Source organism: Hippopotamus amphibius, chromosome 2, assembly GCF_030028045.1.
Source record: "Hippopotamus amphibius kiboko isolate mHipAmp2 chromosome 2, mHipAmp2.hap2, whole genome shotgun sequence".
NCBI classification, from domain to species: domain Eukaryota; kingdom Metazoa; phylum Chordata; class Mammalia; order Artiodactyla; family Hippopotamidae; genus Hippopotamus; species Hippopotamus amphibius.
In genome coordinates this window covers 58521908-58664857 of record NC_080187.1, presented here as the reverse complement: position 1 = coordinate 58664857, position 142950 = coordinate 58521908, and the positions used below count along the sequence as shown (strand labels likewise).

At 37.1% G+C, this 142950-nt stretch overlaps 1 protein-coding gene across 1 annotated transcript; it reads left to right on the top strand.

Moving 5' to 3' along the window:
- Window positions 1-39230: 39230 nt before the first annotated feature.
- Window positions 39231-84795, top strand: ADAM7 (ADAM metallopeptidase domain 7). Its single transcript, XM_057720642.1, has 22 exons — window positions 39231-39282; window positions 41457-41560; window positions 45729-45805; window positions 48878-48956; window positions 50317-50393; window positions 51424-51616; window positions 53194-53247; window positions 56563-56631; window positions 59555-59724; window positions 62213-62297; window positions 64004-64134; window positions 64991-65165; window positions 66631-66720; window positions 68101-68296; window positions 68691-68793; window positions 69797-69983; window positions 74191-74271; window positions 75426-75504; window positions 76034-76139; window positions 76513-76612; window positions 81146-81202; window positions 84622-84795. Exons 1-22 carry the CDS (start codon window positions 39231-39233, stop codon window positions 84793-84795), a joined length of 2439 nt encoding a protein of 812 aa, XP_057576625.1.
- Window positions 84796-142950: the final 58155 nt, after the last annotated feature.

Genomic DNA, 142950 nt, shown 5'->3' with positions numbered 1-142950 from the left:
CCTTTTTAACAATTAAAATAATTGCCCAATTTCCATTGATGCCTGGGCTGGGAGAACAGGAACTTAGATACACTTCTAAAGGCTAGATTTTGAAACAAGCAACCTTCCAGAAAGCCCTGTTTGCAGTGTTGGCTGTCTCTCCTTTCTTGCTTCCATGTTATTGGTGGGTTTGGCCCTACAAGTGTCACAGTGAAGCTTCATGTCTGATGTTGCTAGTAGCTGTGCTGCAGCCAGGACTTGTCAATATCCCCAACTGTCCACTAGTCTGATACAAACTCCCACTCAAATCTTCCAAGGAAAAAGGATTTCTTTAGGCTTATTTCTCCCCTACTTCATGCTCAGATAGAGACTTCTTATAGTAAAACTGCTTGACCTGCAAGGATTATAGCCAGTAGCATACTGGAGACAGTACTGGTTGTGAAACATGGCCATTACTGAAAAACCAATCTGTATAAATTTACAATTCAATAAATTATGTTAAAACCTATATTAGAGCTCCCCAGAGAAACAACATACATACTATATTTACATTTATTCACTCTTTAGGATAGATACATATCATATACATATATCTATTTATATTATACATGTGATAAAGAGATAAATACATATCTACATCTGTATTTATATCTATCTATCTATTTATGTGAGAGAGATTGAATTTTGTTATGAGGAATTCACTCACACAATTATGAAGGCTGAGAAGTGCCCAAATCTGCCATCTGGAGAACCAGAAGAGCTGGTGGTGTAATTCAGTCCTAGTTGGAGAAGATGAGATGACATGTCTCAGCTTGAGCAGGCAGGCAGGAAGAAAAAACAGGAAAATTCTTTTTTCTCCACCTTTTGTTCTAGTCAGATCCTCCACAGATTGAATGGTGCCCACCCACCTTGAGGTGCACAATCTGCTTTACTGAGCCCTATGGCACCCCGTGTGCAGTCAAGTTGACCCATACAATGAGCCATCACAAAAGCAAAGGACATACTGAAAACTTATCACTTCCATTACACTGCATTTTACTAACCTGTGCTCTTCTGGTTGTTTAGGTCTACCATAATCATGTGATAGAAATATCGTACACATCTTCCTTGACTTATAATGGGGTTGTATCCCAACAAACCCATGGTTAAGTTGAAAATGCTTTTAATACAACTAACATCGAAGCTTAGCCTCACCTACCTTAAATGCACTCAGAACACTTACATTAGCCTACAGCTGGGTAAAATTATCTAATACAAAGTCTGTTTTACAAAAAAGTGTTGAATCTTGCAAGTAATTTATTGACTACTGTACTGAAAGTGAAAAACAGACTGATTGTCAGGGTACAGAGTGATTATAAGTGTATCAGTTGTCCCCCATCGTGATTGCGTGGCTGGCTAGGCGCTTTGGCTCCCTGCTGCTGCCCAGCATCTTGAGAGAGGACCATACCGCATACCCCAGCCCAGGAAGAGATCAAATTTCAAAATTCGAAGGACAGTTTCTACTGAATGGTTATTTCTTTTGCACATCACAGAGTCCAAATATGGTAAGTCGATCCACTGTAATTCTGGGACTGTCTGTATAACCATGCGCTACTCTGTGTAGTGTGTACAACTCTACTCTGGGTTCAATGACATCATGCTGGTAGCTTTGAAATGGATATAAGCCCATGTTGGATAGACTGGAGTAGCTCTAATCAAGGCAAATTTCAGAAAAACCTAGGGATCTTTTAGGAAAAAAAACCAAAAACAACAACAACAACAAAACACTAAAAGGAAGAGGAAAGGACCAGACTATGTATCTGGACTTAGCAGGTGAGAAGAGAGTGGAAAAGGGATGGTGATCTTATTTCTGGACTATTAGAATCCATTCCCATGATCTGGGCATTCTGATAAGACTGATGTATCCTGGACAAAGTGATTTTAAGTCATATGATGAGTATAATTGGCATATTACCAAATAATGAATTTAAATAAAACTCTTCCCATTGAATTTATCAGGAGTCAACAAACTATTTTGGGAAGAAAATTTCTGCGATGGAGACTTAAATACTGTTTTTTTGGAAACCTCCAGATGATTGGCATATTGGTAGACCAAGCATCTGGATAGTTTGCTTTTGATGTTTGGTAACATGCAGACAGTCCAACAATTAAATGTGATGTATTTTTAACATCTAGAAATTACTTTTTAAAGGCATAATTTTGTTTCCAACCAAAGCAAAGTTAAAACACCACCATACATATGTTCAATGCTGTAAGTTTTTCAAAGAATTTTCATTTGATTCTTAATGAAATCACTAAGAGATATGCATGATAGATATTATTATTTTTATTTCATAAGGAAAGAATCTGTGGCCAAAGAGGTTGGTTAGTGACTTACCTAGACTTCTATAGAAAAGTATGACAGAATTCAAACTCAAGTGCCCTAAGTCCCAAAGTCAGATCACTTACAAATAATTTAGATTTTGTACCATTTTATCCTCTCTTTTGATGGGATTATCTCTGGAAATGGATGAACCTAGATGTCATTTATATATTAAACCTTACAGTGTGTCATAAATCCTAAGAGAACCCAGGATTTTGGAAAATTCATTTGATCTCAAAGGACTAATGTCTATAGATAGTGCTCAGTAATCTGCTTTCTAAAAGCACTGCAAATGTTACTTCTTTTTCCTCCAAAGAGCTTCCTTTTCAAATACATGTTTCAGGAGGCCCTGAAATGTTAGAATCAGTTTTACATTGCCTTTCTTTGTCTTCCTTGTGATCACACATGTACTCCACAAATTCTAATAGAAAAATGGAGGTATAGAAACAGAAAAAGCTCACCAGGGACTTCCCTGGTGGTCCAGTGGTTAAGACTCCATGCTCCCAAAGCAGGGGGCCCATGTTCGATTCCTGGTCGGGGAACTAGAGCCCATGTGCCACAACGAAGATCCCATGTGCCACAACTAAGACTGAGTGCAGCCAAATAAATATTTTTAAAAATAGAAAAAGCTCACCAGAAGAGAAAAGGTAAGAGAGACTGGACGAGAGGGAGTAGAATGGAAAGAGATCTACTCTCCTCAACGGATGTATTAGAAAATACCCTTTCTAGGCGGCTACCACTCTGTTCCAGGTGACTATAAAAATCATTCTTCATTTTGACCATCAAATATCAAAATGTCAGAATATTAGTTACTCATAGCTATTCAGCTTTACCCATCCCCAAGTCCACCACCACCACCGAGGAACAGCTCAAAATTGACCAAACTCTTAATTTCTGAAGTCAGATTAATCGGGATTTGAGGCATCTTCATAGATAAGTGACAATAACCAAGAAAAGATAAACCTGTGAGAGGGAGAGCGTGCCCTCGCACATCTTAGGGGTAAAAAAAGAAGTGCTGTTTTCTCAGGTATAATAAGGTCCATGGGATACACAAAAGCAGTGAGAAATCAAGGTCAAGGATAGGTAATAGCGTTTCTGTGGACAGACAGGAAGAAGCTGAGAGGCAGAATCTAGGTTTGAAAGGTCACTGTTGTGGAATCAAATTAGAACTACGCCCTTAGATCGGCTTTATAGAAATTGCTTATAAGGAAGTGAATCTGCCATATAGGAAACACGCATCACTCTTCAGATATCCTGGAGCCCCTGACTGTCCTCCTGGACTGGGCTCACTCACTTTCCTTCTGCTGATGTGCCATGAAAATTCCTGATATAGTTATTCCTCCCCTGTTATCCACGCAAACCAATCTTAAATAATTAAAAGCAATAACTTCTTTCTTGAGTTTCCCTTAGCGGTGCTAACTAAAATGATTTTTGAAAGAACCAACTATACTACAGACTTAATAAAAGGAAGAAAGAAATAACAGTAAAAAAGCAAACATAAATATAGCTGTCTTCCCACAGTGTGGCTCTCTGTTCTTTTGACAAACACCACCCCAAGGGACTGTACGTCTTTATGTACTTTGCCCAGTTCCCTTCCTCCTCTTCTTTATTTCCACGGGAGGGGTTCCATTTTATTACCTATTGACTCTTCTTCCTCAATTTCTCATCCTTATTCATCCCTAAAAATCCCACTTAAGAACCATCTGCAAGGCACCTCCCTGTAAGTTTCCAGGAAAACTGCTTATTTCCCTGCAGGAGACTCTCTTCCAGGAATGCCTTGGACAAGGAGTCGAGTTCCGTTGACAGGGAACAGACAGCAGATTTGCTCAGCCCTGCGGCCTCTGTGACACAGAGCAGGGTGGGAGGGGCTCTCCAAGGCCAGCTGATCCGCAGGATTAGCCGGCAGCAAGCACTTCTTGCCTTTCCCCATCTTTGCATCTCAGTCTATTCTACTTTTCTCCCACATCAGAGGGGCTGTGGCCAGAGAGTGTTGTTGAACAGAGTAGAGGACTCCAAGATCAGGGCGGGTGGACTTTAGTCTGAAGCCTGGAAGCTTAGAGAGGGGTTCAGGCAGGACCACGGTTTGTGGATTCAAAACCGGCTTTCGCAGTTGTGGACACTCTTTAGGGCTTTATGCGCCCTCGTGTGGCCACAATATGTATAGCAGCAGAGCTAGTGTCGAAATCCTCTGTTGACCCAGTAAATCCTCAGCGCTAATATGACCTTCAGAGAATGCCTTTACTGCAGGCCTCAGGTTGGGCTTGTGAAGCATATGTGACCATAGGACCGTGGCAGAGAGAAGAAACCCAGTTCCAAAGAGAATTACTTACCACCTGTCCTTGAATTAAGTCCTACCTGCAGCCTCTACCACTGGTGCAATCTGCATTTCCTTCAAGTCATTTTCACAAAGTTGGTCCACTGGGGCTGAAAGCTGCATCCCTGGCCAAGCTTTTTCCATTCAATTCAATAGAACAAACTGTTCTCTAGTTAACTGTTGAGTAAGGAAGTTGGTATCTTGGTTCTACTTTTGGTTTGAAACTGTATTGGGTTAAGAGTTTGTAAGGACCCCCTTCCTTATTCATTTCCGATTTGATCAGTTTTCCACCTAAGAAGAGTCTCTGAAGGAGGTCAGAGGACGAAAGAGCATGCAGCCTCTGGAGACGGTCTCCTCCGGGCACTGCTAATGTACCACACATACACACACATTCACACACCAAGCTGACTGCACTGATTACCTGGGGTACTTACCCACAGCGTTTATAGATTCCACACAACTGTCACCCCGAGCCTGGGCAGGGGTATTAACCACAGGGTTATTGGTCCTAGTCAGCAACACAAGAGGAAAGGTCAAATACTGAGGACATTCTGCTTTGTTTTCCAAGGATACAAGAAAAAAATAAAAGGAAAACAAACAAACAAACAAAAACCTGGATTAGAGGAAATCATAGGTCTGGGTTGAAGATTGCTCTAGCAGATGGCTTGCCCCAGTGTGATGTATGTCAGAGAATTCAAACCTTCAGGTCTTAACCCCAGACTCACAGGGCCTAGAGGTAATCTGGCTCATTCAGCCAAAAGGAATCCTGCTAAGCCCTGTTGGGTGGATGTTCCATTTCACCGGCTTTCGGAAAGTTGAGGGCCAAGAGTAAACACTGAATCGCTAAGATACATCCTCTATTCTGCTTAAGAATTAAAATTAGTCTAACCACGCTATCTTCTATCCAAGGATTCATCAAACTTTTCCTTTCCCCTTCTATTCAAAAGGAAAGCTATCTTCTCATTAAATCTTATACAAGCTCCCTCCTTTCTCCTTAACCTCAGCCTGGAGACACAAGATGCAGGATGACCTGCTCTTTTGTTTCTCCTTATAAATTCTACCTAGGACTTGAGCCTTGCCTCATTCCTTGCCTGTGGACCACAAATCTCTTGGGTTATGACTGCCCATCTACTACCATTTTTGAGTGCTAATATTCCGGACAAAAATCCTTTGTCAGATATATGTATTACAAACATTCAGATAAGCCAGAATATATATACAGTAGATAGATATATATATATCTCCATTGGATATAATGGAACTTGCCTTTTCATTATCTTGATGTTATCTTTCCAAGGTTTAACATTTTTAATTTTAATGAAGTCTAATTTATGATTTTTTAAAAAAATGTTTGTAGTTTGCTCTATATTAGCACATCTTTCTTCCCTTAGGGTTGTTAAGATTTTCTCTTATGTTTTCTATCAGAATTTTTATTATTGTAGTTTTTACATTTAGGTCTATGATGAATTTCAAGTTAATTTTCATGTGGTGTTAGGTAAGGTTGAAAGTTCACTTTTTCCATATATATATATATATATATATATATATATATATATATAGTCTGTGGTTCCAGCACCATTTGTTGAAAAAAGGTATCAGTTCCTCATTGAGTTTCCTTGATTTTTTTTAAAAACAAACAAAAAAATCTATAAGTATCTATGTGAGAGTCAATTTTAGGACTCTCTATTCTGTTTCATCCATCTATGTATCTAATCTGCGACCTTGCTAAACTAACATTAGTTTTAACAGCTTCCCCCTCCCCTATCTCCCCGCCGCCCTGATTTTGCTACTGCTTTTTCTTGGTGTATGTTGTCTAGAGAACTATAAATCCCAATGCTCTTCACTGACTTGTCACTATTTAGAATCTAGTGGCTATCCATAAATCTATTTGTGCAGCCAGTTCAGTGACCACCGTTCAGTCTGGATGTGGTATGTGTGTCTTGTACCCAATGCCCTCCCACTCAGAACCAGGCCGATATATCCATTACTCTTTTTTCCCATCCTCCAAGTCAGTGACATCATCTATATTTTGCTTTAGGCAACAGCGTTGGCCCAGAAATTCAATTTAGAGACTGGAGATTCCAGATTTTCCCCTGGAGAGGCCTGTCTCCATGAGGGGAAAAATATCATATTCATTGGTAATTGATAATTTAGGATTTGTATTTTTTTTGCTTTATTTTGTTATTATTTGATTGCTTAGGACAATATGTTTTTCCCTTCATAGAATAAGTAGAAGTACAGAAGAATTAGTAAATTTGAGGAAGATGGATTCATGTCTAGAACATGCCAGGATATTTTTCACAACTTAGCTATCAGAGGACATCTTTTTTGACATAGTCCATGGAGACCTCTTGACTTACAAAGGATATGATAGTCTTTGCTAAAATGAGGGGCCCTGGATTGAGTGCAGAGATATATTATATGAAAAACTAGGGGCTGATTTACTTTTTTTTAAAAACAAAAAGAGAAACACAAACAAACAATATTCAATAGTAAAGTCTTCTCTAAGAATGTGAGCTAGGAAAGATAAAAGCTTCCACTGAACACAGGGAGATAAAGTTTTTCACAGTCTGTTGCTGGGGTTGGGACGGTCATTGTGCAAAGGTGGTTAGCTGTATTTATTTTCCCTGTATTTATTGAGCTCCTACTGTGGGCTAAGAGAGAAAACAAACAAACAGCAAAAAACAAACAGATGAACAAAAACCCAGCAGGCACTTGCTACAGGCTGCTATTTCAGACAGCAGACAGAATTCTTTATTTTCCTCTTAACCACCCCAAAAATACAAACAGAACCTCTTGTGTCCATCAGCAAATACCAGGGCCACCACCATCCTTCACCACCCAGGGCCCTGTGGCCTCAAAATTCTCTGTTGTTTCCTTAAAGCATCAGGCAGCAGGTGTATTGACACTCAGTTGGCACCCTCCAGAATTAGGGAAACTGAACCGGGCAGATGTCTGGGAAACTGGGAAGCAGTGGCGGGGGTGTGACTCACCAGCCACTTGCAACTAACATGTGGTTAGTGACCATATTTCCTTGGTGCTAAGGGTAACATACTTTTACATTTTAACATTTATAAAGTTAGGACACTGCTTGCAGTATACATGGATGTATATTTTCACACACACACACACACACACTTTTGATGAGGTAGTGTTCTCTTTCTCCCCTCAGTAACTGTTATTAAATCAATGCTGTACTTTACCAGAATGTTACTTGCCAGTGGGAGGAACGCACTCATTACCCTGTCAATTCTCACAATGTGTTAATGCTACTAGCCGTGTGTATTTTAAAGCCACATGTCAAGGTGATTAGTGCCTTTCTCTTCTGCATTAAGAAAACTTACAGCACGTTTCTCTTGTATTAGGCAATTGTGACACCTGCTGTCAGAAACAAAGAATTTACTCTCCAAGCCCTTGTTGGTCTTTCCTATGGAAAAGAGACAAATACTGCTAGAACGTGAAAGCTTCCAGAAGAAAATGAGCAAATAACAGTTAATTTTTCCTGACCCTTGAATTCCAGCTAAGTAGGTAGCATTGTGTGTTGAAACATTGTAAGCATCCCAAGGTGTGTCTCTGTGTCTCCCCATTTTTTCTTTCCCCTGAGGATTTGGTGATGAGTGATTTAGTGACCACCAGATGGACAAATACTTGCAGTCATCTGCGCATTCTTTGAGCAGGTAGGTAGCACCCTTGTCTGGTTTCTAGCTCCCTTCGTATATTTGTTCCTATGTCTTGCTTTGTGTTGTTTTGAGCATTTTCTTTTCTTTTTTTAAAATTTGTATTGGAGTTTAGTTGATTTAAATGTTTTGTTAGTTTCTGCTGTACAACAAAGTGAATCTGTTATGCGTATATATATATATATATCCGCTCTTTTTAAGATCCTTTTCCCATATAGGCCATTACAGAGTACTGAGTAGAGTTCTCTGTGCTATACAGTAGTGTCCCTATGTTTTTAAATACAACTTTATAGAAGTATAATTTACATACAATAAGATGTACTTACTTTAAGGCTCTATTTCACTGTCTTTTGACAAACATCACCACAATCAAGATACAGAGCATTTCCATTATCCATTCTTTACGCCCATCTCCAGTCAGCCCACCCCAGGTCCCAGGCGATCACTGATCTGCTTTCTTCCCTTATAAACTATTTGTGTTTTCTAGTTTCAAGTAAAAGGAGTCACACGGTATGTATCTTTTTGTGCCCAGAGTCTTTCACTCGGCATAATATTTGAGAGATTCATCTATTGTTCCAGAACTACTCACTTCAAAACATAGTGGCAAGAAACATTTTAGCATGCCTGCGGACTCTGTGAGTCAGGATTTCAACAGGGCACGGTGGGGACAGCCCTTTGCTGTCTGGGGCCTCAGCTGTGAATCCTGGCAGTGACTAGATGCCTGGGGGCCAGAGAACTGAGGCGATGTCACCCACACATCTGGCAGTTGATGCTATGGGCAGAGACCTCTGTGCTCTATAGCAGGGGTCCCCAACCCCTGGGGTTCCTGTTAGGAAGCACGCCGCACAGCAGGCGATGAGTGGCGGGAAGCTAGCGAAGCTTCCTCTGCTGCTCCCCATCGCTCGCATTCCCGCCTGAACTGTCCCCCATTCCCATCCCCCATCCCCAAGCACGGAAAAACTGTCTTCCACGAAACTGGTCTCTGGTGCCAAAAAAGTTGGGGACCGCTGCTCTATAGGCTGGGACACTTATCTGCGGCTTCCCCACAGCAAGGTGAGGGAGCAGCAGATGAAGGTCTGCAGGTCCTGGAACCAAAGGCAGTGTTACAGAACCAGGCAGAAGTTGCATGGCCTTCTCTGACACAGTCCCAGAGGTTATATAGCATCACGTGGGGTGTACTGTATTGCTTGCAAAAGCACCCCTGTGGTCAGTCTGGATTCGAGAGGAGGTCCACGTTCAGAGAATCTGTGAACATGTTTTAAAACTACCATATCTATTTAGTCGTGTGCCCCAGCAGTTCCTTTCTTAAAATCACTTAGTAGAGAACGATGGTATAGCTATACCGTACTTAGCGTAATCAATTTCACCATTCATAGAAATGTAGGTGGTTTCTCATTTGTGGCTGTTATGACCAAAACTGCAGTGAATATTTGTGAACAAGTCTTTCTATGGACATATATTTTTATTTCTCAGGAAAATTTCAAGAATAAAATTACTAGGCCATATGACGGTAAATAGTTAACTTAAGAAACTTACATAATGTTTTCTAGAATATTATGACTTTGTATCCCCATCAGTTGTATGTGAGAATTCAACTTACTCCACAACTTCACCAATAGTTAGTATCATTCATCTTCTTTAATTTTCACCATTCTGCTGCATATCTGCCAACCACAGCATTATCTCCTTGTGATTTTAATTTGCATGTCCTTATTGACGAATGCTATTGAGCAAATTTTTGTAAGCTTATTGGCTATGTCTATTTTGTGCAACATGTGTGTTCAAATCACTTGCACATTTTTATTGTGTTGCGTATCCTATTATTGAGTGATAGTAATTCTTTATGTATTCTGGACACAAGTTTTTTGTCAGCTATACTTATTACAAATATTTCCTCCTAGGCTATCTTTTGCCTTTTCATTTTCTTAATGATTCCTTTCCAAGATTAAAAGGGTGTTGTTTTAGACTTGTGGTTTCCAAGGGGAAGGGAGAGGTGAGGAAGGGTTGGATTGGGAGTTTGGGGTTAGCAGATCCCAACTATTATATATCAGATGGATAAATAACAAGGTCCTACTGTAGAGCACAGGGAACTATACTCAATATCCTGTGATAAACCATAAGAGAAAAGAATATGAAAAAGAACATAAATATGTATAACTGAATGACTCCTCCACATACCAGAAACCAACAAAAGATTGTAAATCAACTATACTTCAATTTTTAAAACAGGGGTTTATTTTTTTTTATTTCTTTTAAGAATTTATTTTTTAGAGCAGTTTTAAGTTCTCAGCAAAATTGATAGAAAGTTTCAGAGATTTCCCATATAGCCCCTGCCCCGACACATAAACGCGCATAGACTCCTCCTATATCAATGTCCTAAACCAGAGTGGCATATCTGTTATAGCCGAGGAACCTACATTACGTGTCATTATCATCGGAAGTCTACAGTTTACATTGGGGTTCAATCTTGGTGCTGTACATTCTAAGGGTTTGGACAAATGTATAATGACATGTATCCATCATTATAGTGTCATATGGAGCATTTTCATTGCCTTAAAAATCCTCTGTGCTCTACACGTTTTTCTTCTTCCTTGCCCCAACCCTTGACGACAACTGATCCTTTTTATTGTGTCCGTAACTTTGCCTTGTTCAGAATGTTGTATATAGTTAGAATGATACAGTATGTACCCCTTTCAGATTGGCTTCTTTAACTTAGTAATATGCATTTAAGGTATTTTCATGTCTTGTCATGCTTGAGATCTCATTTCTTTTTAGCTCTGAATAATATTCCATTGTCTGGATGGACCACAGTGTATTCATCCATTAACCTACTGAAGAACAATTTGATTGTTTCCAGGTTTCGGCAATTATAAATAAAAGAGCTATAAATACCCATGCATAGGTCTTTGTGTGGACCTAACTTTTCAACAAATTTGGGAAAATACTACAGAGGACAAATGTTGTATTTCATGGAAAAGATGTATTTAGTTTAGCAAGAAACCACCAAATCATCTTTCAAAGTGACCATACCATTTTGCATTCCCACCAACAATGAGTAAGAGTTCCTGTCACTTCATATCCTCATCAGCACTTTATATTGTCAGTGTTCTAGATTTTGGCCATTCTAGTAGTTGTGCAGTGTTATCTCATTGTTGTTTTAACCTGTGTTTCCCTGATATATGGTATGCAGCATCTTTTCATATGCTTTTCTCCAGTCTGTAGATAGTCCTTGCTGAGATGTCTGTTAAGGACTTTGGCCATTTTTAAAATCTGGTCCTTTGCTTACTGTTGACTTTTGAGTTCTTTGTATATTTTGGCTAGCAGTCCTTTATCGGATGTATCTTTTGCGTTAGTTTTTCCCAGTCTGTGGCTTGTCTTCTCATTATCTTGACGGTATCTTTTGCAAAATAGAAGTAAATTTTAATGAAGTCCAGCATTACCTTAATACCTAAATGTTGTTTAATTGCCATGTGTTTGGGGATTTTCTAGTTTTCTTTTTCTTAGTGATTTCTAGTTTGTGGTCCATGAGCAGACATTGTATGATTTCTATTCTGTTAAATTTGTTAAGGTGTGTTTTATGGCCCAGAATGTGGTCTATCTTGATGAACATTAGGCATGAGCTTGAGAAGAATGTATATTCTGCTGATGTTCGATGAAGTAGTCTATAGATATCAACTCTATTTTGTTGACAGTTTTTATTTCAATTATGTCTTAATTGATTCTCTGCCTGCTGGATCTGTCCATTTCTGAGAGAGGAGTGTTGAGTCTCCAACTATTAACTATCAAATGGATTAATCTGTTTCTTCTTACACTTCTATCAGCCTTTGCAACACTCTGTTGTTAGGCGCATACAAGTAGAGATTGTTACATCTTCTTGGAGAATTGACCCCTTTATGAAAATGTAATACTCCTCTATCAGTGATAATGTTCATTGCTTTGAAGTCTGTTCTGTCTGAAATTAATATAGCTACTTCTGCTTTCTTTTGATTAGTGTTAGCATGGTATATTTTTATCCATCCATTTACTTTTAACCTATCTTGTAGACAACAGGTGGAATTCTCGTAGACAGCATATGCTTGGGTGTTCTTTTTTGATCCACTCTGACAATCTCAGTCTTTAAATTTTAATTGATACATTTTGACCATTGACTTTTTTCCAGCTTTAATTTAATATAAATGATCAATTGTAATATATTTAAAATTTACAATGTGATAATTTGATATATGTATACATCATGAAATAATTCCTGCAATCAAATTAATTAGTACATCCAACACCTCACATAGGTAACTTTTTGTGTGGTAAGAATGCTTAAGACCTACTCTTTTAGCAAATTTCAAGTAAATAATGCAGTATTATTAACAATAGTCACCATGCTGTACTTTAGGTCCTCAGAAATTATTCCTTTTTTAATTGAGACGTTTAGAATGATTATTGATATAGTTGGAATCATAGCTACCATACTTGTTTTTTGTTTCTGTTTTTGCTATTTTTCTTTGTTCCTATTTTTGTCTTCCACTCTTTTTCTGTTTGTGATTTTAATCGAGATTTTCATGTGATTCCATTTTCTCTCCTTAGTACATTAGTTATATTACATTTCTTACTTTTTTTAGTCATTGCCTTAGAATTTTCAATATACATGTATAACTAATATAAGTTCACTTTCAAAAATCATTTTACTTCTTCATAGGTAGTGTATCTTATAACAACAAAATAATCTAATTTCTCCCCCCAGCCCATCCCGATTGCTACCATTCACTTCACACACACATACACACACACACACTATATATATATCATACAACTATATATGATATATACATAAGCATAACACAATTGAATACATTGTTGATAAAATTATTTTGAACAAATTGTTATCCACTAGGTCAATTAAGAATAAGAACAATAAAACTTTTTATTTACCTTCACTTATTACTCCTTCAATGCTCTTTCCTTATGTAGATCCGAGTTTCTGACTTGATCATTTTCCTTCTTTCCGCAGAATTTCTTTTAACATATTTTGTAAGGCAGGTATACAGGCAACAAAGTCCTTCAGATTTTTTTGTCTGAGAAAGTCTTTATTTCTTCTTCAGTTTTAAAAATTAATTATTCTGGGTACAGAATTCTAAGATGGGGGTTTTTTCTCTTCACACTTTGAACATTTCACTCTACTCTCTTCTTTCCTGTATAGTTTATGAGGAGAAGTCAGATGTAATCTTATCTTTGCTTCTCTGTAGGTAAAGATTTTTTCCCTCTGGCTTCTTGAAGATTTTTTTCTTTTACTATTTCCACTTGCTTCAAGGTATTTTTTAATTTTGTTTGTGATTTCTTAAACAACCACTGGTTGTTTAAGATTGTGTTGTTTAATCTCACTTTCCCCCCTCTTTATGGGACTGAAATTATGTACATATTAGAAATCTTGACCTTTGCCCATAAGTTGTTGAAATTTTGTTTATTGTTTCCAGTATTTTTACACTCTGTGCCCCATTATAGACATTTTCTATTATGTCTTCAGGTTCACCAATCTTTCCTTTTGCATGCCTAACCTACTGTAAATCATAAGCAGAAATTTAAATTTTGAGACCATTTTTTAAAATTTCTTATAATTCCTTTTTTGTACTCTTTACATCACCTATTTATGACTTCATTAACTTCATGTTTTGTTTTAAACCTTTGAACATATTTCAAATCAATGTTTTACTGTTCTAGTGGGATAATTCTGTGATTTCTAGTTCTTTTTTATTGTTTGATCTTCTCCTGGTCCTGGGTAATATTTTCCTCTATCATGTTTAGTAATTTTTATTGGATGCTAGACACTGTAGATTTATATTGTTGAATCCTGGGCTCTGTTGTGTTCCTTTAAAGTGTGCTGGACTTCCCTCTGATAGACTTTTCAGCATGGACTCTGGAACCTTTTAGCATGGATCTAGAGTAGCCTTTTAGAGCATGAATCTAGCACTAGTTTAGGCTTTCCACTAAGATAAGATCCCTGGAGTAGAACATTCTCTACTGAATATTCTGAGTGATGAACAAAGTCTCTCCATTCTGGTTCTGAATTTAGCTTTTAGAATTACTGGCTGAGCTTTTGTAATTGTTTGGTTTATTACTCCTCAGTAATTATTCTTTCTCCAGAAGTTGATATTTTCCTAATTCATGAAGTTTTGTGTTACACACACACACACACACACAAATTTTTGTTCATCCATAAACTCAGTGGACCCAATGTGCCGATTTCTGGAGCACTTTCTCTGCTACTGTAATTAACGAATCCTATCTTCCTAAAGATTCTCCCACTCAGTTGAACTCTCTCCTAATTTAGCAGAACTACTAGACTATATTTGTATTTCCTTTTCTTGTGCTGCATTTCAGGTTGAAATCCAGGTTACTGAGGAGCTTACCTTGTTTGTTTCCCCTATTTCAAGAAGTCCTGTTGTTTAATTTCTAAAAGATTGTTACATATAATTTGTCTTGTTTTCTTGTTGTCTATAAGCCCAAATTTTGACGCCCTCTAATGAGGAAATTGGAAATATTTGGACCTATTTTTTTTTAATTCCATTCATCAGTTATCTGTGGATTTTGGAGAAAGGAACACCTAAGTTTAATTTATACCATCGTAACACCTATACTGTCAAAATGGTGAAGACTCTCATTTAAACCATAACATATGGTATTTGGATGCAATCTCCTCAACAAAACGCCATTCTTACTGTAAAATATAAAGAAAAATCCAATTCCTTTAAACAAATTCTAAATTCACAGATAAAACCTATCATGAACTTATAAGTGTATACCCCACTCACAGAAACTATTCCACATACTCCATTTCTCACCACTACATTAAAGGGCGGGAAGAAACTTATTTTAGAGCACTGTGCATCGACCTTATGATTGATATACAGTTGTTTCCAATTCCTTAAAGTTCTCACTCAGACCAGAACTATATGTCTCTTTATTCACATTGTTTTCCCATTCAGTGCAGGCATCCTGTGGAGGAGATTCTGCAGGTTCAGTTCCAGAGCACTGCATGAAAGTGAATAACAAAGTGAATCACACAAATTTTTTGGTTCCCCAGTGCATATAAAAATTGTGTTTACATTATGCTGTAGTTTATTAAATGCGCCATAGCATTATATCCCCAAAATACATATCTTTATTAAAAATATTTAATTGCTACAAAATGCTAACCATCATCTGAGACTTCAGTGAGTCGTAACAGTAACATCAGAGATCACTGACCACAGACCACAAATATAATGATAATGAAAGAGCTTGAAATATTGTGAGAATTACCAAAATGTGACACAGAGACAAGAAATAAGCAAATGCTGTCCAAGAAGTGGCACTGGTAGATTTGCTCTATGCAGGGCAAACCTTCAATTTCTAAACAGCACGATATCTACAAAGCACAATGAAATGAAGCACAATAAAATGAGGTATGCCTGTAAATATTTTTTGTTTGTTTTATGGGAATTCTCCATGCCTTGGCCTGCATGCCTTGACCTGGCCATTCATTCTTTGTAAACTTCATTATTCATAGCATATGTCGTAGAAAAATTTCTGTTTTGCTAATTCATGAGCTATCACCAGGATCACATGAGATAATCTATGAGGTGCACATTTTTAGATGTATTGAACTATATACGTCATACATACTTTTGTGACGTTCCAATGTCCTTGACATGAGCCATTATAATGTATATCAGAATATTTATTTTACTGAGAAATTGTTTGATAATGTATGCCCCGAGTCTCTCTTCCTGAAAAGCATTTGATTTTAACTATATGGTGAATTGGAACATTTGCATGCGTTTCATTAAGAAAATTAATGAGATCTCCAATTAGCATAGTCAAATATTTATTCATTGCCCTCAGATTTAAATTAGCTTTAAAAAAAATATATCTCCCTTAATTGATAATCCACAGTAAGAAGAAAAAACTAGTAAATATGAATATCAAAGCTTATCGCCTGGCCTCTCTTTCTCTTCTAATCTCTCATCCTATGTAGACCAACTTGCTTAGTCCCACACTGGATAGTTAAAAAAATTGTTAAGGTAACTCAAAATGACACATAATACACAAAGATAAAAACATCAATTTGGAGTAAAGAACAAAAAAGTAAACCTCTCAGCTTTTAAATATTCATCTTTATTAATTTTATCCTCCGTGTGAGTAAGAGGTGTTCTGAATCAGAGAGAGATTAGTTATTAGTATTTCCAGAATAATAGCTGTATTGTTCCCTTTGCTCCACTCTTACCCCAAGAAAATACAATAAGAGTCAGACGGGAAAACTTATTTGAGTGGCCAGATACTCCCTAGGCAAGAGATGGAGAAAAATGGACTTTCTTAGCTGTGGCTGTCTTTCATGGCTGTCTTTCTCTCCCCTGCGAAAAGAAGAGAGAAAAACCTTTGTTCCTTCGAGACAAGACAGAAAAGATTCTAAGCTCTTACTCTAATCTTTTGGAATATAAATATATCACTCCAAAGTTCAGATATGCCCCAGACTTTCAGGCTTTGAGGACCTATAGATATATCTCCAAGGTCCTGCGTCTCATTTTCCTTTGAAATGTAAACTCATACTTGTACCGATGGAATCAGATAAATTTCTCTGGAGTTCTCTCACTTTCTGTACTGGTGTCTTAACTTCTCAGGGTTTATTCGTAGGCCAGGGTACAAAATTTCTGCAGAGTTTATTCGGAAGACCCCTGATCTGCAGAAACGCAAAAATATTTTCTTTATATTCCTCAGAAATATAATGGCAAGATCATAAAATTTATATGAACAAAAGTAGGAGAAAGTAGCTCTAGGTAGTCCTTGAACTTTCTCCTTTAATAAATCTCAGAAATCATCTAGTTTCCTAGTTAATTGACTCTCTCTTTAGAGTAAAATATATACACATATAGTTTTGTGTGTGTACACACAAGAAAACAAACAAGCAGAATAAATCTATTATTTTCACTCAAAAAATGTGACTATGTTTTATTTCACTTCCATCTGGGAAACTGAAATAAGCTTCACGGAAATTAGAGAACTAAAATATTTTGTTGTAAAATAGGGGAAAAACTAATGAAGTTGACATAAATGTTCTTTTGATGTTACTCTTTCAGATAAAGTGTTTTTTGCCCAGGGCATGTTATTGAAGTCAGATTTCTTTATTAAGAACAGAGCATTTTAGAGCTAGAAGAAACCTTCAATATTTATCAACCCTAATGGAATCAGAGCTAATTTTAGAAAAAGGTGTGTCTAGGACACATATTGATTTGTAGTACTGATGAAGTTTGTGTTTCTTCAGAATTATATATTTCCAGTTACCTTTCTATTTTCTTATCATCCAAATGAGCTTTCTAACTGCTTTAAATCATAAATCTTTTAAAAATTATTATATCTTTTTAAAAATTTAATTTATTTTATATTGGAGTATAGTTGATTTACAATGTTGTGTTAGTTTCAGGTGTATAGCAAAGTGATTCAGTTACACATACACATATACCCGTTCTTTTCCAAATTCTTTTCCCATATGGGTTATTATGGAATATTGAGTAGAGTTCCCTATGCTATGCAGTAGGTCCTTGATTATCTATTTTATATATGTGTATATGTTAATCCCAAACTCCTAATTATCCCTCCCCCAACCTTTCCCCTTTGGTAACCATAATTTTGGTTTTGAGTCCTGTGAATCTGTTTCTGTTTTATAAATCATAAATCTTGACAGGGAGTAGATGCTTGGGATTTTTTTTAAAAGGTAATGACCTTTATTAGAGTCAATGTGATATCCTGAAAAGCACTGGCTTTGTAGAGTACAGGCTTGGTTGGATTCTACTCTGCCACTTACCACTTGTATGAAATTGGAAAGTGAGATTGGTTTACTCACCTATGAAATTACCCCCCATTCATAGATGAGGACACAGGATGTCGAGGCACTGGATGAAGTATTGTTACATGATGCCATCTTCTGGAGGTTAGTAAAAATGTATAAATTGCTAGCAATGTGTATGAGACACAGTAAGCTCTTAACACATGGAAGATAATTTGAGCAAATTTCAATAATAGAAACTATTTTTCTCTTTGTTCAGTCTCAGATAGACTATCTAAACATCACTGACTTTCCATAGCTCTATCTTCCTCACCAACAGGAAGGTAACTCAGGACACACTTGGAAAGTTTCTTTAAGGTCACCTTTTGAGAACTGCATTCTTCTGCATCACTTATACTGACACAATCATTTACACACTTTCAACAAAGAGTGGTGCCTCAGTGTCCAGGGAAAGAATGCCTAGAAACTTCATTGTGAGATTAGATATTCTAAGAGACAAGTTTGGCTTTCTGTCAACAAGAAAGATAAAGCATTAGGTAACACAGTGGGCAAAACAAATTGTTCCATTTTTATTTCTTCTTGCTTTTCTATTTTTTACTATATGTGTGTGTACATGTCTGTGTGTGTGTGTGCAGTATTCTGTAACTTTGACTATTTGAGAGGAATTCTATTCAACTCTTTTCTCCAGATTTCTATTTCAGCTCTTCATAAGAGCTCTGGTCAGTAAAATATAATGCAGCAACCTCAATACTATTGAATATTTATCTCCCCAATGGTTCAAAACTCTTCCAAACTTTAAAAACAAAGGGAAAATAACACTGACAAAAACAACATTGCCTAAGACAGGGGTTGGTATGTTTTCTGTAAGGGACTCAATAGTAGGTAAGTATTTTAGGCTTTGTGGGTCACATGGTCTCTGATGTAACAACTACTTCTCTGCAGTTGTCACAGACCATACATATACAAACGGGTGTGGCTATGTTCCAATAAAATTTTATTTATAAAACTGGTGGTGGCCTGCAGACCATCATATCCCAACCCCTGGCTCACAAAATGCAATCTATGTGATCTTGTTTCTTAATTTTGTAGCATATTACAGAGCAACCTTCTAAATGGTGGTTACAAATCATTCCATGTACTATTCCACACTAAGTATAGTTGGAACATTCTATCTCTAGCAAAGAAAACTCCCAGGTATGAAATCCCCCAACCTGAGGGATAAGAGTAAAACTTACAAATGTGAGTGAAAACTAAATTAAGATAAAATAGATAAAATTCTTCTTCCTGTTCAGAAGATCTGGTACAATCAACACCATTTTTTCCTTTCCACTCCAATTCATCCAGATATCCTTATCATATGAAAAACAGATCTAACAACATTATTTCTGTGTTTAAAATTTTAACAGCTATTGTCTTCAGGATAAATTATCTTGTTACAGTGGCAAACTGACCTCCTCACATTCCATCTCCAACCTACCTGGGAAGCATGTTTCATGACACAATCCACCTGCCCAATCCTATTTATCCTGTTCCATCGTTAACATCTCCTTTGATCACCCAGGTGCAAGGACCTGTCAGAGTTTTAGATGTGAGTTGACTTCATCTAAATTGTCTTTAAACAATTTCATTTCATTTCATAGCAATACTCTACTAGAGAGTTCATACCTGTGAGCAAATCTCATCATTCTATTAATATCCAAATATTTATTTTGTCCTGCTTAAGAGACTATTACAATTTCTACAAGTATTTATTACTCAGTTGAAGCAACTGAGTAAGTTCAACAAAGGAAATGGCTGAAGCAAGGATTGGAGGGACTCAAATCATAACAACAAACAAAGAGAATAACACAAAACAAAGCAAAAGCACACTCCCTGACTTCATAGGAAGAGAGTGAGAGTATATAGTTTTCTTGGGTGAATTCTCCTTAATAATGAGGGAGAAATGAGCATGATCCTTAAAAGAAGAAACTGATGAAAAAAAATTAAAACTCTCAAATTTTGATTTCTGTTTCTAACCATGGGCCCAAGGCAGCAGGACCGCCACCAACAAAGCATCGTGAAAAGCAAAGGCTCAAAATATTCCCTTCATCTTTGCATAGCGTGTGGCTGGAGTTTGAAATTGGAAGGGAATTTCAAACCTTATGCAGGTGCTGGTTACTTTGAAAGATTAAAACAATTTTTTTTGAGATTATCACTACTGTAGGACTTCTCTGTGATGCTCAGAAGTGAGAGAGTAGAATAGTGGGAACCTCACAGATTAATTGTCTAAGGGATCTGGGCGTACAGAAAGCTCCACCATTTGCTGATTATCCTTGAACAGGTGAATTTCCTTTGTGAGACAGTTTTTTTCATTTGTCAAATGGATAAATTATTATTTAATATAACTACCACATATTGTTACAATGAACGAGCTAGTGCCTGACAGAGTGAGTGCTCAGAGTACAAGTTTTATTTCATCATAAAGTAGTCGTTAATCTCAAGGCTGTATCAAGACTGTGCATTCTGTATCAAGACTGTGCATTCTGAGTTAATATCCAGGTGCCAATATCCCCTCCCTTCCTTAAAGTTTTCTTTGTGAGGAGACAACCTTGGCCCCATGGGGAGTTTCTGGCACAGGTTTTAGGACCATTCCCAGACTCTGCCCACGACTAATGAAGTGCTGCTGGTACAGGCACATCAAGATCAAGCTGTGCCGGAAGGTACTATTGTGGGCGAAAGCAATCTACAGTGTTTGGATGGGCAGACTGTAGAGATGGTATCACTTTCTTTCTCATTTTCAAAAGAAAGGCACAGTGGATATCCAAGTTATTTGAAATAGTAATATGACCCTGGCTCCTAGCACTTGACGGTCCATGAATATCTCTTAGTCACAGGTGACCGGGTGCTTTTAAGCAGCCTTGGGTTAGCAATACAGAGACCCAAAGAAGCTCAAATTTTCAGGAAAATGAGAAGTATCATGGAATTTTTGTTCAGTCCCAGTGAATCCATAATATTTATCATCTATTCTGTAAACTGAGTGTAGCAATAATGTTATGATAAATTATAATCAACTTCTTACATTACTATTTATTGGGTACCAACATCACGCAAGGTCTGGTACTGTTAGACTCTGCAGGGGACGTGTGAATGCTCGCCGTGGACTTTGTCTTCAAAGGGCTCGCACACATTTCAGAAGATAAAGTGAAAATTATACTAGTGATTTCTATCATTGCAGATATTTGAAAGCAATGATAGGTAGAGGGTAACTTCAGGTATATCCCTTTATTAAGATATAAACAAACAAATAAACTTAATACTTCAGACTCCACTATATCTAGTCTACCATAACAAGCAGAGAAGAAAGACGTACTCAGTGGGACTCACGTACCAACATGCAGACTGTACACCATAGCTAAGCAGGGTTTTAGGAGTCAGGGGAAGGAAAGAGCAGTGTATGCTGTGGTGGGTAACAGAAGTATCATGAAAATGTGTTGGATTCAGGAAAGGTAGACAGGACATGATCCCTCACCCCAGAGAGTGATTTATTATATTTGTCAAATTGGAGGTGAAGGGTGGCATGGAATGAAGGATGTGATGAAGCCACAGAAGACTGACAAGTATACTCTGAGTTCTGTTTAATCAACCCTGAAAAAGATGTTTCAGCTGAAACTGTAGGAAGATGAAAGGATGGCCAACTGCGTAGGAGAACCCACAGAAGCATGCCGATAAAAGCAGCAGGGACACCAAAACCTAAACAGGCCAACCAATCACTTGCATAAAAGTAAAGTCCCTACACTTTTTTTAGTTGATAATCTTAAAATATTGTGCAAACAGTGGCTAGATACGATAACTTACGTCCTTACATTTGACCATCCATGCTACTAAGAAATCCCCTTCAAAAAGGCAGAAGAGGCCAGAATCTCAATCGTTCACTGGTAATACTCAGTTTCTTGAAAAGAAAATATAAGCTATAAGAACAATACCCTGAAATAAATGGCTAATTTACACAAAAAAGTTTATTGAGAGTCTGTTAAATGCAAGAAACAATTCTAAGCATTGGGGGTATAGCATTAAACAACAGAGAAAAATCTCTACATAACATTTTAGAACAGGCAGAGGATGAAAAATAAATACATGAATAGAAGTCTTCATTGACCAGGTGCTAAGAAGCTTTCATTCACCAAGTGGAAGGCAGATACGGAGTGCTTAGATATTTGTACAAGGAGAGGTGCAGTCTAAAATAGAGTTGGCATAGAAGGTCTTGGTGAAAAGACACCATTTGAGAAAGAGCCATAAGAGGTGAGGGAGGGAACTGTAGGGATGTTACCCTGAAGCGACAATGGGCTGGCATAGCCATTCTGGGTACAGGGAGAACAACAGAGTAGCTAAAGAGAGCTAAAGAGAAGACCCAGTGATGAGGTCCAAGAGTAACAGGGAACCAGATCATACAGGGACTTGTAAATCACCACAAGGAATTTAGCTTCCACTCAGCATTGGATGGCAAGCCATTGGAGGATTCCAAACAAAGGAATTGACATGGTATTGCTTCCATTTTAAAAGGATCACTAGCTACTTTTGGAAATTAGACCATAAGGGAAAGGCAAGGATAGAAATGGTGAAACCACTGGTCAGGAGGTTGTTATAGTAACAGACGATTGTGGATTTACTCAGAGTGGTAGCAGTGGAGGAGATGAGACAAGATTAGATGCAGACTGATTGTGTATGGAGTGTGAGAGAGAGAGGTGCCCAGGCCAACATCACGATCTTTGGCTTGAGTAGCTATTTTGATTGACAGCATTGTCATTTCCTGAGATGAGCAGGGCATTCGGAGGAGCAGCTTTGGGGGAATGAAAATCAGGAGTTTTCTTTCTGTGTACATTAAATTTGCAATGCTCACTAGACATCAAAATGGAGATGTCAAACAGACAACTGGAGTCAAGGAAGTAATTCTGGAACTTATGAATTTGGCAGTCAACAGCAGTGCAATAGTTTTTAAGACATGCGATTTATGACATCTCCAAGGGAATAAGTATAGACAGAAAAGAGAATAAGTTCAAAGAGTGAGCCTTGAGATCCTCCAATGTTTAAAGCTCTGGGATATGTGGAGAAATAAGTGAATCAAAGTAAAAAAGGAGCCTCTAATGAGGGAGAAAAAGCAGGGCTGTTTCCTTTCCAGTAAGGATAGTATATCAAAAGAGAGGGTCAAATGACAAATCGATTAGGATCAAAAGATGAAATCAGGACTGGAAATTCACCATCATATTTAAAATGTGGAGATCAATGGTGACCTTGATAAGTAATTTCAGTAAAGTAGTGGGTATGAAAGAGGTTAAAGAGATTGTCTCTTGTCCCTGACCAGAGTGGCTTAAAGAGACAAGGAGGAACTGAGAACAATGATTATAGGTAACTCTTTGAGAGGATTTTGTTATAAAGGCATCAGAAAAATATCTAGGTTGCTGGAAGGGCAGGAGAGATCAAGAGAGTTACTATAATTTGTTTAGAAGTGAAAATTACAGCTTGTTGAGGAGTGAGGTGAAGGTGGGAAGGTGTGACATAGTTCTGTAGGAACTAGACTTATGGATAGGACCATGAACACTATCACTTAAACAACTGGAGAAAATCCAATTGCATTGCATTTCATACTTTGTCACCACATGGCTTTAAGTCTGTGTTGTTTCAACATTTTGACCTTACTGAAGTTAGTGTATTTCCTAAAGCTCTTATGAAACAGTTAAATTGAAGGTGAGAAATAATCCCAACTCTTCAACAAAATTGAGTGTTGTGTATGTATCAGGCATTATTCATTCATTATCTTATTAATCTCCACAGTGTTCTTGTGTAGGAAGCACTATTATCTTTAATTTGCCATAAGGAAACCAAACCTCTAGGAATATTAAGTAATTTGTTCAATGTCACTAGTTAAGTAATGCGATTATCAGAATTAAGAGGTGAAACTTCTATGCACTCTTTTTACCCTGGGTCTGAAATCTCCAGGAATAGCCTTGTCTTTTTGGGTAGCAGAGTGAGTCAATGTTTTTATGACTCTTGTTGCATTTATAACATGACATTTACTGTGCATGTTAATTTGTGGAAAGTAGGATAATGATAAAAAAACAAACAAACATTGTTCTAGCAAGTCAAAAGTTCTACTTACAATGAAGCGGTCTTGGAAAAGGAGAAAAAAACATAGCATCCTGACGTTAAAATAACAACAACAACAAAAAAAAAAAGCAAAAAAAAACCTTAAAGATCAAACAATCGAATATTCCCAGCTTGTAAATAAGGCTCTGGAGCCCAGAAAATAAATGATTTGCCAAAGCTAGCAGAATTAGTCACAGGTGAACATACAGTTGCTGATTTTGAATCTAGTGTTCTTTTCAATGCATTTAAAACACAATTAATGGGCTGAAATTTGCTTCTACAGAAAGAATTGCAAGTTCCCCTTGATAAATGTGGTTTTGGAGTACTTTATGACATTTCTTTTAAAGTCAGACAGAAAATGCTCATCTTTATTGTGGTATTTCTGTGTGAAGTTTTAGCCATTTCTATGGTAATGTGAATAAGATTTTTTTTAATTCACTTCATTCTCTTTATTTACTTGAAGTTACTGCCCCTTTCCCTCATGTTCCTCTTGGCAAAGGACATACAAGAATAAGCATTGTGAATCTTCAGAGTGGGCTTCCTCTCATTTCTGACTTAGAATATGTTCTTTCTCATCTGTCATCCTTCCCGGGCTTCCACTACTGTGAATTCACTCTAAGTTCTTAAGAAGGGGTGAGGGATTGTTCTCCAAGTTGCTAGCTAGGAAAGAGGGAGCAGCATTGAATAAAAGAAACGGAAAAGGAGGCTCAGGAGGGCAAGGCTGAAGGGGTAGCTGGATTGTTAGGGAGGTCAAAGGGAGAGAGCGGACACGGTCTTCACAAAGCTGGGAGACCCCCAAGACATGTACTCCTGCTTGACTATTTGTTAAAGGGTTCATCCCAGTGATGATATGGATTGAACACAAGAATCTACAACTTCCAAACCCCTCACTGAAACCAAGATGGGAGTAGATTCAAGAACGTCCTATGAGATGTGGCTTCACTAATTTGCAGCAGAGAAATAAGGAGGGAACAGAACATTCTCATATTTGTCTAATCTTTAAAATCTGCTTTTGTCCAACTATCAGATTTCCCAGAGGTGCTTTAATTGAAATCTGCCTCAGGTTCATCATTTTTTTTTGTTTGTTTTCAAAGCTTTATTTATTGATACTCTAGTGATGATATTAATTTAAACACAGCTGTGACCTGAGAGTTAGAATAAATTATAAACTACTTATAATATTGTGCTGTTCCACACTAGTCACTTGGTAGAGTTTGGAATTGAGGTATAATATTCTCCAAGTTTGAATGCTTCATTATAGAGTGATTATGAGAAAAAATAAAGCTTGTTTTCTTCTCAATAAAAAAAGTACTAACGTATAATAAGGACAGAGAATCAAACAGAAATTTTATTTTAATGTCTGCTTTTCACTTATTGACTATGGGGCTTGAGTAAGTCACAAAATTTTTTCTTCTTTGAAAGTTCTTGGCTGTTTCACCTGGAGTAACTGTGGATAATGCCATATTGCTAATATTTTAGATGTGCTAGAAAGTTAGCTCAGCCATAACTAAAGGCATCAGACAGATGCCTTTAAGCCTTATCATTCAACATGACACCATACATAATTGGGATTCCACGACTGGTATTTTAAAAATTGTTTATTCTATTTTCCACAAATATTGACTGTAATAAAAGGCAAGCTCAGTATCATTCCTACCTATCACCCAATTTATTTTTTAAGCTGTTTATTGGAATATAATTACTTTACAATCTTGTACCAGCTTTTGAGGCACACTAAAGCAAATCAGCTGTATTTATACACATATCCCTATATCCCCTCTCTCCCACGACTCCCTCCCACCCTCCCTGTCCTGGCCCTCTAAGGCATCACCCATCATCGAGTTGATCTCCCTTTGTTATACTATCACTCAATTTAAAATGCTCTCGCAGCAATAGAAAAGCAACAAATAACATATAAGGGAAAACCCGTAAGGATAACAGCTGACCTTTCTACAGAAACTCTGCAGGCCAGAAGGGAATAGCAGGATATACTGAAAGTCCTGAAAGAGAGAAACCTACAGCCAAGAATACTCTACCCAACAAGAATCTCATTCAGATTTCATGGAGAAATCAAAAGCTTTCCAGACAAGCAAAAGTTAAGAGAATTCAACACCACCAAACCAGCTTTACAACAAGTGCGAAAGGAACTTCTCTAAGTAGGACACACAAGAAAAGGAAAACACCTACAAATACAAACCCAAAACAATTAAGAAAATGGTAATTGGAACACACATGTCAATAATCACCTTAAATGTAAATGGATTAAATGCTCCAACCAAAAGACACAGACTGGCTGAATGGATACAAAAACAAGACCCTCCTATATGCTGCCTACAAGAAACACACTTCAGACCAAGGGATACATATAGACTGAAAGTAAAGGGATAGAAAAAGATATTCCATGCAAATGGAAGTCAAAAGAAAGCTGGAGTAGCAATACTCATATCAGACAAATTAGACCTTAAAGTAAAGACTATTAAAAGAGACAAGGAAGGACACTACATAATGATCAAGGGATCCATTCAAGAAGAACATATCACAATGGTAAATATCTATGCTCCCAACATAGGAGCACCTCAATACATAAGGCAAATGCTAACAGCTATAAAAGGGGACATCGACAGTAAGACAATAATAGTGGGAGACTTGAACACCCCACTTACATCAATGGACAGATCATCCAAACAGAAAATCAATAAAGACACACAAGCTTTAAATGACACAGTAGACCATCTTGACTTAAATGATATTTATAGGACATTCCATCCAAAAACGACAGACTACACTTTCTTCTCAAGTGCACACAGAACATTTTCCAGGATAGAACACATCTTGGGTCACAAATCAAACCTCAGCAAATTCAAGAAAATTGAAATCATATCAAGCATCTTCTCAGACCGCAACACCATGAGACTAGATATCAATTACAGGAAAAAAACTGCAAAAAATACAAACACATGGAGGCTAAACAATTCACTCTTAAACAACCAAGAAATCACTGAGGAAATAAAAAAATATCTAGAAACAAATGACAATGAAAACACAACAACCCAAAACCTATGGGATGCAGCAAAAGCAGTTCTAAGAGGGAAGTTTAGAGCAATACAGTCCTACCTTAAGAAACAAGAAAATTATTGAATAAACAACCTAACCTTACACCTAAAACAACTAGAGAAAGAAGAACGAAGAAACCCCAAAGGGAGCAGAAGGAAAGAAATCATAAAGATCAGAGCAGAAATAAATGAAAAAGAAAGGAAGGATGCAATAGCAAAAATTAATAAAACTAAAAGCTGGTTCTTTGAGAAGATTAACAAAATTGATAAACCATTAGCCAGACTCATCAAGAAAAAAAGGGAGAAGATGCAAATCAATACAATTAGAAATGAAAAAGGAGAAGTCACAACGGACACCTCAGAAATACAAAACATCATGAGAGACTACTACAAGCAACTATATGCCAATAAATTGGATAACCTGGAAGAAATGGATATATTCTTAGAAAAGTACAATCTTCCAAGACTGAACCAGGAAGAAATAGAAACTATGAACAGACCAATCACAAGTACGGAAATTGAGGCAGTGATTAAAAATCTCCCAACACACAAAAGCCCAGGACCAGATGGATTCATGGGCGATTTCTATCAAACATTTCGAGAAGAGCTAACACCTATCCTTCTCAAACTCTTCCAAAATATTGCAGAAGGAGGAACACTCCCAAACTCATGCTACGAGGCCACCATCACCCTGATACCAAAACCAGGCAAAGATGTCACAAAAAAAGAAAACTACAGACCAATATCACTGAAAAATATAGATGCAAAAATCCTCAACAAAATACTAGCTAACAGAATCCAACAGCACATTAAAAAAATCATACATCATGATCAAGTGGGGTTTATCTCTGGGATGCAAGGATTCTTCAATACGCAAATCAATCAATGTGATACATCATATCAACAAATTGAAGGATAAAAACCACATGATCTCTCAATAGATGCAGAAAAAGCTTTTGACAAAGTTCAACATCCATTTATGATAAAATCTCTCCAGAAAATGGGCATAGAAGGAAATTACCTCAACATAATAAAAGCCATATATGAGAAACCAAAAGCCAACATCATTCTAAATGGTGAAAAAATGAAAACTTTCCCTTTAAGAACAGGAACAAGACAATGGTGCCCACTCTCACCATTATTGTTCAACATAGTTTTGGAAGTTTTAGCCACAGCAATCAGAGAAGAAAAAGAAATAAAAGGAATCCAAAGTGGAAAAGAAGAAGTAAAATTGTCACTCTTTGCAGATGACATGATATTATACATAGAAAACCCTAAAGACGCTACCAGAAAACTGCTAGCACTAATTGATGAGTTTAGTCAAGTAGCAGGATACAAAATTAATGCACAGAAATCTCTTGCTTTCCTATAGACTAACAACAGAAGGGCAGAAAGAGAAATTAAGGAAACTCTCCCATTCACCATTGCAACCAAAAGAATCAAATACCTAGGAATAAACCTGCCTAAGGAGGCAAAAGATCTGTATGCAGAAAACTTTAAGACACTCATGAAAGAAATCAAAGACGACACAAACAGATGGAGGGACATACCATGTTCCTGGATTGGAAGAATCAACATCGTGAACATGACTGTACTACCCAAAGCAATTTACAGATTCAATGCAATCCTGATCAAATTACCAATGGCATTTTTCACAGAACTAGAGCAAGAAATCTTAACGATTTGTATGGAAACACAAAAGACCCCGAATAGCCAAAGCAATCTTGAGAAGGAAAAATGGAATTGGTGGAACCAGGCTTCCTGACTTCAAACTATACTACAAGGCCATAGTGATCAAGACAGTGTGGTACTGGCACAAAAATAGAAAGGAAGATCAATGGAATAGAATAGAGAACTCAGAAGTAAGCCCAAACACATATGGGCATCTTATCTTTGACAAAGGAGGCACGAATATACAATGGAAAAAGGACAGCCTCTTCAATAAGTGGTGCTGGGAAAATTGGACAGCAACATGTAAAGGAATGAAATTAGAACACTTCCTAACACCACACACAAAAATAAACTCCAAATGGATTAAAGACCTACATGTAAGGCCAGACACTATAAAACTCCTAGAGGAAAACATAGGCAGAACACTCTATGACATCCATCAAAGCAGGATCCTTTTTGACCCACCTCCTAGAATCATGGAAATAAAATCAAGAATAAACAAATGGAACCTAATGAAACTGAAGAGCTTTTGCACAGTGAAAGAAACCATAAACAAGACTAGAAGGCAACCCTCAGAATGGGAAAAAATAGTTGCCTATGAAACAACGGACAAAGGATTAACCTCCAAAATATACAAGCAGCTCATGAAGCTTAATACCAAAAAAGCAAATAACCCAATCCACAAATGGGCAGAAGATCTAAATGGACATTTCTCCAAAGAAGACATACAGATGGCCAACAGACACATGAAAAGATGCTCAACATCACTAATCATCAGAGAAATGCAAGTCAAAGCCACAATGCGGTATCACCTCACACTGATCAGAATGGCCATCATCACAAAATCTGGAAACAACAAATGTTGGAGAGGGTGTGGAGAAAAGGGAACTCTCCTGCACTGTTGGTGGGAATGTAAGTTGGTAGAGCCACTACGGAAAACAATTTGGAGGTTCCTTAAAAAACTACAAATAGAACTACCATATGATCCAGTAATCCCACTCCTGGGCATATACCCAGAGAAAACCATAATCCCAAAAGAAACATGTACCATAATGTTTATTGCAGCACTATTTACAATAGCCAGGACATGGAAGCAACCTAAATGCCCATCAACAAATGAATGGATACAGAAGATGTGGCATATATATACAATGGAATATTACTCAGCTATAAAAAGGGATGAGATGGAGCTATATGTCATGAAGTGGAGAGACCTAGAGTCTGTCATACTGAGTGAAGTAAATCAGAAAGAGAAAGACAAATATTGTATGCTAACTCACATATACGGAATCTAAAAATGGTACTGATGAGCTCAGTGACAAGAATAAGGATGCAGATGCAGAGAATGGACTGGAGAACTCGAGGTTTGCTAGGGGGCAGGGGGTGAAGGGGAAGATGAGATGAAGCGAGAGAGTAGCACAGACATATATATACTACCAACTGTAAAATAGATAGCCAGTGGGAAGTTGCTGTATAACAAAGGGAATTCAACTCGAGGATGGAAGATGCCTTAGAGGACTGGGAGGGGGACGATGGGGTGGACTCGAGGGAGGGTGGGGGGGGAGTCGAGGGAGGGAGGGAATACGGGGATATGTGTATAAAAAGAGATGATTGAACTTGGTGTACCTCCAAAACAATAATAAATAAATAAAGTTAAAAAAATAAATAAATAAAATGCTCTAACTGTCACTGTGAATGAAGCTGGTAAATTCCACTTGACATGTAGATGAGCATTTGTTTGGTGACGGGTCAGATACACTGAGTATGCCCATCAGTCTTCAACTATCTCTTGTAATGACCTGAAAGATTATCAGAAACTATACTGGTAGAGATGATCATTTAGATTAAAGTTGTTTCAATTATGTTCAAATTTTTTAGAAACACATGAGGATGTAGCCAGATAATAATGATGTTGCCAGTTATTTTTATTGCATTTGACAAATTTATATGGAATATAGTGTCTATATGAGAGGCACTGCTAGATTTGTGGTACCAGAGCAAGAAAAGGCAAGCAGGATCTTTGCTTTCTAGAGATTATAGTTTGCTGCAAGAGACAGATAATCAAATAATTGTATGAGTAATTTTGTGATAAACTATCAACTTTTTGGAGAAGAAAAGAGCACCTTGTTTCAAAAAAAAACTTAGTCTAGACTCCGGAGTTAGAGAAGGCTTTCTTGAGAGAGTGACCCTTGAACTAAGAACTGAAGAATGAGGAATTAATCTGGCCACAGAGAGGAGAGGAAAGAGAGAAAACAAGTGTATCCAGAGATTCTCTGCCTGGAGAAAGCATAGCATAGTTGGGGCAAAGAGAGGAAGCCAGAGATCCCGAGGCTCAGGGAAGAAAAGGAAGATGGAAAGTGGATAAAATTGGTATAAAAAATAACAAAAACAAAAATCAACATTTATATAGTTCTTAAAAAATCAACACATCTAGCTTTTAATAAGTAGCAGATACCGCTTTTACATAACTCAGTTAAATTATCTCATTTAATTCTGACTACAGCTGCTGAATGAGATACTATAGTTATCCTCATTTGGGGAGATAAGAAAACTGAGGTACAGAGAGGTCAGATACTGTGCAAGGTCTACATGTAGAAATGGTAAGTGCTGGGAACTGAACCCAGGTGCTTTGGACCTGAATGTCCACTCTTATTTACTACATTATACAACCTCCTCCTAATTAAAAATTAAAATAATTATAGTTTACTTTTATTAGGTGCTTACTATTACTGGGTATCTTTCCAAGTTCTTAAATGTGTTAATATACTTACTTTATAAAAATTATTTATCAATCTAGTCCTAGGCACTAAAGACACAGCAGTGAACAAAACTCACAATTGCTAAATTTAAAGGAAGAGAGTCAGGCAATTAAAATAAAAATACATAAACAAGTAAATATATAACATTCCAGAGGGCATCAAATGCAAGATAACAGAGGGATTAGAGGTACTAGGATAGAAGGTGAGCCTATTTTGCATAGAGCTTTTGGAGGAGACCTCATCAACATGATGACATTTGAGTAGAGACCTGCAAGCAAAGAGAAAGCAAGACATGTGGCTGATAGGAGAATATCCCAGGCAGAAAGAACAACAAACAAAGACCCTTGAGGCAGAAAGTGCTTGGTTTGTTCAATAAATAGCCAGGGCACATGGTGACAGAATCAGTGTGAGTGAGGAGAATAATAAGATATGAAGCCAGAGAGCATCAGGCTAGATCCTATAGCTCCTAGAGGTACTCATAGGTCTTTGGCTGCTACTCTGAGATGGGAAGCCACCAAAAAGTTTTGAGCAGAAGAATCCTCTAATGTGATGTACATTAATGAGATTATTCTGGATGCTGTGTAGATAATACACTTTGAGGGACTGAGAGAAAAACAGTAAGAACAACTAAGAGGCTATTTTAATAAACTAGGCTAGTGATGATGATGTCTTGGTTCAGCACAGCAGCAGCAAATATAGTAAGAGGTGTTCAGATTTACAATGCCTTTTTTTAAAGTAAATTTATTTATTTATTTATTTATTTATTTATTTATTTATTTATTTATTTGCTGTGTTGGATCTTCACTGCTGCACACGGGCTTCCTCTAGTTGTGGTGAGCGGGAGCTACTCTTCATTTTGGTGCGTGGGCTTCTTATTGCAGTGGCTTCTCTTGTTGCGGAGCATGGGCTCTAGAGCGCTTGGGCTTCAGTAGTCGTGGCACGTGGGCTCAGTAATTGTGGCTCACGGGATCTAGAGCACAGGCTCAGTACTTGTGATGCATAGGCTTAGTTGCTCCGTGGCATGTGGGACCTTCCCAGACCAGGGATCAAACCCATGTCCCCTGCATTGGCAGGTGGATTCTTAACCACTGTGCCACCAGAGAAGTCCCCACAACGTCTTTTGAGGACAGAAACAACTAGATTTGCTGATGGATGGGATGCAAGGTGGAGAAAAGAGAGGAATCAAAGATGACTTGAAAGGATGGAGCTGTAATATCCTAAGGCAGGAAGGACTGAAAATACCAGGTTTGAAGAGAAAGATCAGAAGTCCAGCTTTGTACTTGTGTTTGAGATATCTACCAGGTAAAGGTGTTGAAAGAGAATTGTTTCTATGAGTTTGAAACTTAGAGAAGTTTGAGTTAAGTGAATACATTTGGCAGCCACCATGTTATAGGTGATATTTAAAGCCATTAGATTGGTTGAGAACCACCTTGTTAGTGATTGTATATAAAGTTCCAAGAATCGAGTCCTGGGAATCTGAGATATTTAGATACTGGGGAGAGAAGGATGATGCAATAAATAAGACTAATAATAAGCAGCAAATAACCATGGAGGAGATCCACAAATGGGCTAAACTCTTCAAAAGTAATCAACTGTGTCAAAGGTTGTAAGAGGTCAAGTTAGTGAAGACTGAGAATTGACCACTGGATTTGGCAAAGGTGCAGATCATTGGTAACATTGACAAGAAATGTCTTGCTGAGTAAAGGAGTAAAAAGTCTGTTTGGAGTAATTTCAAGAGCAAATGGGGAGAAAGGAACTGGAATTCAGTCTAGAGAAAGAACAATTGCCAGAATGATGATATTGGGGCTAGGGAACAAGAAGAAATGGAATCCAGTATATTAATTCCTTAGAGGAATGGGTAATACATTTATAGAAACAAGAGAGAAGTAGTATATATAGGCAAACATCTTTTTTTTTTTAAGCTCTTCATTGAAATATAATTGCTGTACACTTTTATACCAGCTTTTGTGGTACACCAAAGTGAATCAGCTGTATTTATACATATATCCCCATATCCCCTCCCTCCTGTGACTTCCTCCCACCCTCCTTGTCCTGGCCCTCTAAGGCATCACCCATCATCAAGTTGATCTCCCTTTGTTATACAGCAACTTCCCACTGGCTATCTATTTTACAGTTGGTAGTGTATATATGTCTATGCTACTCCCTCACTTCGTCCCAGCTTCCCCTTCGCCCCCCATGTCCTCCAGTCCATTCTCTGCACCTGCATCCTTATTCTTGTCTTGTTACTGGCTTCATCAATACCACTTTTTTTTTTTTTTGATTCTGTATATATGACTTAGCATACGGTATTTGGTTTTCTCTTTTTGGCTTACTTCACTCGGTATGACAGACTCTAGCTCTATCCACCTCATTACATATAACTCCATTTCATTCCTTTTTATGGCTGAGTAATATTCCATTGCATATATGTGCCACATCTTCTTTATCCATTCATCTGTTGATGAGCATTTAGGTTGCTTCCATGTCCTGGCTATTGTAAATAGTGCTGCAATGAACATTATGGTACATGTTTCTTTTGGGATTATGGTTTTCTCTGGGTATATGCCCAGGAGTGGGATTACTGGATCATATGGTAGTTCTATTTGTAGTTTTTTAAGGAACCTCCAAATTGTTTTCCATAGTGGCTGTGCCAATTTACATTCCCATCAACAGTGCAGGAGAGTTCCCTTTTCTCCACACCCTCTCCAACATTTGTTGTTTCCAGATTTTGTGATGATGGCCATTCTGATCAGTGTGAGGTGATACCGCATTGTGGCTTTGACTTACATTTCTCTAATGATGAGTGACGTTGAGCATCTTTTCATGTGTTTGTTGGCCATCTGTATGTCTTCTTTGGAGAAATGTCCATTTAGATCTTCTGCCCATTTGTGGATTGGGTTATTTGCTTTTTTGGTATTAAGCTTCATGAGCTGCTTGTATATTTTGGAGATTAATCCTTTGTCTGTTGTTCGTTGGCAAGTATTTTCTCCCATTCTGAGGGTTGTCGTCTTGTCTTATTTATGGTTTCTTTCACTGTTCAAAAGCTCTTAAGTTCCATTAGGTCCCATTTGTTTATTCTTGATTTTATTTCCATGATTCTAGGAGGTGGGTCAAAAAGTATCCTGCTTTGATGTATGTCATAGAGTGTTCTCCCTGTGTTTTCCTCTAGGAGTTTGATAGTCTGGCCTTACATGTAGGTGTTTAATCCGTTTGGAGTTTATTTTTGTGTGTGGTGTTAGGAAGTGTTCTAATTTCATTCTTTTACATGTTGCTGTCCAATTTTCCCAGCACCACTTATTGAAGAGGCTGTCCTTTTTCCATTGTATATTCTTGCCTCCTATGGTCAAAGATAAGATGCCCATATGTGTTTGGGTTTACCTCTGAGTTCTCTATTCTATTCCATTGATCTTCCTTTCTATTTTTGTGCAAGTACCAAACTGTCTTGATCACTATGGCCTTGCACAGTGTGAAGTCAGGAAGCCTAATTCCACCAACTGCATTTTTCCTTCTCAAGATTGCTTTGGCTATTTGGGGTCTTTTGCATTTCCATACAAGTCGTAAGATTTCTTGCTCTAGTTCTGTGAAAAATGCCATTAGTAATTTGATAGGGATTGCATTGAATCTGTAAATTGCTTTGGGTAGATAGTCATTTTCACAATATTGATTCTTCCAACCCAAGAACATGATATGTCTCTCCATCTGTTTGTATCATCTTTGATTTCTTTCATCAGTGTCTTATAGTTTTCTGCATACAGGTCTTTTGCCTCCTTAGGCAGGTTTCTTCCTAGGTATTTTATTCTTTTGGTTGCAATGGTAAATGCGAGAGTTTCCTAAATTTCTCTTTCTGCTCTTTCGTTGTTAGTGTATAGGAATGCAAGAGATTTCTGTGCATTAATTTTGTACCCTGCTACTTTACTAAATTCATCAATTAGTGCTAGCAGTTTTCTGGTAGAGTCTTTAGGGTTTTCTATGTATAATATCATGTCATCTGCAAAGAGTCACAATTTTACTTCTTTTCCAATCTGTATTCCTTTTATTTCTTTTTCTTCTCTGATTGCTGTGGCTAAAACTTCCAAAACTATGTTGAACAATAATGGTGAGAGTGGGCACCATTGTCTTGTTCCTGTTCTTAAAGGGAAAGCTTTCATTTTTTCACCATTTACAATGATGTTGGCTTTTGGTTTCTCATATATGGCTTTTATTGTGTTGAAGTAATTTCCTTCTATGCCCATTTTCTGGAGAGTTTTATCATAAATGGGTGTTGAATTTTATCAAAAGCTTTTTCTGCATCTATTGAAATTATAATATGGTTTTTATCCTTCAATTTGTTGATATGATGTATCATGTTGATTGATTTGCATATATTGAAGAATCCTTGCATTCCAGGGATAAACCCCACTTGATCATGGTGTATGATCTTTTTAATGTGCTGTTGGATTCTGTTAGCTAGTATTTTGTTGAGGATTTTTGCATCTATATTCCTCAGTGACATTGTTCTGTAGTTTTCTTTTTTTGTGACATCTTTGCCTGGTTTTGGTATCAGGGTGACAGTGGTCTTGTAGAATGAGTTTGGGAGTGTTCCTCCTCTGCTATATTGTGGAAGAGTTTGAGAAGGTTAGGTGTTAGCTCTTCTTGAAATGTTTGTTAGAATTCACCTGTGAAGTAGGCATACATCTTGATATAAACGTAGGTGTGATAATGGGAGAAGATGAGATTTTCTTTCTTCTGATGGCTTCTTTTTTCTCAGTGAAATAGAAAGTATGGAGATCAGTGGAAAATAAGTAAGGGGAGATATAGAGATTTGAGGAGAGAAGAAAGAGTATAAATAGTCCACTAAGAGAATTACAGAATGAATGAACCAGGGACTGTAAGGTTGCCTGTCAGCACAGATTCATTTAATAATCACGCCATCCCTAGAAGGCACGTGTTATTGTTATATTGATTTTCTAGATGAGAAAACAGAAGTAGAGAAATGTTTCATGTTTTTCCCAAAGGCATAAAGTTAAAAAGTGGCAGGCAATTTATCTTCTGAGGCTTTAAAGCCAATTAAACACCAATTAAAAAAAAACACTGAAGCATTTTCAACAGGCACATGCCATAATCAGATCTGCATTTTGAAAAGATCACACTTGTTGGAATGTAGCCAAAGAGAGTCTATGATATCCTGGATGAGGATGGAGACAGAAAAGCTGGAGAAAAGTGGATGAGATTATTTAGAAGGTAAAATAAACATAATTAGTGTTGGACAGATTATGAGGGATATCAGTGATAACTACTGGGTTTCAGACTTGCAATGAGGAATGGATGATGATATTGTTAACTAAGAGAACAAGTTGCACTTTAGTTTTGTATCTATTGAGTTTGTAGGGACTTTGAGCCCTTCAATGAAGATGCTGAGTAGAGTTGGCTGTAAAGGTCTATTGCCCAGATGACTGGAAATATAAAATGTGAGGGGTAACATGAAGAATTAAACCACAGCTGAAGATGAGATGGATTTGGAACAAGTGTATAGGTAAAGGAAAGGAAGATATAGGATAATACTTTGAGGAACTCCAAAATTTAAAGGTTAGTAAAAGAAGATACAGCACCCAAGTTGCCAGAGAGCTAGAAAGAAATTAAGAAGATTGTGTGTCTGGGGACCCAAATAGAATATTTCAAGAGGGAGGGTATGGTCAACAGTACCGAGAGGACAAGTAGATGAAGAATAATGTATCCACTGGATACAGAAGCTGTGAAATCATCAGAGATATTAGTTAGCTATATCAGTAAAATAATAAAGGCAGATGCGGGCTTGCTAGGTGGCGCAGTGGTTAAGAACCTGCCTGCCAATGCAGGGGACACAGGTTCAATCCCTGCTCTAGGAAGATTCCACATGCCGCGGAGAAACTAAGCCCGTGTGCCACAACTAGTGAGCCTGCGCTTTAGAGCCCGTGAGCCACAACTATTGAGCCCATGTGCCTAGAGGCCGTGCTCCGCAAGAAGAGAAGCCACGGCAGTGAGGAGCCCGTGTACCACAATGAAGAGTAGCCCCCACTCACCGCAACTAAAGAAAGCCCACGCACAGCAAAGAAGACCCAACACAGCCAATAAAATTAATTAATTAATTAATTAAAAAATAAAAATAAAGGCAGATGAAAGTGGAATCTATCAGGATGAGTTGGAGGTGAGAAAATTGGCACAAGAAATATAGATCAACTTGTGAGAAGTTTAACTGAAAAGGGAATGAAAAAGAGGGTGATGGTGGAGGGCTGTGGAATACAGGATTGAGGGTAGGATTTTGTGATGGGGAGAGACTTTAGATTATTTAAATATCAAAACAAAACTTCCAGTTATGGTAGATTGGTTCAGTTCATGGGTGTACTTTAGAGATAATCTATAATGGGAGATAAGGGAGGGGATAAAATCCCAGATCAGGGCTCTCCCTTCCAATATAACAAGAGAACACATGCACATAGATAGATTTGTACAGGTCATTTGCATATTTGCCCATTAATGTTTTCTTTTTGTATTGATTTGAAAAAGTTCTATATTATAAGGATATGCCTTCACCTTTTATTACATATATTGCATACATTTCTGAAGTTTTTATTTGCCTTTTAATTGTAATTAATTTGTGATTTATGGCATAAATAGGTTTTCATAAAGAAGTTTGGATGAAAGTAGTCAAAAGCTCCCAGTTATAAGAAAAATAAGTACTAGGGATGGAATGTACAACACAATGACTGTAGTGAACAGAGCCGTGTGGTATATTTGAAAGTTGGTAAGACAGTAGATCTTGAGTTCTCACCACAAGGAAAAATATTTTTTTGGTATCTGCATGAAATGAATCATTTCATAACATATGATGTCAAATCATTATGATGTACACCTTAATTTTATACAGTGCTGTAGTCAATTACATATCAATAAAACTGGGAAGCAAAAAAAAGGAAAAGTTATTTCCCTCATTTCCTCCACTTGCCCCAGTGACTCTCTGGTTTCTTTTATCAGGATGGGGGATGAAATATGGATTAATATCTCGTGTTTCATTCTCAATATTTCTATCTAGCTTGTTTTATTAAATTTTCCTTGACAGTTCTTATGGTGGCTTTCAGCATAGAAAGAACTTCTTCAACCAAAGTTTATATAAACATTCTTCAATTATTTTTCCCAAGGCATATGTGATTTTTTTCACTTTTGAATTTTTAATACATCTGGAATCATATTTACATTAGGCATAAAGTAGGGATTTCTGCCCAGCCCACCTCCTCCACCACCACCATCTCGTTGGTTGCCTTTAATTAGGACATGACGTCCACCCTCCAGGTTTTTGCCTCAAGCACCTCACAGATTGTGTAACATGATCAAGGAACACTTCCTTGTGCTGGATCAAAACTGCCTGTCTATCTGCTAGGGTCTTCATCCTCGCTGTAGAAGTAAGGACCAAGAACTGTGCACGTCTTTTCTCAAGCACATGTGCCCCACTTTTGCCAGAATCATTCAGAATGCTTCCTGGGAGTTTATTTTTCATGATTTTACTTATTTCTCAGATTGAAGGTACGTCTTAATCTTTTTATGAGAGTTTTCTTTTTTTAAAAATTTATTTATTTATTTATTATTTTTGGGGGGCACACCAAGTTCAATCATCTGTTTTTAAACACATATCCCAGTATTCCCTCCCTCCCTTGACTCCCCTCCCACCCTCCCTCGAGTCCCCCCCACCCTCCCCGTCCCAGTCCTCTAAGGCATCTTCCATCCTCGAGTTGAACTCCCTTTGTTATACAACAACTTCCCACTGGCTATCTGTTTTACAGTTGGTAGTATGTATATGTCTGTGCTACTCTCTCGCTTCGTCTCAGCTTCCCCTTCATCCCCTGCCCCCTCCCATACCTCGAGTTCTCCAGTCCATTCTCTGATTCTGTGTCCTTATTCTTGTCACTGAGCTCATCAGTACCATTTTTAGATTCCGAATATGTGAGTTAGCATACAATATTTGTCTTTCTCTTTCTGACTTACTTCACTCTGTATGACAGACTCTAGGTCTATCCACCTCATGACATATAGCTCCATCTCATCCCTTTTTATAGCTGAGTAATATTCCATTGTGTATATATGCCACATCTTCTGTATCCATTCATTTGTTGATGGGCATTTAGGTTGCTTCCATGTCCTGGCTATTGTAAATAGTGCTGCAATAAACATTATGGTACAAGTTTCTTTTGGGATTATGGTTTTCTTTGGGTGTATGCCCAGGAGTAGGATTACTGGATCATATGGTAGTTCTATTTGTAGTTTTTTAAGGAACCTCCAAATTGTTTTCCATGGTGGCTGTACCAACTTACAGTCCCACCAACAGTGCAGGAGAGTTCCCTTTTCTCCACACCCTCTCCAACATTTGTGGTTTCCAGACTTTGTGATGATGGCCATTCTGACTAGTGGGAGGTGATACCACATTGTGGCTTTGACTTGCATTTCTCTGATGATTAGTGATGTTGAGTATCTTTTCATGTGTTTGTTGGCCATCTGTATGTCTTCTTTGGAGAAGTGTCTATTTAGGTCTTCCGCCCATTTGTGGATTGGGTTATTTGCTTTTTTGGTATTAAGCTTCATGAGCTGCTTGTATATTTTGGAGGTTAATCCTTTGTCCGTTGTTTCATAGGCAACTATTTTTTCCCATTCTGAGGGTTGCCTTCTAGTCTTGTTTATGGTTTCTTTCACTGTGCAAAAGCTTTTCTCAGATTGAAGGTATGTCTTAATCTTTTTATGAGAGTTTTCTTATTATGCTATGAGGTAATGTGTCTCTCATCACCAAGTTTAAGTTATAAATGATAAAAACATTAATATCCATTGATGATTTTGCTGAGAGCATAGCATAGGATTTGGACTAGATTATGGCTAATCAAGATTCTAAAAGCCTATGAAAAGCTGTAGCACTCTTAAATACTCTGACAGACCATGAGAAGGAGGAAGGAGTGGATTTTACTGAATACCTGCAAGGTACCAGACACTGTGTTAGCGATCAGCCACTTCGTATATTAGAATGCTTAAAATTCGATATTATTATCTCCACTTTACCGATAAGAAATTTGAGATCAATATCTATAGATCAGGAAGATTAGGTATGCTACTTTTGGTCATACTGCTAATAAACTAGTAAAACTTTGGTTCAAGTATGAGCAGATTCCAAAATCCCAGACTGTTTTCTCTATAGCTCTCTGTAGTAGGGTTGGCAGGGCTCACCTGATGGATGACTACCAATTTGATAGGTAATGAATAGAAGATTATCTCAGCACTGATTCAAAAGTATCTAAAATCCCTTTCACAGGGAAAAGCCTTATATTTAGCTATGAGAGTTAAGACTTCATATGCAAATGTCACATGGAGTTAAAATCAGTAATTTACACTGAAACAGTCCATTCTAGGGGCTGACTTGGACAGGTGGCAGAATCCAGAGACAGGCTGAGAAGACTAAGATGACAAAGGAGACAACTGCAGAACAAGGTGAAAAGATAGAAGAAGCTGAAGGACCCTGTTTTCTTTGCCTACTTTCCAATTTTGCTTATATTTTCCAGTTTGGAAGTACCAGTCTCCATTTCCTTACCTGTAAAGTAGGGATGCTCTTCTTCATGGTTGCTAATTGGGAGAAAGTGAGCTCTATGAGAATAATTCTGTTATCCAATTACTGTGAATGCTAGTGCCAAGTGTATTTTCCCTCTTGTGTTTCCTTTTAGAAAAGGTCATCCTTGGAGTAGAGGGTCAAGAACTGGTTTATCCTAAAAGGCTTCCACTGATACAGAAGCGAGATATTTGGCACACCCATGAGGATGACACAAAGGTACAGGCTTTTATTTAATAAATAAGATGCATTGCTCTCACAGGCATGAAGAAAGCAAATAAGGGAGGTGTCTTGATTTTTCTGAGGACTCCTATCCAGCTTACAGCATGTGTTTGGGTGGGTGGGCTTGTAAAGTTTAGGGGAGAGAGCAGTCCTTCGATGCATTAGGAAACAAAAAACAATAAAGCTCAGGTTTGGGGCTGGGGGGCATTTGAAATCTTCCAGTTTATGTGAGGAGTTCCACTAAAGCTTTCCAGGCTGATCTGAGACAACCTCATTTGTTCTGAGCTGGTGCCCACGGAACATAATCTCTGAGCATTTTGCTTTCCCAGTGATCCGATATGCGGGTTTATTTACCTCACAAATTCTACAGCAACGTTGGACAACTTTCACAAGAACACAAAGGCCTAGTTGGCCTGTTGCTCAGAAGAGTGTTTATTCAGGCATTAATATTTAAGAACATTTAAAATTTTAATTCCAAAAATAATAAATATTTATGTTGAAACCTACAATACACCTAAAAGGGAGAAAAGTTCAAAACTTAGTTCTTTTCAAGGCCCACTATTGTAAAAGACATTCAATGGCTGTTCTTAGGTACTTATTATCAGGTATTTCCATTTGGAGCCTCAGGTTTTTTATTTGGCCCATGAAGCATCCTGAATGTCACTTTGCCCCAACACTCCTTGAGAAAGCAGACCTTTCCCAATGCAATGACTTGTCTTCCCGCCACCATGAAAGGAGCCTGCTTTCCAGTTTTTAGGTTTCTCAGACACAAGTAAGATGCATTTCAACTCTCCAAATGGTCCCACTGAGGCTTGAGATGATTAAAAAAAAGCAACTCTTTATCTGCTGGCATTTGGAAATAATGTCTAACCATTTTTCTCCAATAACTTCCTTGCAAACAGTTTTGTTTTGTTTTTTTCTTGATCTCCAATTCTTTCCTCACGTCCTCAATCCTTTTACTGGTTGGACATTGATACTCAGCTAAGAGGTCAAAACCAGCTTTCTACCACCCATTGTGCAAAAGCTGGTGGGCTCTTCTGGCCTCTATTGTCTTACAATTAATATATAAAGTCCCAGGATAAATCTACAAGATGAAGCCTGGGCAGGAAATATACAAAATGATTTTGGTGCATCTGGTAATTCGAGAAAGTGAGGAAGTCCTCAAACTAACAAACAAACCCAAACCCACACTTATGGGAATATGTCAAAAGAACACAGAGGCCAACTGAAAGGTCTCCCAGTGGCCAAAGGGACAATTTGAGTAGCAAAGTCAGTAACATAGTTTTTGACTATAACACAAAGCATCAATGAATATCCATAAGCCCATATTGATATAAATAAATGATTGAACAGGTAAGTAAATGAAGGAGAACAGACAAATCTCCCATAAAGAAGAATCAAAAATTGATGTAGATACCTGCACTCCACCCCCCGTTGCCCCTGCAGTAGGTGGAGCATAGCACCCCACCCTTTAAGCACGTGCTGTGCATAGTGACTTCCTTCACTAATAGAATAATATGGAAGGAGGAAAAAGTGCAACTTCACGGTGGAGAAAGCTGACAGATGCTACCTCAGTGAGGCAGTCCAGGTTAATATCAGCAATAACTCATGTTGATAGTATGTGCTCTTGATATGATATGATGGAAAGTGGCACTTGATTTTGTTGTTTTCTATCAAGTCTTCATATCCCCAGTCTAAGTGTGAGAAAAATGTCAGAAAAACCTAAACTGAGGGAGAAGCTACAGAAAACCTGACCACTATTTGACCAGTACTCTTCAAAACTGTCAAGGTCATCAAAAATAAGGGAAGTCTGAGAAACTATCACCATCTAGAGGCACCTAAGGAGAAATGACAACTAAATGTAATGTAATGTTCTGGATGGAATCCTAAAACAGTAAAAGGACATTAGACAAAAAATATGGAAGTCTGGATAAATTTAGACTTTGATTGATAATATCAATCTTGGTTCATTAGCTGTGACAAATATACCACAGTAATATAAGGTGTTAATAACAGGGAGACCTGAGTTGTGGGGTCCATGGGAATTTTCTGTATTATCTTTCCAACATTTCTCTAAATCTAAAATGCTTCCAAAATTAAAATTATTTTAAAAGTTAAATTAAAATAAGTAAAATTATAAAATAAAAATAAAATTGAAAATTCTGTTTATTGAAAACAGTATTGACAAGATGAAAAGTAGTATTATGACATTTGACAATATTATCAATAGTTTCATAATTTTTAGCTAATATGAAATCATATTCAAACACTGAAATTTCAGAAAAGTCCCATTATAACATCTTGTTAGACACATGCACGCACACACGCGTGCACACACACACACACACCTGTACATATAGTTTGCCATGTTGTGAGATGGGATTCAACCTTTCTTATTTGATTGAGCACCTAGTTTCTTGCCTGCCCATCTATGAATTCTCTGTCTTTACAATAAGGTTCTAATTTTATATTAAACTTGCAATCAAAAAAATCCTAACTAATGCATACCTCACATTCAACAAACACAAACCTTCCCTCTTCCTCCCTCAAAGCTGCCCCTCTTCAAAAGACCCACCTTTCAGTAGTGGCTCAGTTAAAACAAACCAGAAACCTGAGGTAATTCTTGACTCCTTTCTTTTGCTTCTTCTATCAACCACTAAGCCTTGTAGATTCTAGCATGTAAATATCCTTGCAAATTATCTGCTCATCACTATTCCGGCTAATATCACCTGTATGCCATCAATAGACTGTATATGCTTTCTCTGCCTACAGTGGTGATTTCTGCTAATTCATTATCCATAATAAGCAAGCCATCTAAAATACCAAACCAACTTCTGCATTTTCTGCCTAAACCTTTTGCTTCTCTTTCCTCTTAGCATAAAGTCCAAATCCTCTCAAGTGACTTGGTAGGCTATACATAATTTGACTCCTTCCCAACTTTTCATTTCTCATTTCTATTCAATTTATACTTGATTTTCTGGCAACACTAAACTTCTTCTCTTCTTCAAACATGTCAAGCTTCTTCCTACCTCAGGACCTTTGCATGTGCTGTTCCTTGCCCCCAACTCCTCCTTTCAATATCCCTGACAGTCACTGCATTTCTCATATTATGATGCCTATAGTACCCAACTACATTTGCTTGATTTTTTTTCTTTGCCAAGCTGTGGCTTCCTTGAGGGCAGTGACCTCTATCTTGTGCAACACTTATTTTTTATATGATCACTGTGTTTGAAATAATAGATGCTGAACAAATGAATAAACAATAAACTAGAAATGTACAAGATAGACTAGTAATTGTGGATACTTAAATTATAAAGAATCCTTATGAATCATAAAGAAATAAAATAACACAAAAGAAAATGATGAAGACATAAATTAGAAACTCATATGCAAATATGTAAATAAACTAAATAAACAAAAAGAAAATATCAATTCCAAAAAAAAAAAGGAAAATATCAATTCCAATGATCATCAGAGAAAACAATTTATCACAATAAGGTGTCGTTTCCATTATCCAAAAGACTTTTATTAATGACAATACCTAAGGCAAGGAAACAAGAATCACTATAAATTTCTGGTGAATTTCTAATTTTGAACTACCTTTCTTCAAGGTTATCGGGCAGTATTTACCAAAAGCTTTACATTTTTTTCCATGTTGTTGACAATGAAATTCTAACTGTAGTGAATACCCCAAATGAGATTTCTAATATAGATGAAGATTAAATAAATTCACTTTTAGCTTTTCAGTCAAAAAATACATACTGTAAAAGAACATGTATTGGAATAGAAAATGCTCATGGCCATGGTTTATTTTTATGAAAGAATACATAAACAGAAGATCGGTTGTGGGGGTAGAACTACAAACATATACAGTAACTTGTATATCTCTGAATAAGGAGAGAATATGCATTTTATAAATTTAATTTCATTTTATAACTGAAAAAAAATGGCCACCAAAATTTTTAATTAAAAAGTAACTTGAAAGCAAAATCTCTCATATAAATTCAGGTTCATCAGTATTTATTGTTTTCCCTAAAAGGACTGCTGGGCTGCTGGGTAGACTGTGAAAAATATGTAATTTTCCCCTCTACACACCCCTCTACCTGCCACCAACACACACTAAATGAGCACACATTTAAGTCATGTGATGGATACTGTTTTTCAGGAAGCTTATGAAGAAGAATTGTTGTATGAACTAAGCCTAAATAGGAAAATCTTAATAATTCACCTTTTAAAATCAAGGTAAGTTCTATTATGATTTAATACCTTATAGATGTATTAGCCTATAGTATCCCAGTTTTCATAAAATCTTCTGGTGAAGTGAATTCCTCAAGCCCTGGTTATCTATAGGTAATCTGAATTCTTGCTCTTCTAAAATAAGCCCATATCATTTCAATACCTTAATAACAATTATACACACTGTTTTGCAGTTCCTAAACTACTCCCTATTAGGGGCACTTGGAGTTCATACATTAATGCTATGTGAATCAGTGGAACAAAAGAAACTTGAAAACCATGTTTTTTAACGTGACTTCTAAGTTACTGAAAATAGATATCAAACCAAGCTCTGTGTGGAAAGGAAGCTAAGGCCTGGGAAGAATTTAATTTATCAAGTTATTTTGTGTACACTCAATAATTCTAATGCCTTAAACTTTCTTCATTAGCTCGCTTCACAACCATTGTTGCTGTTTTTGTTGAATTCCCATTTTTTTTCCTTTGGGCCGTTCCTACACACAATAGCTCTGCCTCCCAGCCCCAAACATTGACATGAAGAACTGTCAAGTGTAAAGTAAAATATAAGGATAACTCTATTGAAGAATTGAGACTCTGGCCTATTATCTAAAAACAAACAAAAAAAATACAAAACAAATAAACCAAAGAAACTCTCCTTCCACTCTGAGTCCCCCACTGGACAAATGTACAGAAATATAAACCTAATAACATAATTATATTGATAATTTGTTCAAAATCTGCATATTCTAACATCCTCAGGATGGAAGGAAGCTAAGATTTATTGAGCAATTTCTATGTGCCTTTCCTCAAAGTTCTCTTAATTCCTGAAAGTGCTGAAAATGTATCGTCTGCATCCATTGAAATGTCCACAAGGTAATTTACATGATTGATATTTGAATGTTAAATCATACTTGCATCCCTGTGATTAAACCCTCTTTGCTATATTCAGTTCACTAAGATTTTGTTAAGGGTTTTTGAAATCATGTTAATTATGGATATTATTCTGCAATTTTAGTTTTTTGTGATGTCTTTGTCACATTTTTATATTAAGATTATGTTGGTCTCAGAAATGAGCTAGGAAGTGTTCTCTCTTCCTATATTTTCTGAAGGATGTTATTTTTAGAATGTTAGAATTCGCGAATGAAACTATCTGTGCCTTGAAGATTTGTGTGTGTGTGTGTATGTGTGGGGAGGAGATTTTATGATTAAAAATTCAATTTTAGTAAGAGAGGGTTATGCAGATTTTCTGTTTCATTTTGTGTCAGTTTTAAATTATAATTTACAAGGAAAATGTATATTTCATGTAAGTTGTCAAATTTTTGGTATAAAGCATTTCATAATATTCTCTTATTCTTTTATTGTCTGTGATAACTTTAATGAGAACTCTTTTATAATTTCTAATATTGGTAATCAGAGTTTTCCCTCTTTTTTCCTTGACAAATCTAAAGACGTTTATCAGTCTGTTGATCTTTGCAAATAACCAAAATTTGGATTTTTTCATTCTTACTATTGTCTATTTCATTGAATCCATCTATTATCTTTATTATTTCACTTATTCTACTTATTTAGTGTTTACTTTTCTCTTTTTATGGGAAATTTCACTTTTTCTGACATAATATTTAAAACCATAACATTTTCTCCAAGCATTAATTTAGATGCATCTCAAAAACCTTGTTGTGTTTTATTTTTATTATCATTCCTTTCAAAATAGTTTCTAATTTCTTTTGAGATTTCTTCTTTGACTCATGGATTATTTAAGAGCATGTTATATAATTTCCAATATTTGATAGTTTTTTGCATAACCTTTGTCAAGCTTTGTATGATGTCATTTTTTAAAAAATGTATTGCAATTTGTTTTATGGACAAACCTATGTTCTAACTTGTTAAACATACCTCGTGTCCTTGAAAAGAATATATATTTTGCAGTTACTGGATGAAGTGTTCTATAAACAACAGTTAGGACAAGGTGGTTGATAGGATTATTTAGATCTTCTATTTTTACTCATATTACTTGTTTATTTGTTCTGCCAATTGCTGAGGGAGGAGTGTCAAAATATTCAATTATGATTTGGAATTGTTTATTTATCCTTTCAAATTTTAAAATGTTTGCTTCATGTATTCTGAAGCTTAGTATTTAGGATCATACACATTTATTATCATTTTTTCTTTATGGTGAATTGACCCTCTTATCATTATGTCGTTATGGAATGCCCCTCTTGTTGGGAAGTGCATTTTACCTGATGCTTTTTTCAACCTACCGGTGTCTTAACATTTAACATGTGTCTCTTATAAGATGGCAAGTAGTTGGGTCCTGCCTTTTTAGTGAATTCTGACAATCTGATTTCTAATTGGAAAGTTTACTCCATTAACATTTAATGTTACAAACAATATGGTTGCATTTAATATTTAATTTCTGTTTGCCTCTGTTTTTGTTACTCTAGTTTTCTTTTCCTGCCCTTCTTTGGATCTTTGAATTATTTGCTTTCTTTTTTACTTTATCTACTGGGTTTTCATTTATCTATTGTCTTTTTAGCAATATCTCTCTGCTTTAGTTTAATGCTTTTGTTTTAGAGGTTATAATATATATTTACAGTTGATATTATACAGCATAATTTTATGTAAAATGTAAAAAGCTTGCAATCATATTAAGTCCCTATATCATATGTACATATGATACATATATCTTAATACATGTTAACCCAACAGCTGTATATTTAGATAAAATAGATATAGTATATATTTCTATATGATACATATATATCACATTTTTTGCATTAATTTTGGCACTTAAGGCAAGAGATTTTTACTTAGATGATATTTTATCTAGGTTCGTCTCAAAATGATGCATTGCTAAAACTGCCAGAATCTTTTTCTGTCTCTTTTACCATATTTACCAAACCATGAAATCTAGGTAGAAAGGCTTTTCATGTGACTGGGTTGATTCTGCTTATTTACTTTTAGCATAAGAGGCTCTTGCTGAGAATTGAAAGCAGACTAGAGCTTTCTCTCTCACATAATAGGTTTTATCTGTTAACTTTTTAGAATAAGTGAAACTCACTACCTCTCTGCCTTCTTTTCCAGGGAGTTCCTAGCCTCAAATTACAGTGAAACATACTACTCCACAAAAGGACAGGAGATCACCAAGCATCCTCAGATCATGGTATCTTACGGGACCTTCCTCTGTCTCTTCTTTGAAACTATTATTTTCTTGCATGATTTTGAAACCCCATCCTAGCTTTACAGGCAGCTACAGAAAGTGTTACATCAGAAATTAATCCTGCATTGACTGCCATCACTGAATGATTCTGGAATAGAAACTATGACCCTCTGAACTCTAAAGGAGGCTGATCACTGCCTAACAAGCAAATCAATGACTGCTAACATATTTTGCTTTACCACACTGACTTCTGTGTACCCAAAATGTTGTTAAGTCCGGAGGAATGGTAAAGTAGGACACCAAAGAAGTATAAGGTACCCTGATAGAACAGTAGTCAAGCTAAAGGATAAAACTTAGAGAAATGAAACAATTTTAAAACCTCCATCTAATTGACCCTCATGTGAGTCAAATCCCCTTGCTCTGTCCTTGTGATGCACCAACATTGAGTCCTCGCCTTCATTCTCCAAGTGAATCTTTGTTCATTTATCATGAATATTATTCCAGTGGATACAAGTTCTATTTTTATATTTATTCCCCTTTCCAGTACATCCCCACTGCAGCCTCTAGCGAAGGATGACTTTATTCTCTTCTACCAAATGTATACTTTTTAAACCATATTGCCTTTATTTAAGGCAGCTATCAACTATGAAATCTAAGTCATCATGCAATCTTTGTAAAACAGAACAGTAAGAAAACTGGGTAACATTCTTTTATGCAGGGAGTTGTTGTTAGTCTGTGAAAGTCTGAGGTCCAGGGCCATGCAAAGTATCACACATAGGCAGGAGCTGAACAGATGGAATTGATGGAAAGAAAAATTATGCGGTGAAATCACCATGGATGGAGCACCAAGTAGGGAGTAATAAGATATCAACTTGATCAAAGCAGAGAGGTAGGAGAGAAAGGCACGAGGGGACCTGGTTGGAGACTGAGACCTAATTCTTGTGATCATCAAAAACTTTGACTTGATTTCATAGGCAGTGGGGTAAAATTTATACTAATAGCACAGGAGGGGTAGTTTGATAGAGATTTTAAGGTGGATTAAAGGAGTGATATTTCTAAAGAAAAAGGTCACATTTCTGAGATTAGCATCACCTAGTAGACTGTTAAATTTGTGAGGGAAGAATTTATACTCTGCTTTACACAAAGTAATCAGGCAATTAAAATAAAGGGACTCTAAAGTAGCTTTAAAATTTTCCAATGAAATAATGGAATGAATGAATGTAAGAATGAATGCAAAAATGAGTATAACTACAGTTTGTAAAAATGAAATAATGATGTATTGTGACCATAAAATATGTATATATTAATATTTATATAAAATAAATACATGTACTTATATAAATAGCCTCTTCATCTATTTTAGGATCACTGTTTTTACCAAGGGTCCATTATACATGAGTTTGATTCTGCTGCAAGCATCAGCACATGTAACGGTCTGAGGTATGCACCGTATCTTTCTACCTTTATGACTTTTCCAATGAATTTTCAGACATTCACTTTTCTTTTTAAGACCCTGTAGGTAGAAATATTAATGGAGAAAAGCTACTGTATATTTTCAGCATGAGCATCCACTCTAGCCCATTGTTTAGGTTCATTTTCGACAAAAAGATGAAATACACAGCCCTCAGCAAGACAAGTTTTTCACTAGATGGTCAAGGGATCCAGAGTTGAAAGGCAACTGGAACTCATCCAGCCTGTCCTCTCATGTTACAGATCAGGATATTGACATCAGAGACTTGCTCTTGAACATTCATTTTGCAGGTGGTTGAACTCCATCCAAAAACTAGGCCTCCTAAACTTCTAGTCCTATGAATTCCCACCACATCCCACCACAACACTTCACAGCTTTTCACTAAATTAGGCAGTGTTTCCACTCTCTGGAAAGTAAAAAAGTCAGACGTAAGGCCTATATAAGTTGTCTCTAGATCTTGGGCTCAAGGACAGAGGAGGAAGACGTGGGGAGGCAAAGAGCAGAAGAATGAGAAACTTGTGTCTTCATTTACAGGATTTTACTTGTGTAGTTCTCAGTGTTTTCAAGAATGAGAAACCCTTTAATGACACAATTACCACATAATACTCTTTGTAGCTTCATGTATTTACTCTGCAATTGATGCATGATAGACATAAAAATTCACAAAAATTTTACAAGAACTCAGACTTGCCAGGGGTCCTCAACCCGGGATGGGAATTGCTACTTTACCTATGCTTCAGAGGAGAGATTGGGCCATCAGACCTCTGAAAATCCAGATGAGCTGACTCCTAGAAAAGTTACTGAGTCAAAGGTCACATGTCACCTCAGCTGTCTGTCACTCAGAATACCTGGCTACTTGCTTACATGAGGCCTTGACTCTACAGTTTCCCTTTCTTAAAAAGGCAAACCCATAAAGTGGAAGAGAGAAATATTGTGTAAGTAATGTAGTAGTAAAATGAAAGAAATCTTAAATAAACATTGTATTCCCAATTTCCACAGGGGGTTCTTCAGGGTGCGTGACCAAAGGTACCTCATTGAACCAGTGAAATATTCAGATGAGGGAGAACATGTGGTGTTCAAATATAACCCCCAGATGCAGCAACCTGCCAATTCTTCTTGTACAGAGCTCAACTTTAGCAGGACAACTGTTTCAATGGATAATAATAAATCCACGGAAGACTCCAAAATGGAAGTGAGTGCTTTATATTTTTTTTTTGTAAATTTGTTTATTTATTGGCTGCATTGGGTCATTGCTGCTGTGCACGGGCTTTCTCTAGTCGTGGCGAGTGGGGGCAACTCTTTGTTGTGGTGTGCGGGCTTATCATTGCTGTGGCTTCTCTTGTTGAGGAGCACAGACTTCTAGGTGCACAGGCTTCAGCAGTTGTGGCGCACGGGCTTAGCTGCTCTATGGCACAAGGAATCTTCCCTGACCAGGGATCGAACCCATGTCCCCTGCATTGGCAGGCAGATTCCCAACAACTGCACCACCAGGGAAGACCCAGGAGTGCTTTATTTTTAAATCATCTTTATCCCAGGTCAAATGCCTCATTTTTGTTTTTGTTCTGATCTCGAGAGAGATCATGAGCTCCATTAACAAAGTGTATATGCTACCTGAACCTGACACTTCACTGTTTGAAATCTGAAATGTAAAACTTTTGTTTTTGTCATCTATATAGAAAAAGTCCATTCCCCATAGTAAATCTCAGTGTCTCATCAATTTCAAAGAAGGGGGATATCTACAAGCTTAATATAGATTTATAGTATTAGGGCTATAAGTGGTTGGAAAGAATGAAATTTATGTCTTGAAATCTCTTCTGGTATTGTTTTCTTTCCCTGTGTTTTCTGCCACTTTTTTTTGGGTGGAGTTGTTGATGATAAGCCAGGTTATTCCCCTTTCAACAGGTCAAACATTCTCTTAAGGTGGAATTTCTAGTGGAATGAAGGCACAATGCTAGTCCTCCATATTCCAGGCTTTTATATACTAGTTCATATCAACTTAAATGCCCAGTGGTGTTAGCCTTTAAGATCTGTGAGTGTTTATCTTCTTCACACATCCGCAGTCTAGACTGTGACTGAAACTTACTAGATGCCTAACAGATGTCTTTTGATTGAATAAACTAATCAATACATGATTAGTTGGTTCAGAAAAGAATGACTTAGTCAAATATTTGAACAATATGCATCTGGTTGATACTCAAGAGAATATGCATGTATGACTCAATGTATGACGCTGAAAGCTGAAAACTTAGAATTTCCTAGTATTGTGTTCTATAAAATAAATGATCTATAATTAGCAGCTTTTACACATTTCCTTGAAATCAAGACTTCCAGAAAGGGAGATGGGGGACAGAAGAGGAGTAGAAGGAATACAGTCAGTCCTATTGGCCAGTCATATGTCTTGCTCTCAACTGTAGATGGTCCTTTTTACATGAGCTTACTTACTATTTACTTTGTAAATTAAAAAAAAAAAAACTCTAAATGTTAAAAACTGTGTTCATGATTCCATATTTATAACTCTTATTTTATCTGAAAGACTAAACAAAGAAAAAAGGATAATAAAATATGGATTTTTTTTGTTTCAAGTTTACTAAAATCTAATGTTTTAATAATATTGTTGGTTTTATTTACCTAAATTTCTGAAATTATTAGATATACTCCTATACCTCATCTTCCAATAATACTAACATTTCTTACCTTGAAAATTTTAACTTAAAATGTTAAGATAAGAAATATTAACCATACTTCATTCAATTTTCCATAAATTTCCAGAGCATGGAAAAAGAAAAGTATATTGAACTGTTCATTGTTGCTGATGATAACATGGTAAGTTTTCAGATAAACATTTGCTCTCCATTCATTCTTATAAAACTATAGTTGTGATTTTTAACAAAGATAAAATAGTATTTTAATCAGAATTTCATTCCAGGTTCAATGTTTTGTTTTTAGCTTCCCCAAACAGGCATATATAAGAGACAATAAGGTTCTTTAAGGGTGTAGCAGACTAAACCAAAAATAGAACCTCCCTCCCCATCATGAAATGCGGAGGGAAATGATGAACAACTTCAAAAAATTGAAAATATATTCACAATGTATAGCTGACCTCAAAAGAAAACACAGGAAATCTCCAAGTGCTAAAAATGAGGCCGAGAATCTCCACCAAAACAGTAACTAAAATTCAGAGGCATGGCGACACACAGTATATAGAATACATAGGCCCAGAGCCATAAGGGGCTGTCCCATCCCTACAAAGGGAACTGGAAAAGCTCTCCAGTGAAACTGCAAAGAGAAAGGAAATGTTGTCTGTCTGCCTGTAGTAATGGGTAGGGAAAATATTATGCATGGGAAAGCAAAAATCCTAAGCCTGTGTCCGGCACTGATGTGGGGCATGATATACTTTTCTTTAGATACAGAAATGCCAAGCCAAGCTTTCAACGCACAAACTGATTAGAAACTTGGTAAACCGCTAGATCCCAAGTCAAAATGCCCTGTAATCATAATCCAAGATAAAACTAATCACATGAGGAAGAGTCAACCAACATAATGGAAAGAAGAATGAGCGCTCCAGGAACTGTCAATCATCCTATGATATTTCAGATTATCCACCTTACAACAGAGTATACAAATATGTACAACAAAAAATAATAGGGTTACAGAGTAAGAATGATTTTTTTTACTTCTTTATTAGAAAAGTTTAGGTTAAGTGGGGAAAAAAATGCAACAAAAATAGAAAAGAATTGAACCACATAAATATAGGTTTGATCTAATCAATTGATGGATGTATACTGCAACCAAAAAGCAGACAATATGTATTCTTTTCAAGTGCAAACAAAACATTTTCAAGAATTAAACTGACATTTGACCACAAAGGAAGTAAAAAAGATAGGAAAAATATATATGCAAAAGATCACCCCTTTTCTAAAATCACAACCAAATTGGAAGGTATAACAAAAAAATTGTTAAGCTAGACCCCAAAAATAAAATTGATTTGGAAACTAAAAGAAAATACATTGCCAAATATTAATTGACTAAAGAAGTCAAATCTGAGATTATGAAATACTTATATCAGCAAAAAGAAAATATTACTTGAGTTAATTTTTAGATGCAGGTGGCATAACAGTAATTAAGAGGACATTCGTAGACAAAAATTTATATTAAGAAAGAAATTTAACGAATTAAGAGTCTAACTGGAAAAGTTAGAACATAAACACAGAATAAAACCAAAAAAGATAGAAGGAAAAAATAATTTTAACAATGAGTAAAATCAATAAAGGCACAAGCCAAAAAGAAACAAAGTCAAATGCTAGTCCGTTGGAAAGATAAATGAAATAGAGAAACTTCTAGCAATATTTATTAAGACAAAAACAGAAGTAAAAATAAAATTAGAAAGGAAAGAAAAACATAACTATAAATATAGGAAAGGTTATATACCATTAAAAATATGTGAGAAGAAGCAGAAGCATGTAGTAAAATGTTAAGAAGCTGACTTGAGAAGTAGCAAACCCCCAAAAGAATACAACAAAGTTTTAAAGTTAAATAAGTAGTCTCAATCTATTAACAAATAACTAGGCTCAGATGAGTTTAAAGACAAATTTTACTGAAATTTGTTATAACAGAAAACCCCATTTTCTATACACTGTTTTCAAGAATAGGAAAAATTCTTCACACATTTCATAGTTATGATGATGTTCACATTAGTTATCTACTGCTGTGTTACAAACTACTCAAAACTTAGTGTGGGTCATTTATACAGCTGCAGTAATCTGGTGGTTCCACTGAGCTGGCTGGCTGTGTAAAGTGGCCTTAGCCACTGGTCTGGTATGTAGTGTTGGGTTTGGCCCATGTGTCTCCAATAGGCAAGCCCATGCTTCTCATATTATAGCTGGGCATCAAAACATCAAGAGAGAGGCCAGGCTTCAATGCGCAAGAACTTTTCAAGTCTCTGCTTATAAGACACATATTAATGTCTCATTAGCCAAAGTCATATGGCCAAGCCTAGAATCAATGGTGGAGGGAACTACACATCAGTGGAGATACCCAGAAGAGTGATTCCTTAAGGGTCATTACCATAACAATCTATGATGACACTAATAACAAATCCAGACAAGAAAGTAAAATTATAAGCCAATTTCACTTACCAACAACTGCAAATATCCTAAAAATATTTGCAGACCCAATCCAGCACATATCAAAAGAAAAAGTGTGCATAAAAATGAAGGTTTATTCTAGTAATGCAGTGGATTTGATAATTAAGAGGACATTTATGGGCCTATCAGGAATAGTTTCAGTGTAATTGTGGCATTTAAATCAATGAGTAGTAGGTTGAGGAGTGGGTGGGAAATGAAAATGAAAAGGACTCTAATGTAATATCTTTGCAGTATTCAGATATTTAAGATAACAGGAGAGTAATGGAATGTTAACTACAGGATATTTGCAGGATTCAGAAATTGCATTTTTTTTTTATTATGAAAGAAGTTTGACCATTTATTTGCATTTATCTCTGTGGGATAGTTATTATTATGTGTATTTTATTAGGTCTAAATTGATAATGCTGAGAACAAGTACAAATAGGGAATCTATTTTGTAAGAAGAGAACAAAATCCAAAATAAGCTGGAGCAGGAAACTGCTTTGTCTTCTTAGCCTTTTCCTGGAGAGAAGTGGCAGGGGGGAGGGGGGAGGAACCACAATTTCTTGCCCCTCTGCAACATATGTCTGGCTCCAGGGTGATCCTTGGTTATATGCTCCTGAAGTTTGTAGCCACCATGGATGAGGAAGGCTGATAAAGTTGTTTTTTGCAATATGATGGTTGCAATGGAGCTGTAATAAGTTTTGTTATGAATGTGGGCTCTAAAGAACACTTCTCAGTTGGTTTAATAAATCATTGTAATATATTATACTTAATGTGAAGAGGGAACAGAGTTATAAAGAAAATCTTAAAGTAGAGCCAGGCTGAAGCATGACTTTTGAAACTGCTATACCTAGTTACTTTATATAAAAAATGTATTTCTGCATAAGTTGCCCAGATTTTTAGCTCACTGGAAGGAAAGCCAATGAATTAGTTTTCTGTGAAATATCTCATGACGTTGAATTTTTATTCAACTCATGATTAATGAATGTTGATTTGATGTCTGTATTTCCAGTATCGCAGGAATAAGTACCCTAACAAACTGAGGAATCGAGTTTGGGGAATGGTCAATTTTGTCAACATGGTAAGATTTGATACCATTTGAATCAAGCCAAAAACACAAATGGAAAGAAACTTTTAGGATAATCTCTGCTGGATTTTTGTAGTAATCCTGATATTAAGACAGCCCAAAACACGATTCACTAAGTAGGCTAATTAGCAAAATTCCATTGAAAAAACATCACAGCAACAAATGAATCACAGCTCCAAGCTTTTGGTTTTCTAAGTAAATGACACTCAATATACACATGTTTCAAATATTGGTCACTAATCACAAAATTTATAAAGCAGTGTACAAAGATTTGATTACTCATCATAAATAAATCAAATCCACTATTTTAAATCACTGTCCCATGACCTTGCATAGCAAAAATGCTTTTAAGCTATAACTTATCGCCCATGTTTAGACAGAGAAATCAGGAGAAATATTTCTGTAAAATGCACTAAAATGATTAATTTGTCCAACATGGAATGAACTAGAACCCTTTTAAAGAAGCAATACTGTGAATTCTACACATCTTTGTAAAGCTGACTCCTTCAGACCGGCTCCTTTGCCAGGATAAAGAGGGCCCAAAGAAAGACGTTGTAAGAAATCGCCCCTTTAGACCAGTAGTTTTCTCATTCACCAGTTGAAGGACATTTGATCTGTTTCTAGTTTTTTACTAGAATGTTTGGGGCCTGAATCAGACCTGAGTGTGCACTGAAGTCCTGGGTTAGGTGAGGCCACCAGTTTTGCTCTGCAGATGGGGGAAGCCACGGGCTGAACTCTGTTCAAGTCCCACAGTTGAGTGGGCTATGCAGCTTCCCATGGTGAGGTTCCCTGTTCAGACAGGCCGACGTCTATATTCAGCAGTGAGTGGGACTGCAAATTAAATTCCCTGCTTGGGCACAGCAGAAGCAGCCCTGAAACTGGTAAAACTCTTTGTTTGTTGTCTTAACTCAAATTGACCCCAAGTTTCCCAGCTAAACAGGATCACTGGCTTTGCTTGCAAACTATTGGCTCTGTCTGCCTTTCTCTCACCTCCAGCATCGCTAGGATGCAAATATTTCAGGTGTTTTTTCCAGCCCTTCTGGTCAGATGGGGCCAGGAAACACTCCACAGTGGGCGGGGCTGTCTCAGCTGCCTAGCCTGGGCAGGATGGGGATGAGCTGCTTCAGGGCACTCTCAATTTCCCAAACAGGATTGGAGAGGCTGAGAGCTACCATTAGCCTTGGATATAAATCAATCTTGTTCCTGAGCATAGGGGGAAGCCTCCACACCCAGTACTAGCTTTGCTCTGGGGGTGATCTCAAGCTCTGCTTCTCCTGTTTCTTATATTTTGCAATTGTCTTTATTACTTCCCTAACACTGACTGAAATATAAGGCTCCATCTCTCTCCCTAGGGTCCCATCTCCAAAATTGTTGCACATTGCTAAACTCTTACTAAAGATTTTCAGTTCAGATTGGGGCTCATACCACAAACAATTTAAAGTGACATAGTCTAAAAGTCCTTGACTCTTTCCATCACATCTCTTCTTACTGGCCCTTTATCCTCCACACTCCTTATTTCACTGCATCCTTTCTTACTTTACTTTCATGATGTCTTTACCCCTTTTGTCTCAGAGATTCCAAAGTTCTTTCTTTATTAAGAAGAGTGAACCAATTCTCAACAACCTTCCAAATATGTATACCCAAATCCATCCAAGCATTCTGTAGATAAAACATGGCTTTATTTTACAGGATATTTTCTCACTAGAAGAGAATACATCCATAGAATAACAAATATTGTTCCCATTTGCATCTGAATCTAGTTTTATGAACCTAAAGCCTACCCACGAATGTAGAGAATTCAAAGGTTAAAAAAATTATCTTGCTTGGTGGGACCTAACTCATAAAGCTTATTCCACAATAAGATCAGAGCCAAAAGGAATGGACATCTAGTTAGCTTTGAGATCATGATTTAACTAAAGGTCTAACTTTATAAGAGCTTATGAGAACTATAGTTCTCATGGTTATAAAATGACCATGGGTCATGGTTATCATGTTAGGACATGAAATTCAATATATTCATATTATGCAGGTTAAGAAAAGTGAAGAATTAATACAAGGTTATTGTTATAGCAATGATGTGAATATTAAACTTCTTAATAATCAGTTATATTCCCTATTAATATTGTTGAGTTGACCTCTCTATTTCTGTTCCTAACTCAGTGTTCATAGTTTATCATTCATTCTTTCTTTCAACCAACTTTGTACTGGCCGTTATGAAATATAAAATTGATATAATACATAGTTGTCTCAAAAATCTTCATAATATTTCCTTAAACTCTTAAACTCTTTTGTCCTGGCATCAAAGCATCTATCAACTAGGTGTTTACAAAGGCAGATGGGAACAGAGGTGAGAAGTCTTGGGTTACAGCTATTTCTGTCTGTTTTGAGGCTTCAAGCAATCCCCAATACGATTTCTTACATAACAAAGTAGTTCCAAAAATCAAACATGGAAAACAAACAGAACAGCTAAGCTATTAGTTTTTGAAAATGATATCAACTTTCTAACCTGCTGCAGAACAAACTCGCAACCTAAGTAGAGAGATGAATAAAGAATTTTCATTCCATTGTGTGCCACTGTTCATAAATTCATGTTTTCAGGTCAGGTATAACCTCAGAGCTTTCCTAAATTATTTACTGTAGACATATCCCGAGCCCAGTGCCTGTTAGGATTACAATAGTTCAAGAAGAATCAGATGTTTTTAGTCAAGTTTCTTTGTTGGTCATGGCAATTAACCCAACATTCTGGACAATTCAACTCTACATTCTGTTCAATACAACTGTTTGCAAAATGAGGTCTGAATTTTTGCTTATTAAAAGCACACATTAAAATTAACTTTTTTAATGTAAAGGAATATAGTCATGATAAAGGATCCTTCTGCAACTTGACATTGTGAAAAATTATTTCTCCTTTCTCCAGATTTATAAAACCTTGGACATTCATGTGACATTAGTTGGCCTTGAAATATGGACAAATGGAGACAAAATAGATATAGATTCAAAAACAGAAACTACCTTATGGCGTTTTTCAGCTTGGCAAGAAATAATCCTTAAAAAAAGGAAGACATTTGATCATGTTATGTTACTCAGGTAAGTAGCTGCTCTATTTACCTGCATATCTTAGGTGGATTGTTAAAAAAGAAAAGGAACCAAATAAACCAAAATACTTTTTAAAGCAGTTGACTTCTGGATAAAAGTCACAGGGACAAAATGTTATGTGTAGCTCTACAGAAAATTTCCAAATGAACCTGTAAATAATCTTTCTTCCTGATAATGATTAATACCAGAAAGGAAAACCTTGAAATATTCATGTTTCTGGGCAGGGTGGAAAATGTCCTTAGGTAAGCAAAGCACTTTTAGAGTCCATTTTCTTTACTTATCAGCATCCAGTTTTAACTCCCTTCAGCCTTCCAAGGAATGCCATTTCAACACTACACTAAAACCTACCTTTCTGAGAAAGCACTTCATTCTCTGGACACTTTCCCTCAACAAAGTGTGTGCATCCAGACCAGCTCTTCAAGAGCATCTATATTTAAGATAACAGATAACTAATCTGATTACTTAAACCTGCCACAGCTTTAATGTTCCTAAGTAAAGGGTTGGATTTATCTATAATACTAGGTCATTAATTCCTTAAAAGAAGGGCTATTTTTATCACTTTGTCATTCAAAATACCTAGCACACTACTCAGCCTGTAGGGAAATGATAAATTATTATGGAGCTGATCTGACTTCAACTTTGTGTTTCACATAGTCCTGTTATCCTAAGAAATATTAACTTAGGAAAGAACAACTTTGAAGCAGTGGAGTCTCGTAGCATCTCTTGATGTCCTTAAAGCTATCATATAAGAGTGGTACCCACTTTACCTACTTCATCTACCTATAATACCAGTATTTCTCCTGAGGTCTACAAACAAGCCTGCAAATACACTTTCTAGCATTATCTAAATGTTAACTTTCAGTATGAATTCAGAACTGTGAAGCTTTCAAGGCCCATAGTCAGAGGTCATATTCAGCCCTTTGGCAGACTGATGAGTGAACCAGACCCCCAAATATCATTTCTGATTTTCATACCCAGGATGGTCCATAATACATCTCCAGGGGAATAGTTGTACCTGGCTTAGGTTCAGATGTTCATATACTAGTGTGCCCCCAAATTATGGGGGGTAGAGTAAAATATTATCATGACCATCATGGCAGACAAGATTAGCCCCTTTGCCTATTCCTTGGATGTGTCTTAAAATACTTAATAAATTAGTCTAGGAATATTAACTTGGTATAAGTAGACAATCTTTTACTTCCATGAGTGTCTTATTCTGAGCAGTAGCTTCACACACCAGTAGTATGTCTACAAACAGGAATATGGGGGGATGCTACTAACGTCTAACTTGGCATCATATGTAGAGCTTCATATGTTGGTTTCTTATATGTCTTCCCTCTACATTCACATAGATCTAGAAGCGATTAGATATTATCATGGTGTGACTTTTGGTTTTCAGTGACCATGAGCAAAGTCAAAATACAGATTGTGCTTTCTCTGGTGTTTCATCTCCATAGATGTTATTCTCCCAAGATCTCCAGAGTCTGGGAAGACCCGAATTCCAAGTTCTTCCAAGATGCATAGTCAAATACTAAGAATTTAAAATGTAGGGGCAAAAACATTTCAGTAGTGAAGAAAGAAATATAGCATATTTTCTTGTTCAAAAACGTTAAAGGCTGAAAGGGGTCATCTAGCCTGACTCCCTTTCTTGTATTTGAACCATCTCTATTATACATGAAGTATGGTCCTCCAACCTAAAGTGGTTCAACTAAATGTTGAACCACTTTAAAAAGAACTAAATGTTCTTCTTGAAAGCATAACAAATTTGGATCCCTATAATATACACATCTACATCTGTCTTTTTAGATAATTCAGGAATAGACCTGTTTTCACATAAGTGTTTTAAATGTTTGATTATAGTTATCAAATCCTCTATGAGTTTCTATGGTTTATTAATTTCTTTTTAAATTTTCAACTACAGCAAATTAATCATGGTGTTGAGTTCATTCACTATGTTGCATTTTCCCTCTGAACAGTTTTAAATTTTTCGATCTTTTAAGTGGTTTTATCCAAAATTGAGTGTAAGGCAAACTAAATCAAGTCAAATGGACTGTGACCTTATTATTATTATTATTATTATTTCGAAAGTACTTTTTTATGATTTCAACTCAAGATTACATTGACTTCCTCAATGCCTCTAAAATACCACAGCTTTAAAATGAGCTTAATATCAACTGTCATCCTCGATTCCAGAACTCCAGAAAAAATCAGTGTCTTGGTTACTGGTTTCTAAGAACACATTTACGTCTAAGGATGTTAACTATTTTGTCGTGCAATGGAAATGAAATACCGTATTTTATTGCCATCAATTCACTATGGTGTTTTGTATTTTGGTTGTGTATTAAAATACAATCATGTTGTGTTTTAAAAAAAAAAGAAAAGGCACTTTCATGTGCCAAGGCACTAGCATTGTGGGGGTTCAATGCACTTCAGTCTTTGTGTTAATTGAACTATGAGTTTATTTTTATCTTGTTTGTAGTGGAAAGTGGCTCTATGCACACGAACAAGGAACTTCCTATCCAGGGGGTATATGCCTGCCCTATTATTCCGCCAGTGTTGTTAAGGTGGGCTGTATTTTATTTGTTATATTTCTTAATCAAAATGTTTACCTTAAATTTCTGTAATTTTCTGTGTCCTATTGGAAGGGACCATGTATGCGTCCCATCATACATTCCTGCCAAAATATGTCACGATGAAACTGTCATGTTTCCTTTTCTAAATGGGAAATGTTTTATTAAAAACTATAGATAAATAATGAAGATAAACCAGTGTTTTTCAGAGTTTATATGAATGTCATATATGAATTAACATACAAAGATTAGGAAAGCTCTTTTGCATATAAATATAGTTATTTCTAAGGACATGTGATGCACATAAAACTTGATGGCTGGTTTAGCAAGTGAAGATAATTTTTCTTATACTAAAAATATATAAACCGCTTCAAATATCATACTGGGTTGGCCAAAAAGTTCATTCAAGTTTTTCCATAAGATGTTACAAAAAACCCAAACGAACTTTTTGGCCAACCTAGTATCTAGACGGCCTTACCATTCACTTTCAGAAAGCCTAAGACCTACATACTGCTGACTCCCCTTGTTTATCTGATCCTTTCCCAAGTCACTACGCTGCTAGTAAATGCTGTCCAAATAACCCCATCTAAGATAGTCTTTAAGATGTCAGGGTTTAGGTTGGTTTCCTGTAGTGTCTCTGCCTGATTGTTGCTCTGCTCAAGCCAGTGTTGTAAGACATTGAACTTAGAAGCCAGTACTTATTAAAATGACTACCTGACGTATTACTCCTATGATAAAAAAAACTTTTTATGATTATGCCTTTGCCCGTGGTATTTTAGGAACATAAATTTTGCATAATAGAGTCAGATTAATCTAATATAGGCTGTCCACTCCAATTATGACATCATAACCCATTCAGGATACATTTTAAATGTCATATAAGATGAAATTTCAAATTCGGGGTGTTTTACCTTTACAGTAAACTGATATCCCACCTCTCTTTGGAAATTAATTTTTTTTCATTAATGTAGAGATTAAGACATGAAACAGAACTAAGAACAGAGATAACAATCAACTCTGCCCTGGATTTTACATATTACTGACCTGACTTTTTTCATAATAGCAATTCCCTCCTCATGATTGTATAACATTATTGCTTAATGTGAGACTGTAAATTGAAAACCCAAAACTCATATATTTGTATTTTTACTCCCTTTAAATATCTAGTGATAGAAGACAATCAATAATGTTCATTTTATTGTGTAGGACGTTAATTAATAAATTTGAACTATTTGTGAGAATGAGTCTATATAAAACCAATGATGACTATTACTACACCAAAAAAATAATTCAGAATGTTAGAGTTAGTCTCAATGCTTTGTGACGACCTAAAGGGGTATGGCAGGGAGGGTGGGAGGGAGGCTCAAGAGGAAGGGGATATAGGGATATATGTATACATATAGCTGTTTCACTTTATTGTACCACAGAAACTAGCCTAACATTGTAAAGCAATTATACTCCAATAAAGATGTGAAAAAAAATGTTAGAATTAGGGACATCCAACAGGTTATTTGTCCAACCTCATTATATAATTGAAGAAACTAAGGTGCAACACAGATGTTAACTAAGTCCACGAATTCTTAGATAAAATACTAGTTAACCAGAAGCTAGAAACCAGCTCTCAACCACTAGTTCAAAGCTTTATGTACTGCAGTGTGCTATCTTATAGAAATTTCAATGCACCTCTTTTTTGGCATCAGGATCTTTTACCTGACCTAAATTCAATTGCAAGCAGAATGGCACATCAGTTGGGGCATAACCTTGGGATGCAGCATGATGGTTACCCGTGTACCTGTACTTCGGGAAAATGTGTGATGGATAGTGATGGAAGGTGAGGCTCAAACAATAAAGAGAACATATTTCAATATTGGGGGAGTACCTTTGGTTAAAACTCAATGCTGTAGGGACATATTGCTATTATCTGGAATTTTCCTAATATCTCCTGGGTGAGAACTAAGTAACTGAAACCTAATTTTATATCATTACCTACATAATTAGTAATATTTTGGAGGGACCACACCATTCCACTCAAATGTCTCCAAGATTTTAAAAGTCCATCTGTATCCAATCATTGTATCAATAATAATGACAAGGGAGTCAAAACAAAAGGAAGATGGAAGACAGGTGAGCTTCAGCTTAAAAAGAAGTATATCACATTCCTAGGATGTGTAAGATCATACTAAATATTATTACTTTGTTTAAAAAATGTTCATAGAGAACTACTTTGTGCCAGGCACTGTGTTAACTAGTGTTTTTTTAAAAAAACTTTGAAAAATGATTCAGTTCCTGCGTTGAGAAGCTTGTAATCTTGCATGGATAATAGACAAATATATAGATTATTTCAAGTGGAACAAACAAAAAGTGATATGGGAGCAGCAGGCACAATTGGTCTGAACTGTGGGCTTCAGGAAGGATATTCTGGAGGATATATAGTTTGAGTATTTTCACTAAAATAGCATGTATTTAAATAGCATGTGTTGCCTGTGTTTCAATAAGACATTTTATATAATAAAGAGCCCAGCTACTACTCTGCTATAATGGTAAAGCAAGAGTAAGAAAAGTAAATGGACTTTGAGTCCATCATTTACATTTGTTTTTGTTCTAAATTCTTCATAGAACTTTCATAGCTATCCTATCACTATACATTGATATGATTAGTCTTTATTTTTAACTCGTCCTATTTCTAGCATTCCTGCAGTAAAATTCAGTAAATGCAGCAAAACTCAGTACCAGCAATATTTCAAGGATTACAAGCCAACATGCATTTTCAATATTCCATTTTCTGATAAGTTAAGTGATAATCCATATTGTGGAAACAAGAGGCTGGATGATGGAGAAGAGTGTGATTGCGGCCGCGTTCAGGTATTTGCAAATGATGTTGCCTTTTAATTTACAAAGTGTAACCTCAGCTAGAACCTAGACAGGGAGGTAACCATTAATCAACCATGGTAAGCCTTATAAAGCTTTAAAAACCGTGCTTTAAAAAAAAAAAAAAAAAGGAAGAAAGCTGTTGGTGCCGCCTCAATGCACTATTTCTTACCAAGTCATGCGTCATGTGTAACGATCTTGCTGGAGATTCAAAGCATCATATTAGCCTGGTTTATACATTAATTGGCTCTTCTCGTGAGAAAGGCCCATAGGTGTCATTAAGTCTGATCTCTCATGCACAGTAGGAATCTGTTCTACAAAATCCCTCGCAGTGAGTCAATCGAGTTTTAATCAGGGCCATATGAGGCTAGTCTATATCCCTGTTGGCCAGTTCACATTATTAGAAAACTTAATTGAGCAGAAACCTTCTAAACTTACACATATTTACTGCAGTCTCTGGAACATTTAGGATAAGCCTTGGAGGCATATTTTGAATTAATTCTTCTGCTACTTTTCTCTAACATAGAAGCTTTTTCTTTCAAGAGCTCATCATATAAGTATGTGTCCTAGATAACTAATTCTTATATTATCAAGTGGTCATAAATCACCTGGGCATGATGTTACAATGTGGATTCTGATTCAGTAGGTCTGGAGTGGAACTGCGATCCTATTCCTACCAACCTGCAAGTTTGTGCTAATGCTGCTGGTCCAAGGACCACATTTTAAGTAGCTATGCTCTAGACACCACACAATTCAAAAGAGGTCTAATAAGATGGCAGTGAAGAAACTCCATGATCAGAGTGGAGACAGTGACAGGTTTAGAGGTTATAGCTTCTAGTTTTCAAATGTCTCTGATTAAATGGGAAGAGAACTTCGGAGAGTGATGCTTTTGCTTATGTGCATTTTTTGGAATGGTGCTACAGTTTCATTCTAACACTTGAAGTACCTTACATGACAGGATGCAGACAATATTTTGCAATTTAAATTTTATTTGAGCAGATAGGGTCTAAGTGTCCATCCTGGTATTATTATCTAATTATGCATCTTTTAAAAAGTTCAGCCTGAAGTATTTAGCATCTTGAGGAAAATATAAAATCAGATCTTCAGAAGTTGTGTTATCTCACATCCAACATTTAGCATGAGAAGCAGTAGGACTCTACCAGAGAACAGAAGTCATCAGGAGAATGGAGGTCACAAACTTTGGGCTTTGTATGCTACCAGTGAGAATTCACTAGCTGTGGAGTACTGAACAACCACAAGCGAAGGAGACAAAGTCAAAGTCCCAAACACCAGTTGCAAGCAGTAGTCTTATATACATATCATAGCCAAGGACCATGCATTTGGATTTAACTCTGAAAAACAATTAAAGCTAAGTTGCACAGAAGCACCACGCATTAACTCTTCAAACAGGAGCCAAACTACAAACCACTTCTGATCTTTTATTTTCGATGATTGCCAGGAGTGTACTAATCCTTGCTGTGATGCACACAAATGTATGTTGAAGCCAGGATTTACTTGTGCAGAAGGAGAATGCTGTGAATCCTGTCAGGTAAGAACCTTTGCTAGAACTGGCTTTTTCAGTTTTCAGTTCAAGTATGCATAGAACCAAAGAGTTGTTTGGCCACTGAATGACCTTCTACCACTAATCCCAGACTGGGGTTAGGCTTGCTCGAACCCAATAGAGCCTCTTCTGAGATGCTCTGACTCCTAAGTGCTGAGCAGTGCTATGCTCTGGGGAGTGGCGAAGCAGCTAAGCAGTGCTTGGACTTTTAGGAGTGGAGTCATATGACTAACAGTATTCTTGCTCTTTTGTCAATCATTACCAACCTGTTTCACCTCAGCTGAGGGGAGAAATGGCATTCCAACAACAGTGAACTAAAAGGGAAAAGGGTTCTACTGGAATTGGAAAATGACAGTGACTAGTGCCTGGACATAAGTTCCTAGGAAAGATGACCAGAAATCCAAATGCCTCTGTCCAAGGGTTTGTTGACACTTCTTTTGTGCCACTGGATTGTGAACTCAGAAAGGAAAGCAAGTGTGTTATATTCATCTTGAAATCTTTCTGAAACCCAGAACAATTAAATGCATATTGAATGCCTGAATGAGAGAGAATATTTCCATGTCATGCCCTCCAGCAATGAGAGCCAGGGTATTTTTTTTTTAGTTCATCTGAAAAGATCTGATTTCTTGGGAGTGGCGATTCCTCATTGCAGTCAGGGGTTCCCAGTTGTGTGCGTATGGTGGGGTGGGGTGGGGGGGGAGGGATGTACTAAAGGGGTGAAGAAGGCAAGATGAACAGAACATGTGCTCATTTCTCCATTTTATGTCCATTCCAACTCTGCCCAATGCTGTTCTAATACCAAATTTCAAAAACGCCAGCTTATCATTCCTAAAATTACATAAAAGCCAAGAATGCTAATAATTCTCAGTGAAATGGAGAAGGAAGTCATGATCCATCCTTAAAACCTTTTTTTACATAAATTAACTGGGTTGGGACTTCCCTGGTGGTGCAGTGGTTAAGAATCCACCTGCTAATGCAGGGGACATGGGTTCCATCTCCGGTCCAGGAAGATCCCACATGCCACAGAACAACTAAGCCTGTGAGCCACAACTACTGAGCCCAAGCACTGCAACTACTGAAGCCCACGCACCTAGAGCTCGTACTCCGCAACAAGAGAAGCCACTGCAAAGAGAAGCCTATACACCGCAATGACGAGTAGCCCCCACTTGCCACAACTAGAGAAACCTGAGCACAGCAACAAAAGACCCAGTGCAGCCAAAAATAAAATAAATAAAATATAAATGAATGAATAAATAATTTAAAAAATAAAAAAATTAAAGAAAAAAAATTAAACGGGTCAACTTGCTTACTGAACCTTTCCTAACCTAAGGGTGTCCAAGCTTCAATCTCTTCATTTTTCTTCAACAGATGAAAAAAGCAGGGTCTATATGCAGACCAGCAAAAGATGAATGTGATTTTCCTGAGATGTGTACTGGCCACTCTTCTGGGTGTCCTAAGGATCAATTCCAAGTAAACGGATTTCCGTGCAAGAATGCAAAAGGCTACTGCTTCATGGGGAATTGTCCCACCCGGGATGATCAGTGCTCTGAATTGTTTAATAAAGGTGAGAGACAGTTACAGTGAATGATTGATAAAGATAATAGCCGTTATTTCTCTGTTGTTGTCCTTTAGGAATCTGCAGGCAAGACTGGAGATAATGCCATTTCTGGCACCTTTCTGAATAATACCTTTAATATTAATTGATTTTACCTCTCATATTAATTGACTAGCTCAGTATGTGGGTTAAGGTATGTTTGTTCCCTTTCTATATCCATATTCCTTCCTAAAATATCCTCTGGGGGCAATAGGATAGTTGTAAAATTATTTATTTATCCCATTCTGCTTCATTACTGCATGACACTGAAATTTCAGTTATATTAGAAAAGTAAGGCGTTTTATGATTTGTCATATTCATGCTTTCATTGTTTTACTTTTATCATACCATTTTTGGATCCCAGAGGCAAAAGACAGTTCTGATATCTGCTACAAGATGAATAAAATTGGAAATAAATTTGGATACTGCAAAAACGAGGAACACGTATTAATTCCTTGTGAAGAAAAGTAAGTGCCTTGTAAAGAAAAGTACGTGCCCTCTCAGAGTGTTTTGCAAAATCAGAACAGCTCTTGTTCTGACAGCCACCAGCCTCTTTTTACTGAGGAGATTAAGAAGGAGTGAGCAAGAAGGGATAGAGCACACATGCCTGATGGAATTAACTGGCATTTATGTTGTGTATTTTGTAACCGAAGGTCATGGAATACACGGAAGAAAGATGGGAAAGATTTAAGATTCTTAGGAAGAAAGGGAGGAAAAGAAGCTACCAAAAACAGAGAGAAAGGAGCAAACAAAAGGAGAGGGGAAAGAAGTAGAAAAGGGGAGAAGAGGAAGAAAGAAGGAAAGCTATCAGAAGAAAGAAAGGTAGATGCTGAAATTGAAGACAGAATGGGAGAATTGGATGCTAGATCTGGTTTTTAAAAAGCACGTGCTGAGCCCCACTTCCGGGTTTGTTTCTGACATTTGGCAAGGTTTTCTGTGTGCCTCCAAACAGGATTTGGACTGAAAACAATAATAAAAACCTAGAGTCAAGTTTGACTTTGCTTCTAAACACACTCCTAAAAATGGGCACTCACTGAACTTCTCTTACTTGCAATTGCTGCCTAATCTGTAAAGAGGCAGTTATAATAATAGCAACTTCATAGATGTGCTGTGAGAATCAACGGATGTGCTCCACGCAAGACAGGATGAGAAAGAAATCTTCGTATCCTGATTAAACTTATGCTAATTCAAATTACTAGTAAGCAATATTCTCCTGTAAACTTGCGCTAATGTTGCTGCTTTATGAGAATTACAGAGATATTATAAAGAAATACAAGCATTTTACATCTTTGTCTATTCATCTCAGTTTCTGGGGTCAGGACTTTGTCCAACAGTTTACCCAGCCTCTCCTGGGCTCTGACAAGCCTGGGTTTAGAAAAAAGTGACCAGGCCTCTTCACTGCCAGCCTAGTCTCTAAAGTTCTATTGTGTTTCTGGCCCCAAGTGTGAGAATACTCTTCCTTCCCTTCAGGGATATCAAATGCGGAAAGATATTCTGCACAGGTGGGCAGCATTCTTCTGTCCTTGGAGAAGAAAAGATCTATCACCTTAAGAAGCCTCCGAAGCAGAATGCCACTGAATGCAAAACTCTTTTTTTATACCATGATTCTAAGGATTTTGGCCTGGTTGTTCCTGGAACAAAATGTGGAGATGGACTGGTAAGATGAATGCCTTGTTTTATTAAAACTTATTGTTCAGTCACTTAAGCCCTCCTATGATGGGTTCCAGAGGGCTTATATATGAGAACACACAGGCACAAAATGTGTAACATTTTTTTAATTGAGCAGAGTAGCAATAACACTATCGTATATATTCATTTTGCTTAATATTTGTTATACAAATTATGTAAATGTTATAAATGTGCTTAATTAGTGTCTTACAGTAGATGCTTAATAAAATTATAGACTTAATTTTTTAAATTTATTTGGCTATGAAGTAGCCATACAATCTTCATTTATTTTATTCATTCAGACATATTTACTGGGCATGTACCATGGTCCCAGTGGCTGTGTAGGACGCAGATGATGTAAAAATGAGTGTACTTGAGAATTTATTAGAGTAAATTAAGTATAGCATTACAACCCAAGTCAATTGCTTTCACTGTGGTGTGATCAGTGTACATTTGAGTCCAAAGGAAATGACTGACTTTACTTATAGAACATGGAATGGCATATTCGGATGCCATTAAATGAGTGACACTTCAGCTTTGACTTTATAAACATCATTTTTCAACACAAAGAAGATGAGAAAAGACTTTTTAAAAAGAAATACCCACATAATATGCAAAGGTATGGCATAGACAGCTAACTGACAATTTCAGTGTGACTGAAGCTCCTGGTAAAATGGCAAAAAATTAAGTTTAACAGATAGAATGAAACCAGACCGGAAAGGCTTTGTCATTTCAAGATGAAAACTTGAGAATGTATACTAAAAACAACAGCCAGCTCATCAAGGTTTATAAACACAAGAATAGTTGAAAAAAGTATAATACTGTATAGCAAATCAGCAATTTTGAAATTGAACAGTTTCTATGATGTGCCCCCCCCACACACCACCAGCCACAAACATTACAGTAGCATTCCTATAATGAGACAGAAAAATGAATTGGAAAATAAAAATTCAACCTATAAAAAAGGAATCAGAATTTAATAATTTCATAGAGACCTAGATTTCAAGTCCATAGATTTAACTATACAGTTTTCCATCATAATGACTAAATAAATATAAAACTGCTGAGGAGTCAATATTTGTGAAAATTTGGGTATGTGTACCAACCACAAGCTAGAAAGTTCAAGGACTTTCAACAAGAGAGTGTATGAGGCATCAATTTAAAGAAAATACCAAATAATTTTCTATTCATTTCAGGTAGGGAAAATCAGCCAGCGGTACAAAACAAACGTATGACATCCCCTTCATAGAGTGGCAGGGATTTAACAAAGAGGTTGATGGGGAGCAGTGGTTAAGGAACACTTCTTGATTGTGCAAACACATTGTGACCATGTACCATAATGTAGAGTGCCTGTTTCTTTCAGAGAAATCTTAGTACAGAAGTGCACCATTCACAATGGTGCCAAATCTTGAACAAGTTCCTATTGAGGGAATCCATGCATAGTAAACACTAGTCTATAGAGATATCACAAAGACACTACTGACAGAATTTGTCATTTTCATATTTATACAGAGATACAAATTTTTAGACATGAGGAACTTCAAATGCCTTTAAAATTTTTCTAATTTTTCTTAGTAGTTATTCTTTCCAGGTAAATTTTAATATGGCATTGGAAAAGAGAGCAAACATATCCCTTTACCCCTGGGTGCTCCTTTCCTTAGTTATATTATAGAACTTAATACATACATAAGAAAAAAAAGGTGAAAAATAAAGGAAGAGAGAAGTTGAGAGAAAGATTGTAGACTGCAGAGGGAATAAGAGTAGGAAATTAGTTAGTTCCTTTGTTCTCTGACCCAGAAAAATTGCTCAAAAACTGTCTCTGTAGTTATCTCTTTATTAAACATACAAAATAGCAAAATCAAAATAAGAAACATCTCAGTACTTTCCTTTGGTTTAGCCTGAGATACTTGATGTGAGGTCTACATGGATTTTAAAACAATGTTTCTCAATGTTTAATCATGTATATAGAAAACCTATTCTATAAGCATAAGGAAAGAAGATAAACAACAGACATGGTGACTATAGTTAATAATACTGTAATGTGTACTTTAACTTTGCTGAGAGAGTAGATCTTAGGTGTTCTCATCACAAAAAAGTAACTATTTGAGGTGATGGATGTGTTAATTAGGTTGTTTGTGGTCATCATTTCACAATGTGTAAGTACATAAAGTCATCCTTATATATTCTTTAAATATATACAATTTTACATTGTCAACTATACGTCAACAGAGTTGGAAAAACATTTCCATATGCCAGCTTTTTTTAAGAAATAGGTAAAAAGTGAAATGTACAAACAGCTCACTCAGCCCAATATAAAAAAACAAACAACTCTATCCAAAAATGTGCAGAAGAGCTAAATAGACATTTCTCCAAAGAAGATATACGGATGGCCAACAAACGCATGAAAAGATGTTCAACATCACTAATCATTAGAAAAATGAAAATCAGAACCACAGTGAGGTATCACCTCACACCAATCAGAATGGCCATCATCAAAAAATCTAGAAACAAACACTGGAGAGGGTGTGGAGAAAAGGGAACCCCCTTGCAATATTGGTGGGAATGTAAATTGACACAGCCACTATGGAGAACAGTATTGAGGTTCCTTAAAAAACTAAAAATAGAACTATCATATGACCCAGCAATCCCATTACTGGACATATACCCTAAGAAAACCATAATTCAAAAAGATACATGTACTACAATGTTCATTGCAGCACTATTTACAATAGCCAGGATATAGAAGCAACTTAAATGTCCATTAACAAATGAATAGATAAAGAAGATGGAATATATACAATGGATATATACAATGGAATATCACTCGGCCATAAAAAGGAACAAAATTGAGTTTTTTGTAGTGAGGTGGATGGACCTAGAGTCTGTCATACAGAGTGAAGTAAGTCAGAAAGAGAAAAACCAATACCATATGCTAATGCATATATAGAGAATCTTAATAAAAAACGGTACTGATGAACCTAGTGGCAGGGCAGGAATAAAGATGCACACATAGAGAATGGACTTGAGGACACAACGGGGGAAGGGGAGGCTAGGACGTAACGAGAGAGTAGTATAGACATATATACACTACCAAATGTAAAATAGATAGTTAGTGGGAAGCTGCTGCATAGCACAGGGAGATCAGCTCAGTGCTTTGTGACAACCTAGAGGGATAGGATAGGGAGGATGGGAGGGAGGCTCAAGAGGGAGGGGATATGGGAATATATGTATACACATAGCTGATTCACTTTATTGTACAGCAGAAACTAACAAAATACTGTAAAGCAATTATATGCCAATAAAGATGTATTAAAAAAAACAGTTGACAAATAAATGAGCTAAGGTAAGCCAGGCAACAAAACAACAGTAATTTGGTCATAAAGCTCCAAAAACCAAGCATAATTTAAAACAAAAGTAATTAGTATAAACTAGAAGATTAATTGACATTGACAAAATGCCCAGCCACCAACTGTGATACAACAAACATGGATCTTTATCAAAGAAGAAAACCTGATAGAAGTAGTAGAAGAAATTGCTGCAATTACAATGGTGGAATCTTTTATAGATTAGCATTTAAAGAATTAATAAGGACATAGACATTATAATAATTAATATGTTTGTATATAACAATATTTGAATGTGCACTACACATTTCAAATATCCATCAAATATAAAGGATTTCTTCTTCCACAGAAGATTCTCTGTGTGGTTTTTCACAGTAAAAGAAATGATGCAAATTCTAAGAGCAAGTAATTCTTTTTTTTTTTTAACATAGAATAAACTGCATATATTTAGAGTGTACAACTTGGTATCCTAATCTCCCAATTCATTCCCCTCCCCAACCCTCCCCACTTTCCCCACTTGCTGTGCATATGTTTGTTCTCTACATCTATGTCTCTATTTCCCCCTTGCAAACTGGTTGATTTGTACCATTTTTCTATATTCCGCATATATGTGTTAATACACGGTATTTGTTTTTCTTTTTCTGACTCACTTCACTCTGTATGACAGTCTCTAGGTCCATCCATGTCTCTACAAATGTCCCAGTTTCATTGCTTTTTATAGCCGAGTAATATTCCATTGTATATATGTACCACATCTTTTTTATCCATTCATCTGTTGATGGACATTTAGGTTGCTTCCATGTCCTGGTAAGAGTAAGTAATTCTAATTTATCCTGGTGACTTCACTTCTAGGTGTGCAGCAATGGTGAATGTGTGACTATTGAAAAGGCCTACAATTCAACTGATTGCTCCTCTCAATGCGATGAAAATTCTGTAAGGTTTTTTTTTTTTTTTTTTTTAGCTCTTTATTGGAATATAACCTGTAAGGTTTGACTCTTTTTAAAATTAATGTCTTATTAGTCATTTATTTACATACGACTTCATTCCTGAGCCCGTGTATAAGTGCAGGTACGCACATGAGCACGTATTATGTATGTATATGCATATGTACAGTGATTTTTAAATCAAATATGCATTTTGGATCCATTTTTTTGATGTATCTTCAGTAAGATTGATCCAAAGAGCCAAACCAAGTATTATACACAGATAATGCCAGTGTTGCATTTCTATGTCTTATCATTGGACTGGTAATCTAGAAACCCAGTAATTTATACACATATGAAGTTAAACCTAAAGTTTAAATTTGGATCTATCATAATTTCACTTACTGTTAAATTACACCAGTATCAACATAAACCTAAAGCTTTTGAGAAAAACAATAAAAGCAATCTTTTTCACTCATTTAACACTTCAATACTAGCAGTACCCAGCAGTTTGCATTTGTGGGTAACAACTTTCCTAAGGCAAATTCGTTAATAACACTTATATAGAGTTGTATTCTTTCAAGTATTTTACATATATATTAAATTTAAGCACTATTCCTAAGCCCAGTTTTAGAGATGGTGAACCAGTCACACTGATGTTATGTGCATGGAAAAGCTGAGATTTTAGTACAGAAAGTGTGTGTTCTTAACCATTACACAATGCTTTCTGATGAACTAAACATTATGCCATCACTTTTTTCCCACGTTAATATTATCTCACTGTTACTAAGCCTAGTTAGAGTCTCTTCTTTGGCTATGACATGTCCAACTCTAGCAGGGGCTGTTCATTTAATAAGAATGGCAGCTTCTGGAAAGATAAGTCAAATCATCGGGCTCATCTGGTTTTGAATTTGTCAGGATTGTTCTCTTGCTCCAAGGCCATTTTCAAAGACAGCTATTCCTTGTATGTTGTTTGCTTATTTTCCCCAACGTTAATTTCGGTAGGCAGTTTAGTTAATTAATCGACAAAAAGTTCATAAGTGTGTGGGTGTGTGTATTTTTGGGTGTGTTTGTTTGACATAGAGCTCACACTAAGCTAAATGAGGTGCAAGACACAACTTATGTCAATCATTTGCTGAATTTTATGATTGATGGCTCTTCCAGGTGGATGACGGTGACCTTGAGTGCCAGTGTGAGGGAGTTCAGGCATCTGCGGAATGGGAGGAAACCTTAAATGTTACCAGTGAGCATCCTAGACTAATGTACTATCTCGCATGTATCAAAAGCCTAGCCAGTGAGAATGCTTCTTGCTTACACACTGAGTCTACCACACATAAATTATATTTCTTTGCAGATCTGTACGGTCTTTTAGTTCTTTTGGGTCTTTAAATACCCAAGTTTGAATATACTAACATTGCTTTTTAGAATGAATGTATCTTCTTATAGTTAAATTTGGGTGAGATCTTCTCAGAACCCATAACACAGTAAGGCCTTTTCTGTAGTCAGTTAATAACTGACCATCCAACTTATCCAGTTGCTTGTGATTCCCTTAAACACAATGGAATCTTGGGTGGAGTGTCCATTGCTAATACAGAAAATAATTTGTTCAATGTTCTGGCCTTTTACTTTATTTTAAAAAATAACTGGAAGAGGAAGAATTAAAGTCCTTTAAGGAAGGAAGAAGCAGTCTTGTAACAGCTCAGTTAAATGTTAATATTCCAACATCCTAAAGTTGATGTCCTGGCTGAAGTTCATATGTTTTAATGTTACAGATGTCTCCATCCTGGTGGTTGTACTCAGCCTGGTTATTATTGGTGCTGTGGTTATCATTGTATTAATTCGTTACAAAAAATGTATTAAGTTGAAGCAAGTTCAAAGGTATGTCTGTATTCTCTATGTGTTGAAGGGGACCATGAATGAGACTGTGTAAACTTTGTGGTCACAGAGGATGCTTAATGGGAGGAACGTATAAGCCTCTTACTGAAGACCAAGTAAGAGTAGTAATAAGTCAAGCTTTTACACACTTTGTTCTCATTCAAATGTTATCCCAATGGCTCCCAAACTTTGCTGCATACTGGAATTATAAAGGATTTAAAAAAAAAAAAAACACTAAATTTGGTTCTTCCTTCAGATTTGTTATAGAGTGTAATGTGAGTATCAGTCTTTTAAAAATCTCCTAGATGATTTAATATTAACTACAGGCTTATCCCATATTATAGCTGCTATCAGTATCCAATTTGCTTCTTGACAGCCCACCGAGAGAAACCCTGGGAGTGGAGAATAAAGGATACTTTGGTGATGAGCAGCAGACAAGGACTGAGCCCATCCTACCTGATATTCATCCCTTACATGTAAGAAAATGTCATTTGCACCAGTTAATCAATTTAAAAAGTAGTTGTATGTATGTTTGAAGTGGGACTATCCCTAAGCTAAGTGAGGTGGAAAATGCAGAATAATCTAACACGATCCCATACCAATGACCTTCTATCAATTTGTGGGGAAGGAGAGGATGGCAGGACTCAAACAAAACAAGACACTATTTCAGAGCAGAATATATTGGTTAAATAAGATACTATTTTGTGCATGACTAGAAAAATGTACAAACATAAACCATATTCTTGGATATAAAACAAGTCTTAATAAATTGAAAAGAACTGGGGTCATACAAAATAAGTTCTCAAAATAAAATTTTATTAGAAATCTGTATCAGAAAATTATTGGGAAAAACTTTTTCTTATAAAAAATTAAAAATGTACAAGACTAAATTATAGTGTTGAGAGATAAATATTCGGGGATAAAAGTAATAACATGCAAGGAGGAAGTCATTATTTTAAGTTGGGAAGGTGGCTAATTTGGGAGGAGGAAGTGGGTGACAGTAATGATAGGAAACTTGAAATGGCAAAGTCACAATCTGCAATTTTCGAAGATTTTTTAGATTCCGGTAACAAACATATCAATTAAGAAATAAAAATTCCACTAACATGCCAGTTATATTCTCCCTCTTGAGGACAAAATATAATACACGAGGAAACTGCTGCTACATGGATAATGCAGTGATTACAAGGATATTTACCTTAAATGGTTGTTTTAGCCATGAATCTGTTTTGTGTGTGTGTTTTATCTATATTGTATTTTCCCATGAAATGACTATAAAATGAATAAGGGCAACAATGCCAATAATTAGTGGGTATATAGAGAGTGAAAACCCTCATAGAAGCTAATGAAACTTTAAGTGGTACAACCAATAGGTAAAATTCATACTATATCCTAAATCTGATCACACACATTCCCTGTAATCCAGCAGTTCCCATCATATAAACACATCCAACAGACACGTGTACATGTGTGTATCAGAAAACATCAACGACGTTCCAACAGCATTATTTGCAAAAAGTGAAAATAATACAAATGTCCAGTAACAGAAAAGGGTTAAACAATTCATTATATATCTATACAATGGAACACTGCAGAGAAGAAAAATGAACAAACTACTGACATTTACAGCGTACTATTGTATGTGATGTATTACTATCATATACTCTTAGACAACATGCCAAACCCAAAAGCAAACTGTATGATTCAATTTGCATTAAGTTCAAACTGACAAAACTAATCTTCTAATACCATTATGTATGGTATTAGAAGTCAGAGTAGACATACCACAGGGAAGATCTTCAGAGAGGGCGGTAAGGTTTTCTGTTTTGATCTGGGTGGGGGTTGGTTACCCATAGGTGCTCATTTGTAAGAATTCACCCACCTCAGTACTTTCTATTTGTACATCTCTTTGTATATCTTTTACATTAAAGGAAAAAATTTATTAAAATAACACCCATAGCAATATATGAAAACCTAATAAAAAAGCTGACAATCCTGTAGAAGTCCCCGCAAGTCATGGCTTGTTTAGTACCTTTAACAATAGCTCCGATTTCCAGTTATTCAGCTCAGTGGGAAAAAAAAAATGTGAGTGCTAGGTGAAAAGCTACAAAAGCATTTCTTTAAAAAAACTTAACCAATGAAGAAAGCATTTGCGATAAGATTATACTGATGAAACTGCCCACTAGGGCCTAAGTCTTGAATGAAGTATGAACTGATCATTGTTAGATGCAAATGCCAATGAAAATATAATGGTGCTTGTATTTTCAAATTAGGGTTTTTTTGTTTGTGTAGTGGTAATCTTGCTCCACAGCTCCAGAGGTTTTGAATGCTCTGCCCCAACTCTTCATGTCCTATAAGCCCTGTGCTTTTTACTGCACAATATTACAGAACAAGCTCCCACCCTACCCTCAGGAACACACACATGACACTATAGAAGAAAGGCTTTTACTGAACTCCCTTACTTAGGACTGTATAGTTACCCTTTCTCTGGTAATAGGATGGTTTATCATTTTTATCCATTCATGCTTTTTATTATGCCAGTGGTGACCCCAAGAAACGTGTCTTCATTGTCCACTCAAATGAACGGAAAATATTGTGTGATAATTTTTTAAGCCTACACTGAGATTTTCCAATATGATAACACAGGATGCTAATATCAGGTTTAAATAAGACACTGTATGTTAATGCACTAAGCACCGTGTTTGGTATATATTTAGCACTTAATATGTGTTAATTATCTACTATGCCTCATGCACTGCTGCAGTAACTTTCCTAATTACATTTTCTTTAAATTAATATGCAAAATAGTTGCAGTTCCAGAGAAAGGAGTCAGGTGAAGGTAGCCTGAGCATATGATCAACTATAGATAGTCATCAGAGGTTCAAATAGAGCCTGGGGCATATTTGTTACACGTCTAGAATACAAAAATCCTTAAGGGCTTTTCAGATTTTTAGTTAAATGAGGGGACTTGAAGAGCTTAATAAATATTTGTTAAATATATGAATGAATTTAATTAACCATATAGCATAATATATTATAAATGTACATTGTATAGGACAGTTTCGGTCCTTGAATCCCTTGTTTAGGTTTTTTGTATTATTTGTCATAAAATTATATGAATAATAATGATTTAGCTGATTCCTGTTTGATACATTAGTTACCCACCAAAGGTCAAGTTCTCAGCAACATCATGCTTTGTAAAAGATGTTTGGTGTCCTTTCCCAGTTACATTAATGATGCTTGGTTAGCTTTTCCGTCTGGTACCTAGTGCCTCTCCTAGGTCTTATTTCCACTGAATCATGCTGCCTGGTTGTATTAAAGTCCACTGGGGGTTAAAAGAAAGCACTTCAAGAAGGGTAACTTTGGCCAGGCGTATCTGTATTACAATAATAAGTCCTGGAAATCCTCAAAGACCTCCAAGGTCCAAATGGTTGTGGCTGGTTGTGGAATTTCAGGCATGCAGATAATTAGAGGTATCAAGATTAGGAAGTTGACAGACTGGCCTTGAGCTACTCATATCATAACACGTAAAGAAACTCCCACTCTTCTCATATGTATGCCTGATTTATAGATAAGTCGTTAGACTCACCCATCACAAGAGAACATCCTAGGCAAGAATATTGTCTCTGTGTATTTCAGTGTTTATGCATTTACTAGGACTGTATTCTAGAGATGACTTGAAAATGTATTTTGTAGGTCTGGAAAATAGTCATATTTGTTTGAGCACTAACTACAGGTTAAAAGTTATCTCTTTTCACCAGGGAAGAACTGCAGAGTCCCTGGAGAGACTTCCAACCAGTTTCTCGAGTCCGCACTACATCACGCTGGTATGGTCCCTTGCCTCTCTTCTGTTGGTTGTGATGGTCTGTGTCCATTTCACTAATAATCTTGGTACCACTTAACCACTCATCAGTTCCTTGCAAAGGTCCAGTAATACAACACAGCACTCCAACTTGAGGAAGAAACAGGAACTTCGTACTTCTCAGCAGGGCTGGGATTAGGGTGATAAGAGCACAGTGACTCTTGTAAGTACACAGTCAGGTACCGTCTTTATTTAAAATATTGACTGTGCCTATCATGAATTCTGGGGAATTGGTTCTGATTTTTTTAAAACAACACATTAACATATTATTTATTGTGATCACAGAGTTCGTTTGTACCCCTTAAATGTTATTCCTGGGACAAATGCCTCGTTCACCTCACCCTGGCCCTGGTTCTCAGGGGTCAAACCCAATAACGGCTTCCAGAGAGGCCTTGACCAGCGGAGGGCTTTTCACTAACTGAGGAGGTGTCTTCCCTGAATCAATATTGATGAGAGAGAAACAGATTAGCTAAATCAGCACACACATGCACGAGAGACACAGAGCCGAAGAAGATATATTACAGCGTCTCTAAGAGCACCTGAACCACTGGAGTCTTCAGCTACATCTGTATCCTCAAGGTCACACAGAACATGTCTTACTCAGAACTGGGTGCTGAAAGCACCAGGATTCTCAACTATGTCTTTGTAAAATCAGCAATTCTCATTATGGGTTCTTTATTAATGGCTAGAAGCGGGGGATTGAGATAGCGTGCAGCCTGTGGCTCTACAGCGAGGTCACACAAACGGGTCTCAGAATGTGCTGTACGGTCAGAGTGGCATGGAATGAGCCTGTCTCCCCATGTCCTGCTCCATCAGCACAGTCTGTTTTTATAAAATGGTTTTACTGGGATTTCAACTGAGATAATTTTTGAATGAAAACTCTAGCGCTTGAAAAATGTTTGGAAATCTTTCTACCAAATATATTGTTGGAGAGTTACAATAAGGCTAACAAGGAAACATGGTTTCTGATAAAACTTCACTAAACTGGAACTATCGTTCCCCCCAACCCCTCCATTCCCTAGCAATTTACAGTCTTAGGTTTTCATGGATCAAAAAGAGATGGTCTGCGTGTGTATGTGCTCATGTGTATGTGTGTGTGTGTGAAATCTGGTTCAGTTCCTGACACAACAAAATCTGTTTATTATAGAAACCTACAAATAAAGAGCCAAGAGGAATCACAGATCCCAACCCCAGCGCCAAAGTGGTAGGTTCCCATGACAGACGGTTTCCTCCTTTTTAAATTTTTCAAATGCTAGCCTCCTTTTGTGTTCTTGGCCTACTCATTGATTGGAGAGATCCTCTGTTCTTATCAAAAAATTAGGATGGTTGAAATTGTTTTCCCTGATATGATTAAATTTCTAACAGTCTAATAATTCAGGAAGTGTATGTTGTAGGCCAAGAGTTTTTAACCTGACCAAAGGAGCAAGCTAGAATTCAACAGTGTCAGAGTCTGAATACATTTTGGAAATAACAACAAAAACAAAATTTCTTTCTCAAACTTTTCTTGGCTAGAATATACGTAGCTGAGAGTTCTGTGGGTTCTCTTTTAAAGGACATAATAGTACTGGTAATCACAGAAAAGGTATCATTTCTAATGGAACAGTTTTTTGTTTTGTTTTGTTTTTTTCATGATTGCTTTACCAAAATTTTCACTTAAAAATCAATGACTGACTATACCTGAGGGATGAATGTACTTTTGAATTATTATGTCTAATGTTAGAAAATTTATCAAAAAAAAATTGTGATTTTTACCACAGGGAGACAAAATGAGCGTTGTTTGGTTACATTTCAGAGTTTTTGTTTTCATTCCTTCAATCATCCATTCATTGACTTTTGTTGAGTCCCTACAATATACTAGGTTAATATGAAGGTTTCCCCCACAAAGCATTCTTACAAGATATCCTGCCTAATACATTCTCCCTGTTGGGATGGAGAAAGAAAGACTTTTCTAATGGTCCTTCCACTCCACAGGATGAACCTATCTTGTACTAGGGAGTAGAGAGAGAGATGCTCCTTATGCAAGCAAACTGGCTTCCTGCATTGAAAAGCAAAATGATTTTCTTTCTTTTGTGATAGGCTTTTCGATTTTATAATAACTGCTTAATTAGCCATGGCTAAGGTGATCTGGGAAAATGTGGATAAATGAAGTACAATAGAATCCAGAAAGGTTACTGTAATTAGTAGATATAAACGAGTCACTGAAATAAAACATGTGTATAGATTTTACAGAAAACAATTTACTCTTAACCATCTCTTTTTATTTAGAGCTTGAAATTGGATATCCAAAATGGCTGTGCGAGGCTAGGCTGAGGATTCTGGATGTAAGGTCTTCTTAACCTTCCCTAGATATTTGCTACACAGTTTCTGGTATTTTTTCAAATGTTCTTTATCCAGACAGAAAATGGTGATGAGAAGCAGCATCTTTCTGTAATATTAATTTGTAGAATTCACAACCTGTGGCGTACACATATGCTACCAAAAAGATCTATCATTTTTAAATGCTTTTTAGCTTAATACAAAAGTAGTCTTCTTGTTCTAGTATTTTCTTATAAAACATTAATCTAATTACTTTAAAAAAATAGTCAAAACTTAGAGGATAGTAAATTACAATGCTGAATCTAAGAAGTAAAACATGTCTTACAACAGGTTATCTCTTTGGGAACATAAAATTACTTATCTTAATTTGAACCTGACATAATTACCATTAATTATGGTTTAAATGAAATTTTCTCCTGCAGAGATGCCAAAGAAATTGGTGTAGGAAACATCAGATTCCACTAGTTAATTAAAAGGTAGATGGCTGTCCCGCTCTTTCCCTATCAGTGAAGGAGGCAAAAGAATAGTCACCTTAACTACAAAAACCCATCTTAAACTTATGATGGCAGCCAAAGAGGACATGAAATGCTCCTGGTAATTCTAAATGCCTACAAGTTAATTTTAAATTCCTTAATTTTTTAGAATTCCTTAAGAACTTGAAAGAAAAGTCAGAGCATTACAAAAATTTCAGAAAATTGAGTCCAGCAGAGAAGAAATACAATTCCCAAAGGGCTTTTGAGATCCTTTCAATACACTGGTTTGAGCACTTCGTGTGCAATTTCTGCGCTGTTTCCTTCCCTCCCCGTCAGTTGATTACCACGTGTGGGGTTGTCCTGGGAATGATTTCAGCTCTTTCTTACGTGAATGCTTCTCAATGTTTTCTCATGTGTTCTCTATTTTCCTTTTTGTGAACTGCTCAAGCTATCTGCAATTATTTTTTTTTTCATTTATTGAAATAAAGTTTTCAAGTGCTAAATGCAAATTTTCTGATTCAATGAAATAAAGGCTGCAAATCAAAGAAGAAAGCTTGGTGAATTTTTGTTGCTATGCTGATTAGTTGATCTGAGGAGCGAGTGAAATCAGCAAAGGACAGCAGTGATTCAGCACTTTGTACCTAGTGTGCTTTCAATAAGCATCTGTTGTTCTAATTAAAACTGTTCCTTTAAGAAATAATATATGTATAAATATAGCTGATTCACTTTGTTGTACAGCAGAAACTAGCACAACAGTGTAAAGCAATTATACTCCAATAAAGATCTGGAAAATAATTAATTAATTAATTAATTAAAATTTTTAAAAAAGAGATAATACTGATAGATGCATGCTTAATTCAAAATATGCTAATTGAAATATTTTAGGTAAATTTTTGAAAGAAGAGAAATTCCATGTGGTATACACTAGCCTCATTAAAGCAAACAAAAATCCTCACGTCCAAGACAAATATCATATGATATCACTTATATGTGGAATCTAAAAAAAATGGTACAAGTGAACTTATTTACAAAACAGAAATAGAATCACAGATGTAGAAAACAAACTTATGGTTATGGTGCGGGGGGAAGCAGCGAGTGGGGGTGGCGGGGGTAGATTGGGAGATTGGTATTGAGATATATACACTACTATGTATAAAATAGATAATTAATAAGGACCTTCCGTACAGCACAGGGAACTCTACTCAATACTCTATAATGACCTATGTGGGGAAAGAACCTAAAAAAGAGTGGATATATGTATAACTGATTCACTTTGCTGTACACCTGAAACTAACACAACATCGTAAATCAGCTATAAATTATTTTTTTTAAAAAGACAAAATGAAGGGATGTTCACATATATTCACCTGAACAAGACATGTGCTGATGAACAGTATACATTTTTGTGATATCTTATTCCCCCTTTACAAGAATCATTTTCTTGATTTGCTATTTTTTTTATTTTTCTGATATCTCTTTCAGAAAACTCCTCATCACCACTCATGTCCTCTGTCTTGGGCTCCACATTCAGCTAGCTACCAATTTGTAATGGTTTTTTTTGTTTTTTTTTTTGTTCAAATTTCTTCTCTCTCCAATTACAAACATGTCTGGAATTCCCTAAGTCCTCCTGCTTCATTGCTTCCTGCCTAGATAATCACTCTAGACTTCCAATCTGCTTCCCTGTTTTTCAAATAACCCCAGAGGCCTTCTGACAATCAAGGCTTTTTTTAATTTCAGGTAGTATTCGCCACACTTGCCCATACTACTCATCTTAGGCCTTAGAGACTTTGCCTACCTCCTTTTAAATGCTGCCTTTCTCTGCTCTATTTCTTAGGGATCCTCTTCTTCCAATTCTGTCTACAGATTAGGAAGCATTTTCACAGCTACCCCCTACTCGTGGTCCCCTTGTAAGCCCAGTTCTGTCCCTGGTTATGAAGCCAGTTATGATTTCACAGCCCTAATATTTCTGGCCCTTGTCAATTCCTGGGGTTTGAATCATTTCCCTTGAACCCACAAGCACTGGCAGGACTCCTGGTGGGAATGGACACACCTGCTAGACCTACTGTCTAAGCACCTCCGCCTCCCGCCTCAGTCCCGTGAATGTCTTGCTGCCCAGCCACGAATAAGTGACCCTTTGTGATGCTAGTACTTGCCTCAACTTAGACGGAGCTTGCTATGGGTCTGGGATGTTTTGTCTTGGGATGCTGGGCTGTGCTTTGCAGCTGGGTCATGTGCCCTCTGCCCTGGACAGAGGCAGATTTATCTGGAAGCTCACGAAGTTGGAGCTTCAGGCCCGATCACATGCACTGCTCCTTCCAAGACCTTTTATCTAATTTTGTATTTGCATTTTTTAATGACATTCAGTGGGCTGGTTTGGGTTGCGGAGCCGGAACTCAAATGATTTATCAGCCAAAGTGCCAACAGGAAACAAATAGGACAAAGATGCATCTTGGGCTGAGGTTTAGTCACAGGGAAGGTGGGAGTGGACCAGCCTGAAATGGGATGAGGCGGGTATGGGCACGAGAGAAGCATGGCAGGTTTGACAAGCCCCCCACACCATCCCGCCCCCAGCTGGGGTTGACTACCCCGAGAGAGCGCCACAGAGGAAAATCCAAGGCAGGAGTGAAACCAAGCTGAACATTGTGTACGTTCCCCAACCCATGCGCAGGTCAAGGGCAGAGGGCCAAAGGTTTATCAGTTCCTAGAGTTTGAACAAAACTGCCTCCCAAATCTCTGACCACTGAGTGATGCAGAATCAGGGAAACCCATAGAAAACAATATAAAATATAAAAAGTCAAACTGCGCAGACATTAGCGGCTGTACATTGTAGGTGCTGGAGGGCGGGTGGGGGATCGATTCTCAAGTTTAACTTCCCGCAAATCACTTTAAAAATTCTCCAAAAAAAAAATCAGAATCCATATTTGTTACCATACATTATCTCAGTGCTGCTGTGCCAAGGAATCTCAAGTATAGTTTTACATCAGGTCTGCCAGGAACGCAGTGATGGAGACCCAAACTCACACAAAACAAAACCAGCATTCCCCATACGGCATCCATTAGAGTCCTGCCTCGGTACCTGTGGAGGATGAGCTCCAGGACCAAACTCCTCCCAAGCTCAAGTCCCTCACATAAAACGGCGCGGTATTGTATTTGCATGTAACCTAAGTACATCCTCCCAGGATACTTTAAGTCATTTCTAGATTACTTTTAATACCTAATACAATGAAAATAGTAGCTGGGATGTGGCAAATTCAAGTTTTGCTTTTTGGAACTTGCTGAATTTTTTAAGAAATATTTTTCATCTTCCATTGGTTGAATCTCTGCATGCAGGACTCAGGATTACAGAGGGCTGACTCTATTTCCAAATATCAACCAGCTCCATATACCCACTTTGCCTCTTTATCAAAGCATCTGTACTGACAGGTGATTGTGGAATTAAAAAAAAACACACATTGGATGTGCTAAAACTGGAAAATCATTCTAAAGAAAGCTAATAATCTCCTTATAAACGTCACATGTGTGGCAGGTCTGTCTGTACCTGACAAACCATCAATGAAGTTCCTAGAATGGTCACTAGGTGGCGACATAGGAAACTAAATCGCCTGCGGGGTGATTTCATCCCTTTGTCAGACATGACCAGGCCGTCAAAATCGTGACTTCAAATAAACTTACTAAGAAACTTGTTAAAGTCTTGTTCTTGATTATTAAGGAGGTAACTCGGGGAATTTTGCCAGACACAACCTCCTGCCTGCCAGGGTCGTGGGTTGAGGTAGAAAAACAAGGATCATATCACTGAACAGAAGGGAAGCTGGGCTGGCAGTCTGAAAGCTTTGATTGGAGATTTTAAATTGGAAAGACAAATCCTATTTACTCTGAGTTCTGAAATTCAGTCCTCTTGAAGCTCACCTGTCAAGACCCCCAAATAACCCAGTCTCCTGAAGACTCCTGTGAGGTTTTGCTTTTGTTTTTTAATTTTGTATTATCTGTTTACTTATGTTTTGAAGGCCTGCAGATTAGCCACTGCTGCCGTGGAAACTTGAAGAGGTCCCGCTTTTCCAGGGACACCTAATGGAAAGTACATGTCAGGAAAAGCCGCAGCCTGTGTGACTTATATGACTTTATGGTGGACCCTCGATGACAATTGATCATCACCAAAGACTGTGACATATTGATTAGACTCCTGAGCTTATTGGAAGCTTCCTGATCACTTTCTAACTGAAGGTCAGGCTTTTAGGAAACTCAAAAGCTGTTATGTAAGGAAGTGGCTGCCTCGCGGCCTTGACAGAATCCATTAACATCTTCCTCCAGGAAAAGCTGTAATCATGAGCTATACGTAATGGATATTGATTGCTAAGAGAAGAAGATATACATATAACTTTAAACCTTAGGGGTCTCCAGGGATGAAAGACATTGAAAAAGAGGCCTTCAGCATCACCTGAGTGCTAGCTGGGAAGAAACTGTGCCAGAGCTGTCTTAGAGAATCTTAGATAAGTGAATTCAAAAGTCAGTGTTCTTGCCACAGATGCCAGCAATTTGCTACAAGGAGCCCAAATACAGCATTTATTGAGTGCACACTATTCGTTAAGCATTATTCTAAGCACTTCACATGTATAATTTCATTTTCCAATTAAAACAACTCTGTGAGTGAACTCATATTATTATTCTCATTTTACAGATTGAGAAAATTAAGGTCAAAAGTCAAAAAACCTGCTGAAAGAGAGATAGCTGATTAAATAACATAGTCAGGACATCAACCCTGGAAGTCTAATTCCAAAGAGCATGCTTTCAATCACTCCCACGCTGCTGGAATAAATAGAATTTTGATAGGGAAAAAGCGAGGCCTCCTCCAAATTCAGACTCTTGGAAAGGAAATTAATATCTCTCTCTCCCATTCTCATTTTCCATCCACCAAACTTCCCAACCTTTGCAGCCACAGGGACAATGATTCGTGGGTTTACACAGCAAGGAAAGGGAAGCCAGGCAGCATTTGCCTCCCGATTTATCCTATTTACCCAAGTTGAGATGCTGTTGTCCATGGAGGGCTGTGTTTCGGGATACAGCTGAGGCTTTAAAGCCTTTTACTTTCTCCTGGCCTCTCCCTAGGGGGTGCTTGTGATCCTGGAATCTTTTCTGTGTTTTATAACTACTGCAGGTTCTGGAAGATGCTTTCTCAACAGAGCAGGGCTCTCCCTGGGTGATGTTTTAGTTCAGTTTAGAGTGCCTGGGAAAGCTGTCTGATACTGCCCCCACCATCTATATGCAGGGAAGGAAAACCAGCAGAATGATTGACACTCTGCAGCAGCCGATAGGTCAAGGCGTGGCAAGTGTCAGTGAAGACGCAGAGCCTCTGATGAAGCCGTCTTCCTTGCTTTAATAAAAAATATAATGCACCAGATGTGTGGTCACCTTTAACAGGTAAGGAAAGAGAGGGCATGTGTCCTGTCCTTTCAGACTCCAGGCACCTGCTAGACCTTTACACACTTCTCCTGGGATGTCCACTGCCAAGCTCTGTGATGAGTATTATTTTATAGACAAGAAAACTAAGGATAAGTGGTCCCCAGACAGACAGTTATATATGGGCCTCAGACCAAAGCCACGGACTGAACTGTTACCCACTCCAGTTTTGAGGCTGGAGTGGGTAACAGTCACGCACCAACGTGACAACATCACAGGTGGCCACTGAATGACCTAAGAGTTTATTCCTGGAGAAGGCAACTTTGGTCTAGAAAGGGATTGGCCAACAAAGTGCAGGGGTAGGCCTGGGTTTTTGCCATAAAGCAGCAGATATCAAATTTCATTTTCACATCTTCTTCAGGTTCTTCAAAGTAACGATTAGAGGGAAGAAAATATTCAAAGGTCTGTCATGATTCCGACAGAACTCAAAAAAGGACTCACTGGATAGAAAAACACAAATGATTTTAGGCAAATCCCCCAGCATTTAAAAATCATTCTCTGCCATTCGCTCACCTTATTGTATCAGCCTCTTGATATAAAAGTTTATGTTGATGACCCAGGAATGATGACATTTAAAAAAAGAAGAAGAAACCTGAGGTTCTGACTCAGGGACATGCTTCTTCAAGTCCACCTGGGAAAGTAGCTGGAGATTAGTTTGATCTCAGAAACGTGTGTGATACTGTCTCTGAAGAGGGACTTAGATTAAGATATAATTATCTACTGCAGCCTTTAGGCTGCCGAGGGGAGGAAAAAAATGATCTTCCAAGTAGCACACTGAGCACATTTGATGCCTCAGAATTGAGGCACTGCCAAGCAATTCAGAATAGAAATCAATTCATCCCATCTCATTAATGCTGCCTTGGTGGTTTAACAGGTTTCTGTGCTGAAAATATCACCAGCTGGACACTGTGCCACTCAATATCCCACCTTTAGAAATGAATTATCAGGCACCAGCGCAATGTAATGTCATACTCCACCCTGGGTTCACTTGGGTCTTCAAGTGAGAGAACACTCAGAAAGGAAAGTGAGAAATCTAAAAAAGAGTCGATAACATGTATATGTGTAACTGATTCATTTTGCTGTACAGCGGAAACTAATACAACACTGAAAGCAACTACAGTCCAATAAAAATTAATTAAAAAAAGAAAGAAGAGTGATACAATGAACATCATTTCAGGATCACAGAACAGCCAAAATGTGATCTTCTTCACTAGAAACTCTGCCACTCAGTGACTCTTCTAAAAGCAAACAAGCAAAAATTAGAAACAGAGAGCAATAACCCTTGTAGATTTCAGAGGGAAAAAAATGGCATACAAATAAAATGAATAACAAATATGGATCGATACCATTAGGGCCTGTTGTTTAATTATCCACTTACTCTATTATTCAACATGGATTCATTGCACAGTTGCTGTGTTGGAGTGTTGGAGATATTGTTCTAGGTACATGAAGATATATAGATGGATGAAGCTCTGCCCTAAGAAACCCAAGCCTCAGGGGAAGGTAAAACAGGCTTCTAAACGGATGGTCATAAAACTATGTGATGAAAGGCACAAAGGAGGAAGGAAGTAGATGGGGTTGCCCAGGGGAAAGAAGAGGAGGTGTGTACTGTTTGGTAGAGTGGAGAAATCTTCAAAAAGGCAAGTGAGTTTCCAGATAGAAAGTACCCACCTTAAAAGTTACAGTGTAGTGAAATTTCAAATCCCCAGTTCTAAAGAGAACTCAGAACCTCGGAGGAAAGTAACACCTGATAAAGACAGGATTCAAAATCAGAGATATCATTATATTTTTCAATACTGTATAGGAGGTTAGGAGAACATGGATCAATGCCTTCAAATATTGAGGAAAAATGGTTTTCAAACCAGAAGGCTAAACTCAGCTAAACTTCATAATCAAGTATGAAGGTAGAATAAACATTTTCACCATGCGAGTTTTCAAAATGTTAGCTGTTATTCACCTACTTGAAGTTGGTAGAGAAGATGCTCCAAAATGTAAGAGAATAAAAGAATAAAGAAGACATAAGATTTGGGGAACAGATGATTCAACATAGTAGAAAAGAAAAGGGAATTTCCCAGATGTGGGTGGAGGGAGGTCGCAGGATGACTGCTGCCCTAGGGAGACCCAGAAAGTCCCTGGTCAGATTGCAGCAAGCATGAAAAGCTCCAGAAGAGGTGTCCTCAGGAGGAGATAAACAAAAACCCAATAGTGGATCTGGCTGAGGACAAAGTGCCTTAACCATTCTGAGATGTGGTTTCCAGTTGTTCTGGAGCAGTCATTCTCAGGCAGGGTAATTTTGGTCTTCAGGAGACATTTGACAATGCCTGGAGACATTTTTGGTTGTTCCAACTAGATGGAGGTGTTACTGGCATCTAGTAGGCTGAGGCCAGTGAGGCATCTAAACATCCTATGATGCACAAGACAGCTTCCTGCCCTTGACCATCCCACCCAAGAATTATCAGGCCAAAATGTCAATAGATCCGAGGCTGAAAAACCCTGTCCTGGAGAGTTTAATACAAAAGAATTTAATGGGGCTATTTGAAATCCAAGGAAAAAAATATATGTGAAAAGAAATGCAATTACATATACTGTGCTGTTCAATTATGAGCCATACTTGAAACAACTGGGCTATACCTATTTTGGAAAAATTAGGAAATAAGTGGTAAGAGAAAGGAGGTAAAAAAGTGGTGAACCTTTATCGTTCTGAGTTGGAAGATGGTAGATAATTCCTAAAATTGACAGGTGTACAAATGGAAGCATAGGTGACTTACTTAGAAATATGGAGGCAGCTGGTAGTGGAAATAACTTACAGTATTGGATGTTTAGTGTGTAGTGAATGGGAACCAGGCATAGGAAAGTATTGGGCGGAAGCTCTTGTCTTTCATTATACATTTTGACTATTATTTGATATTTTAAACTATATGTATGTTTCATGAAAAAAGAATACTTTTAATGGACATAAGGCCTCTGTTCATCATGAGACCCAGTAATCTAATTTAGAAATTAGAATTCTGGTTCATATAAATGAGTAAATAACTTAGAAGATTTTGATGAAAATGTAATATTTTAACTTTCTGATTGAGATACCAAAAGATGCGATTTTTCTGATCTTCACAATAAGTTTTCCCCTATATTTCAAGTTGGTTTCCCCTAGTGAAGAATTCAGGCTGGGCAGACTGAGGATTGTATCCAGAGGGGAGTGTATCCAGAGGTTGGTTCAGCAAGCACCAAGGCTATTCCATCACATCCTGTCAGAGGGATGATGTAAAATTGTGGCTGAGAGACAAATTTGAGGCTGATCCAAAGAGATGTGCAAAGGGGGTCCTTAAACTGCAATAGAGGAAGAATCAAGAGGCCACAAATTGAAAATCAACTGGAATTGGAGAGCTTGGCAGTTTGGGGAGAACTGGCTGGAATGAGAAGTCTGGAATAACTAGAGAGATGGGAGCCCGCATCTGCCACTAGGCTTTTGTGGATCCTCCATATACGTTGGCATCTGTAAGTTTATCTAGTAAAAAAGATGGAGTGGAAAAGAGTGTCAGACCATCTCATGAAGGGAGGACTCGGAAATTGAACAAATACACATACACAAATACACAAAGGATAGATTGTTCTCTTGTGAAATTCGATGCATGACCTCTGTAAAGCACCCTAAGTTAATGAAATAGATGAGATTACCAGTCTGCAAGTGATCAAGACAGAACCCTGCTTTGCTGCGATGCTGAAACAGCATCACTGGATGACGGTGTCACTAGAAATCCGATTGACTTGACAAAGCACCCTGCTTTTGACTAAGAAGTCTAGCACTGAGGGCTTGTTTCTTCTGGGTGATGGGTTTACTTACCTCTTTGCTTTAAGGGGCACTGCTAATATAGGCCTTCAATAATGCACAAGGAGTTTTTTGAATGGTTTCACTATTTTAATTAGATGTGGTGGTGATTAGACTATCTTGCATGGCACTAAGTACTTAGAAGATGACAGGGCAGTTTTCTTCTTATGACTCAGAATAACTTTTATTCGCAGATTCAGAGGATGCACACATGTATGAGATAAGTAGAGATGGTTTTTAGAAGAGGAATAGCTATGTCACAAGAAAAATGTTAAAATCCACTAAGCCGATGATGCTAATACTTGCATTCTTAAGGTTAAAATCCTTCCTTTTTCATACCAAATTTTTTATCTAAGCATGTTGTTAAATACATAATTTTTCCCTTAATTACAAGAGGTATGAAGTTGCTTCTTGAGACAGTTGCGTTTGGTAAGATATTAGAAATACAGGAACTACAAGCTTTGTTTTAGTTTAGTCTTTTATAAAGCCAGTGATAACCAAGGTGATTTCGGTATTTCTAATGGCAACCAGAGTATGGCAGGGAAGCCCAAGACATGGCCTGCAGTGCACCTTGGTGCTGTGTGGGTTTGGGTTGGTTTGGGAGGTAAGGATGTATATGATAGGAAACAAAAGATAGTTTAAATCATCCTTGTTCTCAAATCACTTATATCAGCTTGGGAATAAAAGCTAATTTGTCAAGAAAAAAATGCCATGTTACGTGGCAAGCATTCACCTCAGATAGAAAAGGAACACAGAGTGAACTACCTCACCTGTGAGAGTGTATGGGTTTGAACTCAAAAGACCTTGCGAAAGACTGTCTTTCAGGCTGTAAACCTTGGCTATTGCAGGGAAGAGAAAATAAAGGAGGCAAGGAGATGATTAAATTTCTCTTTATACGTTTGCATAATTTACTAGTGAAAACCAATGGAAATTACTTTTTTTGTAATTTAAAAAGAAATAATGTGTTTCTCAAGACAGAAAAATGAGTCATGCCTGATTCCCATCTCCATTCTCAGCATAGAAAATGGCTTGTCGATGTCCTAAAACAGTCAGAACCAGAACAAATAATCTTCTGTAACAAGGGCATCGCATCCTCAGCCTCTACTACCACAGAAGGTGGATCGTTAAGTGCGTTTTCAGCCCCACTGCCCACCCCTCTCCTAAGTGGAAAGCTACTCAGAGTTCCCCATCCCCACTGTGTGCCACTGGAGAAGAAGCACTTAGGATGAAGATATTTGGCCACTGTTCACTTCAGTGTGGCTTCTGCACTGAATATTTAATATGAGAGAGAAATCCTAGTTTTAAAAAACTTGGAAGGACATTAAGTATACTTTAGATGCTTTACCATCTTTTTTGACGTTCCCAAAACCTTAATCATACCTTTTTCCAAAAGAGCAAATTCTCTTCTTGCTACCCTTTTCATTGACACTCATCAGTCATCAGCATTTGAGTGTGGCTTCTGTGATCTGCCTAGACCCTGTTGGCTACAATGTCAAAATTCTGCTTAGTTTTCATGCAGAGGTGGGGTGAATATTCACCCTTTTTCCTCATTTGGTACCAAATGCAATTACATGGGCCCTAAATCAGATAAGCTTATATCTAATTAAGTCATGAAAATCTCATGAAACTCAGTTCCCTATGATCTTAGGAAACAGGCAAAAACAAATAAATAAATAAACCATTCTCTCCATCCTTCTCATTAGGCCCTGCTCCTATTCACAGCACCCCTTCCAGGAATAAAATATGGATACAAATAGGCATGGCTGGTAGGGACATGAGGAGAGCAGGCTTTGCCTAGAGGGAATTAACTTATCTAAGCAAAACATGTTCAGTTCCAATATAGAAGTATGCATGTTGTGTGGGGGGGGGGGGGTGGGGATGAGGGTGTTAGTGGAGGAGGTAAGGAATTCTTAATTACAAAGGTTAGACTAATCAGAAAAGCTTTTACGGATAAGACCAACTTGACCTTGATAGAGAAAAAGGATTGGGATTAGGGAGCTTGAAGTGCATTTCAGGGGGTTTACATTTATGTAAAGATAACGAGGTAGAACGTTAACAGATTGTGGGAGCAGGTGCTGGGGAGCAAGGGAAGAATGGGGTTGAATGGGCAGACGAAGCCATTCAATAGAAGAGCCAGGTAGAAATATTTAAATTAGATGCCACACAAAGAGTACAAATGAACTCATCTACAAAATAGTAATAGAGACAGATGTAGAAAACAAACTTATGGCTATCAGTGGGTAAGGGAGGAGGGAGGGATAAATTGGGAGACTGGGATCGGCATACACACACCACTGTATATAAAATAGATAACTAATAAGGACCTACTGCACAGCGCAGGAAACTCTACTCAATACTCTGTAATGGCCTATATGGGAAAAAGAATCTAAAATAGAGTGGATATACGCATATGTATAGCAGGTTCACTTTGCTGTACACCTGAAATTATCACAACATTGTAAATCAACTATACTCCAATAAAAATTTTTTTAAAGAAATATTTAAATCAGATGTAGTCAGCATTAGGAAAACATTAAAGTTATACGCTAAACATGACCAGATCGGGGGAGGAATTGTTAGTTAAGAGAGTTATGGCACTTTGCTAAATCTCTGCTCCGTAAAGGAGAGGTGACAGATAAATAGGTCTAGGACACAATTCCGAGCTTGGAAACTGCAAAGCTATCAAAGTGTCCAGAAGCTCACCCAAAAGTGATTGCCATACAGGAAAGTTTCCCTAATTTCCATTCCTTAAAAAAATGAGTCAGTAATTCTTTAGGCTCATGCTACATCTATTATGACACAGTGTTTGATGTGCAGTCTACAAGAAGCAATAGTGTAGAGAAGGACAAAGAGATGCACATGACCAGAAATGGCTGCAAGCACAGTCCCTTTGGCATGGACTCCAGTAAGATGACGGGTCATAAAGTGCTCTTTGCATTTTGATCACCTAGATGGCTGCACATGCCTTATTCTTTATCACATAGAGAAGAATAAGAAATACAAAGTTAGTGGAGGGGAAAAAAACTAACATGTTCATAAACATTTAAGAAGGGTTGAGCTCTGTGCTATGTTCTTTGCATTTCCTCACTTAATATCAGTTTTATTAAGCCCAGGGGTGTTAAATAGTTTGTTCAGGATCACACAGCACCAGGTTGTAAATTGGGATGTACCATTTTCAACAGTCAATGCCTTTCATGTGCTTCTCACCTGGTATAACTGAGCAGAAATAGTGTGAATCTATATATGCTCAATCTAACAGATCTTTTTTCGTCCAAGTATTTTCAACAGATTTGCTGCAGAGCTAAGACCCTACCTGTTTGCTTTTATCTCTCTGGTCTAAATTAAGCCTCTAGTTAAAGAAGATCCACTCTCTATTGCTTTCCTGACACTTTCATTGGGTTTCTTTTTCTTTCCTTTTTTTTTTTTTTTGCTCCTTCATTTGGTATTTGAAAAAAAAAAAGATTTGATGTCCTTTATTCATTTATATTTTTGCATATTTTAGCACCACTTATATGCAAGGCATTCACAAGAGCTGAAAGAAAAATAAAACTTCAACCCCTTATTCAAGGAGTTTTTACAAAGACTTAAGGAATGGACAATTGTGGCAAGAAATACTATTGACCCTGTAAAATTGTATATGTATATTGAATAATGTATATTGAAAGTAACCCTGGAAAACATATCATGTTGAATCGATAAATTGTACACTGCGAAGGATCTGAATGCCAGGTTTCAGGAACTTGAAATTTATCTAGGCACTGAAGAGTCATTTCATATTTTTGAGCAGAAGAGTCATTTTAGTATTCCTCAAATCTGTGTCGTTTCCAAATACAACTGCGAGATTATCAAGATTTCCACTATGTATGTAGACTAAAAATAAAGAATTTGGAAATGGAAGATGCCTTTACTTATTTATTTATATATTTTTTTAAATTATTTTTTATTTGGTTGTGCCAGGTCTTAGTTGCAGCTGGTGGGCTCCTTAGTTGCAGCATGCAAACTCAGTTGTGGCACGCATGTAGGATCTAGTTACCTGACCAGGGATTGAACCTGGGCCCCCTGTATTGGGAGCGCAGATTCTTAACCACAGCATCACCAGGGAAATCCCAAAGATGCTTTTAAAATCACTTTGTTTCACTCTCTCATTTGTCAAAGGAGATGTTCAAGCTAAAAGAGGTTTTTCTCTTCTTTTTTCTTTTCTTTTCGTTTTACTTTTTTACTTTGTTGTAAAATCCTCAAGGTCTGGAATAACTCTATTAATAATACTGGTTAGAAAAATGCTGCTACATCTACCAGTGACATTTCCCATTTGGAATACAGTCATTTGTGTTTTACTCTTCAGTGACAGAGCCCATGACTTTGCTAGCAGCCAGGGCTCCAGAAACAAGACGGCTGAAACTAAATTCCCACCCTGGAAATGATAGAGATAGGTTTCTTTCCTGCTCTAAAAGCATATAGCGCTTCTTTAGCAGGTGGCCTATTTGCTGAGCTGTAGAAAATCTCTCTTTCATGAAGGAATTTCATTTCATGGATTCAAAAATCAGCTCAAGGCTATCAAAGGTCATTGGGCTATTTTCCTCATTTTTTTTTCAGGTGAGGAAAGTGACACCCACAGAGGCTGGGGGACTGGCTAGCTAGACAACCAGGTGGAACTGGATCCCTCTACCCCTGGCACGTGTCTGGGATTGCTTCCGCTGTACTGTGTTTCTTTTATACCTTCTCCAAAGTAATTCCACCATCATTAATGAACTTGCAATGACCTGTTATGGAGTAGTTTCAGGAAGAGTTCCATCTATTCATTCAGGGTCATTCTGGGTCCACATGGGTTTTTATTCTAAGCAGAGCAGCTAGGATGAAAATGAATGAGACACCATCAGGGTTTCCTCTTCTATTGTGGCAACTTTATTGAATGCACCACTTGCTAGCCTGTCTTCTATTGAACGCTGCCTGCTCTAGTGATTTGCCATTGAGAACATTAGGAAAACTGTAAGATAGACACTCTGCTGGACTCTTTGCCTGTTGTGTCATTCAGCTCTCACAAATCTCTGAGGGATGTGTGTGTGTGTGTGAGTGTATGCATAAGTGTGTGTGTGATGATCTTTATTAAGTAGATTAGAAAACTGAAGCTCTGAGAGATTAATCTGTCCAAGTCCCATACCTAGTAAGTAGCAAATCTGGAAGTAAACTCTGGTCTCTCCAAACCCAAATCCATGCTCTTTTCCTCACTGAATGCATTCATTCTGCCCCTAAATTAAGTAAAAGTAATATTTGCTTTCATGCAAGGTTTACAATGAACAAAACTGCACTTGAATTTATATAGCATTTTGCGTTTTTCCAAATGCTTTGCATCCTTTTCCATTGCTTGCTCGATGCGGAAAATCTTTATAAGTGATTTTTGCAAGTCATAGTGGTTAAAAAAAAAGCAAGGAGTAATGGCACTGAGCAGTGATGTTTCTGGCATTCTATGGCATCAGAGGCAAGGAAGGATTACAACTTTTAAAGTTCCCTAGCTTTTGTTAATGTCCTAGATTGATAAGTCCATCAGTTTCAAGTTCAGAATTGGTATAGGATTGATTCCCTGGGTCACTGAAAACTAAAATACCAGGTCTCTCTATTAAAAAGCAAAATGAAAAATATTACAAAAATAGACCAGGGAGTCACAAAAACTCACCACTGATATATCAATGACTGCATGTAATCTAATAAGCCATCGTCAGCCTTAAATCACCTAACATTACAAATCCACTGGGGTCGGGGAGCAGGAGACAGTGTCACTGTGTCACAACACTTCTATGCGGTGGCCAACACAGTGACTGCTTTCCCACCCATTTCCTTTTGTTCTATTGATTATGCTGCAGGAATTTACAAAAACACAGCAGAGAGACTAGTCTGGTTTATACTGCAGTGACCTCTACTTAGAAACACCAATTCTCCGAAAACTCCAGGTTCATAGTTCCCAGAACAGAATACTTGAGAAGAATATATATTTAAGCAAACTCGAGGTACTCCAAGGTTGAACTAAGATGTGGGAGTTAGTCTACCCACCTACCTCCAGCTACAGAAATAGACAGACTATGCAGGATGATTTAGATCATAAGCAGAAAGAAAAACAAGAAATGGAGTAGTGATAAAGAGATTTTACCAGCAGGTATGAAAAAACTGCAGCAACGAATTCTTCTGTGAAACACTGTGGCTAAAATCTATGAGGCTGCAACTCAAGTCTAAGGCAGGTGCTAGAAAAATCTGAACTTACTCCTTGTTCTGCACTGATTTTTTTGGAATAATATTAGACACAGAATCTGAATTTGGGTACCCATTTCCACATCCATAGTTTGGGGTATATTTCTTTTTGACCTACTGACAACATGCCTTAGTCATCTAGAGCAGAGCAGTATCTAATTCATAGATGATTCTAAAGTTAGGTTTATTGGCTAGCTTAGGATTTGGTCTTCTGACTGCCTGTAGCATGCAACATCATTAAGAGGCAGCATAGTTTGGTGGTTAGTGCATAGATGGGGCTCATAAATCCTGTGTTTGAATCTTAACTACACTGTTTAACACACATAAACCTGGTCAAGTTCAGTAACCTTCTGTGTCTGATTTTCCTCAAGTGTAAAATATAACAGTACCCATCTCATAAGAATTAAAGGAGGTAATATATGTAAAGAAATTAGGACAGATCCTACCCATAGAAAATGTCAGTACATGCCAGCAATATTACCGTGTTAAAAATAGCTTCATTAACTCTATGAGTCCTTTATTCTATTTATAATTTCTATTAAAGATATTTATGAATACTGAAATGCCCAGTGAACAGCAAGGGAAAGTGAGGGCAATGATTAATAATCAAAGAGCAAGAATAAACGTCTTATACATCCCAGATCCCCCAGGTTGCTCTCCTGTCCTGGTGTACAAACAAATCAAAGCATTTTAACAATGTGCTTTCATAAAACACAATGCATTACTCATTAATTTAGGAGTGTGAAAAGGAAAGGCATCTTCTTACAACTGGGAAAGAGGACTAGAGGGCAGGGTCACTATATAATTCCCCTGTTTCAGTTCAGTATTATTGCTTGCATTCTTTTTGACTAGAATATCCTGGACATAAGATGTTTATTATAAACTTTGTCTTTGAGGCCATTAATTTGCTGGCTTTTCCTCCTTATGTATACCCAGTACAGTCCCACTGGGGAAGCACTTTCAGATTCTATGTCTTATGCATGACATAGAGGTATACACATTCCACTGAGAAAAAAGGCAATTGTTTCCAAAGGAATAAGGCAATACAATTTCTGATTTTGTCTTTAAAACACATAGGTAATCTCTTTACAATCTCTTGACTATCGGTTTCCAGACCGCAGGCCTGGGCTTCTCTCTCTGGTTCCTGATTTTCACTCCAGTTCCTGATGGCAATGGGAATTAAAGCTGGAGCCCAACTGAAATGTATAGGACTCTGACACACAACTGAAGCCCCACTGGCATTTGCTTTGGGGATTAGATTTGTTTTCTCTATTCCTTCTTTGGTTTCTATTTTGTTCTAAACCAAACAGACCACCTGCAATCATAAATTGATTTCACTTGACTAGGTGTATCCCCTAAAAGTTCTCTTTATTTTGCACCGCCCATCAGATGAGACTCTCTTGTATTTAAATGAAAACCCAGATCAAGAGATAATTCCTATTGCCCGTGGATAAACTCATCCAGGGTTATGTATGCTCTCAGAGATTAGTACTACGTTTGGATCTGTTAGATTTGGCCCAGCCTGTGTCTACTGACTCTGCTCCTCATTGAGCAGCTGTAGGTGATTTATGATGCCCCATGGCAGAGCCTCTTGTAGCCATGCTCCATTAAACCTTAGAATTAGATATACACACATGTGTATGTATATATATGTCTATATGTGCATATGTTTACCCATATATGTATGTACACACGTATATAATCTGGGTCACTAGGAGATATTTTCTCATGGATTCATATGCCAAATCTACTTTTAAGTCATTTACTCATTCAATACATATTATTTGGGCAACTGTGTTATGCCAGGTACCAGAAAATAAAGGAAGAACCAAAGGTTAAGAAGACATGGTCCAACACAAGAAGATATAGAAAATCTGGATAATCTTATGTATCTTAAAATATTAAAACCATAGTTAAAAAAAAACAAAAACAAATCTTCCCACAAAGCAAACCTCAGGTCCAGAAGCTATACCAATGAGTCTACCAAATACTTGGTAATTAATTATGTTAATTCTATACAAATTCTTCCAGTGAATACCAAAATTCTTCAAATAACTAGCAAAATGAAAACTTTCCCCCAGTTTATTTTATGAGATGAGAATAACAGTGATGCCAAAACTTGAAAAGGACATTTTAAAAAATGACAGATCAATCATGAATAGAGCTGAAAAATTGAAAAGCAAAATAGATTCAAATAAAATTAATCCATATATAAAAAGGATAGTTCATCACAATAAAGTTGGGTTTATTCCAGGAAGAAAATTTGGTTTACCATTAAAACTTAATATAAATCATCCTATTAACAGACTAAAGAAGACAAATTACACAATCTTCTTGATTTATACAGAACATCAGTTGATAAAATTTAGCATCCATTTATGGCAAAAATTCTTCGTAAAGTAGTAATAGGAGGATGTTTACTTAATCTGATTTAAGGCATCTAGAAAAAAGCATACAGCAAAATGTGTCCTTCATGGTGAAAAATATGAAGCTTTACCTCTGTGAGACAGGAATACATCCTATCACTACTTGTATTTAACATTGTATTAGATGTCTTGGCTAGCATGTTAAGGTAAGTCAAAAAAAATATATGTGAAGATGCAGAGGAAGCAATATTATTCATTGGTAATGTGGCTTTTTATTATTGAATAAAGAATACAATCTGCAAACTATTTAATTTCTAAATGAATTTAGCAAGGTCACAAGATACACGATCACAATGCAAACGTAAATTGTATTTCATTATACTATCTAAAATCAGTTAGAAAATGAAATTTTGAAAAACCATGCCATTTTCAATACCATCGAAAATTGTAAACTTAGGAATAAATCTAACAAAATATGTGCAAAAACCTCTACACAAAAAATGATGAAACATTGAGAGAAATTATAAAAGGTTTAATAAATGGCAAGAGAGATATATCATGTTCATAGTTTTAAAGACTCAATATTTTAATATGTGCATACTTTCTAAACCGATCTAAAGATCTGATGTGATCCCAAAGCCTTGAATTGTGCGTGCGTGTGTGTGTGTGTGTGTGTGTGTGTAGGTGTATATAGAAAATAGCAAGGTGATTTTTTTTTTTTTTTTTTTTTTTTAGCAAGGTGATTTTAAGCAGTATTTTGTATCTGGAAATGCAAAGGATTGGAAATGGCTTAGATCAACTTGAAGAAGAGCAAAACTGGAGAACTTATACTTCCAGGTATTAAGACTCTTATAAAGCCATACTAATTAAGGCAGTGTTAGCAGACACCAAGATTGTTTTTTATAAAGCTACAAAAATTAAGACAGTCTGTAAATATAGAGGAATAGAAAAAAGAACAGTAATACAAAGAAATGGAGGGTTCAGAAGCAGACCCTCACATATATTAACATGGCAGAGCAGTGGCAAAGAGTGGTCTTTCACTGAATACTGCTGGGTCTTTTGATATTTCCCAGAATATACTTCAGTGGATATTTACTTCTATCTCACTTGATATACAAAAATCAATTGCTTGTGGATTGTAGAGCTAATTTTGAAACAATAGAGAAGATAATGTACAAGAGCCTCTTTATAATATCCAGGAAGAGAAAGATGTCTTATGTAGGACACAAACACACACACACACACACACACACACACCATTAATGACAATGGAAAAGATGGATGAATGGAATAAAATTAGCAATTTCTGGTCATCAAAATGTACCATTAAATATGTCAAAGCACAAGCCACAGAGTGGGAGAAGATACTTCCAAAACACAAAGTTTAAGAGCATTTGCAGCATAAATAAATGATTCCTACTTGTCAATTAGCATAAGACAGATAGCTCCATAGAATATCAGGCAAGAATGCTACAAAGGCATTCACCAAGGAGGATAACCAAATTATCAAACAACAACAAACACATGCAAAGGTGCTCAACCTCATTAGTCATCAAAGAAATACAAATGGCAATGAAATACCAAGTATTCATACTCTCCAGAATGACTAATATTAAAAGACTGATAAAATAAATGTTGGTGAAGAGATAGAGCAACTGGAACTCCCATATGCACTGCTGGTGAGAATGTAAATTGGCATAATTACTTTGGAAAACTCTTTGGCAGTATACTAAAGATATATCAGTGTGTGTGTGTATGCATTTTAAGACCCAGATATAACACTCCCTGGTTCATGTCCAATAGAAATACATGCATACATACATTTTAAAACATGTACAAGGAGAGAAAAAGATGGCGGCAAAGTAGAGAGACGTGGAGTGCATCCCTCTCCACAGATGCATTGGAAATGCACGGAAGGACACAGTCATTCCCACAGAGAACCAGCTGAACACCAGCAGACGGCCTCGGACACCGGAAAGGGCTGCGGAGAACCTGACATAGCCGGTAGGGAGGCATCTACGAGGGCTCAAAGAGGGTGAAGCGGTGGAGCTGTGGCAGACGGGAGGGAGTGAGAAACATACGGAGGGTCCGCAGCGCAGCTCAGCGCTCCCGGACCGAGACATCGATCCGCGGCTGAACGGAGGGTCCAGGAGCGGGAGCGTGGGAACCGGAGAGCTGGTTCAGGGGGAGAAACATTGTTGCCGGTAGGGTGACGGACCGAGAGGACAGGAGGGAGGAGGTCCGCGGAGAGGAGTGCCGATCCCTGAGAGCTGCCCGGCCATGATGGCGGCTGGAGGCTGCAGGCTCCCGGGCGGCGGGGAGGAGCCGCGCACATAGCCTCTCTCTCTCTTTCTGCGCCTCTGCAACAGGCAGCGGAGAGACGCCCTGCGGGGCCACATAAGGCGCTCAGGGATAACAAGCACCCTCAGGCGCTCGGGCGGGGCTAGATTAAAACTCCTTGCAATGCCAGCAGCAGGGAGGCTGCCGAGAGAAAAAAAAAAAAAAAAACCAGCATCAAAAAGAAAAAACCCCGAGAGAGGCCCAACTCTAAGACTTTCTGGGTACGCCTGAGCCACCAGCGCCCTCTGCAACAGGCACCTCCAAGCCTGAATGAAGCAACAGCGCGCCACTGCTCACTCCCTCCCAGGAGAAGGAGCCACTATTGCACCCTCTCCCTCCCCACACACCGAGGCTTACAGACGAACAATAAAGGAACCTCTGCTGGTCACAGAATAACGCAAAAAAAAAAACCCAAGGCAAGGAAAAGGACACTTACAGCTGAGACGCTAAGGAAACAGAAATAGTAGTATCAATACCTATTGAACTGGTCCATTCGGGGATCAGTTCTGGATTTTTTTTTTTTTTTTTTCCTTTCTCTCTCTTTTTTTTTTTTTTTTTTTTTTTTGATTTATTAAATACGATCTTAGCCCTAAGGGATCTACAAGTTTTACAACATAATTTTATAAGGATATTTTTTACTCTTTTTTTTTTTTTTTTTTTTTTTTTTTGGCTTTTAAAATACTTCTATATCTAGCTAAGTTTTTGGTAGTACAGACAAAATATCTTTCATACTTTCCTTTCATCCCTTTCTTTTATACACTTCTATTCCTTTCTTTTTCTTTGCATATTTCCAACCACATTACGCTCTTCTGTTCCCCTTTCTTCCAGCCATTTTAAGTGTATTTTATCTTAACATACTTATAAGCAACACTATCGGTCTGCTCAGACTCCTTGCTCTATTCTCCAGATGATGCACTGCCTTGGTATTAATATTAGGCTTTTGTCTTTATCTTAGTTCTTAGTACAGTTGTCTAATTACATTCTGAGAATCTCCATTCTCTCTGGTGGTACTCCAGCTCATTTCTATATTTGATCCTAGCTTACAAAATCTCCCTGGATTGATGTTTGTATGTGTAGGGTGTTATTTGTTGTTTGTTTGCTTTTGCTTTTGTCTCTGATTTGTTCTGTTTCAGTTGTCAATTTCTGCTGGGTTTCTCTCTGAATATCTGATAGCACACTGGGGTTCTGTCAGGTCTTTCTAGAGCCTTATGTCCTAACGGATTCAATAATTGTGTGTCTTATACATGTATGTGTTTCCTAGACTGAATATTCATTTAATCCAATACTTGGACATTAGTCTGAGGCTTGGACAGTCTTCTATAAACACCTCTATCACCAGGACAAGCAACCCCAAAAGCTTGGACAACCATGAGGAAACAAAGAAACACCATGCAGGCAAAGGAGCAGGAAAAAAACCCACAAGACCAAATAAATGAGGAGGAAATAGGAAAAATGCCCGAAAAAGAATTTAGAGTAATGATAGTAAAAATGATACAAAATCTCGATAACAAATTAGAGAAAGTACAAGAAACAGTTCATAAGAACTCAGAAAAACAAACAGCAATGGATAACAAAATAACTGAAATTAAAAATACTCTAGATGCTCTAACCAGCAGAATGACTGAGGCAGAAGAACGAATAAGTGAGTTGGAAGATAGAATGGAAGAAATAAACGCCACAGAGCAGGAAAAAGAAAAAAAAATAAAAAGACTAGAAGACAGCCTCAGAGACCTCAGTGATAACCTTAAACGTACCAACATTCGAATTATAGGCATCCCAGAAGAAGAAGAAAACAAGAAAGGGTCTGAGAAAATATTTGAAGAGGTTCTAGTGGAAAACTTCCCCAACATGGGAAAGGAAATAATGAACCAAGTCCAAGAAGCACAGAGAGTCCCATACAGAATAAACCCAAGGAGAAATACACCAAGGCACATATTAATCAAACTAACGACAATTCAACACAAAGAAAAAATATTAAAAGCAGCAAGAGAAAAGCAACAAACAACATATAAGGGAAAACCCATCAGGATAACAGCTGACCTTTCTACAGAAACTCTGCAGGCCAGAAGGGAATGGCAGGATATACTGAAAGTCCTGAAAGAGAGAAACCTACAGCCAAGAATACTCTACCCAGCAAGAATCTCATTCAGATTTGAGGGAGAAATCAAAAGCTTTCCAGACAAGCAAAAGTTAAGAGAATTCAGCACCACCAAACCAGCCTTACAACAAGTGCTAAAGGAACTTCTCTAAGTAGGAAACACAAGAAAAGGAAAACACCTACAAATACAAACCCAAAACAATTCAGAAAATGGTAATTGGAACACACATGTCAATAATCACTTTAAATGTAAATGGATTAAATGCTCCAACCAAAAGACACAGACTGGCTGAATGGATACAAAAACAAGACCCTTCTATATGCTGCCTACAAGAAACCCACTTCAGACCAAGGGATACATATAGACTGAAAGTGAAGGGATGGAAAAAGATATTCCATGCAAATGGAAGTCAAAAGAAAGCTGGAGTAGCAATACTCATATCAGACAAATTAGACTTGAAAGTAAAGACTATTAAAAGAGACAAGGAAGGGCACTACATAATGATCAAGGGATCCATCCAAGAAGAACATATCACAATGGTAAATATCTATGCCCCCAATATAGGAGCACCTCAATACATAAGGCAAATGCTAACAGCTATAAAAGGGGACATCGACAGTAACACAATTATAGTGGGAGACTTGAACACCCCACTTACATCAATGGACAGATCATCCAAACAGAAAATCAATAAAGACACACAAGCTTTAAATGACACATTAGACCATCTCGACTTAATTGATATTTATAGGACATTCCATCCAAAAACGACAGACTACACTTTCTTCTCAAGTGCACACGGAACATTTTCCAGGATAGATCACATCTTGGGTCACAAATCAAACCTCAGCAAATTCAAGAAAATTGAAATCATATCAAGCATCTTCTCAGACCACAACGCCATGAGACTAGATATCAATTACAGGAAAAAAACTGCAAAAAATACAAACACATGGAGGCTAAACAATTCACTCTTAAACAACCAAGGAATCACTACAGAAATCAAAGAGGAAATCAAAAAGTATCTAGAAACAAATGACAATGAAAACACAACAACCCAAAACCTATGGGACGCAGCAAAAGCAGTTCTAAGAGGGAAGTTTATAGCAATACAGTCCTACCTTAAGAAACAAGAAAATGATCGAATAAACAACCTAACCTTACACCTCAAACAACTAGAGAAAGAAGAACAAAGAAACCCCAAAGGGAGCAGAAGGAAAGAAATCGTAAAGATCAGAGCAGAAATAAATGAAAAAGAAAGGAAAGAAACCATAAGAAAAATAAATAAAACTAAAAGCTGGTTCTTTGAGAAGATTACCAAAATTGATAAACCATTAGCCAGACTCATCAAGAAAAAAAGGGAGAAGATGCAAATCAACAGAATTAGAAATGAAAAAGGAGCAGTCACAACGGACACCTCAGAAATACAAAACATCATGAGAGACTACTACAAGCAACTATATGCCAATCAATTGGATAACCTGGAAGAAATGGATACATTCTTAGAAAAATACAATCTTCCAAGACTGAACCAGGAAGAAATAGAAACCATGAACAGACCAATCACAAGTACAGAAATTGAGGCAGTGATTAAAAATCTCCCAACACACAAAAGCCCAGGACCAGATGGATTCACAGGCGAATTCTATCAAACATTTCGAGAAGAGTTAACACCTATCCTTCTCAAACTCTTCCAAAATATTGCAGAAGGCGGAGCACTCCCAAACTCATTCTATGAGGCTACCATCACCCTGATACCAAAACCAGGCAAAGATGTCACAAAAAAAGAAAACTACAGACCAATATCACTGAGGAATATAGATGCAAAAATCCTCAACAAAATACTAGCGAACAGACTGCAACAGCACATTAAAAAAATCATACACCATGATCAAGTGGGGTTTATCCCTGGGATGCAAGGATTCTTCAATATACGCAAATCAATCAACGTGATACATCATATCAACAAACTGAAGGATAAAAACCATATGATCATTTCAATAGATGCAGAAAAAGCTTTTGACAAAGTTCAACATCCATTTATGATAAAAGCTCTCCAGAAAATGGGCATAGAAGGAAATTACCTCAACATCATAAAAGCCATATATGACAAACCAAAAGCCAACATTGTTCTCAATGGAGAAAAACTGGAAGAATTCCCTCTAAGAACAGGAACAAGACAAGGGTGTCCACTCTCACCACTGTTATTCAACATAGTTTTGGAAGTGTTAGCCACAGCAATCAGAGAAGAAAAAGAAATTAAAGGAATCCAAATTGGAAAAGAAGAAGTAAAATTATCACTCTTTGCAGATGACATGATACTATATATAGAAAACCCTAAAGACTCTACCAGAAAACTGCTAGCACTCGTTGATGAGTTTAGTAAAGTAGCAGGATACAAAATTAATGCACAGAAATCTCTTGCATTCCTATACACTAACAACGGAAGAGCAGAAAGAGAAATTAAGGAAACTCTCCCATTCACCATTGCAACCAAAAGAATAAAATACCTAGGAATAAACCTGCCTAAGGAGGCAAAAGATCTGTATGCAGAAAACTTTAAGACATTGATGAAAGAAATCAAAGATGACATAAACAGATGGAGGGATATACCATGTTCCTGGATTGGAAGAATCAACATCGTGAAAATGACTGTACTACCCAAAGCAATTTACAGATTTAATGCAATCCCGATCAGATTACCAATGGCATTTTTCACAGAACTAGAGCAAGAAATCTTACGATTTGTATGGAAACGCAAAAGACCCTGAATAGCCAAAGCAATCTTGAGAAGGAAAAATGGAGTTGGTGGCATCAGGCTTCCTGACTTCAAACTATACTACAAGGCCATAGTGATCAAGACAGTATGGTACTGGCACAAAAATAGAAAGGAAGATCAATGGAATAGAATAGAGAACTCACAAGTAAGCCCAAACACATATGGGCACCTTATCTTTGACAAAGGAGGCACGAGTATACAATGGAAAAAAGACAGCCTCTTCAATAAGTGGTGCTGGGAAAATTGGACAGCAACATGTAAAAGAATGAAATTAGAACACTTCCTAACACCATACACAAAAATAAACTCCAAATGGATTAAAGACCTACATATAAGGCCAGACACTATCAAACTCCTAGAGGAAAACATAGGCAGAACACTCTTTGACATACATCAAAGCAACATCCTTTTTGACCCACCTCCTAGAATCATGGAAATAAAATCAAGAATAAACGAATGGGACCTCATGAAACTTAAAAGCTTTTGCACAGTGAAAGAAACCATAAACAAGACTAAAAGGCAACCCTCAGAATGGGAAAAAATAATTGCCTATGAAACAACGGACAAAGGATTAACCTCCAAAATATACAAGCAGCTCATGCAGCTTCATACCAAAAAAGCAAATAACCCAATCCACAAATGGGCAGAAGACCTAAATAGACATTTCTCCAAAGAAGACATACAGATGGCCAACAAACACATGAAAAGATGCTCAACATCACTCATCATCAGAGAAATGCAAGTCAAAGCCACAATGAGGTATCACCTCACACCAATCAGAATGGCCATCATCACAAAGTCTGGAAACAACAAATGTTGGAGAGGGTGTGGAGAAAAGGGAACTCTCCTGCACTGTTGGTGGGACTGTAAGTTGTTACAGCCACTATGGAAAACAATTTGGAGGTTCCTTAAAAAACTACAAATAGAACTACCATATGATCCAGTCATCCCACTCCTGGGCATATACCCAAAGAAAACCATAATCCCAAAAGAAACTTGTACCATAATGTTTATTGCAGCACTCTTTACAATAGCCAGGACATGGAAACAACCTAAATGCCCATCAACAAATGAATGGATACAGAAGATGTGGCATATATATACAATGGAATATTACTCAGCTATAAAAAGGGATGAGATGGAGCTATATGTAATGAGGTGGATAGAACTACAATCTGTCATACAGAGTGAAGTAAGTCAGAAAGAGAAAGACAAATATTGTATGCTAACTCACATATACGGAATCTAAAAATGGTACTGATGAACTCAGTGACAAGAACAGGGAAGCAGATACAGGGAATGGACTGGAGAACTCGAGGTATGGGAGGGGGCGGGGGGTGAAGGGGAAACTGAGAAGAAGCGGGAGAGTAGTACAGACATATATATACTACCAACTGTAAAATAGTCAGTGGGAAGTTGTATAACAAAGGGAGTCCAACTCGAGGATGGAAGATGCCTTAGAGGACTGGGGCAGGGAGGGTGGGGGGGAATCGAGGGGGCGGCGTCAAGGAAGGGAGGGAATATGGGGATATGTGTATAAAAACAGTTGATTGAACCTGGTGTACCCCCCAAAAAAATAAAATAAAATAAAAAAAAAAAAAAAAAAACATGTACAAGGATGTCATACTAGTATTATTTTTAATTTCAAGTGATTGTATATCAGAATATATTAAACATATTGTGGTGTAGTCATAATATAATTTCATGTACTATTAAATGTGAAAAATATATTTTTCACATTTAATATCTGTGCACTTTTCTGAATGTATATTATGTTGTAATTAAAAATAAAAATTTGGTCCCTGCAGTTAAGGTCCCTTCTACTTGATGTGGGGACTACAGATTTATCAATAATACATGATCTTTCCCTTGCTCATTTATCCACCCTCATTATAGCAGTATTTTTCTCTGAGTCATGGATACCAAAAATCTATTGTTGTAGGCCTAACATTGTTACCCTCTTATTAACAAGACTTGAGGCAATGTGATCCCTTGAGCACTTCCTCACCTCATCCCACAATTTCATTCTTTCTAAAATCACTGAGTCCACCTTCTCCTCCCTTCCCTGACATTCTGCTTGATACCTTCCTGCCTTTTCCTGAACAATTGTAGTGACCACCTAACTGGCCTTCACAAAGGCATTTTATACCTATTGTAAATATAACTCATTCAAGACCATAAATATGATGATCCCATTCTTTGGCTCAAAAACGTCAACATTCCTCAGTTGCCTACTGATTGAAACCAAGGACTCTGAACCACATGATGCTACTATCTACATTTTGTTTCCTTTGTACATAATATTTCCTCTGCCAAGAATGTCTTTCCTACTAACTTCAGAGACCAAAGTTAATACGTCCTACAATGTCCAATTCAAATGTCACCTCTTCCATGAAATTTGTTCCCTAATTTCTTCCCAAGGCAACTTCTCCCTCCTTTCAAAGATCATCATTTTAGTTCTACAGCTCTTGTGTGCATCTATGTGCATCTATCAATTTTCACCTTACATTAAGGGCTTAATTTGCATAAAAATACTAAATGTGTACTTGGAAAGCGTGAGTTTGAATCCTACCTTTGCCACTTATCAGCTGTGTGATTTGGGTCAAGTCATTTAACTCAAGCCTCCATAAGCTTTTTTGTCAAGATATGGGAGATGCATAAGACTTTCTAAGACCCATCACCGTATAACCCTTATCGTAAAATAAAAGCCTTTCACATCCCTAGGAAGTCTTGGGAGCCAAATAAAAGACTGTTAGGTGACCTGTAGAGTCTATCCAAGTTTCATGAACATCTCTATGTTTTACAGATATTTGTGTACATTTTCCTACCCTCTGCATGGCTGTGAGCTCCTAGAAGATGGAGTTTGTGATTTACTCATTTTTACTCTCTTAGCCCAAGTATAGTGCCTTACATACTATACATGCTCAAGAAATATTAGTTCTTTAAGTAAATCACGCAAATGAACCATATGTTGACAGGATGGTACCTTACATAGAGAGTTAGGTAAGTAAGGAATGTGACTGGGAATGGTCAAAGATGCTGTCACCAATGATAACATCAGGATCTAAACCCAAGTGGCATGTCTCAGAGCCTGAGACAATAATAACTTAATAGTTCATCCAATCACAGATAAAATAGTGGAAGGAACTCTAGTGATCACCTAATTCAAGCACGTCATTTTATATGTGAGTTCCCTCCAGTGCCGAAATGATTTTCCCACTTAATATAGCAAGAAAGCTACAGCTAGGAGCAAGGTTACCTCTCTTCTCCAGAGATTTCTTCAGTGTGTCACACTGCTTACCTCTGGAAGCTCTGTTACTAGGCAACCATGAGCTCTTTCAACCACTTAAGTTTTAAGTGCATTTTATACAATTTCTCTGCTTGACAGATTTGAATGATGGTGGAGTTTAGTAGTGAGAAAGAATGAGCCTGGAAATGACCGGTTTGTGAGCTTAGGGCAGCTAAACCCAATCCTTTTCTGTAACTGGAAAATGGGACTGTCCTGTCTGTTGGGAATAATTAGCAGGGTAATGTCCTTTCAACATCAAGCACTCAGGGTCCACAAGTGCCCTGGGAAAGGTGACTGAAGCACTCACATCTCTTTCAAGGGCAGTGAATATTAATTTCAGTATGTCCTTCCAGAATACAGATTTTACATAGAATTACATTTTTTAATTGTTTTCTTTAACAGGATTTTCACTTGGGATGTTCTGCATTGAATCTAATTTTTATAGCAACTCAAAGCGGTACAGAGACCTTTCTCTCTCACCTGATTTTTTTCAACTTTCCCTGGAAAATTGCCCTGGGATCCCTGCTGGCCCACTGCTGAACTTTGATTCTCTTTGTTTCCTTGGCTTCTTGACCAAGGCAGCAAGTGGAAATTGAAGCTGATTCTATAACTGGATTCAGCACTGCTGCTCCTGTTTGTCTGCAATGCACCATAAAATCTCTTCCAAGCAGAGCAAGCCTTAATCCTGGTACTGTTTTCATTCCTGTATTCTTTAATGTATAATATACTTCTATTTTGGAATGTGGACCACATATTTAAGAGGACGCAGTCTGTTGTTCTTCAAAGCCTTGGAAATGATGACAGGTTGTATCTAATTGCTGCTCTCCTGACAACTCTTTTGTCCAAGAGGCAAACTCTGGACATCAGTTCTTTCACCCCAAACTGATAATTGTGGGTTTTTTTAAGATCTTAATCCAACCCTGCCAATGATAAGTCACCTATTAAGTTACAGGTAACAAAAGAGCTAAGGCTATTTTTCTACTTAAAAATATTTGGAAGTGTCAAAGTGCCGTACACATTTTATTGAATAAATTCTTGAATCATTTGTAATAAAACATGTTAGAATTACAACTTCTAATCATTTAGTTTTATGTAGCACTTTTCAGGATGCAAAATATTTTGTTTTTGAAGTTCACAATGACCCTGTGAGGTAGACAGTTATTAAAGGTAAGCATTAGCTGAAGTTTATACAGATGAGAGAACTGAGACTCAGAGAGGTAACATGACTTGCCCAAAGGCATTGCATGGAAAAGCTGAGACCTGAAACCAAGACGCACAACTTCAAATCCACTACTGTGCTACTAATGTCTTTTTTTGTCAAGAGTCAGTAAACTATACTTATTGAGCTGTTTATCCCATCCTCTGCTTGGTAGAAAGAAGTGATCATTCTAATTATCTAATACTGATACTAAAAGTAGCTACTACTTTTGGAAGCCTGTCACATAGGCCCCATGATCATCCTCTTTACTAATGAGAAAACTTAGGCAAAGACAAGTTAAGTAAAAATATTGCACACTTAAGAGGGAAAGTGAAGATTCAAACCTAGGCCAGTTGATGACTCCTAAACACCCCTGGTTTGATGTAACAATACGAGGCACCTAGCTAGAAATAAGGGACAGAGGGGACTATGCAAGTTCACGGATTCATTTGGGGACCCATCCTGTGACCGCAAGGTCATTATCATAGTATTAACTCCCTGCAAGCTTCGAGCAAATAACTGCTGCGTTTCTGAAGGAAGATGCATTGCAAACTTTCAAGACTATGTAGCTAAAGGATATTAAACTCAAGCACTGGAGGTCTGAGGACACAGCCGAAAATGGGAGGGAGGAGAGCAAAGAGATGGCCCATCCACCAAGTGTTGATTGGGACACCTGCCTTCAATCCTGCTCTAAAATATTCCTACATCTTTTTTCCCCCAGTGACATAGTTTGCGGTAGTTAAGAGGATCATGCAAACCAGTTTGCCCAGGTCATTTTTGTTTTACATCTTTTGTTTCAGAAAAACTATTAAGAGTACCCCTTTCACTCTCAAAAATTTCCCAATTTGGGTAGTAGATTATGTGGTAAGGAACTTGTAGTTCCTGAGCTATCAAAGCCTTTGACTTAGTGGGAAAACCTACATTTTGTTATAAAATTGACGAGTGTGGTTTCTAGTTACTAGCTGTTTTAGTTTGATGAAATTATGAAAGTTATTTCAGTCTCATATCTTACATTTGCAAAATAGGGTTACCAATATAAATCTTGCACAGTTATTATGAAGATTAAGTAATGGAAAATCACTGGCTGCTGATAAAAATTTGTTCCCATTCTTCACTTCTGATGTCTTATTCATATTTAACACTTAACTGCATACTGACCATTATACTTTTCCATATATGCTTCTCCTCTTCCAAATTAGAGAAGTTCCTCAGTAGCCATGATAAGATGTGAAATCATTGTATGTCAAGCACTCAATATGCTTCTCTGTACTTTCTCTTTGTATAATAAATGTTTGTTGATACTGTATTTGTCTATTAATTGATCTTACTAAAATATTTAAGCATCAATAAGATACAATAGTATCATGGAATCGATATTAATACTGGTAAGTCATTCAGTCAATAGAAGAGAAAACTGACACCCAAAGAAGAACAAATTTTACTCTCTTGGGCATAAGCAAGCCAATTTTGACAGTTATAACACTTTCATCTTACTAGGGTATCCCTTAGCAAGCAACTGTAAAAATATTTTACGTGAGCTTGATGTACTGAAGTATTTTCCCATGCATTATCTCTTTTTGATCCTCAACTCAACACTCATTATTTCCACTTTGCTCATGAAAAAAAAGTTCATACCTCATTAAGGAAGTATAAAGCATAGCATAGCCTTGAAATGAACCAGGCTTTCTGTTAGAGATTACAAGTTCCTTAAAGAAACCCTGCATTGTATCTTAAGGCACTGACATAGTTCAACTATGGAGAAAGTCAGTTCTAAATCAAAATTTGCATAAATATATATTTGCATAGATCTTTGCAGCCTAATAAGCTGATATGCATAGAATTCTGGGACTTTTGCCCATAGAGCTAGGAGGGAGAGCAAGACATGGTGGCTAGCTTGAGGTAAAATACCAAAGCCCTGCTAGAAGGAGCTGACCTTGTAACTGAGGTCAGCCAAAGAAATAACCAGGCAGCTCTAAGCCTAGTGAAACAGTGAAACAAGACTCAATTATGAGTTTCTAAGTGATCAGTGTTGAGGAATAGAATCACATAGGGAGGACATGGTATAGGGAAATCAAAAGGGAAGACGGGCAGGACTCAGGTAAACTGTTGGTATGATTCTAGGAAATTTCCTTATTGAGCAGAATTCAGGATTAAGTCCCTAGAGGAGAAAGGAATTCTACTTCCCCTACTAGCGCTCATTACATTTTATAGTAATGTCTTGTTAAACACCTATGGCCTCAATAGACTGTAAACTCTGTGAAGGTAAGGGAAATCTCACCTTGTTCCTACTGTAATCCAGTACCTAGCTGACACATTGTAATTGTTCAGTAAACACTTGTTGCAAAAAATAAGTGAATTGAAAAGCTATATAGAACAAGAGAATCTTAATCATGGAGACTAGATAGGATAGGATTAAAAAAAAAACCCACTTCAGATAGAAACTAAAATTCAGGGAGAGAAAATTCTAACATGGAAATCAAGTTGGGGTCCCAGAGGCCAGCATGAAGTTCTGGTTGTGGTATGCATTTACCTCCACATACAAAATCTAAGGTCAACTTGGCCGAAAAAGAGACTCCAAAGGATAACTGAAATTCAGACTGAAGTATATGACTTAATCCTAAACCTAACCACAGAGGGGCAACTGCCATTGACAATGTCTGTTCTATTAGGGCTGGCCAAGAGAACACAAGTCTGGCTGCCAATGTATCAAGCAGCATTGGAGAGTCACAAAGGTATTTGTCCTTGCATTAGGTCATTTAAAATAGACGTTTCTGGCAGACTCTGTAAAGTCTACATATTGGCTTCATTCTTTATTGCAATTTGATGGAAAGCTGGGTATTGATTTTTTAAATAAAGGCAAGAAATAGTTGGAAAGATTTTGATCATTTCCATTAACTTTATTAGGACTATAACAGATTAGCCCACTATTAAGATTAGAACATTTGTGTAGAGAAGACAGAGTCCTGCATTAAATTTGTTTTGTCCCATGCTCTGCTTCTCCCTAGGCAAGTGTAGTATGTCACCCAAAAACACTTCTAAAGATGCTTCTGTTTCTAACTTGTTATTTTGTTTTTAATGTAAAGAATTCTACTTAGAAAAGACCATTTGTTTATTTGTTTTGAGGTGAATTAAAGACTTCAGGAAATATCCCAACTATTCAATATGCATTTGGATCTGTTAACAACATTTTCTTCTTTTCCCATTTGAACATCTTTTTCTATAAATAGTAAAATGTAGCATTTAAGGATAATTCAGGCTCAGCTATGAGTCATGTTGGGTAAGTGCAGTACGAAGTGAAGCTGAGACATGGACAGATCAAAACCAATGGTACTACCTGTAGTATATTTAACTCTGCATCCTAGAATTTAGGGAAGAGTCTGAAGAGGAGATTACATGCCCAGAAAATGGATGAAAGAATGCGTGAAAGAGTGAATGAATTAATTAATCTTGAAGGATATGTATGTTAATTGGCTGCCCGGTGATCCAAAGTAAAGCCCAAAGAGATCAAGACAACTAGGTCACTATTAGCAGTGATAGCATGGAATCAGGTCAAGCCCGTGGTTCACGACAAGAGTCCCCATACGTTGAAAGGATAGCACGGCTCATTCTTGAGGAAAGGCAGGTGACAGCAACAATAGCTAGATTAAAGGTTAAGACTCTTATTTTACTATGAAACTGCAATAGTTGAACAGAAAGACAAGACATAGCCATTTAGAACAAAGAGGTACACTTAAGAGGTAAAGCTAAAGGCTGTATCCCTGTGACATTCAGATGTTCAAGGTTCATCAGAGTTGAAACAGATAAATGATAAGAAATTTAATTCAATATCCATTAATTCAGAAGTTGGAGGCTGTCAATATACTTTTTTGTGTCTTGTGGTGATTGGCTAGGGACTCAGAGGGTAGTTAAGCCACAAGCAAAATGTTTCAACATCTCATGACGGAGCAGGAATGAGTAAAGTAGGTGATACCAGAAAATTCCTGCTAAGAAGAGAATTTTCTTTGTTATCATCCATAATGAATAAATTTCACCCAGAGTAAAGGGGAGATGGTAAAGAAGATGGCAAGGTGGGAGGGTCTATGCAACTTCCTGTAATCCCTACAACTATCTGTGAACTGGCTTCCGTTTCTCCTAGTTTTACAGACAAGGAAACTGAAGCTCATGTAACTTAAAGAGCTTATTCGAAATTACAATACAGAAAGTGATAGAGGTAGGTGTCAAATCTAGATCTTTTCCAAGATCATTATACTTTCAGCCACCTTAAAATTTGGAGGAAATAGGTCTGTGAACTGTAAAACAGACAAAAGATTCAGGTCTTCCCTTTTGAGGTGGACTTTCTTCATCCTATTTGCTCTTAAGAATTATGGTCATTTTCAAGTACTTACTCCCAAGTTCTGACTCAGATCATCACAATATTAACTAATCTTCGAATGTTTATTGTGCTAAGTTTTGATCATGATATAAAAAATTGTAAAAAAAAATTTGTAACTCCTACATCTGGACCTCATAGAAGTTATAATCTAATTGACAAGGAGATAGAAATGGTTAGATAACAATGTACTAGGTCACAATACTAATATAGAACTGTCATGAAACAGGACATAAGCACTATATGAGGGGTGAAGATAAGAGGTAAGACTAGTTAGAACCACTTTAAATAGAAGAAATGGAATTTTACTTTTGCCTAACGGATCAGTGGGATTAGGAAGAGAGATGATGGGTAAGGCATTCCTAGAACAGAGCAGAGCAAGTATCTGTTCATGATAAACATAACATGAGCCTCCTATCTCTGGATCTCTTTAAAGCTGCTCCTATCCCTTAGCTAGATTCAACATTTTTTTCCACGTACATAGATATGCACTCCCCTCTCCAGCACTTAAACCAACACTAACCCCCAACTAGTCAAAAGACAAATATATGAGAAAGTATAATCCATGGAAAGTATTAGATATTTTGGAAGCTGCAGGGCCTGGGACATATAGCAGACCATCCGTTTGTAATTCTCTTTGCTCTTTTTTTTCAAGGATTGATATTTTTCTAGCATGCAAAAAGAGATATTATGATTCAGCAAAAAAAAGAAAATTGTTTCCTTTTTTTTAAATCAAATTGACCATTAGCATTGTAATGTTTTTAATGGAGATAAGTGGCATTTGCTTCTTTAATCTAACCCTACATCACATAGAACGTCTTTAGTATCAAGAGTTAGCTCCAACACTGCATCATGTAGGATTTGTAAACAGAAGGGTTAAAGTATCAGAAACTATCTTTGAGCAACTTGGAAAGTGAACAGCCAATGAAACTTTCTGTGGATGAGGTAATGCTATTTGCTTGCACTTCATTGGTTGAGTCTAAAATTCCTGTTTCCAGGAGTTGAAGGATAAGTTTCTCTGCAACCAGAAAGAACTGGATAGTCTCCAATTGCTTATATAAGATATTTTATGATCACTCAATAAAAGCAAGTCCCTCCTCAACTTCCCAATAGCTTCCTCTGAATTATTTCCCAGCAACACTTGTACACAAACTCGACTGCAGGGATTCTTGCTGGGTCCAAAAGAAAACCTATATAAGATATTAAGAAATGCAGAGTTAAATGCTCAGTGATTATATTTGTGTGATACAGTGTAAAGAGTGCTGCACCAGAAGTTAAGACACCTTTTCTTCATCTCAGCTCTGATAAAATCACCTTTGCAACCTTGTGCTGCTACTTACTGCTTCTAGAATGCGGTTTCTTCTGTTTTGTTGTTGTTGTTTTTTGTGTTTTTTGTGTGTGGTTTTTTTTTTTTTTTTTTTGACTTTGGATTTCTTAGCTCACAATGCTAATGACTGTGCTAGTCCAACCTACTTTATAGAGATTTTGCATGCAAGGACATCTAATTAAATACTGTATGTGCAAGAGTTGTAAAAGACATGAATGTCTACTGCAGCTGCCAGACTTGCCTATATTTTAAGGAAGACAGCATTGATGATTTCTTAATTTTGAGGCAATATTAGCACCCTTTATAAGCAAGCACAGAAAGCTTCTTGGCTAGAAGTGATACTTTCATATGTTGAAGAGTTCCTGGAGCTGAGAAAGCTGTCTGTGCTTTAATGCTAGAGAGAAAGATGCAGACTTTCTTTGGACAGAATTCTATCCAAGCTGCTTTGAGGCTTAATTATCTAATTAGAAACCACTTTCATCTTTGTAAAATATAGAAAGGCTGTCTGTGACACTGGGACACTTAATTTCCACCTCCAAACCCACTAGATTTTAAGGCAAGTAGCCCACCTTCATGTTACAATGTGTAACTATCTAGGTGCATGACCCGTTGCATAGGCACATCTAGAGCTTTAAGTCTCTTGCTATCTTGGCAAGAAAAAATGCAACAGATTCCTTTACTGAGAGAAAGTGCTGGTTATAGATTTTTAACACATTCAAAAGCAAAGTCCTGATACCCTCACTACTCAGCTCCCACCTTCCAAAATCACCACTGCTCCTATCTTAGTAAGTGGTAATCTTAGTCTTCATGTTGTTAAGGCAAAACACCATGGAAGCATCCTTGTTTCCTTTTTTTTCCTTCATCCAACTGTGAATCTATCAGCAAATCCTGCAGGCCTATCTTGGAAATATATCCAAAACCAGCCCAGTGTTTGACTACACTGCTGGTCAAAATTGCTGTCATTTTTCCTCTGGATTACTGCAGTTACCTCTTAACTATTCTCTTTGCTTATGCCTTTGTCCTCATAAAGTCTACTGTTCACATAACAATTTGAGTGATTGTTTTTATTTATTTGTTTATTTATTTAGGCTGTGTTGGGTCTTTGTTGCTGCGTGGACTTTCTCTAGTTGTGGTGAGCGGGGACTGCTCTTCATTGCAGTGCACGGGCTTCTCAGTGCAGTGGTTTATCTTGTTGTGGAGCATGGTCTCTAGGCACATAGGCTTCAGTAGTTGCAGCACATGGGCTCAGTAGTTGTGGCACAGGGGCTTAGCTGCTCCGCAGCATTTGGGATCTTTCCGGATCAGGGATCGAACTCATGTCCCCCTCATTGGCAGGTGGACTCTTAACCACTGCACCACCAGAGAAGTCTGAGTGATTGTTTTTAAAAAGAAGACAGTTATGTCACTCCTCCCCTCCCAATCCTCCAGTGATCCCATTTTTCTCAAAAATAAAAGGCAGAGGCTTTACAATGATCTGGCCCTACCACCTCCTGTCTATCTCGTCTCCCATCACTGACCCCTTCCGCTCCTTAATAATTCAACCCTTCCAGCTCACGTGTGCACTGGGTGTTTGTACAGGGTTTGTACAGGATGATTCCCCACCCCCCTTCAGATTTTTCCTCTATTATTACCTTTTCAGAGGTAATACCTTCTCAGACCACTCCATACAAAGTAGTATCCTCTACATAAACCCTATCTCATTTACATTGCTACATTTTTTTACATTGCTGTGTTTTTTTACATTGCTGTGTTTTTTCACATTGCTATATTTTTCTCTACGTTTCTGATCACCATCTGGTAGACTTTATATTTTCTTGTTTATTGTCATTCTCTTGCACTACAAAGTAAACTCCATGAGGACAAGAACTTGGTCTGGATTTTTCTCCCATATTCTCAGCCTCTAGCAGTAGGTGCTGAAAAAACACTTAACAAAGTACTCAGGAAAGGTACTGTTTAATATGTGATTCGAGGTAAGCATGAAGTATTTTAATATTTAGGAAACACTAAAGTGCAATTATGAAGTATTAAGATTATTCCTAAAAATACTGCAGTTTATATGTTCCTGGAAGAGACTTCCAGCATTTAATCAGTGTCAACATCAGTGGAATAAGTGTACAGATGTTTAAGGATATTATACTGATTAGGGAAATATGGGAAAGTAGCATAAAAGAAATGCTCAGAATTCCTCAGATACTGGGTGATTTTCTTTTGTTAGCATTTTTATCTCTTTTAGAGAATCTCAGTGGTCAATAATTATTTATATGTATATATTCTTTTGCATTCTTTATAAAACCAGTCTTTCATATGTTTAACTGTGAAGATATATTTGTGCTGAGATATTAAAAATGGTATTATCCTGAATATAGTCAAATTCTGACATACAAGTAAATTACTCTCTAGACACAAATTAACCATCATATAAGTTGGAAAGAACATAATTAAGTTCAGTTCTGCAGACTTTTAAAAATGATCTGGAAGAATCACATACCTCTCACAGATCCTCATTTTTGTGCAGAGCGTAGCATCCTCATAGGGAAAAACATGGCATACATTAAAGAAAAATTTATTCTGACAGTAGTTAAAATGTTAAGGAAGATTTTTTTTCAAGACTATTGCAGTAGATTTCAAGACTATCCCAATAGAGGAGGTAGATAAGGCTCAATTCTGAATACAAAAAGACAGCTGGGGATTTAAAGCCAAAGAGCAGACCTAGGAGTCAGTGGTGGAAAATTACTAAGAGAAGACATAAAGGTTAGGGAGATTTTTGCTAAATTTACTTAGCAGGATTCTTGCTAAAACTATAACTAGGCAGGCCAAGTTCAAGACCCAAGGACAACACCTGTTCACAAAAAGAGCTCAGAGGAGCCTGACTAAAGTTTGAGGAGAGAATCTTTGTCACATAAAAGGTCTTCTTAAGAGCCCATCTGAAGTCTCTTTGCCTCCAAATATCAATAATTAAACAAGAATCACCCATTGTTTAATTCAACAACATTCATCCACTGAGCTTGTTCTAGGCACTGTGCTAAATAAGGAGGGAATAATTTAAATATGTTGCAATCCTGACCTGGGAGCTCCCACTCTAGTGGGGAAATCAAGGTGTAAGTTAATAATTACAATGTAATAGAGCACCTGCTTTATTAAAGGGATAAACAAAGTGCTATGGAAACACAGGGGTGGAAAGGGAATTAGTGCTAAGTAGGAGAGAAAAGAACAGGTGTCAAGAAAGGCTACACAGAAAATTCTTTTGGATTGGATCTTAGAGGAATGGGAGGCATTTACCAGTTAGGGGAAAAAAAAAAGATTGGGGAAGGTTTTTCAAGGCAAAAGCAAAAACACTTACTCAGGCACATACAGAAGCATAAAGCATCAAATGTGACAGCTCACTGAGAATTGTAGGAAGAGGCTAGATGCAGCACTGGGAGTCTGGAGAGAAACAGAAATAGATAAGGCTGGTAGTCACCTAGAGCCAGACTGTGAAAGACATTGAACTTGAATACATCATGGACTTGGGCTTGACCTTTGATGGTGGGAGGAGAAAGAAAGTCAGGTTTGTAGTTTAGAAAGATTTCTCCGGCACAAATGGAAGAGGATAGATTGAAGTAGGAACAGGTTAAATGGAAGTCGAATAACTTAGTATTTCCAGAGCCTAGGAGAAAAAGGAAAGTTAATGGGCCAAGAAAGGAAACTATAGATTTTAGAGGAGACAGATTTCTATTAATAGTAACCCAATATTAAGTATAAAGAAAAGTTAGAACTTAAAAATGGCTCCCAGATTTCTGGGTTGGGGTTTGTGAAGACAGTGGTGGTATCAACAAATATAAGAAACACAAAAAGCAATAGCAGGTTGTCTGGGGGATATAGAGGCTTTGAATATGTTCAATTTAAGGTACTTGAGGGACTTCCAAATCTAGACGTCCAGTATGCAGATCTGTGTGTGGGTTTGCAGCACAGGAGGAGGTGGAAGCTGAGACAGCAATTTGCAAATCACTAACAGACCCATAGTTTGAAACACTGGAGAAGGAAAGGGGATACAGGAAGAACACCCAGTAAGGAGGCAAATCGAAAATGGAACCCTGATGCACAAATGCTTAAGAGAAAGCCTTGTGTGTCCAATAAAAAAGCATGTCTTATGTTACATAATCTCAGCTGTTCTTAAAGAAGGTTTATTACATTAATGAGAAAAGCCTTGTTTTGAGAGCACATTGATAGGTTTGGGTAAGCAAATTTGGGCTATGCAAGTTTGCTAAATTACTCTGCACATTAAAAAGAAAAGAACTGAACTTCTTTAGAGAAAAATAGGGGGAAAGAGAACAAAAAAAGAAAGACAGGATGCTTAGTGAGATCAGAGGGATGCCCCTTGGCAGGAACTTTAGGAAAGAAATATGCTGTAAAGAGATTGAAGTGCTATGTTCAGCTTTTAGTTCTTGTCCCCAAATGAAAACGTCAGTAAGTCTGCAGTCCACTGATGTCTTAATGCCTGTGGATTCACTGGCAGGTGGTGTGTGTGGGGGAGTGGTAGTCAGTTCTCAAAGATCTGTTGATTTCCACTTTTGCCTACTTAGTACAATTAAGAGACAATATGTAAATTAAAGGAGACCTTGAGGGACTAGGTCGCAAGAACTGACCAAAAAATATTGTGTGGAGGCTTCCCTATCTCTCATAGGGCCAGGAATGTTCCAGTCGACTTTTGTGTTACATAATATAGATATACATAAACAATGCATATAAATGATACACTAGACTTTAGCTGGTAGCTCTGTGATCTTTGGCAAGTTGCCAATATTTACCCATATATCAACTCTCTTATATGTGCTCCTATATTTGCATATCAGATCCAAATTCAAAATGACAGTCTCATTGAAATGCTTAGCATGAACCATCGTATTTGTCTATATATTTAACCATATTTCTACATTCATTGCCATATATCTATGCAAAATGTTGCTTCATGGTACATCCCAAAATAATACAGAAAGAATATATATATATTTATATATACTCTTTTTAAAGCTACATATTAATCTCTGATTTTAGAAAATGACAATTTTAATTTTATGAGGGTTTTGTGATTAGGCAAATCATGCAAAACAGAAAAAAGAAGCTTAAAAACATTTCCAGGATACCAAAAAATCAGAAAGGCTTTTCTATGCAGGTCAACACAGCAAGAAAACCTTAAATGCATTCTGCAGGCAGACTGCTGTCAAGTCTTCATGCTGCCCTATGAGTCCCAGAGGATGCCCTTGTTCATGCTGCAGATACTGCAGAGATGTGGGTGTGGTTTCTAATACAGAAGCTGACTGTCCATGAATATTCATAGACACACTCTAGCTAAAACCCTCTGATGGTTTTCTGGGAACAGTTAAAATAGAAACAGTAAATTTTCTATAGCTAACCAGATACAGTTAGTTAAGGAAGGATGCTGAGTTCTTGGGAAATGAAAGGATATAGCACCCCAATCCAAAGAGCAAATCTCCTCTGAATCAGCCTCCTCTGAGGTATGGGGGCATGTGACTTGAAATGAATTGGTAAGAAACAAGAAGCACAATTCAGACAGCTACAAAGCAATAGAATCCCATTCTTTCCTAAGATAGTGTCTATAATTGGATACTTCTGGATCCCCAGGAAGGGTTCCAAAACTCTGATAACCTCAAACTTATTTATTTTGGCAAAATTGTGCACCTAAAGGTATCATGTTCTCCCTAATCATAAACTGATCTTCGTACAAATTGGAAAAGATACAAAGCTGTACAAAGAAAGCCAAAATGCTTTTAATCCCCTCCACAAAATTAAAATCAACACAGTTAACACAATAGACATTTATTTATCACATATAAATTCCTTTATGCAAATTTTAAACCTGTCTACTTATCTATCTAATCTATCTATACACACATACACATATACACAACATTTTTTAAGACTTTTTTTTTTTTTCCGCAGTTTTAGGTTCACAGCAAAATTGAGAGGAAGGTACAGAGATCTCCCATATACACCCTGCTCCCTCACATGCACAGCCTCCCCCATTATCAACATCCCCAACAGAGTGGTACATTTGTTTAAACTGATGAACCTATGTTGACACATCATAATCATCCAAAGTCCATAGCCTACATCGGAGTTCACTCTTGGTGCTGTACAATTTGTGGGTTTGGTCAACTGTGTAATAACCTGTATCCACATTACACTATCATACAGAATATTTTTCCTGGCCTAACAATCCTCTGTGCTTCACATATTTATCTCTCCCCACTCACAACCCCTGGCAACCACGGATCCTTTTACCAACCATGTAGTTTTGCCTTGTCCAGAATGTCATGTAGTTGGATGACATAAAAGGCTTACAGAATGAAGCCTTTTCAGATTGGCTTCTTTCACTCAGTAATATGCATTTAAGTTTCTTCCATGTCATTTCATGCTTGATAGCTCATTTCCTTCTAGTACTGAATAATATTCCATTGTCTGGATGTACCCCTATGCATTTATCTATTTATCTACTGAAGAACATCTTGAGTGTTTCTGAATTTTAACAATGATAATAAAGCTGCTATAAACATCTATGTGCAGGTTTTTGAGTAAACGTAAGTCTCAGCTTCTTTGGGAAAACACCAAGGAGTGTAGTTGCTGAATCCTATGCTAAGAGGATGCTTAGTTTTGTTAAAAAAAAAAAAAGAAAAGAAGAAAAGAAAAGAAAAAAGAAAAACACCAAACAGTTTTCCAAAGTGTCTGTGCCATTTTACATTCCCACCAGCAATAAATAAGAGTTCCTATCACTTCACATTCCTCACCAGGATTGGGGATTGGCAGTGTTCCAGATTTTGGCCATTCTAATAGATGTGTAATGGCATTTTGTTGTTGTTTTTTAATTTGCATTTCTCTCATGAGATATAATGTGGAGTATCTTTTCATATGCTTATTTTTCATCTGCACATCTTCTTTTGTGAAGTGTCTGTTTCGACCTTTGGCCCATTTTTAATTGGGTTGTTTGTTTTCTCATTGTTGAGTTTTAAGAGTTTTTTGTATGTTCTACATAACAGTCTTTTATCAGGTACGTCTTTTGCAAATATTTTCTCCTAGTCTGTGTCTTGTCTTATTATTCTCTTGACTTTGCCTTCCCCATAGCAGAAATTTTTTTTTTAGCAGAAATTTTTATTTTAATCAAGTCCAGTCTATCAATTATTTCTTTCAAGGATTATGCCTTTGTTGTTGTATCTAGAAAGTCATCATCATACTCAAAGTCATCTAGGTTTTCTCCTATATTATCTTCTAGATACATTTTAGATTTGTTAGATTTCTTATCCATTTTAAATTAATTTTTTGCACTCATAACCTTTATTACATATGCTTTTAAGCACTTCTCAAAATGTATTACAGAATAACTATCATGTCTATTCCCTGAAATAACATTATCTTGAGTTAATTTTTATTGAGTATAAGCTCTATGTCTAGATTTCATTCTTTTGCAGGTGGATGTCCAGTTGTTCCAGTACCATTTGTTGAACAGATTATCTGTGTTCCACCGTATTGCCTTTGCTCCTTTGTCAAAGATCAGTCGACTATATTCATGTGGGTCTATTTCTGGGCTCTCTGTTCTCTTCCACTGATCTATTTGTTTGTTCTTTTGCCAATACGACACTGTCTTGATTACTGCAGGTTTACAGTAAGCCTTGAAGTCGAATAGTGTCAGTCCTCCAACTTTGTCCTTCTCTTACTTCATACTGTGTTGGCTCTTCTGGCACAATATATTTAAATGTATATTTTATATGCCTAAAAACACTAGTATCTTACTATATACTGTTGATATCTCTCTTCATGTTATATCAAGATCATTCTCCCAAATCTTTAGCAATGACCTCAAAATTCCACATTATGGATTTACTATCATATATTTAAACAAACTTTAATTGTTAGATATTAAGTACTTCCCAATTTTTGCTATCACCAATAAGAATATACTAAATATTCTTGTGTGTAAGTCTTTGTGGACCTCTTTGATGATTTCCTATGAATAAAGTTCTTGATTATAATTAGCCAGGAGAAACTTCCCAAAATTTTGGAAAATTTATCAGAATTTTTATTCATAAAAGAATATTTTTTCTTTCCCCACATATTCACCACCATTAATAATAATGATGATTATGGTCATGGTCATGATAGCAAAATACTTTAATCTGCATTCTCTGATTGCTAGAGAAGCCAAGCACCCTTTATGATTATTTCCTCTCTCCTTCCCTCCTTTTTTCCTCCTCCCTTTCTTCCTCTCTTTTTCCCTTCTATTTCTTTTTTTTTTAACATGTTGGTAATGGTCATATTATATCCTCTCTCTCTCTCTTTCTGTCATTATCAGGTATGGTTTTTAGGAATATGTATTTTTTTGTTAAATGAACTGGAAAACTTTTCAATTTTTTTTCTTCTACCCTGACATAATTTATTTGTCATGGACATTAACTCTTCTTGGAAGTTCAAAGTAAAAGTGGACCTGGAATTATCAGTTGGGACTAGAGTATTTTTCAGATGTAATTTTTCTAACCAAAAACAAATCCCCTTTTGCCATATCAATGGTCAACTCATTTCTTCTATTTTTTAAGCCCATTGAAATCACAAAATTTTATGCAACAACTGTACCTTTCTTCTTTCAAGACAAATGAAATAAAATGTGTCAGAGTTCTACATATCAGATTATTTATTAAAAATTCCTTTTGTTTCATTAGTTTATATACTCTTTTTATACTCTTAACTTTGTGAAGTTTTTTCTATACCTCTTTTTAAGATGGATTACAAAAGTTTTTCACTCCAGGTAATTAGTAAAGACGAGTACTTCATTTCCTGGGGAGTTATCATTTCTTTAATTTATAAGTGGTCTTCTTTTTTCCATTTAAGTCTTCTGTTGTGGAATTCTTTATCTGTTAATTAATGCTGTGTGTACTTTGCTTTAGTGTTTTATAAATTATTCTTGGTTTCAAATAGTCTCTTCATTTTACTGATAATAATTCCATCTAACCTTATTTTAGGAGAATATGTATTGGATAACAGTGCTAGTCTTTGCTTTTGTTGGATCATCGCTCTCTAGAGATAGAGTATCTGATTAAATATTTTACCATAACTCATTTTTCTTCCATTTTATCTTTTCTCTCTTTTGCTCTTTTAGCTAAAGTTTCTTATTTGGTTTGGTGTTCTCCAATAACTTGAAGAACTTACACCTATTTTTGCATTTCACGTGTGGTTAGCTCAAACTTTTAAAACTACCCTAGAAATTTAATTCTGTAATAATTAGAGTCAAGAAAGGGAAAATATTAACTCTCTCTCATGTAAAAGGAGAGTAAATTATTGTATATTTTCTATGTTTTTGGTGCTATCTTCTTGGATTTTAGAACTACAGCTTGCTTGGCTTTCATTCACCAGCTTAGGGTTTCCCAAATTTCCTGATGATAGAAATCACATTGGGCTTTGGCTGCTAACCCAGATTCTTTGGTTCCATCCAAACCTACTGAATCATACTCTTCAGGAGTGGGCATGGGCATTAGTATTTTCAACATGTACTCAAGGTGTCTTTGTTTTAAGAAGGTAGGACTTTACGTTCAACCTAACTCAATGGATCTTATTTTCTGCAAACTGCAATTCTGTTCAAGAGTCTTTCTGTGTTATCTATCTATCTGTCTATTACTACTGCTAGTTTTTTTTTTATTCTTTGCTATGAAAGCTAATATCTATAGACTGCATCTTTAGTCTTGGTATGAAATATTTTGCCTTTCAGTGATCTTAATGTTTTTACTTTTAATTGTGAAACTTTTAAATATTTAATTTTTTTTTAATTTCCAGTTTTGCACTTTATACACAATGCTGTGATGAACATCTTTGTTCAAGTGCCCTGACATGATTTGATAAATATTAACACAATCCCCTCTAAAAAATTGTATGAATTCAGAATCCTGACAACAGTGGTACAATTGTGATATTGACTATTATTCTTTTAATTACATGGAGTCTCAGAGACAAAAACCAAAATTCATTCTAATTTATGTTTTTCTTAATTAGATAATTGCACATATTTTCATATAGGAATTTTCTACTTAAATTTCTTAACTTACTCAAAACTTTTCTGCACTATTTATTCACTTAAAAAATAAAATGCAGCACCTGGTATGTGCCAGACACTGTTCTAAGAGCTTACAACATAGTAATACATTTACTCTACCATTGAAATACTCATTTTATTTATCTGTAAGAGATTTCATTTGTCAAGAATATTGAATCTTTCCCTATCATATAATTTGAAATTTATTTCTCCAGTTTATGGTTTTTTCAGTTTTATTTTTAATTTTATCATGATTGTTATTTGCTAAAATAATGACTCCTCTCCCTCCACCCCCTCTGTGGTCAAAACTGTCATCATTTTTCTGTAGAGTTTTTCCCATAGTGCCGCACTGAGAAATTATAATATTCATTTAATATTTATCAAATAGCTAAAGTGGCACTATTTTATTCTTAGGTTTCTAATTACATTTTTAATCAATCTTGTATTTATTTTCTTATAAGTTGAAAAGTAGGGAACCAACTTTATTTTATCGAAATTCTTAACCATTTACTCATTTGCCATTTAATCATTCATTGATTAATCAAGACTTTACTTACTGATTTGGAAGGCCATCCCAAAATGTACTTGTACCAGAGCTGTCTTCAATCATAATGTTTTATAAAATAAATTTTATAGTGCACTTATACATCTTTTTGATATGAGAAAAACACAGTTAAGAGTACAGATAAACAGTTACATCTTCCCCAGTAGTTTAGCTTATTTAATGGCATCTATCTAATAATCTCAGATCTCTAGAATGCAGGCAAGGACCTGCTGGAGGAAGAGAGACCTGTAAGCATCTACATTCCATAAAACAAAGAGCATGCGTTAAATCTCAGCCTCTTAGAATCTACACATTCTAAGTCTAGCATCTAGTCAAGTGACCTTGAGTATAGAATTCCTGACTCACTGAGATCAGAAAGTCTGAAAGGCATTATTAAATCTAAAAGAAGGCTTATAGAGAGCAGAGAGAAATGATGGTAAACCCTGACAACAATGTGAAAGAGAGATGCACAGCAAAAAGCAGTCATGAGGAATAAAGAACATGATGGTTGAAGGTCATTTAATATAGTGGTAAATAATTCTACTCACTTCAAAATGTTATAAAAATTGATTCTCACATCATTAATAATGAGTCATAAGTAAACAACAGATTTTTACATGATTTTCAGCTACAGGTAGCAAAAATCAGATAATTCATCTTTTAAAACTTTCAAATAAAATATATATGAAGGCTAAAGCATTATGCTTTAGTATACTAACATGTGCTTTTTTTTTTTTTGGAACATATTTGGAAGAAGATAGACCATGAGATTTTTGTATTGTTTGAGGTAGATGCAATTTTGTTGCTATGTAGTAAAGGGTTAATTCAGTGGGCTTAGAATACCCAAGCCCTGCACAGTCCAAAGAAAGGACTGGCCCTTGCTAGCTTCTGAGAGATAAGCTCTCAGCCCATCTAATATTCCACTTGATAAGAGTATCTTTGTATACCTGGGGACTTGAGGCAAACCGGATTTATGCCAACAATGTGATTTATGATGAACACATATTTTTATTTGCTTGGGGTTTTGGGCCATACTGTATCAGTTTGACCTCTGGGGAGCGGAGGAGGGTTAAAGGCTGAGTAGTTAAGGTCAGTCTTGCAGGCATTTTATGCCTATGGGACTGACCTAAAATAAAAACCCTAGACTCCAAACCACAGCTGAATTTCCCCACTGGTAATACTTTGGATGTATTGTCCCATATCATTGCTGGGAGAGTTAGGTGCTGTCCATATAACTCTACTAGGAGAGCACAACTGGAAACTTAGGCCTGGTTTCTCCTGGACACTGCACTATGCACCTTTTTCCTTTGCTTATTTTAATCTGTATGATTTCATTTTGTAATGAATTTTAACCATGAAGATGACAGCTTTACTGAGCTTCGTGAGTCTTTCTAGTAAATCACTGAATCTGAAGGTGGTCTTGAAGTCCTTAACACAGTTGCTGACACAACTAAAAACATTCAGTAAGTGCTTGCTAAGTGTCACAAGAGTTACTGAAACTTAAGTTTGGAAATGGCTACCAAGGAACTCTGAGCTATAGCTGGAGCTGGAGCTGGAGCTTGAGTTCTGGATTTCATGTGTATCACTCTATACTTAGAGTGGAAGCTGCATGCTGAAAGCACTATACACAAGAAACAGACCCCGCCCAGCTGCGGAATAAACTAGCAAAATTCAGAGAGGCCCAGAGGGGTCCAGTCTCCTGCTCAGGGCTAGAAGTGAAGATACAGCTTTGAGTCAGGTATTTGGGTTTACACTTCTACCTTACTACTTCCTAACTCTGTTGAAAGGGGTAAGTTAGTTAACTTTTCTCTGCCTCCATCTCTCACCTGTTAGATGGGGATAATCATAGGTTGTTTGAATATTGGTTTAACATACGTAAATATGTTAGAACAGTGTGTAACTAAAAGCTCAGCAAATGTTAACTGTTAATATTATCATGATCATATTGTTTCGTGGCTAAAAAAACAAGGACCCTATCACAGAATTGAAGATGAAGTTATTTAGGTAATTTAGGAAAGAAAATTCCTCAGTGACTAACAAGGATAGCCTGGTCTTGTAGTACACTTAAAATACACTAAAAATATTTCTAGATAAATATATAAAAACACAGAATTTTTTAAGAAGCAACGATCAACAATATTAAAGATATATCTTTATCCCACAAGACTTACTGTTTGTCTTTCTTCTGAATAGTCACATTCAGGATTTGTCCCTTATATACTCATATTCTGGCTTCTTTCTTCCATGGAATTATTCTCATCAGCTGTATTGCCATGGTGAGATTACTGCTGTAAAAGATATTAATGCTGTTATGCTTCTGCTATTGATAATCATATTGTTTTATAACAAATTACACTCCACAATTCAGTGCCAGCTAAGCAGCATATGCAAGGTGAAACTCTAGGGTCCTTGAATTATTTGATTTGATGGAGGTGACCACCTCTGTCACCTATAAGCTCTATGACAGTGAGCTTGTCACTTAAGTTCCTGAGCACTACTTACCTCTACAGAATTCCAGTAATGAAAAAACCAAGATCATCTGCATTGTTGGAAGATTAAATGAGAAAATGCATGGGAGATGGTCAGAATTAGCCCCTGGAGTAGAAACTCCAAAAATATGTTGTTTTTGTTAATATCTGTTCTGAGTAGGTACCACATGCTTTGTGTCAGGGGCAAGTGTAGGGAATTCGAGGATTTAACAAATATGAAGATATGGTTAAGTGTAGGTACATAAGAATGAAAATAGATGTGCCTCAAAGTGCTTATGGTTCAGTAAGGCGACAAACATATATTGATACAATATAAAGATATAGTGCAACAGAGGCAAGTGAGTTGGGGAAGGGCATTTCAGGTAGAGGGTAGTGTCAGTCATAGTTTGTGCAAATTTGTGATGAGCATATTTAAGAGATAGTGAAAACTGAAGTTTCCAGAAGCTGGAAACTAGGCTGTGTGGGTGGAGATGAGGCAGGTCAGAGGGGGCACCCAGGTACTGGAACTGAATCCTTTTTTTTTTTTTTTTAAATTTATTTTTATTTATTTTATTGGTTGTGTTGGGTCTTTTTTGCTGTGCACGGGCTTTCTTTAGTTGCAGTGAGTGGGGGCTGCTCTTCTTTGTGGTGCGCAGGCTCATCATTGCCGTGGCTTCTCTTGTTGCGGAGCACAGGCTCTGGGCGCGTGGGCTTCAGTAGTTGCAGCACACATGGGCTCAGTAGTTGTGACTCACGGGCTCTAAAGCGCAGGCTTAATAGTTGTGGCACATGGGCTTAGCTGCCCTGTGGCATGTGGGATCTTCCTGGAGCAGGGATCGAACCTGTGTCCCCTGCATTGGCAGGCGGATTCTTAACCACTGCACCACCTAGGAAGCCCTGGAACTGAATCCTTTTCCCTGCAACTTTATCAGTGTTTCCTCAGTTGCTTTCCTAAAGGCAGAAACTGTGCAGGCATTTGGAGTCTCTGTCTTGAAGCTTTCCCTTAGACTGTACAGTCTGTTCCTTCAGAAGCTAAAACAAATTACCCTTATTGGCAGATGGCTGAGACTACTGCAGTTAAGGCTGTCTGGCATGCCTGCATTTCCAGTGAGATCCTTCTGATTTATTTCATCTGCAGTAATTAAACTTGCCTTTCCTTGCAGCAATGACTTAAAAATATTAGGCGCTCTGGGCATCATTGAAGAAGCTTGTCGTTGTCTCTGTCGGGTTACCCAGGGGCAACTTCAGATGCATCTCAACTCCTGCTGTGGCCATTTCATATTTTCACCTGCAAACCCTAGGAAAGAGTCCCTCCACTATCATACTAAGGTGCAGCCCACAGCCATTCCATTCACGAGAACAAAAGACTGATTAACGCTCTCATCTCTCTCTATGTATCCCAACAGAATGATGACTCCATCCTAGGGTGTGCTTGTCAGGGTTCCCCAGGACAGTAACAGAGGAGTAGGGCTCTGTCAAACTATAGAGAAAGGAGCCATTTTGGAATAACATATGAACATTAAAGGATGCAAAATAAAGAGCCTTCAAACCAAAAGTAAATAAATAAACTTCTTAAGCACAAAAAAAGAATGCAATTAGTGCCAGAATTCCACTTAAGAAACCAACAGGCATTTAAATTGTTTTTATTCCCCTACCTTCAATAAAATGCTTTGATTGTCTCACTGAAGAATCTGCAAGCATATCAAGAATGCTGCAGAAAAGACAAAGGAAGCCACGTGAAATGCGCATGCAGCAGAAACACTCTTTGTACAACATTGCTGGAGCAGATCTTTCTTCAGATAAAACTCAAAGGAGATAACCAGGTATAATATTGTGATTTATAATAAGAAATACATATTTGATCTTAGGTCACTGCTGTTCCTGGCACAGAGCTTGTAGAACCCTTGATATTTTCTGTAATGAATGTGACAATGATGTCTTTCTTTATGCTAATGAGATGACTTTTGGAAAACACCTAAGAATGGGGACTGGTTGCCAGGGGAACCAACCTTGTGATTAGAGGGTTGGAACTTTCAGCCCTACCCTTCTGACCTCCAGGGAGTGAAGGGAGGCTGCAATCATCAATAGCCAATGATTTAATCAATGGTGCCCATAAAACCCCAAAAGGACAGAGTTCGGAGAGCAGGTTGGTGAACACATCCAAGTACATGGAAGGTGACACACCCCAACTCCATGGGGACAGAAACTCCCAGGCTCAGGACCCTCCCAGATCTCACCCTATGTATATCTTCATCTAGCCTTTATAATAAACCTATAATCTAGTGAGTAAACTGATTTCCTGAGTTCTGTGAGTCTTTCTTACAGATTAATTGACCGAGGAGGGTCGTAGGAACCTCTAACTTATTGGCAGTCTGCAGCACAAGTATCAACCTGGACTTAAGACTGGCATCTGAAGTGGAGGCAGACTTGTAAGACTGAGCCCTGCTTAATCTGTGGAATCTGATGCTATCTCCAGGTAGATAGTGTCAGAATCAAGTTAAATTTATGGGACAGCTTGTTAATGTCTCTAGAAAATTCATGTGCCAAAAACCCCAAAAACACACTTGGAATTGGGGTCTGAATTGTACCAAGTATATAGGATATTGGGAGGTGACTGTGGGACAATGAAAGAGGCACTTTGGATGTGGCAACCAGTAAGGTTTGTAAGACTGGAAGGAGAGTGGGTGGTGGGAGTGGCTGGAGATAAGAATAACAATTATAATTATTGTTATACAATTATAATTATACGACCAATGTCTTGCTCACGTACTCCATGTAGGGCACTGAGCTAAGTCTGTTAAATGCCTTATCTCATTTAATTCTCACCAGGGCCCTGTGAGGTAGGAGCTTCATTATCCCAGTTTTGCAAAAGAGTGAATTGAGATGCAGAGACTGTGATGCATTGGCCAAGGTCACTCAGCTCTGTAGCTAGGCAAAGACCACATGATGACTTGGCCAGTGATGTCTCAAAGCCAGACTTTGAGTTTACCTCTGAAAGCAATGGGGAGGTATGGAATACTTTAAAAGAGTGGCATGTCAGACCTGTATTTTATGAAGATAGACTTGGAGATGAGGGTGGAGGAGGAAAGGGGGAGCCAGAGGCAGCAAATTAGGACCAATTAGAAAGCCTGAGCCAATATCTGGAAGTAAATGATGAGGCAGAAACTGGGCAGCTGGTGAGAAGGGAATTGCTCTGAAAGATGTAAATGAACTATAGTGAACCATCATTAGCAATTCAAGAGTTAAAGCAATGTTCTCAAGCAGATATTAACGATGTTTTATGATTTTTATTTCCCAAAGGATGATAGGAATCTGCACAATTATACAGGATTTGCACCCTGGTAAATATTTACTTGGCAATTTGGAAAATCTGATTAGTGATTAATAGACCAAGTTATTTTAAACTCGTGGGCCATGGTCATTAAGAAAAAGAAAATCGCCTCTCTTGTTACATTATATTTTGATTCCAAGCAGGAAGACATTTAGCAGCCTTTGTCATAGAGCTTATAAACAACAGTTTTAAAAAGTGAGACAACATAAACACGTTATCATCCTGACACTGCATGAGTCAGCCTCTACAAAACAGGACAAATTTCTACAGCCCCAGACCTGTAGCCTGTTTATAAGCAGTGAAAGCCCATTCCCTATCGCCACCTCTGAGCTCATGCTGCTGAGAGGAAAAATAAATTTACAGATCTCTAGGGGAATTGCAATTTAAAAAAAAAAAAATCACTTGGTTAGCAACACCAGATACAGATTCCCTCTATTTCTCTCTTGTAACTTCAAGAAAACTAGTCAAGGACAAATTTGCACTAGTCATGGCTTTCCCCCTAAAAGTACAATAAAAGCAGTAGTTACTTATGATTTTCCAAGGAAAGCAGGACAAGAGAAGTACCAGAAGTCAGGCCTAGTTTACCTGCCTTCATGGTACTTTTCCCCGTAATAATAGGAGTGCCCTAGGGATTCAGGGCATGAAATAGAATGATTCAGAATTTTGCAGAAAGGCCAATGGGAAGTTAAGTTCCTGCTAAATCCTGTACTTTACATCTTAAAAATTGTAATCTGCAAATAGATTTGTTGTTTGTATTGAATTTTCATAAATCATGTTCAAAAAAGGCTTCACATTAGAAGATTAGACAACTTTTTGAGAAATGCAAAATAAACCTTAGAATGGGAAAAGTGATCAGAGTTGATATAGATTATCTTGGCATGCTCCCTCAATCTTAAAAGACATGAGAAGCCATGAAATGATAATATATACATGATGGACATCATGTAAAGTTTTCGGAGCAATTTGTTTTTTAAAAAAATATATAGCACATACACCAAAATGTGCACAGACTTTAAACGTATAAGTTGTATTTTTACAGTGATCCCATTCATAGAAAGAGTGAGTAACTCAAGAATCAGAACTTGTCCATCACATCAATCACTACTTTCTCTTGAACAATGATGTTTGTATTCTCTCAAAATTCATTGGGTGAAGCCCTAACCTTTAATGTAATGATATTTGGAGATGGGGTTTAGGGAGGTAATTAGGGTTAGATGAGACCATAAGGGTGGGGCCCCCATGATGGGATTAGTGCCCTTACAAGAAAAGAGATATGGAGACCTTGATCTCTCCGCATATGTGCACAGAAAAGAGGTCATGTGGGCAGACAACAAGATGGTGGCCACCTACAAGCAAAAGGAGAGGCTTCAGAATGAAACCTATCTTTCTGACACCTGGATTTTGAACTTCCCAGACTCCAGAACAGAAAAAATTTCTGTTGTTTAAGCCACCCAATTTACAGTATTTTGTTATGTCAGCCCAAGCAGACCGAGACAAATGGTAAAAACTACTGTTTTGACCTCTAACAGTATAAATTATTCTTCCTTGGTTTTGAATTTTATATAACTAGAATTACACTGTATGCATTCTTCATGTTTGACTTTTTTACCTTGACATAATGAGAAATTTATCCATATTTCCTGGAATAAGGAAATGCTTTTTGTATTTTTAGTCTACTGAAAGGTTTCCTTTTTTCTTTTTTATTTTTTTACTCTGAATGGTGTTGAATTTTCTCAAATGTTTTTCTGCATCAAGAGGAAAGATAATGTGATTTTCCCACACCCATCATTTTCCTGCTAATATGGAGAATTGCTGCATTGGTTGATTTTCAAATATTAGTTTAGTCAAGATGAATTATCATATATATTTATAATACACACATATAGGCATTTATATGTGTGTGTGTGTGTGTGTGTATATATATATATATATATATAGAGAGAGAGAGAGAGAGAGAACTGGATACACTGTGCTAAAATTTTGTTAAGAATTTTTTCATCTATGTCCATGAGAAAGAGTGCTGTGCAACGTCATCAAGTTTTGAATTCAAGGATATATTGGCCTCAAAAAGAATAGGGAAGTGTTCCCTTTGCTTCTATTCCTTGAAATATTTTTTTTTAAGAATGGGTTTTTTTTCCTTAAATATTTGGAAATATTAATTGGTGAAGTCATATGAGGATGTTTTGGGGTTCTGTTGTTGTTTTTGTTTTTTGTATGTGGAAGGTATTTAACAATGGGTTCAATTTCTTTGCTAAATATTAGGCTAGAGATTTTTTTTTCCATTACTTTTAGTCTGAGTAGTTTTTTCTTGAGGAATTTGTTTCACCCAAATTGTCAAACTTACTGGCAAAAAAACATCCTCTTATCACTTTAATGTACATAGGATACATGGTGATGTTCATTCTTTCTGTTGATAATTTATGTTTCCTCTCCCTTGCTGCCTTTCTTTTCTTCTTTCCATCCTTCTTCCTTTTTTTGTTGATTACTCTTTTTAGATTTTTATCAATGTTATTTTTTTTAAAAGAGTCAACTTTTGTCTTTGTTGCTTTTGTCTTTGTACTCTTTTATATTTCATTAATATCTCCTGTTATTATTTTCCTTCTCTCATTTAATTTAGCTTTCCTGTTTCTTTTTTATTTACTAGCTTCTTTGTTTTCTAATATATGCATGTAAAACTAAAAATTTGCCTCTGAGCCCTACTTTAGTTGAATCTCATAAGTTGATATCTAAGTGTTGTATCTTTGCTTTAATTCCATTCAAAATAGTCTCTAATTTCAGTTTCAATTTCTTCTTTGGCCCACAAATTACTTGAGTACATTGTTTAATTTCTAAAAGATTGGAGATTTTCAAATTATCTTTTTATTATTTATTTCTAGCTTAATTCCACTGGGGATTAGACATCATACTCTGAATATCATTGATCCTTTGAGTTTGTTACATCTTCCTTCACAGTCCAGCATATGACAATTTTAGTAAATTTTTAAACTCTTTTTTTCTCTGTGTGCTTCACTATGGATATTTTCTATTAACTATTCTTCAGTCACTGTTCTGTCTTCTGTTACGTTCATTTTTCTGTTAAAATCACCAATTCAGAGACCGTTATTTTTCAGTTCAGTAATGTCCATTTGATTTCCTACATGTATTCCAATTCCATGTTAAAATTGTACATTATTCCGATTTTCCATATTTTTCTCTATTTTCTAGAACATTCTAATCAAATTTATTTTAAAGAACTTGTCCACTAACTCTAGTATCTGGACTACTTTCTGGTTCACCTATAGTGTCTATTTTGCATTTTAGGGTTTGGCCCTATATCCTATCTGTTCACATGTTTAGTAATTTTTTATTGAATGCCACATGTGGGTAAAAAATTGTAGATGCCTCAAATTATTTTATCTACCTAAAAGAGGTTTCCCTTTCCTTTGTTAAGTAGTTAGAAGGAGATTATTGTGTTAATCTAATCACAGACTGCTCTGGGACAACACTGAGATTCAGTTGTGTTAAGGTTCAGTCAACTTCTTTTTTGTACCTGTTCCTAGGGCATGGCCCCTCAGGTCTTTCAATTGAGATCTTTATAAATCTTTGTCTTCTCAGCAGTAAAAAACTGCAGGAATTTCTGCTCTAATTTCTGGGGGGTTTCAGTCTAGCTTTGTAGCCTTCCATCCTACACAACATCACAGTTTGACAATTGTCTTGAGGAGGAGACCAGCTGTGTTTAAAGTCCCTCAAGTTTCTAATTTTATCACTCCAATTCTGAGTAAATGACAAAAGCTCCACTGGTTTCTCTGTCTATGGCAATGGTCCTCTTTCAGAGGTCAAGCCTGGATCCTTAGATTATAGCTGTACCAGATCTGCAAGTGCCTCCAGGGAAAAGAAGTTGGAGCTTTGCATCTGTGTCAGCTTGAAGCTCCTAAGGGGGTTTGCAGTTCCCATTCCTTGCTTTCAGGTTTCCTGCCCCCTCATATTTGTTTTCTAAGCAACAGGAAGCTGTGGAAAATTCCAAGCAGCTTCCCTGAGATTTGGTCTTAGTTCTTCAGTCTCCTATTCTATGTAGATTTGTAGTTCAGTGAATGTAATAAAGGGGATATCAACCATCTGTTTGAGGACATTCGCATCTCTAAACCCGTCACTCAAATCCTTCATGACTGCACCAATCTCTGGTACTTACCTTATACCCCAGAAGTAGTCCACAAGCTAGGCTGAGCCCAGGCTTACTCTGTAGTCCTCTGTGGTTCTCTGATACATTAAATCTTTAAAAATTCTTATTTTATCTGACTTGTCTAGTTGGTTTCAGCGAGAGTATTGGCCTGCTATGAAATTCTGCATCCTATACCAACGAGAAGTCCTGACTTGTTTTTTTCTATAAATTAATGTCATTCCACATTTTTTTACTTCTACATGGGAGTTACTTTCAGATCTTCTGAATACATATCCAATAGCTTTTATTCAGGGCTTCTCAGCATATAAATGAAGACTGATAAAATAATTTTATTTCAAAGGAAAGGGAAATCCATACATTATAATTTATTTCATGTTTTCCAAAAGTTGCTGGGTGTTTTTCATCTACAACCACTGATAAGAGAAACCATCAAAACCAGTTTTTATGTAAATGTTAGCTTTTAGATAACATCCACAGTTATGATTTCTGAATAGCAATTTCTTTACTCATAACTTTTATAGAAGAGTGTTTTCTAATTATTCATTTAAGGATTGGTAAAATCAAGCTCTTCACTCATGTCTTTTTTGTCCCCTGTCTCCCATTCAATAACACTGTTTGCAGATGAACTCCAATCTTGCCCCACACTTCAACTTCAAGCATCCAAATGTGACCTTCTCCCTCAGTGTTGTGCATCAGGAGTTTTGATACTTCTGAGTTTCATAATGTAATTTTAGTTGGGAAACATGTTTGTAGAGGGATTTGAGACTTTTTAAATATAAAGGCATTTGTCTGGTATAATGAGATTGAGAAGTTCTGACACCTCTTTCCTTTTGTAGAACAATAACAATGGTAATATTAGTGTAGAGTTTTTTTGCTTACAAAGTAGCTTTACATAATCTCTCATTTACATCTCAAAAAGCATATAACAAAGTTATTATTATCCCCACTGGAGAGATTTATTGATTTTCCCAAAGTAAAGTGGCTAGAAGTAAACTGAACTGGGGCTCAAATTCAAGTCTTCCAATTATAAATTCCATGCTGTTTCCTCTTACTTCATTGCTTTAGTGAGGATAACTAGCACAGCAAGTATTGTGATAGAAACTGGGAGAACATAATCATATAAGGTCCTGCCCTTATGTCTACTTAGTCCATGAGAAGACACAGACTAATAACCCACAATTTTCAGATAATGTAGTAAATATCATGCTATACAAATGATGATATGGGAACATAGAGATTTAATATTTAAATTAAAAACAACAGATTGATCTTGGGTGGCCTCAGCCTAAAGCTGCTTGAAGCAAGGTTTCGGTTCCCGGCCAGAGATCGAAGTCGGGCCACAGCAATGAGAGTGCCACTAGACCAGTGGTCAGTGACAAGGCCAATCAGCTGTCTAGAAATTAATTTCCATAGAGAGACAGAAAGTAATGAAACAAGCTAAGTGTTTATTAGGAGGAGAAAGGGTATGTGTGGATAGACACACAGGTGGGCTCAGAGAGAGAGCTGCGCCCTCCTGGTGCTTGTGGTGGTTTGAATCTCTTATATGGGGCATTCCTTCCGGGTTTCCTTTGACCAATCATCTTGCTTTGCTTGGCTCTGAGTCCATATTTGTTTCATTGCAGAATCCTCCCATATGTGCATGTACATCTCTTAGCCAAGATGGATCCCAGCGAGGCGGCCTATGGGTAGTTGATATCACTTACTATGTGGTCTCACCCCCTCGTTTTTTGACCTTCATGGACCCTTTCTGTGCATGTGTAGTCAGGAATGTCTCCTTGAACTCAAGAATGAGAAATATTGGTCTATTATCCAGGCAGGGCTTAGGTCCTCCTCCTCTTCATCTTGGAGTATCTGTCCACAGGGGACAAACTCCAGCTGCTCAGCCTGGGGCCCATCTATCTCCTGCCTCAAGATTAGTAAAGGTTTGTCTGAGGAACGACATGTGCTGAGTTGTCAAGTTGCACATGTTGGGCTAAGAATAAAGGAAGAACATTTTCCAGAAGCAACAGCACATGGAAAGACATGTGCTCTAATATTCTAAGTACGATATTCAACCTGGGGGCTAGTTCAGAAGGCAATGATTAACTTATAATCTATTAAAGATTCTTAGAGCTAGAATTATTCCCCAGAGTCTGCCCAGCCAGTCTACTTGTTAGTAGCCACACATCATTTTAATGATATCCGCCAATTGGACATTGGCCCATAAACAAACAAACAAAACCTTTACACTCTTTCTAATAATATTTTCCATTTGCTAATAATACTTCTTTTATTTCTGAATTCTTTCAATAAATAATCTTCAGAGCTCATATACTATCTGTTTCTGCCTTGGGTAAGATTAAATGATCACAGACAAGTGAAAGCACAAAGAATGATATACTAATGTTTCAGTTTGTTAGAATTCACCATATATTTTACCAACTACTATTAAAAAAGTCACCACAACCTTTGAGGACATCAATTTCCTTCCATGTGGAGCAGGTCATCATAAACTCTCAGCTAAATTTTATGTTTAATGGGCCAAAATTTACAATTTTTTTATTATATCTACTTCAAGATCCTTCACTTTTATTTAGTGACAATTTTCTAATCTAGAAAAGATGATTAAAAAAACAATAATTTTTATTATAATAAAATGCAATTAAAATGTACCACTGATCCTACTGTAAATTGAAATAGTTTGTCAGTCATAAGAATCGTTAAATTTTTATAAAAAGTATACCTCTCAGAGATGTCACATATTTTATTTCATCCTCACATTTTATGACAGATCATGAGCCACAAGCAGACATTATGTCTGCCTGGCCCTTGGTCACAAGTCCTGAACCAGAGTTAACCCTCGTTTCCAATCTGATGATTTTCCCATTACTTCATGCTGCCTGACCACTGGTCTCCCCTTCTTCCTCTCTCTTTTTTCTCTTACAGGCTGTTCTTCTAAAATCTTATTATGCCTTGTAAATTCTACAGTGAACAGACTGGAGTTACCTTCCCTGGAGTTTACACTGTTGATTAGAGTTTCTGAATTCCATAACCAAATGACAAATGACTTTGACTTTAGGGAGCTCTCTCTTTGTGTCAATTACTGAATATTCCCTTTCTGAATCTTAGATTCATTTTTTATTCCTAACACAGATGTAGGACTTGACCTACTTTCTAAATTTATATTACATGGCACTTTACCCTCACTTCTAACAACCCAATTTATCTCACTGCTTTGAAGAAAAAAATTGATGTGAACATACTTTTTGGTGAATGTGATATTGTGGTTTATAAGAAATATATATTTTCCTTTCGGATGAAATATATTTCTCATATGTTTTTGTTCACAGTTACTGGCTCACAGTTTCCAAATCCCTTAGAATTTCCTAAGTGTTGAAAGTGATAAAGGTGTCTTCTATTGTGCTAATGAGGTGACTTTTGTAAAGCACCTAAGGATGGGGGCTGGTTGCCAATGGAGTCAACCAGGTGATTGGAAATTTCAGTCTTGCCCCCTGACCTCTGAGGCAGGGCAAGGAGCTAGGGGCTGGATCAATGGCTAATGGCCAATAATTTAATTAATCATGTGTATGTAATGAAGCCTCTATAGAAATCCAAACAGACTAGGTTCAGAGAGCTTCTGGGTTGGTGGACACCTGGAAATGTGCAGAGAATGGTGCACTCCCAGAGCGGATGGAAGCTCCAGCCTTTTGCCATGACTTGCTCTATGCTTCTCCTCCATCTGGCTGTTCCTGAGTTATATTCTTTTATAATAAACCAGTGATCCATAAATAAAATGTTTCTCTGAATTCTGTGGGCCACTCTAGCAAATTAATCACACTGGAGGAGGGGGTCATGGCAACCTCTTATTTAAAGCCTGTTGGTCAGGAGTGCAGGTAACAACCTGGGCTTGTGATTGGTATCTTAAATGGGGGCAGGACTGTGCACAGTCTTGTAGGACTAAGCCCTCAACCTGTGGGATCTGATGGTATCTCTGGGTAAAGAGTGCCAGAGTTGAATTAAATTTAGAACAGCCAGAGAATTGCTTGGTAAGGGTGCAGGCAGGGAAACCTTCATACATTTGGGAACCAGAATTGAAGTGTTCCTGAGAAGCAAATGGAGACACACAAGGAAGAGAAACATATAATAGGGAAGAACCAGGTTTTTCCTTACACAGGAGAAGAACTGTGAGTTTTTCCATTTCAGTGAAGTTTTAATTTAAACTCTTAGCAATCCTATCAGTTCAAGATGAGATCTGTGAAACTACTTCAGAGATAGCAAGAGGAAAAAAATTAAAACTTATCCTAGTTTGTCACTTAACTGAAA

Bases quoted from the DNA above. Each gene is read 5' to 3' on its own strand.
- ADAM7 (XM_057720642.1), top strand. From the start codon at position 39,231: ATGCTTCCTGGGAGTTTATTTTTCATGATTTTACTTATTTCTCAGATT. The intron at 39,283-41,456 runs GTACGTCTTAAT...GTTTCCTTTTAG, and splicing joins ACTTATTTCTCAGATTGAAG to AAAAGGTCATCCTTGGAGTA. The intron at 48,957-50,316 runs GTATCTTACGGG...CATCTATTTTAG, and splicing joins CCAAGCATCCTCAGATCATG to GATCACTGTTTTTACCAAGG.